This window comes from Brachycentrus maculatus, unplaced genomic scaffold, assembly GCF_059751285.1.
Source record: "Brachycentrus maculatus isolate JH-2025_06_01 unplaced genomic scaffold, ASM5975128v1 h1tg000190l, whole genome shotgun sequence".
NCBI lineage: Eukaryota > Metazoa > Arthropoda > Insecta > Trichoptera > Brachycentridae > Brachycentrus > Brachycentrus maculatus.
The window spans coordinates 1,594,231-1,738,409 of record NW_028280941.1 but is presented as its reverse complement, the minus strand read 5'-3'; the positions used below and the strand labels follow the sequence as shown (position 1 = coordinate 1,738,409).

At 32.7% G+C, this 144,179-nt stretch overlaps 5 protein-coding genes, 1 long non-coding RNA gene and 1 other non-coding gene across 9 annotated transcripts; 2 read left to right on the top strand and 5 right to left on the bottom strand.

The window, feature by feature from the left end:
• Positions 1–17,501: 17,501 nt before the first annotated feature.
• TRNAP-AGG (transfer RNA proline (anticodon AGG)) lies at positions 17,502–17,573 on the bottom strand. The gene has a single exon. It is a non-coding gene; the product is annotated as a tRNA-Pro (tRNA).
• A 24,157-nt stretch (positions 17,574–41,730) lies between these two features.
• LOC148307777 (deleted in lung and esophageal cancer protein 1-like) lies at positions 41,731–72,100 on the bottom strand. Of its 2 annotated transcripts, XM_088262906.1 has the most exons (21): positions 71,895–72,100; positions 71,446–71,796; positions 60,025–60,146; positions 59,335–59,577; positions 58,126–58,237; positions 57,933–58,039; positions 56,904–57,113; positions 54,170–55,403; positions 53,629–53,761; positions 53,415–53,543; positions 52,584–52,730; positions 50,851–50,996; positions 50,097–50,283; positions 48,016–48,572; positions 46,446–46,609; positions 45,566–45,718; positions 44,818–44,947; positions 44,624–44,740; positions 43,078–43,201; positions 42,830–42,968; positions 41,731–41,937 (listed from the first exon to the last, which is right to left on the bottom strand). In XM_088262906.1, the coding sequence occupies exons 8-21, from the start codon at positions 54,413–54,415 to the stop codon at positions 41,808–41,810; spliced, it is 2,502 nt and encodes an 833-aa protein (XP_088119032.1). In that variant the 5' UTR covers positions 54,416–55,403; positions 56,904–57,113; positions 57,933–58,039; positions 58,126–58,237; positions 59,335–59,577; positions 60,025–60,146; positions 71,446–71,796; positions 71,895–72,100; the 3' UTR covers positions 41,731–41,807. The 2 variants fall into 2 exon arrangements, with proteins under 2 accessions (XP_088119032.1, XP_088119033.1); XM_088262907.1 differs by lacking the exon at positions 45,566–45,718.
• LOC148307778 (uncharacterized) lies at positions 69,648–71,020 on the bottom strand. Its single transcript, XR_015837798.1, has 3 exons — positions 70,882–71,020; positions 70,454–70,584; positions 69,648–69,816 (listed from the first exon to the last, which is right to left on the bottom strand). It is a non-coding gene; the product is annotated as an uncharacterized LOC148307778 (long non-coding RNA).
• A 1,418-nt stretch (positions 72,101–73,518) lies between the features above and the next one.
• On the top strand, positions 73,519–78,961 carry LOC148307776 (glycolipid beta-1,4-mannosyltransferase egh-like). Its single transcript, XM_088262909.1, has 3 exons — positions 73,519–73,779; positions 74,027–74,825; positions 76,231–78,961. Exons 1-3 carry the CDS (start codon positions 73,739–73,741, stop codon positions 76,801–76,803), a joined length of 1,413 nt encoding a protein of 470 aa, XP_088119035.1. The 5' UTR covers positions 73,519–73,738; the 3' UTR covers positions 76,804–78,961.
• Positions 78,962–85,695: 6,734 nt separating this feature from the next.
• On the top strand, positions 85,696–92,736 carry LOC148307775 (uncharacterized). 2 transcript variants are annotated; one of them, XR_015837797.1, is made up of 6 exons: positions 85,696–85,897; positions 85,976–86,148; positions 88,126–88,268; positions 89,077–89,261; positions 90,310–91,631; positions 91,894–92,736. XR_015837797.1 is itself a non-coding variant. In XM_088262873.1 (5 exons), the coding sequence occupies exons 1-5, from the start codon at positions 85,776–85,778 to the stop codon at positions 90,758–90,760; spliced, it is 1,074 nt and encodes a 357-aa protein (XP_088118999.1). In that variant the 5' UTR covers positions 85,696–85,775; the 3' UTR covers positions 90,761–91,888. The 2 variants fall into 2 exon arrangements, 1 of the variants encoding a protein (XP_088118999.1); XM_088262873.1 differs by lacking the exon at positions 91,894–92,736 and having other exon boundaries at positions 90,310–91,888.
• Positions 92,454–99,119, bottom strand: LOC148307774 (peroxiredoxin-6-like). The gene is made up of 5 exons (XM_088262874.1): positions 98,970–99,119; positions 96,859–97,034; positions 95,125–95,323; positions 94,195–94,264; positions 92,454–93,685 (listed from the first exon to the last, which is right to left on the bottom strand). The coding sequence occupies exons 1-5, from the start codon at positions 99,056–99,058 to the stop codon at positions 93,563–93,565; spliced, it is 657 nt and encodes a 218-aa protein (XP_088119000.1). The 5' UTR covers positions 99,059–99,119; the 3' UTR covers positions 92,454–93,562.
• Positions 99,120–106,821: 7,702 nt separating this feature from the next.
• LOC148307773 (uncharacterized) lies at positions 106,822–124,900 on the bottom strand. Its single transcript, XM_088262867.1, has 12 exons — positions 124,766–124,900; positions 123,607–123,748; positions 120,845–121,058; positions 118,809–118,954; positions 117,907–118,025; positions 116,928–117,150; positions 114,321–114,463; positions 112,445–112,591; positions 110,676–110,825; positions 108,991–109,127; positions 107,906–108,022; positions 106,822–106,998 (listed from the first exon to the last, which is right to left on the bottom strand). Exons 2-12 carry the CDS (start codon positions 123,667–123,669, stop codon positions 106,865–106,867), a joined length of 1,593 nt encoding a protein of 530 aa, XP_088118993.1. The 5' UTR covers positions 123,670–123,748; positions 124,766–124,900; the 3' UTR covers positions 106,822–106,864.
• Between the last annotated feature and the right edge of the window lie 19,279 nt (positions 124,901–144,179).

Genomic DNA, 144,179 nt, shown 5'->3' with positions numbered 1-144,179 from the left:
TTTTCTTGCCAGTGCCCTTTACCATGACTTAAACATATATTATTTTTTGACATCTCATCAAAGATGCAGAAGAATATGGAAGTCTGTTTTTAGAGTTTCTGCTTAGTAAAAAGCTTCTTTACATCTCACCAATAGATGTCTCTAGTGAAGTTCTAGTGATTCATGAACAAGGTTTCTAAATTGGTTCATATATATAGAACTTCCAAGAATTTGAGTAGTGTGGTTGTCAATAATGGGTAGAATTGGTGAATGTTACACGTGTGTAAAGTGATCACTTAAACCAGCCTATGACGGTCGTAAGCCCCGTAAATGCCCAGACTTCCATATTCTTCTTCATCTTTGATGAGATGTCAAAAAATAATATGAAAATAACTCCTGTAATTGGAGATAATCCAGATTTTGTTAACAAGTATTTGGACACACTCAAAATGTTGTACTTAAATATATTGTATACCCACACACAGGCCACGCCTTTGTGAGATGTTGTAAAATGCGAAAGAATATAAAATAAAGAAAAAAATATATAATGCTTTCTAATTTTCTTTTCTTTTTCATTTTTTATTATTATTTTATTGTATCAAACATTGGATTATTCACCTTATGGATGTGTCACCTATGCACTTAATATGAAATATCTATCGTTCTTATATATGAAAGGAGTCTGAGCATTTTAGGACTTACGATCTGAGGTTTGGCAGTCTTAAAAAGTCTTGGAAACCATTCTCCATTCTTCAAAAAATTGAGTTTATATGATGCGGTGCCCTATGCACCATCGGGGGGCAGAGGAGGGTTTGAAGTAGGAGAAAAATAATGATTGTGATGCTCTCATAGTGAAATATAATCTGAAGCGGCAAAAGTTAGTTTGAAGTTATAAAATCATTATATGCATGTTGTATTAAAACTTCATTATGGCGTTGATTGGTTTCGAAGCGAACAGCTTCTTCCCCGACACTAATTAATACCCAACACTATCTGGGTAGCGAAAATTCAATCAATAGATCTTATGAAAATTGTAAAATGTTTATACTCTTAATTTTTATTTATTGTTTTGGCATTAACTTTGTGGTAAGACATGTTACAATGATTAAAGAAAACACTTCGTTTTTTACCACCTGAGTTTTATTATAGACTACATGTTTCAGAAGTTAAACTTCCATCATTCAGGTCTGTATAGTAACTAAAATATAATATATAAAATTGTTCTATAAATAAGGAGAGGGGAAAGTAAGGGGAAGGGGTTAGTCAAGGAAGGGAGTTTGAAAATTATTTTATTACATATTATAGAACAATTTTATATTCTATATTTTAGTTACTATACAGACCTGAATGATAGAAGTTTAACTTCTGAAACATGTAGTCTATAATAAAACTCAGGTGGTAAAAAACGAAGTGTTTTCTTTAATCACTCTTAATTTTTTTCTCTTTTTTGTGTGTATATTAGGTTAAAATCGTTAAAAACAACAATAAAAATTATTAAAAAAGAACTCCACCGACAAGACACACAAGGCTTGGTGGGTCTCTGCAAAAAATCTAAATATGTAAAAATTGTGATTTAAATAAATGTATACAAAGCTTAAAAAAAAGATAAGTCAGCTTATTTTAATGAAAGTTAGATGCATCCAATAGATATGTACTGTTACCAAAATTTGATAGCAAATATAATTTTATTCAATTCCAAGTATGTAGAAATTAAACCGGATCTTACATACAAATAAAGGGATCTCTGCTAAATAAAAGGTTTCTTCAATCTCATATAGATGGCTGTTGTAAACTCATGTGTTCTGTGTCATGAGATTTGGATACGTTTTGGTGCGATTTAATACTTTCATATTGGTTTAGCACAGGATTGGTCATGTTTTGTCGCAACTTTAATTAAGATTTGGATAGAATACAGTAAACAGAATAGATTTGAATTTAAAGGAATTTTCGTGTAATATTGGAAATGTAACATTTTGGTAAGGACCTCCACAACTGTGTTATGAGATTGATCGTATATCTAGGAGTTCCAAAAAATTAGTAGTGTGGCTGTCAATCACGGGTAGAATCGTGAATGAGGTATGTGTGTAAAGAGATCACCTAAACACCTTACGACAGGTCATAATCCCTTTAAATACTCTTCTTCAGCTAATCATAAATGGATAATGAATGTAGATAGATCTGGAATATATCGTATGACTGTATTTGATTGCTTATCAGAAACATTCTTCTAGAATACAATAACTATGTTATTTTATTTGACTAGCAACCAGGTTTCGTCGTAACTGACATCATCAGACTGGTCATAATAATAAAACCCTTATCCGCACCCCAATGGTGCATAGGGCACTGCGTCATATAAACGCAGTGTTATCTTGATCGTTTACACAAGAAGGAAAGGTGATCAGCCGTCCGCTTCAGGTACCATCCAGGGTAATATTGAATGAATATTACAGTGAAAAAATCACTCATATTTATTTTACCCCACTTGGGAATCGAACCCGGGACCTCCAGAACGGTAGCCGAGCGTGCTGACCATTACACTACGGAGGCTGATTTTTAGATTACCTCAGTGAAAACCTTTGATTGGAATGTTATTATTTTAAATTATACTATAATATGTTATTTTTTTTAAAAATATTCTGTTAGTTTTCTAATAAATAAATAAAACCCAGAATTTAAAAACAATTATTCAGACACATTGAGCTGTGAATTAAAAATAAATTTCTCGGTGAAGTAGGTACAAAATTAAGGAAAATATTTTAGTTTATATACAGTAATTTTAATTAATTAACGGGAAGATAATTCCATGTGTGCTCCTTTGTCCCCACCACATAACTCAGTCATCCCGTTTGTAAAGTCGGTTATCTACAATATATACTATATAATATAATTACCTCTCGTACGAAGCGCGGTTGAGTTGTACGGTCCCGTCGACCGCTAACCTTTGGAAAGTGTCCTTTACCTCCACCTATCTCCTGCTCTCCCGAAACTCCGAAACAAGAAAGTGCTTCCCTAATGTATGTATTCCTTTAAAGTTTCAGCATTTCGATTCTGGGAATTAATCAGCAAAAGGAAGCGCTACAACGGCTCTATTTAAATTAATTTTCGGATGTTAATTATAATTATACATGTGGAAAATTTTATAATTTTTTTGTATATGAAGAAGAATATGGTAGTCTGGGCATTTACGGGGTTAACGACTGTCATAGCCTGGTTTGGGTGATCAGTTTGCATACGTGTAACATTTACCAATTCTACCCATGATTGACAACCACACTAGTTCCATCAAATTCTTGGAACTTCTAATTATATTGATTAATATTATTCTTAAATTATTGAATAATTTCAAAATAACTCATAATTGGAGATAGTCCAGAATTGTGAGAGTTATTGGACACACTCAAAATTTTGTAGGAAATTTTTAAGTTAAGAAGTTAAGAATTAGTATTAAATTGTGTCGTTTTCAATGTTTTAATTCATGCGAATTGTAAAGCGCCCTAGAGGTGGTTTTTACGAAAACGCAGCTACGGAGCGAGCGAAGAACGGAAAATTGTCCAATAAATAATAAAAGATAAAATCGGCAATGTCAATAACTAGGAGGAGACGACAATGCCCCGTGTGCTAAATTGTAATTCCTGAACAACAAAAATGAAATAAATCGATCTGATTTACATGGAGCTTTTCTTTGACCCTCCCCTCGTCCGTTACACTTAGGGGAGAGTTTAATAAACAGCCTTCTGCTTTGTTTCCCGAAGAGCCTTTCCAAAATTCAGTTAGCGCCATGCTTCATAAAACTCACGGTTTCTTGTTATTGTTGAAGGGTGAAAATTGAATTTAACTTTCTCGGCAAAACGTGTTTCTCGGTTTTGTATTTATTTTCAACTTATTTTAAATATCACGTCTCTGGCCCGGCGTTGAAAGAGGGATTTATGTATTTTTAAAGACCCTTATTTGCAATATCTGAGGCCAGGTTGTATGAGAACGCCTCAAAATTATTAGATTATTGAAATTTTATTTGTTTGCGGGGTGATTTTATAAATATTAAAAGAAATAAACGCTTTTTTGGGGTAAATTAAATCATTTAAAGCAATGTAAATACATTGCTTTGAAAAATCAATTATATTCGAGATAATATTCATTTTTTGTTTACATTTTGACATCTTAACGTATATTAAGAGGAATATTGAGGTCTGAGAACATATTTTTTTAAAAAATATTAAAACATTATAAAGCTAACTAAAAGAAAACTTGATTACTATCAAGCCCCCTCCCCGCAGGGGCAGGCAGAAAGAATAGAACGCTATACCAATTTGTCATCTCAAACAATCTTTGCCTCTTTCACATTTATGCATTTCCTCCTGATTTAAAATAAGATTAAAGTATTTGACATACTTGATCATGCCAAGTTATCCTTGGTCTTCTTCTGTTTCTATTACCAACATCATTTGCCTCGTAAACATGTTTTACTATCATTTCTTTACTCATTCGATTCACATGTCCAAACCATCTTAACACACCTTTTTTAATTTTATCGATAATGCTTATCTCAGTCTTGTATTCAGTCCTTTTATCACCGTTCGAACATCTCTCATACAACGTTTTACCGCACATTTGTCTGAGAGAACGTATTTCAACTGCATTCAGTCTGCTTTCATTATTCTTTAAATAAATACCCAGACTTCCATATTCTTCATATTATGAAAAAAAAATCTAGAACTCCATTTCAATTTATATTCTCAATGTTGAAATCAAACATTGATTTGAGTCCACTAAATTGTATTTTATTGTTTAAAAACACATTTAAAAAAATTGTGACAATTGTTTCGCCTTTTTATGGCATTTTCTAACGAAATGCCATAACAAGGCGAAACAACTGTCACATAATTTATTTTTTATGTGTTTTTTAACAATAAAATACAATTTAGTAGACTCAAAAATCAGTGTTATTTTTAACATTTAATATATAAATGTGATATTTTATTTTATTAAAATTAAACAATAATCCTATTAATCGAGTTTTTTATGTATTTCTAAATTTTCTAAATTATTCATGACATCGTATATCATTCATCGTAAATAAAAATAAAATTCGATAAAGTGAATTATTCAAGTGTTTAATTTTAATAAAATAATCATGTCATTCCACAAAGTTAATGCCGAATCAATAAATAATATAATATTTTATATGTTTGTGGGGTGTTAATATTAAATATTGAAGAAAATTAATGCTTTTTTCGGGAAAAATAATTTACCTTCATTTGAAATACAAATTTTATTCAAGACAATAATTCATTTTTTTATATTTTTCATCTCAACATTACCAGGAGATCATAAAATTATACGTGCTGAGATACATACGGGAAAACCATTTATTTCTAAGCTGAATATTTTATCCCAAACGGACTTTATCTGATGTTTTCTCCTTAGAAGTGAAATACTAGTTTCTCCAACTTTATCATCATGAATATTTTTTCTATCAAACACTGGATTATTCAATCTACGGATGATGAGTCAATATTATAGGTGTCTCAATTTGATTTGAAACATCTATCGTATTTTTTTATGTAAAAGAAGATGGAGAAGATGGAAGTGTAAAACATCTGAGGCGCCACAATCGGCTATACTTTCAAATCTACTGAAAATGCTACCCGCATGTGAAAGAGGCCCAAGATCATTGCTTGTATACAGGTTCCAAAAATTAATGTATTATCAATTTTTAGCAGTGCGCAGAGTGGTGGACTTTACACAAGCGTATAAAGAGATCAATTTAGCCAGCCAAATGCCAGATCGCTAGCCTGGGTCAATGTTGTCAAATCAAACAACAAACTATTCCTCTTCTTCTTCTTCGTCTTATTGCTCATTAGTGAGAGTTGTGGCCCTTGTGGAAGCAATGACTCTTCTCCAGTTATCCTTTCACTGCGCTACACGTAGCGCTTCAACCACAAAGGTGCCTGCTAACATAAAAAATATCTCCTAATTGTAGAAAATCTAGATTTGTGAACAAGTATTTGGACATATTCAAAATGTTGTAAATAAATTGACTGGTCAAATTATAAGCCAAAAAATAAAAATAATAAAAATGATAATTTCTAGCGTTTTTCGTGTATGTAAATATAATCCAGGATTCGGATCCCACATATAAATGAAAGAGTTTTCGCTCAATGAAAAGCAGCTCTCAACTCACCATAGATGACTTTTGAGAAATTCTAGTTAATTCAAGCAATATGTTTCGAATTTGAACAATATAGAAGTTCCAAGAATTTGAGTACATGGTGTGGTTGTCAATCATGGGTAGAATTGGTGAATATTACACGTGAGTAAAGTGATCACTTGAACCAGCTTATGACGGTCGTCAGCCCCGGAAATGCCCAGACTTCCATATTCTTCTTCATCTTTGATGAGATGTCAAAAAATAATATAAAAACTCCTATAATTGGAGATAATCCAGATTTGTGCACAAGTATTTAGACACACTCAAAATGTTGTAAATAAACTTTAATAATAGTAAAAAAATCATTAATGAATTCGGCAGTCACTTTGTGGTAAATCTAAGCATTTTCATATTGTTAAGTTTTATTCGATAAATACCACTAATTCTAAGAACTAATAAAAAATGTGAGATTTCTTCTTCTCTAGTTCCTCATTAGCACTCGATGGTGCATAGGGCACTACATGACATAAACACAGTGTTATCTTGATCGTTAACACATGAAGGAAAGGTTCCATATTCTTCTTGTCAAAAAATAAAACATATCTGTGTTTGCCTTTCTACTTTTTAGGTGTCCAACACCAAACGAGCTTTCTTGGACACCCATTAATTATACCTCGGCAAGTTCTTTCCTAATTTTGGTCGCATGACCCAATTCTGCCTTGAATTACTGCTATTGCCGAGCGTACGGGGAGAGGAAATACACATAACTACCCCCTCGACGCATTATGTTGCTGAAAGTTATGTGTCGGCGACCTGCCAGCCGGAAATTGCATCTGAATATCCGGCCATCTACCTGGGGCAAAGGGGTGCGAACATCCCTCAGTAATACAACCTTAATCGTCCCCGGAACAATGTATATTAATATACCTAAAACACAGTAATCTGATTACTCTATTCATAAACCTATTACCGGCTACTCTTAATTTGTAAGGCCATAATTAAAACCGGAAATCTGTGACTTCAATACCTTATACTCATACATAAATGACAAATTTAAGCAAGCAAGGAAAACAATATTTAATTCTCGTTGCATATGGTTCAATTAATCCAAAAAAAAGTGTTTAAAAAACACTAAAACTAAAAAAAAGTGAACATTTTAGCATTTTTTATTATTATTTATTTATTAGACGCCATATGTATAAATATATATATATATATATATATATATATATATATATATATATATATATATATATATATATATATATATATATATATATATATATATATATATATATATATATATATATATATATATATATATATATATATATATATATATATATATATATATATATATATATATATATATATATATATATATATATATATATATATATATATATATACAATATATATACATAATAAAACCCTTATCCGCATCCCCATGGTGCATAGGGCACTGTGTCATATAAATGCAGTGTTATCTTGATCGTTGACACATGAAGGAAAGGTGATCAGCTCTCCGCTTCAGGTACCAGTCCAGGGTAATATTGAATAAATATTACAGTGAAAAAATCACTTATATTTTTTTTGATCCCCCCTGGGAATCGAACCCGGGACCTCCAGAACGGTAGCCGAGCGTGCTGACCATTACACTACGGAGGCGGACAATGCGGAATCGTGCCAATTAAAATTGTGACAGAACGCGAAAATCTACCACCAGAGGTCGCGCATGCGTCGCACTGGAAAAAACAAGAGACGTCAGGTGAAAAAATATGGTGTTTGGTGAACGTGTCATATTATATGTGTATATGACACTACAACAAATTGATGCAATTTTATGCTAATAAGCCTTGATAAGTTGATAAGTCTTACGCTTCAGGTGCCTGTCCAAGATACAAATATAATTCACAACATTCTTTACATCTCACCAATAGATGTCTCTAGTGAAGTTCTAGTGATTCAAGAACAAGGTTTCTAATTTGGTTCATATATATATATAACGTGGTAATATTTTTCTTTTGTAAATTGCGTGTAAATAATATGTAAAGTGGGTGTATAATAATAAAATAAACAATGTGTTGCTTTGTAATTAAAGTTTATAATTAAAGTTTAATCTTAATTTATCTTTATAATAATTTTTATATCTATCTATCTATCTATCTATTTCTGACAGTTAATAATATTATCGGATCTCTTTTGTTTAATTCTGTGCGACGCATGCGACATCTGGTGGTAACTGTTTTATGTAGGTACTATTTGTAAGTACTTAATAAAATGTATAGGTAGGTACCTAGTTATTTTATATAGAACTTCCAAGAATTTGAGTAGTGTGGTTGTCAATAATGGGTAGAATTGGTGAATGTTACACGTGTGTAAAGTGATCACTTAAACCAGCCTATGACGGTCGTCAGCCCCGTAAATGCCCAGACTTCCATATTCTTCTTCATCTTTGATGAGATGTCAAAAAATAATACAAATATAATATTAGAATAAATACGAATAATTATAATAATGAAAACAATCACATATTTATTTTGGCTAATCGAACCCGGAATCAAACCTGGGACCTCCAGCATATCTCTAGCATACAAATAGTTAGATTTGGACTTGCTCAAAATATTTCTGATATCTTTACCATTTAATTTTGACCCTTTTTCGTTTCTATTTGATATTCTCCCACAAACGAAATAACAATAACATTTTTCGATTTAAACTCATTGCGAAATATCCCTCTTTTTCACCTGGATTTTAGATGAAATCTCTTTATTGAAATCATACCTGGAATATTCGCCCTAGATATAAGCAGATATCCTCATGTTTCGCAATGTTACCCTTATTTGATCTTTGGTTTATCTCCTCACCCAAATACCCACGGAGTTTTCACCTACTCTCTCTACCCCCATTCTATTTCCATCTTCAACCCTTAGAAAGATAGCATCATCATATTCTCGTTAAAGGTAAAATAGAGATCAGGAACAATTCACTGAAAGATAACATTTTTAAAATCATCCCAAAATACATTTATATATTTTTTTTAATGAAGAGAGGCCGAATTTTATTTTTCCTAATTGATTTGGCAGTCGCTTTGTGGTAATATCTATCTATTTTTAATTAAGGTTTTACTTGGAAATTTATTTAAAGTCCACTATTTCTTAAAATCTATTGATACACGTGTTTTGATGCATTCCGCATCGTTTTAAACACCGTATATGATGTGTAATATAAAGAAATACGTATCACAGTAGATTTTGAGAAATAGTGGTATTAATTACGTAAAACTTTAATTCATAATTCATTTTATTTTGTTGTTTTTTTTTTATCCTACATACATACTTTACTAAATTCTATCAAAAAGTGAATACAAACAATTTACGTTTTACAATTTCAAATAGAAATCATCACAAGAATACTTTTTATTTTAATAACTTACAAACCATCACGCCATGCAGGAGTAGGGAGAGAGAATATAACATCACACCAATCTGTCTGCAAACAACATTCGCCTCCTCCACATTCATGCATCTCTCATACATATTACACAAATTATTCCGACCCCTGATCTGACCCCTTTAAGTATTTGATATATTTGATCATGCCAAGTTTTCTTCGGTCTTCTTCTGATATTTCTAAAGGTAACAATGCTACCACATACCGCAGAGTTAGCAATGCTTTTAAGATATAAAATAAACTAAATTAAACATCACGGCACCTCTGCAAAAGAATAGAAAGTCACACTACTATATCTTATGAAAACATTCTTTATCTCTTTCACATTCATGCATCTTCTCATATCGCTCACTCCTTTCAACAACGTCACATATCAAAAAAATAGATTTTTCAGGAGATCGTTTTTAATGTTTAAAAATATAACAAAATGTATTTAAAATAAATATCAAGCCACTTTTTGGACTTTTTACTGAGACCTTACATACTTTAACCGATCTTTTTACTTAAAACCTGAAGGTTTTTTCTCTATTTGAAAAATATTTAGTATATTTAAAAAAATAATTAAACGATACATTTTCTTATAACAACACTTTCTCCCCTGTAGAGGGTAAATATTAAGTTAAAATATGCCACTTTTGCTGGGATATAGTACATTTTATGGGCATTCCGAAAACATGCACAACTGAAAATTGTCGATTTTTGTTGTATGACGTTGTTGAAAGGGGTGAGCGATATATATATTTGCAGATTATTTCGACATCTGACCTGACCGCTTTGAAGTATTTGACTATATGTAATTTTTCCTATGTATTCAAACAAATCATTTAGGGCTCAACTTTCACCTTTGATATTTCCCTCACTACCCACACCCTTTTCAATCGGCGATTCAGCTTTCGATTAGAGCCGTCAGGTGACTGTGTGGCGCTACAGTACCGGAAATGACGTCAGAACGAAGTAGCCATTCACTCGGAATACGTATTAGTCTCCTCACCCCGATTCTCCACCCCATAGAGAAATAAATCCAATATAAATCTAAAATGGCAGTATTTTTTTCACAATGTTATAAAGGGCAAAGTGCTGTATGTTATATAACTGCATCATCATTTAGCTTGAATTTAATCATAATAATTTTATCAATGACAGGGTGTTCACATTCACATTTTTTTCTCGAAAAATTACGATAAAATGACAATAATTATTTCTTTTTACCATGGTAAATGAACTTAAGAAAGGGTCGTTAAATTAAAGAAAGCTACAGTTATTCAAATATCTACATTTATGACTCAACAAAATACATGTAATTTTTTGACATCTAATCAAAGATGAAGAAGAATATGGAAGTCTGGGCATTTACGGGGCTGACGACCGTCATAGGCTGGTTTAAGTGATCACTTTACACACGTGTAAAATTCACCAATTCTACCCATTATTGACAACCACACTACTCAAATTCTTGGAAGTTCTATATATATGTATGAACCAATTTTGAAACATTGTTCCCGAATCACTAGAACTTCACTAGAGACATCTAATATATATATATATGTATATATATATATATATATGTATATATATATATGTATATATATATATATATAAATATATACATATGTATATATATATGTATATATATATATATATATATATATATATATATATATATATATATATATATATATATATATATATATATATATATATATATATATATATATATATATATATATATATATATATATATATATATATATATATATATATATATATACATAAAGCATTGCTAACATTGCTAATGTTTTTGTAAAAAAAACTAAAATAAGTGAAAATCAAGTGTTGATAAAGTAAATAAATTAATTTTATAAAATGAAACTAGAAATTTGTTTTTAACCACTTTTATTAATGGTACTTATCTCCAACTCCTATTCGACAAGACTTTGTCGTCTTCAGGGATATTACACATTACAATGTACTTACACATTACATTGATATACATATACATGTACATGTATATATGAAACGTATGAGTAAAGAAATAATGTTTAAACAAATTTATAAGACGAATGTAGTTGGAAAAAGAAGCAGAGAAAACTTGGCACAATCAGGTTTGTCAAATACTTGAAAGCGGCCGGGTCAGGAGTCGTAATAAACGCCGGATATGTATGAGGAGATGCATGAATGTGGAAGAGGCGAAGAATGTTTGCATCGACAGAGTGGTGTGGCGTTCGATTCTTTCTGCCTACCCCAGCAGGGAAGCGGCGTGATGGTTAGTTAGCATTTATGAAGAAAAAAATGGATTTTTTTTTTAAATATTTATAATTTTAACTTTTTAAAAGTCCATAGAAAAGAGTGTAATTCGATGATAACGAAAAAAAATGTTAAAAATTGATGTATGGTATGGTGTAAACTGCTTAAGTGGATTGAAGTATCAAGTGTTTTTGTTACATAAATAAAGGCGAAGTGCGTAAAAAAACATCAATTTTTCAGAGCATTTACTATTTTAGGTTAGGTACGCCATTCCGTATCGAGGTCACGTATTTCAGATAGTAAAAACGTAAAATGTGTTTCCGCTCCGCTTTGGATTTTCAGTCCACCTCAATATAACGGAAAACAGTACAAAGATTGCTTATAATAATTGGAATAAATGAAATATTTCCTTGATATTAAAACCTAAAACGTGGAGTATCGCTCACTCCTTTCAACAACATGATATATTATATTACATAAAAAAACTTTAAAGTTTAAAAATAAAATTTAATATATTAAAAATAAATATCAAGCCACTTATTGAACTTTTTACTGTGCAACAGATCTTTTTAGGTAAAACCTGAATGTTTTTACTCCGTTTGAAAAATATTAAGTATATGTAAAAAAATAACTAAACAATACCTTTTCTTCAAAATGCTAAAACAACACTTTCTGCCATGTAGCGAGTAAATATTAAGTTAAAAATATGCCGCTTTTGCTGTGATATAGTACATTTTCTGGGCATTCTGAAAACATGCACAACTAAAAATTGACGATTTTTTTATACATGATATGCCAAAAAAGTAACATTAGAAGTGTGTAAGTTTTGTATAACAGTCACCAATTCTACCCATGATTAAACAACCACACTACTCAATTTTTTGGAAGCTAATTGGATCATACATATGATCCAATTTCGAAACATTGTGCTTGAATCACTAGAATTTCACTATAAAAATCTTTGTTGACGTCTCAACAAATAATATGAAAAATAACTCCTATAACACACACACTCAAAATATTGTGTGTAATTTGACTAATTATTTTATTTAAATCTGTTAGAATTGGGTGTAAAGAGTAGAATAATAGTTACATCTCGCTAGTGGGTAGTGGAATTAGTAGCCCATAAAGAGCACGAGCGCCTAAAGGTGGCCTTCGGACCCATTATGGGACGCGGATGAGTTCTTAATTATGTTCGACCCCCGAACAAACGCCCTTTTTATGGTCAAACAAGATTATTAGTTCAGCACTAGGGTCAAGATTTTCAACCATATTTCTAAAATTATTATTTTGAAATTAAAAAAATATTAAACGTATCTAAAACTTTGGAAATACACTGAAATAATGAGAATATTTCGAGTTATAATTAATATATAACTTTGTTTTAAAATCAATGCAAATATTTTATTAATGTCTACCGGTTTTGAAGCTAACCGCTTCTTTATCAAGACCATAAAGAAGCGGTTAGCTTCGAAACCGGTAGACATTATAATAAAATATTTATAGTGATTAAAAGTTATATTTTAATTATAAAATTGAAAATCACAAAGTTAGTGCTTCAAATATAAATTATATAATATTTCGAGTGTTTATATCTTTGTACATATTTCTGGGTTTATCCACTTAGGAGACATATATACCTTAATAACAATGAAGAAAAATATGGAAGTCTGGTTTGAGAATTCCATGATACACATCATAGGTGTTTCTGCTAATTAAAACGCTTACACATCTCTACCATATATGCTGCCAAGAACTCACATATGAAAGAATGTGTCAATTTTAAGATATGTGTTCCAAAAATTTAAGCCGTGTAGTTGTCAGTCATGATAAATGTTACATGTAAAATAATTATCACTTTAAACCACCCTTCGAAATGTCGTAAGCCCTATATATATATATGAATATGTCAATAAAAATAACTTCATGAATTGATTTGCCAGTCACTTTATAAAATCTATCCATTTTTAATTTAAATTTTATTTGGTAAATACCGCTTTTGCTTAAAATCTTTTGTGATATGGGTTCGGATGCATTCCGCATTATTTTCCTTAAAAGAAAATGATGCAGAATGAATAGAAACACGTGTCACAATAGATTTTAAGAAATACTGGTATTAACCAAGTACAACTTAAATTAAAAATATGAATAATAAGTCGAGGAACCAAGATTTGTGACCGAGGATTTGGAAACACTCGAAATGTGAGAAAATTCGTTGTAACAGTCAATTAACTAATTATACAGTAAGAATAAAATACAACTAACTATACTATTAACAATATTTTGGAGGAACCGCTTTTGAAAAACGTATCCCTGCAAGCTGTCTAAAAAACCGATACAAAAACTTCTACTCGTAATGTTACTGCTAAACTGTTTGACCTTTCTCGAACTTTCCTTAACTCGGTTTATCTTTTTTCTTTCCCCCACTTACACTTTCTATTTCCTCAACGCTTTCTTCTTCTTCTTCTCAAAACACTGTTATTTTTCACGTGAGTAGGGTGCCATAAACAGAGTCTGGCTTTTACGATAGGGTGTTTGAAAGTTGCAAACCATTCGTGAGTAGTCGCCATTCCCTAACTTTTATGCTAACGTTAAAAGTATAAATTTTAAAAAGCGAATTGAAGAGATCATTCCTTTTTTATATCCTTACCCCATATAGCCAAAAATAAACTTTCCCCTATTTTTATAATAAAACCCTTATCCGCACCCCAATGGTGCATAGGGCACTGTGTCATATTAACGCAGTGTTATCTTGATCGTTTACACATGAAGGAAAGGTGATCAGCCCTCCGCTTCAGGTACCAGTCCATAGTAATATTAAATAAATATTACAGTGAACAAAATCACTTATATTTATTTTACCCCCCTTGGGAATCGAAACCGGGACCTCCAGAACGGTAGCCGAGCGTGCTGACCATTACACTACGGCGGCGGACAGAATCTTTCCCCTATTGTAATGATTTTAAATCATTGTTCTGAAATCTAACTTTTGTCTACTTAGGAGTTATATTTTTTACAATATATTGAAATCTCAATATAAATGAAAAAGAATATGGACATCTGTGTATTTACATGGATTAACTTCTGTCACAGGCCAGTCTAAGTTATAACTTTACCCACGTGTAACATTCACCATTCTACCTATGATTGACAACCACACAACTCGAATTTCGGAAGTTGTATTTATGCTTCAAATGAAACATTCTTTCACAAGCAAGTTCTTACGACAGTTGACTAGAAATCACCTGCCATCGAAACATATCAAACAAATTAAGCATATGCCACATTCATGAAAGAGGCGAAGATTGTATGTAAAGACAGATTGGAGTGGCGTTCTGTCCCCTCCGCCTACCCCTGCGGCGAAGCGGCATAATAGTTAATTAGTTGCTTTTTCAATCTCCAATTCAGAATAACGTTATCATATATAACCCGTTACATCTGCTGATTTTTGTCGTTGTGTCTGATTTTTAGGAGAAAAAAACTATAATTTTAACATTAACTGACAAATTGCAAAACCAAACAATTCCAAAAGAACTTCAAATATTTGAACACCAAACATGTCAATAACCTTCCACATTAACAATTTGAATAAAATAATAAATATTTTTAAAAATAAATTGAATGCCTTTTGTACATATTAATCGTTAATATTGAAAAAGAAATGGATCATTTCATATGTTTTGAATATTGAAATCATTAACTTTGTGGATCATATATAAAAAGACTTTGTTTTTTCACTCACATGTGAATGGATCAAAAAACAAAGTCTTTTTATTTCTCAAAATAGTATATTATCTTATATTTTGAAAATATTATTTTATTCATAAGTATAATAAACAATAAATAATCCCTGAAAAGTCCCTCTTCAAACACAAGAGCTTGGTCTCTTTTTAGGAGAGGAACAGCGTAACTAGTATTAAGATATGTTAAAAGTAGAAATGTCTAACAAAAAAATTTAATTATAATATTTATTCTGACTATATTAATTTAATTTAAAAATAAAAAATAAAAATACTGAACAGCCCGACAGTTACTATGGATTTAGACAGTGGTCAAAGGGCGATGGATAATCCATCGAAAAAGTTAGATCAGCCACAATGGGCTCTCCTTTGACCCAAATAAACTATGATAAAAGTGTTTTAGGTCAGGACTAATCCCACAGTATCATCGCACACAAGGGTTGGCTGGAGAGACTAACGCAACCCCCTATTTAAACTAAGCGTGATTAGGCATCCCTTATAATTCAGAAGAAAAAAAAAACTGAATAATAAGGGCTCTGATTTTTTTTTAAATATTTTGTTAACGACAGGCGTTAAGAGCGTTTTTGCCAAGAATTTTCACTCATGAATTACAAGAAATTATATTAGGTAACTATAAACATAAAGAATTAATCCACTCATGAGTAGGCATAGGCTATAAAATGTATAAAGTAGAAGCCTAAGCAGGGCCACGACAAGCGGTGTTGCAAAAGCCGTAGCTAGATTTCAGAGTCACGTGGACGTTAAGGTGGCGACTGACCGGAGCATTTCGTCGTAACATAACGTCGTAACATCGCTCGCGGCGAGCATCAGCGAGCATCCGAAACTATGGATGGAGCGCTCGGCTCGCTGTACTGACTGCCTGAATGCTCGCATCGTAACGTGTTACGTTACGACGAAATGCTCCGGTCAGTCTCCACCTTTAGGTAATTAAAAAAACGATAGTCGCCTTAGCGTAGTTGGTACCTACATATAAATGTGTGTGTGTAAATGTACACACACTAGCTGTACACAATCACGAGTAACTGCTTGTTTAGTCTTGTTGAATTTAAAATAAAGAAAATAGATAGCGCACATTGTTAATGTGTTTCATTTATAATACTTGTATCGTAATTAAGTTCAACAGATTAAGCTGAAATTGTGTTTTAATAAAAATATGTTTTTCAACATGATTCGAATGCATCGTCGTGTCCAAATTTCTTTAGATTAACTTACGAAGATTTTGAACAAACTAAAATTACAATGATTAAAGAAAACACTTCGTTTTTTACCACTTGAGTTTTATTATAGACTACATGTTTCAGAAGTTAAACTTCCATCATTCAGGTCTGTATAATAACATACAGTTATTATAGTTATTATACAGACCTGAATGATGGAAGTTTAACTTCTGAAACATGTAGTCTATAATAAAACTCAAGTGGTAAAAAACGAAGTGTTTTCTTTAATCATTGTAACATGTCTTACCACAAAGTTAATGCCGAAACAATAAATAAAAACTAAAATTACATAAAATACAATTTAATTAGTTATTGGTCGGAACATGAAGAGTGTCTTGAACAATGTGGTATTAAGCAGGGCTTGGGAGTCTACATAGATGCTTACTAAATAAAGTAACACAACAGCGAGTCAAATGGATAGGCCGTAATATAAAACACCTAGATCCTGCTTCTTACCATTGCGGGGGCCACAAACTACAGAGGACGACCCCGCTTAAAACTACATGGACAAAATTATCTCCGACATGCGTTGAAGCGGGTACGCCGAGTTGAAAAGACGAGTAGAGGATAGAGACGGGTGGAGACTGGTTATAAAAGAAGAAACTTATCATCAAGATTGTAACACACGAACATTATTAGATATAAGATTTTTAAACAAACTTTAAAAAAAAAATTAAGATAAAAAATATTAAGTTTGGGCTCGTCCGGGATTTGAACCCGGGACCTCTCGCACCCTAAGCGAAAATCATACCCCTAGACCAACGAGCCGGTTGCTTGTCTTGTGAATATATAGAAATAAAATAACAAATAGTATTTAAAACGTATTTAAGTGTGTCATTTGAGAAAGGCATTTCTTATGATACACATATTTATTATGTGGATCACGAATGTAGATAGGTATGTGTAAAAACCAGTTTTGTAGAATGGTTGATGTCATTGCTATATTTTGTTTGAGATTGCATCAATAGATGTAGTTAGTTAAAAAAAAATAATAGTAACCCCTTGTAACGTAATTTTTTTTCATATAATATAAATCGCTGAATTTATTATAAATATACCGAAGATTTTAAATATTACCTACAAATTCTATGTAATGTACATATTGTACGCAATTTTTTTTCTTCTTCTTCTTATTCGCACCAAATGGTGCATACAGTATCGCATCGCTTTTACACAGTGTTATATTGATCGTTGATTCATTCATTTATTTTCATAATTATAAGAAAATATTTTTTGGACATTTCAAAAAAGATGAAGTAGAGTATGGAATTCAGTATATTACAGGGCTTACGACCACGTCACAGGCCGGTTAAAGTAATCACCGTATACACGTGTAACATTTACCATTTTACCCGTGATTGACAACCATACTACTTAATTTAATGTATTTTATTAAGTCAAAAAAGCTCTTTAAAGCTTCAGGCACATTCCTGGATATGGTATAAAAATATTTAAAGAGATATTAACTTAAAATCAGAAACAGTTTCCAGCCCGTCTTTATGGTTTAACGGCCCAAGGGTACAACTCTAAAATTTACACTAAGATTTACGTACAGTTTTTGAATGATGCGGAATACGTCGAAACACGTAGCACAAGCTTAGATTATTTTTAATCATACATGAAAAACACTTTGATCTATTTTTTGTATTTAATGAATAATGAATTAGTTTCTTGAACGTTTTTCGCAGATACTTTGTGGCACATTTCATAAATTTTATAAAAAAACACAACTTTGTTTTTAACCACTTTTTATTGGTACATCTTTTCTTCGACCGATTTTGACAAGAACCTTGTCATCATCAGGGTTAAACATGACCATGATTAACCGTGATGATGACAAGGTTCTTGTCGAAACCGGTGTGATAAATATTTTACCTAAAAATTTTTTTAAAAACAAAGTTGCATTATTTTATAAAGATTACAAAAAAATATTTATTTTTGGGAATATATCTAAAATCGAACAAGGTTATTGGATTGAATCCTACTTTTATTTACGTATTTGTATATTATTATATATGACGCGTTTCGTCTTATTAAGACATTATCAAACACTCAATTTTTTTAAAGTAATCAGAAATAATTATTTTCAGTAGCCTTCTTATTGAAAATAATAATTAAATAAACGAACAAAATAATAGCTCTGATATTTCTCGTTGTATGCACTTTTTTATTGTGTATAATATACATTGCAGTATTTATGACGCGAGTGGCCAGACAGTTATTAAATATCTGGGAGAAGTTATATTAAATTCCCAGTTACCAAACTCATTTAAAAGCAGGAAATGGGAATCTACCAGCTCTATATCCTTAAACATTAACGGGATACAGGCTAATGTAATATATAAGGAACCTGCAAGCGGTTTAACAAAAGGTGTTTAAAAAATTATGTTTCACAATCTCCAAATCAATCAAATTGGTGCTCAAAAATAATAATAATAAAATTGCATAGTTATTGAATTAAAATACTTACATTTCTTGAATGTATTTCGCAGATACTTTGTGGCACATTTTATAAACTTTATAAAATGAAACAACTTTGTTTTAGCCACTTTTTTATTGGTACACTTTATCCAACCGGGTACTAATATTTTTAAATACCTACTAATATTTTACAGGCCATTTTCTTGCGAAAAATACTTCTTCAAGAGAGCTTAACCATGATATTTTAATATATTATTAGATTAAAACCAATATTTTTAGCTTTTCCACTTTATTTTTATTTGACCAGCGACCGGGTTTCGTCGTTACCGACATCATCAAACTGGTCGGACATGTCGGTAACGACGAAAAACTCGGTCGCTGGTCAAATAAAAATAAAGTGGAAAAGCTAAAAATATTGGTTTTAATCTAATAATATATTAAAAACGCAATTCCATCACGAAGTGTCAGTGGATAATATAAATCTATTAAAAACATTATATTTCATTAAATTTTATTATTAGTTTATTTACTTTTTTCCAAATTGGGCTTAAGTCCAAAAAAATTCTTTTGAATTAATGTTTTACTAAGTAAATACCACTATTTCTTAAAATCTACTGTGACACGTGTTTCGATGCATGAAAATGATGCGGAATGCATCGAAACACGTGTCACAGTAGATTTTAAGAAATAGTGGTATTTACTAAGTAAAACATTAATTAAAAATGGATAGATTTTACCACAAAGTGACTGCCGAATCAATTAATGAACTTATTTGGACCTACTTCTTATGATTGCAATTTAATTTCACAAATTCTCAACCGATGGCACCATCAATTCTTAAAATTTCACATAATATATCAAATTTACATCCAACATACGAGAAGTATCCTATTTACATATACTTATGTACATCTTTCAAAATTAATGCAATTTAAATGTTCAGTAATGGGTAGAATGGTAGAGGTCGCACAGTGTAAAGTGATCTCTTAAGTCAGCGAAATGCCAGGTCTTAAGCTCTGGAATGGTTAGACTTCCATCTTATTTTGTATGAAAAATGGCAGATGGATCGTCTCAATTGAGACACCCACAATATTGATATGTAATCAATATGTTATTGTTGCCCAAACATCAATATTGAAAATAATACCTAACGTTCCGAGACGGACTCCCACAGGAGAAATTAAATTCATCAAATTGCAACTGACGACAGTCAAACATTTATGTTTATTCTAGAGCTATCCTTACATATGCATTTAAGAATTACTGTCACATAATGTGTTATGTGAGAGAAAGCGTCTCCCAGCTAAGCATACCACAAATCACAATAAACTCTCATTTTGCTAACGTACATACATAGAACTACAATAATCAAAATAACTCCTGTAATTGGAGACAATCCAGATTTTGTGAAATGTATTTGGACATACGCAAAATGATGTGGACAATATTCAAAACACAGTAACTCATCAAACAAAATCTATTACATGCCTTTTTACGTTATTTTTTAAAAATAATTATTATGTTATAAAGTTGTACAACCCGCTTCCATTTTCTTAAGTCAATAAAAATAGAAACTACATATAAAAGTTCCATTCATATACCATATATGGTATATATATTGTATATATATATATATATATATATATATATATATATATATGTATATTTATACCATATATATATACATATATATATATATATATATATATATATATATATATATATATATATATATATATATATATATATATATATATATACATAAAATTAACGACTACAGTATGTTTAAACGTAATGGTCGTTGCTGATATATGAATGATAATAACAATTTCAGTACTCCTGGTCTTCATCACCATTACGGCAAATAATCCTGGCAACATTCTGAAACTGAAAAATACTGAATAATAAATAAGGCTAACGACTAGGGGTAGTTAGGGAGTGATATTACTTGTAATGAGGGGTAGTTTGGCATATATTTCAGGGGAATATATTAAGGGAAATAAACAAAGAGTTGGCGGTTACTTTACGACCTGTTTCTAGTGTGCCCGCATTACTTGTGTATGGATTAGGGTGCAGACCAAAATGGCTTTGAGCTATCGGAGAACTTGGAGAATTATTTGTTTAATTGTAGAAAGTAACGAATTTCTACTTATCTTACTCGAACATATTACTATTTAAATAAGTATATGAAAAAATCCAACATAGATGGCTGTTGTGAACTCATATAGAAAAATTACGAGAAGAAATCAACTGGATACCTATAAAAAGGAGACTCACACATCGATCACTCCTTTCAACAACGTCATATATTAAAAAAAGTAATTTTTCAGGAGATCGTTTTTAAAGTTTAAGAATATAATACAATGTATTCAAAATAAATATCAAGCCACTTATTGAACTTTTAACTGTGCAACAGATCTTTTTAGGTAAAACCTGAATGTTTTTTCTCCATTTGAAAAATATTTAGGATATTTAAAAAAAAAAAACCTTTTCTTCAAAATGCAAAAACAACACTTTCTGTCGTGTCGCGAGTAAATATTAAGTTAAAAATACGCCGCTTTTGCTGGGATTCGGTACATTTTCTGAGCATTCCGAAAACATGCACAACTGAAAATTGACGTTGACGGTGTTGAAAGGAGTGAGCGATATGTATGTAGTTTTTATTATATGCTTATTTTTATAAATATTTTTTTAACGATAAAATGCCCAAATAATTTTTAAATAATCTAGTTTAAACTGGATAAAAATGTAACTAGAAATAAGGATAAACCAAGTCATTAAAAAACAGAATCGCAAAGTTGTATTACGTATTAAGGTTTTTAAATATATGATGAGATTTCTGGATGTATGAAGAATGAAAATAGCTAATAGTAGTGAAAGATTTCAAAAATAAATTTTACATTTATTGTATGAAGATGTATTTGTTTAATTGAGTGTTAGTATTACTTTGTATTAAATGTAATAAAAGCTAACTGAAGAAAAAAGTACATAAGTGTATGTACTGTGTTCTAGGAGTTCCAAAAATTAGAGTAGCATGGTTGTCAATCATGGGTAGAATGGTGAATGTAATAAGTGTGCAGAGTGTTGAATCACTTAACCAGCCAATAGCAAGTCATAAACTCTATAAATACCCGGACCTCCACATTCCTCTTCAACTATGTTGTGCTGTTAGTATTCATTTGTTTTATGGTGTCTGTCAACGGTGATTGTATGAAATGAATAAAATAATATATTTTCTTCAAATATTGCACAAAAATAATAAAATCAACATAATAGTTAAAAGAATTAAAACGTTTTTGTACGATTAAGTAAATTGTAATCTTACACTATAAATTCCGATAAAACGATGGTCTTGTCGTGCGTTAAGTGACGTCAATCTCGAATTGACAAATTGGAAAACAAGTACACCAGAGACAATTCATGAAATATTCCACAGGTGGGTAGGTACTTGTATAAATTATCGTTGGAAATCTCGTTATGTTTTACGACGGCGGCTACGTTTCCTTTGGGATAATAGACGCATGGGTCCTGAGCGCAGGTAATTTTCCAGAAATATGATGATTTTAACTAGATGAAGGTAGGAAAGGACTGTTTAATTTTTTGTTGTATCGATATTTCAGAAGAATGACAAATTTTATAGGCAATCATGAATACGAGCTCTAGATACATCCTTGATGACGACAAAGTAATTGTCGAAACCGGTTATAAAAATAGTACTAAAAATAAAAGTGGTTCAAAACAATGTTTCAGTTAAATTTATTTCATAAGTATGTAAAAGATGCTTCAAAGTATTAGGTAAAAACATTCAACTTATTATATTCTAACCCTTATCCTTATCCGCACACAATGGTGCATAGGGCACTGCATCATATAAACACAGTGTTATCTTGATCGTCAACACATGAAGGAAAGATGATCAGCCCTCCGCTTCAAGTACCAGTCCAGGGTTATATTGAATAAATATTAGAGTGAAAAAAATCACTTATATTTATTTGACCCCCCCCCCCTGGGAATCGAACCCGGGACCTTCAGAACGGTAACCGAGCGGATGACCATTACACTACTGAGGCGGACGCCTCAGCCTTATATTAGTTTCATCAAATCTTTTTTACTCATTTATGTACATACATACATACATATTGATATGCATGTTTGTGTGCATAAATGTGTACTGGTGGCAGTCACTTGATGGATTTCCAGTCTTTTTAACTTTACAAAAAAATTACAAAGGTCCAAATAAAGATTTACAATTGTCAAATCTTTTTTTTTATTAAGGAAAAAAAGTTTTTAAAAAAACAAAAACGGATGATTAATTTTGAGCCACCTTATTTGTTTATATACTATTGCTGTTAAGTTCACAAATGACAAATATGATTGACGTACGAAACCATTTTCAAATATTATAACATTTTCCGATAGGGTGGTTTATTTTGCGCCATCCTGTACATGCATATAATAAATAAAAATATCAAAGACTCAATCAGACTCGTGACTGAATTATTTATATAAAAGCCATTTACATAATGCAAATATTGTAGTATCACGAAAAAAACATCGAACGAGGGATAAAATCCCCTCAAAAAATATTCCCAAAGATTATTCCCAAATCGAGTTAGTTAGACTTCTCGACAAATCCCCAAAATTTACAATTCATAAATCTCTAACAAGCTATCAATATCTGGCCAGTAACTTTCAATATCCAAAATCCCCTGTCGAAAATTAATTTAAAGCGCCCGTAAAACTTTGGGAAATTTTTATTTTTTATCACTAACAGCCATACTCTGCTCGATTTCCTAATAATTTATTACCGCCAGTCCAACTCTCTCCAGATCCAACCCTTGGCGATATTCCCACCCCCCGTCTCGTGAAATTATGTCCAGAATAATCCTCCCTTTGAATTTCAGTTACGAAGAGATTAAATAGTTTTAATATAATTCTATGTGTGATATATTATACTCTTATATCGAGGTACTGTATAAGTACATTAGTCCATACTCATATCGTAGTCGTACAGGAAAAAGTGACCAACTAACAAGACACAAAATGTTCAGGAGGGCCATTTAAGTCACTTTTGCTTGGCAAGAAAATAAACATCAATGCAGTAAGTCATTTTTAACAATTCAATATATTATACTTCCAAGTTTAAAATCCTTTGGGTTTTTTTTTCAGGGCAATATTGAGGTAGTAAGTTATCAAATAGTCGGCGATCACGTTTTTGGAAAAAATGCACTTGGTCACTTTCTCCTGTACGACTACGATATATTCCTTGCCATAACACATTATTCTTCAGTAATTGTGGCGGTTCTCACCAAAGAATTACATTTCCAATATTGCTTAAAAAATCCTTTAAATGCAAATCTGTTCTGTATACTGTATTCTATCGAAATCTCAATGAAAGTTGCGACAAAACGTGACCAATTCTGTGTTAAACCAATATGAAATCATTTAATCACACTAAAACGTAACAATTTTACTAGCTAGAATTCCCGATTACTTAAAATCATTTATAATGGAAATGTAACGTTTTGGTGAAGACCTCCACAATTCCTTCTCTGTCCAAACGATCAGACAATGGAATGAATTACCTCTTCTTGTAAAAAATGCACCCTCTCTAATAACTTTTAAGAAACGTCTGAGATACTGTATTACTATCTATTATCAGAATCCTAACTGTCCATCAAACCTCATACCTTAGTTTTTCCCTCTACCTCCTTCCATAAACTCCATTTTCCTTTTGCAAACCTTATTATCATCAATTTATAATATATATTTTTTTAATGTTCAAGTACTATCTACCCTCTGATTGCAAACAGCTCCATGTATAAAAAAGTGTCAAACGTTTTGACCAATAGTCTGTTTTTGGTTGGTTGAAAATATTGCTTTTTAGCAATAAGCCCGCCAATGCAGTTTTTTTATTCTGTAAATTTAAATAAATAAATAAATATTCGGCAAATATGACTCCGGTGCCACATGCGGCTCTTTGACATTTTAAGTGTGGCTCCGGCACAAATATCCGCGGGAAGGCCCTTCGACTCTACGTATTCATGCCAACAATCTTTTTCAAGCATGAAACAAACTGAGAAATCGTCTTTTTGACAAGAACCTAGAACCATGATGAAAATAACGACATACAAACCTGACTTCATCCAACTTTCAAAGGAAATGCAAGGACATTATTCGGAATAAGTAGTTATCTTATGGATACCTTACAAATTGACATGTTGACATGGAATAGGTACTACACACACACACACACACATACACGCACGCACGCACGCACGCACCCACACACACCCACACCCACCCACACCCACACACTTACCCACTCCCACACCCACAACCACACTCACACCCACACCCACACCCACACACACACCGAAAAATTGAGAAATCTAGTTGTCAATCATAAGTAGAATTTGTGAATGTTGCACGTGTGTAAAGTGATCACTTAACCAGCCTATGATAGGTCATTAGCCCGTAAATATAAAGATTTCCATATTCTTCTTCATCTATATTGAGGTATCAAAAAATCTATGTAAATAAGACGTAATTTCATTTTATTTATTGATTCGGTATTAACTTTGTAGAATGACAAGTTGATTTTTTTATAAAACAATTTTTACTTCACACGTAGATGAAAACATCTGTTAATTTTCGAAACAAGTCGTGTGTAATGAAATAAAACTCTAAAAGTGGTATTAAGTGAACTCAGTGAAAATAGTACAGAAAACCATAATTAAAGTCATCTTGAAAAAAAAAACATATTTCCAACAAAATTATTATTTGAAAATTTTCAAGTCCCAAATATAGAATCCATTTATAAAAAAACGCAGTTTTTCAAATACTAAAGGGTGACAACTATTTCAATTTAACAAAAAAATTATCATCGAGATTCTAAAACGATTTTTCTACTCCAAAATGCAACACCAAGCAATTTCAGCAAACTTCAAATATTTGGCAATCAAACATTTCAATAAACTCCCTAAAGAAATTTAAAAAAAACATATGATATAAAAATCCTTAAGAAAAAAATTAAAGCTCTATACATTTAAATCTTAAAAAAAATATATAAAAAAAATATTATATCTTTTATTATATAACATTAAACCACGAGTGTCCCTTTCCAAGCACAAGAGCACGGACTCTTTTATGAAGAGGCACAGTGAATCGAAATATAAAAGTTCTCCATATGTATAAATGATTCAAATGTATTATGTTATAAATAAAAATGTAAATATATTAAATGAATAAAAATAAAAAAAATTAAACAAGTGTATAAATAAAAAATAAAATAATACACGTAATTTAAGCACCTTACAGAGTCACATAAAAATATATCTCAATAAAAGTGTTTATTGATCTTAGTATTATCAGGGGAAAACTAGTATTTTCATTTAGGGAAAACTTTCACTTTCACTGCCTAATGAAAATTTCCAAAATTATGACTAGACTGGAGTTTAAACTGTCCAATATTGGCGATGGAAGTTTTATTGGACCATTAAATGTGAGAAATTTATTGGACAATCTACGATGCCCAGAAAGCTGGAATTGACCAATCTAAGTTAGCACTCCACTTGAATTATATCGGGCAATCTACCCCCAAACTCGGTGCGGTATAAAATTCATCAAGTGTCTGTCTGCCAAGTATTAAATTTCACTATACTTTATGCTGTAACGCGAACCTCGTCTAACTAACTAACCATCACGCCATTTCCCGCAAGGGTAGGCAGAGAGAATAGAACGCCACACCACTCTGTCTTTGCAAACATTCTTCGCCTCTTCCACGTTCATGCATCTCAAAATGAGAAATAGGAATTACTCATCGGGAATATTTTATGTATGTAATATGTTTTGAGAAAAAAAAATCCTCCCTTATAAGTTCGTACCAGCTTACCTTACTACCTACCTCTACTGCCTACCCTTGTAAATTTTCTGTGCACACCACAGCTCACTAGGTAAAGTATATACTTCCAAAGCACAGCTTTCAATTTGCAATGTATACAAAACTTCACTGAAAAATCAACGTTGAATTCACTACCTAACCTTAAACCTTATATATTTCCTTATTTCGAAGAATAACACGCTTAGTGAAGACGTCCCTGGCACACAGTTCTATCGCTTCCTGTAAATCTAATCAGTAATGCAATGATACGTGCTTCCTTTCAATTCCAGGCTCGCGTTCTGGAAGTACAATATTACATAGACAGATACTATACGTAGAGGTCCTTACCAAAACGTTACATTGCCATTATAAATGATTTTAAGTAATCAGGAATTCTAGCTTGTAAAATTGTTACATTTTGGTGCGATTTAATAATTTCATTTTGACAACATTTTGAGTGTGTCCAAATACTTGTTCACAAAATCTGGATTATCTCCAATTACAGGAGTTATTTTCATATTATTTTTTGACATCTCATCAAAGATGAAGAAGAATATGGAAGTCTGGGCATTTACGGGGCTTACGACCGTCATAGGCTGGTTTAAGTGATCACTTTACACACGTGTAACATTCACCAATTCTACCCATTATCGACAACCACACTACTCAAATTCTTGGAAGTTCTATATATATGAACCAATTTAGAAACCTTGTTCATGAATCACTAGACCTTCACTAGAGACATCTATTGGTGAGATGTAAAGAAGCTTTTTACTAAGCAGAAACTCTTATATTAGTATGTGAGATCCGAATCCTGGATTATAATCACACACATGAGAAACGCCAGAAAATGCCATTTTCATTTTTATTATTAAGCTTATAATTTGACCAGATAATTTATTTACAACATTTTGAGTGTGTCCATATACTTGTTCACAAAATCTGGATTATCTCTAATTACAGGAGTTATTTTCATATTATTTTTTGACATCTCATCAAAGATGTACATAAATTATCTGGTCAAATTATAAGCTTAATAATAAAAAAGAAAATGGCATTTTCTGGCGTTTCTCATGTGTGTGATTATGATCCAGGATTCGGATCTCACATACTAATATAAGAGTTTCTGCTTAATAAAAAGCTTCTTTACATCTCACCAATAGATGTCTCTAGTGAAGGTCTAGTGATTCATGAACAAGGTTTCTAAATTGGTTCATATATATAGAACTTCCAAGAATTTGAGTAGTGTGGTTGTCAATAATGGGTAGAATTGGTGAATGTTACACGTGTGTAAAGTGATCACTTAAACCAGCCTATGACGGTCGTAAGCCCCGTAAATGCCCAGACTTCCATATTCTTCTTCATCTTTGATGAGATGTCAAAAAATAATTTCATATTGGTTTAATACAGGATTGGTCACGTTTTGTCGCAACTTTAATTAAGATTTCGATAGAATACAGTAAACATAACGGATTTGCAATTAAAGGATTTTTTGTGCAATGGTAGTATTTGTAATATGCTTCCAAGTTATGAGAGTTTAAAGTATTCATATGATAGTATTTGTAATATACTTCCAAGTTATGAAAGTTTAAAGTATATGGTAATGTTTGTAATATGCTTCCAAGTTATGAGAGTTTAAAGTATTTATTTAATAGTATTTGTAATATACTTTCAAGTTATGACAGTTTAAAGTTCACAGTAGTATTTGTAATATGCTTCCAAGTTGTAAGAGTTGAAAGTACTTGGTATTATTTGTAATATGATTCCAAGTTGTGGGAATTAAAAGTACATGGTAGTATTTGTAACATGCTTCCAAGTTATGGGAGTTTAAAGTACATAGTAGTATTTGTAATATGCTTCCAAGTTATGACAGTTTAAAGTTCATAGTAGTATTTGTAATACGCTTTCAAGTTGTAAGAGTTGAAAGTACTTGGTATTATTTGTAATATGATTCCAAGTTATGGGAGTTAAAAGTGCATGATAGTATTTGTAACATGCTTCCAAGTTATGGAAGTTTAAAGTACATAGTAGTATTTGTAATATGCTTCCAAGTTAGAAGAAAGAAGGCTTCATTATACATTGTAGTATTCAGTTTCTATAAAATCCCCGTCATTTGATATCTAAAAGACATCTGCTGTAGAAATAAAGACACTGAAGGTGTAAAACTACATTTAAGACCCTTTCCGATAACGTATCTCCGAAGCGTGTTCCTATGTAATGTACGGGGGGGTGTTCTGCACCCTATATATAGTTCCTAGGGGTAGTACGGCAACACTGCCTCCTCAACAGACTCTATAAGCAGGTGAGACAGGAAGCAGACAGCATTACGTCCGATTTAACCTGAAGTCGCCTGCAATAAAAATCATGGAAGTCGTATAACCTAACCTGACCTAACCTCTAGCAACCTCTTTAGACCTAACCCAAAAATACACTCATCAATTTCCTTACTATTTTATTTATTTATTATTTTATTTTATTATTTTATACTTTGCGCAGAACCAATCATCTTTCCTTTTTTCTTTTACTTATGTTTTTCCTAGTATATTGTTATTTCTTTATTTTCGCATGTATTAGTTTTCAAAGCGAAATTTTTCAATGTGAATTTTTGCGTTGTATATTTCTACATTGTGTGCTTATTTAGTATGCTAATTTATTAATCTTTTTTTATTTGAATAATTTGTTTGTTTATTTTATTTTTGAAACATTTTCCTCCTTATTTTCATCGAACTATCAATAAAAAACTTAATAATAATAAAAACGCATTTTACAGGGTTTATGTTCAAAATATAAGGACGATAGTATCCTTTAAACCTTACGACCCCATAAACAGTGCAACACATTCTACCTACATGGAAAGTTTAAACTTTATATAAATAACTAAATCGACCGCATAAATAAATCCTTTGGCTTACGTCCTTGGCTTAGGCCTTGCGTTTATCCTAAAGTTTTGAAGAAAATGGTTTATTTATTACCTGAAATAAACATTTTTCGGGTCTAAAAGGGTTAAATTATTGGTTCGTTTACCCTTTTGAGCCACTGATTTTAAATAATTGAAATATTTAATTAACAACATGCGGCATATTTTTAACTTAATATTTACCCGCTACAGGGCAGAAAGTGTTGCTTTTGCATTTTGAAGAAAATGTATTGTTTAATTTTTTTTTTTTAAATTTACTAACTATTTTTCAAATGGAGAAAAATCATTCAGGTTTTACCTAAAAAGATCTGTTGCACAGTTAAAAGTTCAATAAGGGGCTTGATATTTATTTTTAATACATTTCATTTTATTTTTAATGAAATATATTAAGATATAAGAAAGGAATGTAAGGCTGAACGAGGAATAATTGAAAATATTAGGAAGAGTTCTTTACGGTGGCATGGAGCGAATGGATAACGAGAGAATGACTAAGAAAATATATGTGGCGAATGTGAGAGGGAAAACAGAACGAGAACGACCGAAAAAGACTTGGCACGATCAGATCAATGCGGTGTCAAAAGTCTGCGTAATCGGAGGACATGTATGACTAGATGTATGGATGTGAAGGAGGCGAGGAGTGTATGTCAGGACAGAAGAGTGTGGCGTTCCATCCTCTCTGCCTACCCCTGTGGGGAAACGGCGTAATGGTAGTAGTAGTAGTAGTAGTAGTAGTTTAAACATAAAAAAAGGTCTACTGAAAAATCAAGTTTTTTGATATATGACGTTGTTGAAAGGAATGAGCATATGTATATCATACGTCATCTTGCCGCATATAAGAAGTTTGATTTATTATATAATTAGATTAAATTAAATAGTGAGAAGTGTTAGGGGAAGGAAAGGGTCAGAGATAAGTAAGAGCGCAATATTCATAAACCTCCCCCCGGTACGTTAGAGTTAGTTCTGCTAGCGCCATTCAGTGTGGGTTCTGGCTGCTAGGAAATGCGTCTAGGAAACCCATTTAATCCCCGGATCCATCATACTTCCCGCCAGCATCCCGGCTCCTACCCATTCCGGATCTCCGTGATGGGAAATCACGGAATTTAAACACCCAAACCGGATTTACTGCTCAGTCTAGATACGTTTAAAATACGTCTCTATTTGAGGTCGTTTCTTGCTAACTCAAAGCCACTTGTGCACTTCACGGATTTTTTTTTAGATGGGAATTGCATTTATTATTTACCTTGATTATCACCTAAAGCGCGATGCCCTCAAACAAAACGCGCCCAGCGGTGGTGGGTCTGATCTGACCCAGTACAGAAATCGCCTTTTAGGCGTTTTTCGTCGGGTTTTTATATTTTATATATTATTAAAAATAGCCTACATAGCAATAGGATAATGTGTCATAAGTTTTGTATGAGAATTTTCAAGTTTTTGATAGTTTTGAAATTAAATTATCCAAGCGCATCATCTTACATCCAAACGCGATCGCGCGCTGCCGCTAACTACCACAGACTAACTAATTTATATACTCACTACTACCGCGGAGCATGTCACACGCGCATGTAGCATGGTTGGCAATGAAGCAGTGGTTGTAAACATTTTTATTTTTACTGAATTCAAATAATTTGTTTTTTTAATTTATAACTATATTTTAAGTCAACATCATAACAGATAGAATTATTAACAAAATGCAACTAAGTAATTATCTTCAAATATAAAACGTGGCAGTTAGCTCCAAAAACCACAAAATGATTCTAGGATTTTGAGTTAATATTTCAAGATAAATTTTTGTCCATAATGCAATTAAAATTCATTTTAAATACAGTGAAAATATTTAAATTTTCATTGAAAAATATATACGGAATTGCCCAAAATGGTGTAAATATTCATTTACAGTTCGCCATTTCTTACATAAACATTTTGCGGGTTTTAGAAATTATGAATACAATTTTGTACGAAACCAAATAAAACTAATTATTATAAAAATTTTATATACAAGTTCGTTAGACATAATAGGTATGATATTTAATTTTATTATTGACCAATAAATTATTACCAAAAAATAAGAGGACAATCGGTACTTTTCTTGTTGAAATCGATGTTTTTATCACTTACTGACATTTCTTATAAAACTACGTTTTCCGTTGCACTTTCAAATTCTGAATCTAAGGTTTTTGAATTCTAAATCACTGTCATCTGCACTATTCTCTCACTTTTCTTTCACTTTTAGAACTGTCCAAAAGTCGTTCAATCTCGTCATGAGATAATTATTTTTTTCCTGCCATTGTGGTAAAGTGTCGAAAAGATTTAAAAAAAATAAAACTAGAAATCGTTCAAATATAAAACAGTTTATTGTGAAGGTCTGTGTTTTGTAATATTAATATTTTTTAAATGTAGATTTACCTTATAGTCTATATATATGATATTTAATTCGTCATACAAGTAAACAAATAAATCAGTTAAAAACAAATATAAAAAAAAAACAATAAACGGAAACAATCGCCAAAGATTGACAATGTATGGTTTTGTTTATGGGATTTCTAAATCACGGCAGACGGCACACTAACACATTGATAGCGAACAACTGACCTTACTCAATATGATTTTTGATATTTTATTTGTTCTTTTTTTTTAAATAACTCATTTGAATCTGGTCCAATAATTTTCGTTTGTATCTTAATTTGTAGGTAATTTTTTGAAGAACGATTACACTCAAGGAAAACGACGTAAACAAATTACCTATTACGTAATCAATAATTTTCCGCGATGGTGGGTCTGACCAGACCCACCATCGCAGAGGAGGTGTTATTATGTACAAGGTTTATAGATCATTTAGTGGATTTTTGTTTCTTCTAGCTAATTAAATATGTTTTTATTTGAATCTGTGTTGGGAACAGGAGGGATAATCCAGTGTTGGCCAAAGAGAAACTTTTCAGCATTTGCTCATTGCTGGGAGGAAACCACGTAAAACTCCTCAGGAGAAGGCGGACTGTTGACTGTCATCAGCAGACCTTCCATTCCACGGAATTTTACCGTTCGGCAGTCCGGTTTTGAAAAATAAAAGCGACTACGACAGTTTAGCGAGATTGAATTTACGCGCAACGTGATCACGCACCGATCAAGAGCACCGATCCGAAGAAAGATGGACAAAAGCACAAGACAATCCAAGCCAATCATCGTTTTATGACGCTAACTGAAGTGCCGGACGGTAAAATTCCGTGTAGTGAACAAACGCCCCTAGTCACATTATATTTTTTTTTTTAATTTTTGACATCCTTACAATTATTTTTTTTTTTAATTTACATAAATTGGATACATTCATTTAAAAGAACAATTATAAACATATTTTAAATATTTTTGCGGAGACCCACCAAGCCCACCTTGTGTGTCTTGTCGCTGGAGTTATTTTTACACACGTTTTTTATTGTTTTTATTGATGAAGAGGAATATGGAGGTTTAAGTATTTACAGGGCTTATGACCGGTCATAGATCGGTTTAAATGGTCACAATATACACGTGTGATATATCACAAAGTGTTAGTTATAAATTGTGAATATAATAACTAGTCGAAATAAAAGCTTTATAAAAATGTTAAATCGGAATGGTTTGAATTGTTTCCTTTTTTGACATCTCAACAAAGATGAAGATAAATATAGAAGTCTGGCTAGTTACACGGCTTATGCGCTATCATAGGCTGGTTAAGAAATCACTTTACACAGGTGCAACATTCACCATTCTATGTACAAATGATTGATAACTACACTGTTAAAACTCCTACACATATTATTAATCCTATGATACTGTACATGTGAGTACACTAGAGCCATCTATGGTAGGATGGAGAAAGCTTTAATTTAGCAGAGGTCCTTTATTTGGATTTATGAATGATCCTAACCGGATTATTATACATTCTGAGAAACGCCTGAACGATATTTTAATTTTTTTTATGCGGCTTATAATTTTACCAGTTTTTTTCACAACATTTTGATTCTACCCAAATGTTTGTTCACAAATTGATGGAAAAGTTTATACTCACAATTAACAATATTTAGGCTACAATATTGTGATACACATTTTTTCTCTTTTTCAGTATTTAGCTCAAAATATCATGACACATTTTTTCTCATTCACAATTCTCGTATTTAGCTCTAAATAATGTGGCACGTATTTTTTTCTCATTCATAATATTTTGCTGAAAATATTCTAACGAACATTTTTTCTCATTCATAATTCTCGTATTTAGCTGTAAATATTGTGGCACGTATTTTTTTCTCATTCATAATATTTTGCTGAAAATATTCTAACGAGCATTTTTTCTCATTCATAATTCTCGTATTTAGCTGTAAATATTGTGGCACGTATTTTTTTCTCATTCATAATATTTTGCTGAAAATATTCTAATGAACATTTTTCTCATTCACAATTTTCGTATTTAGCTGTAAATATTGTGGCACGTATTTTTTTCTCATTCATAATATTTTGCTGAAAATATTCTAACGAGCATTTTTTCTCATTTACAATTCTCGTATTTAGCTGTAAATATTGTGGCACGTATTTTTTTCTCATTCATAATATTTTGCTGAAAATATTCTAACGAACATTTTTTCTCATTCACAATACTTAGCTCAAAATATTGTGACACGCATTTTTTATCTATCAGAAATATAAAACAGATATTCTTTTTTAATGTATTTTATTATAAATATAGTGGTAGTGATGCTACAACTCGGCAATAAATCTGCTAGTTCAATAATTCGCTTGGGAGCATCTCTGTATTTATTTCTTGCAAGTTGTACAAGTATGTATTTTATATTTATCTACAAAATAAACTTATCGATGGGCGCCTCGAGACGCATTAACTTTCAAAGGTGAACTTTTCCGTACCGACATCAGAAGGTTCGTGAACTTTTTATTTTAATTAAGCAATAAACTTTTAAAAAAAAAACGGGAAATGAAGTGGCGTTTACTTGAATACTTTGTAGACTTCCGTCTTTCATTAATGAAATGTTAACATCATTAAAAGAGTGGCTATTTTTTCAATCGCAGGGTAGGTGAGGGTAACTGATTTTATATATATATATATATATATATATATATATATATATATATATATATATATATATATATATATATAATATATATATATATATATATATATATATATATATATATATATATATATATATAAATATATTTATATATATATGTCCGCCTCCGTAGTGTAATGGTCAGCACGCTCGGCTACCGTTCTGGAGGTCCCGGGTTGGATTCCCAAGGGGGGTAAAATAAATATAAGTGATTTTTTTACAGTAATATTTATTGTATATTACCATGGACTGGTACCTGAAGCGGAGGGCTGATCACCTTTCCTTCATGTGTAAACGATCAAGATAACACTGCGTTTATATGACACAGTGCCCTATGCACCATTGGGGTGCGGATAAGGGTTTTATATATATATATATATATATATATATATATATATATATATATATATATATATATATATATATATATATATATATATATATATATATAGAGTGTTAAAATCACTCGTTTATAAATAATAATATATAATAATAAAATGTGTGTGGTATTGTAAATCTTCCATCATTATTGTTTATGAGTATAATTTACATACATCTTGTTAAATCTTCTTCCAGGCTCCATCGCCTTTTGCAGATTGTTGGGGTCAGCTCTCCTCGTCCTCAGGTTGTAGGTCCTTCTATCATATACAACGTCATGCCTTCGAATCATGTTATCTTTCTGTTGTATCCATGATTTTTTTGGTCTTCCCCTAGATGTCTTTCGAGGAAGATCCATGATGATCGCCTGGTTTACAATATGTTCAGGTTTTCCTCGTCCTATGTGCCCATATCATATCAATTGCCTTTCCTATACCTTACTATTTTTGTCAGTTACACCCAGGCTTCCACGAATGCGTGAACTTTTTAATTTACACACACTTTTTAATTTAAGTATTGAATTATTGATAATATTAATCGACAAGCAATGTTAACATACTAAATTCATTAAAAATATACGTTTAGATGTAAAGCTAAAGTATTGTCTAGTACGTACGAGTAGTATCATTTCACTGTTATACCAGCCAAGGGCTAATTCGAGAACTTTCTCTCAAAAAAATGTTTTACATCTCTGCACTAATGTCAGAGGTCGAAAAAAGGTTAATAGCCGTTTAGTATAAGTGGTTTTTAATGTTAATCTTTTTATATCGAGGCGATATCAATTGCATACCCGTACAATGTAAAAAATATCATGTTTTTAATAATCAATCAATTTGAAGAGACTGTAATTTGTCACGTGCGGTACACAAAGTAAACACTCTTGTTTGACTAATTTCCAAACATCTGGCAACAACCCTGTTTATCCGTTGTACCCTGTATCAACCAGGAATCACAAACCTGCGACACGCGTGTTACAAAAAACCGTATTTTAATGCAGAAAAATATTGATAATCATTATGTGTCATACTAATTATAATAATAAAATGATAATAATTATAATTTTAAAACGATAATAATTATAATAATAAATTGTAAAGCTGAACAAGGAATAATTGAAATGATAAGGAAGAGTTCTTTAAGGTGGTATATATTGAAAGCTGTCCCACCGCATACCCAGATCTGATACATAGCATCTAGGCTTCCTGACAGATCGGCTCTTGCAAAGCAATTTTGTTTTTAACTAAGTTGCGAAAATTATTGAAAATGTGGTATTAACATGTGGACCGAATGGATAACGAGAGAATAACAAAGAAAATATATGTGGCGAATGTGAGCGGGAAAACAGAACGAGGACGGCCGAAAAAAAACTTGGCACGATCAAATCAATCAGAAATTAAATCTGGTGGGGTCAAAAGTCTGCGTAATCGGAGGGCATGTTTGACTAGATGTATGGATAGAAGAGTGTGGTGTTCCATCCTTTCTGCCTACCCTTGCGGGGAAACGGCGTGATGGTAGTAGTAGTAGTAGTAATAGTAGTAGTAGTATTATAAAATTATAGGGATAATCAGTGTCGGGTTGTGGTCCCGTGGCTAGTGTCGCGGACTCTTAAGTCAGAGTTTCTCGGTTCGAACCCACTCTACCACAATTCGATACCTATTTCTAATAATGATAAAAGTGATCATGTCTTTAAGAACAGAGTCCGTTGATGTTTGCTTCTCGTTGGAAGGGACAAGGTAGAAAGTGAATTAATTAAAGTCCAGGTGTAATTATTTTATTGTAAAAACTTTATACTGTAAATTGTTATTGTATCTATTGTATATAATGTATAAAATCTAATAATTGAAAAAAAAAAAACAAATAAATATAAATTTTTAAAAAAATTTATTTACATGTAAAAATATCGGCTCAACACAGGCTGTGCCTAAAGAGCCGTAATACATACAGTAAAAAATGTATGTATGTATCTATGAAATAAATAAATAAAATGAGCCGCTTAGGCTCACAGAAATAATATGAAATTGAAATATTTGTTTAAATAATAAAAACACAAATATTTCTATTTTAAAAATAATAAAAAAACACATTTAAAAGTTCAAACGGGTTAGATAATTTCTCTCGTTACTTCGCGACGCGAGGGTCCTTCGTTCGCCATCCCTGATGTAAGTGTTGCCCTTAATTAGATTAGGTTTTCACTGTTGTTACCGAAAGCGAGATGTTTTATTATTCCATTAATGTCGATGTTACTCTTATTAATTTAAACTTAATCTCGAGATGCTGAATATCTGGCTGCTTTATGGGCGCACTAAACGGATCTTGCAAAGTAGAAAATCCCTCCATTTTCAGTAACATCTGATTAGAAACTTTTGTTTTGTTCCTTGTTCCAATTAGCGGAAAATATTTTACGTTATGATACAGGGGGCTCTAGACATTCTTACTTGATCAATTTGCGGACTTTAAAAAATATATTTATTTAATTATATTTACAAGATTTCTTTTTAAATTTAATTCATTTGCTAGACGTTTCTACTTTTGGTAATCTTAAAATTAGTAACGCTGTTCTTTCCAATAAAGGACCTCTTGTACTTGGAGAGGGACTGACACTTTTTTTTTTTTAAGTGTGTGTTTATATGTAACTCAAATGTATACAAAAGTATTGCAAAACCATTTCTTTTATTTTTTAAATTTATTTTTCGTATGGTAATAGATACTATATAGTATCACATCACATGAATATCTTAATATAAATTGTAAAAAATAGCACAAAATATCCGATTGACAATTTTGTTCATTTAAGTTTTTTACACATATTATCTTTGACTAGCTATGCCTGGCCATGCTATGGCTCAGTCTATTAAAATGGAAATACTATATAAATAGATATAACGCACATTTCTACTTTGTATAATTTCACAATGTTTATGAAGCAATTAAAATATCACAATTTTAGTTATATTGTAATTTCACCTGGTAAATACCATTAAACATATGTATTTTAATGTGATACGTGTTTCGATGCATTTCGTATTTTCGTTTCGATGCATCATTTTCAAACATACGGTGTTCAAAACACGTGTGACAATAGGTTTCAAGAACTAGTGGTCTTTAACCAAGTAAAATTTAAATTAAAATGTATAGATATTACCACAAAGTGACTGGCGAATCAATTTATAAAAATAAAACTGCATGAAACACAAATGCAATCGAAAACATTAAAAATGCATTAAAAGTGACAGCAGCTATCAAGAAGCACGCTGTCAGCCATTGCCAATGGTGCGTATTTCGTGTGTTCCTGTTACGTTCAATAGAAGGCGCTGCCATTGTGGTAAAAGCTATTTTTGTCTCATGTTTTAACGTGTTATATTTAAAACTGTATATAAAAAAGGCACGTGTTCGATGCAACATAGTGTCTAAATTTCAAAGCAATGGGCTAATAAATAACTTAAGGAGATTTAAGATTTTGAATAAACGAACTTTACATCTTGTGTAACTCGCACGCTGCTTATTTATAGGAACCGTTTGATTTGCATAAAAGTAGAGACACCCTGTATAAGGTAATTAATTCCGCCTTAATTATGCTCAAATCTCATTAAGTAAAGGATTTAATTAACTGTCGTTACGTACAATACATATTACAGATGCTGATAATATCCTACTTTATGACGTCATAATATTTTTAATGTTCTTTAATGATCGTTTGTAATTTTTAGTATTTAACAAAATACGTATTTTGTCATTATTTTCAATATAATTGTGACCTTCAATTCCACCTATTTCATTATTTATAATCACAGTTATTATCTACGTTCCCATTATAATGAACCATAGTCCTCTCTCTATTTATAACCGGGTTGTGGTCCCGTGGTTAGTGTCGCGGACTCTTAAACCAGAGTTTCTTGGTTCGAACCCACTCTACAACAATTTGATATCTATTTGTAATAAGCCGCTTAGACTCACAGCAATAGTATGAAATTTAAATATTTGTTTCAATAATAAAAACACAAGTATTTCTCTTTTTAAAAAAAAAAACCCACCCACCTCTTTATATACCGTAGAATGGGGCTACTTGAACTTTGATGTGTTACTTGAGCCCTGTACTTTTTTTTACAAAAAAGAGATTTAGATCTGTATTTGGTCTACAATAATGAACATATCGTGACAATAAGTGTCACCTGTCAGGGAAACAATGAATCATGTCGATACATTCATTATTGTAGACCAAATACAGATCTAAATTTTTTTTTTTGTACTGGGCTCATGTAACACATCAAAGTTCAAGAAGCCTCGTTCGTAGAACATATACCTGAATATTTTTTTGCTTATTAGTTTTTGTAATCACCTGTTGATAAAAACAAAGTATTCGAAACTAGTCGTGTATAATAAAATAAAACTCAATAAGTGGTATAATTCAAGCGTTTAATTTTTAAAATATTTATCTATTTATTGGACTATGTATAGAGCGCCCTCTGAGGGAAATGGGTCGTTTAATTATTCTACTTCTAATCCTTATACGCACACAATAGTCTATCAGGCAATGCATTACATTGACGCAATGTTATCTTGATCGTTAACTACAAAAAGAGAAGATAATTGGGCCTTTACTTTAAGTCCAGATCAGAGTGATATTAAATAAATATTGTATGTCTTCTTCTCTGGTCTCAATCCTGCGGATTGGTTTGCAGCAACAGATAACATCTCCTTTGCCATTCTAGTCTATTTTCCGAAGCCCTCTTCAGCTCTTCATATGTCAAGCAGCCCATATCCTCGTACAAGTCACTTAGACATTCGCGGCATGGGCGTCCTCTGGTGGTTATTCCCTCGATCGTCCCCTCTATTATTATGTGGAGGAAACCCTCTTGTCTTAAAACGTGACCGATCCATTCGCCGCGTCTCTTGGATATAGTCACAAGTAGGTGCTTTCTTTCTTCGATTAATCGTAGTATCTCATTGTCGGAGATGTGGTCTCTCCAGGATATCCCAAGCATTCTTCTATAGGTCCACATCTCAAACGCATTCAGCCTATTCTTATCTCTTTCAGATAGGCACCATGTCTCGCAGCCATACAGTAGCACACTCCATACATATTGTATGCAGAAACAACTGTTATTTAATAATTATTACAAAAAAAGATAATTTTATTTTTTAATTATTATAAAGGATTTTTTACTTACGGCTTTTTATAAATAAATAATAAAATCTACTGGTACTTGAAGCAAAGGGCTTATCAACTTTCTTTTACGTATTTAACAATAAAAATAACACCTTTGAGATATAAAAAGACTTTGTGTTTTGATCCACTCACATTTTTATTAACCAACTAGTTTCGGCAACAACCTGTTGGTTTTTTTATTTCTCAAAATAATATATACCAATATGAAAGTTAATGCTTTCAATATTCAAAACAAAAAATTACACCGCTTATATATAATGCAGCTCCCTATGCACCATTGGATCTGGATAATAATAAATAATATTAGAAGAAAATAACGAAGCAATAAAAATATGTTCCTTCAAATTCTCTTCATTCGCCCCCAATGGTACAAAAGGTAGCCTTTGTATTGATTCATTGTGTATCACGACACAATAGTTGAGAAGCACTGGTCTAGCAGAAGCATCGCTTGCTCCAAATAAATACTTAACCTGTCCGGGAGTGTGGCCGTACGAGGTCGTCCAAACAAAACTTTCCTCAAAGGAGTATGGGCGTACATGAATGACAGCAGTTATAACTAAAGCCCGATGACATTTATTCCTAGAAATGGCACTTGTACTGCCATCTGTGGTTGTATTTAAAAATTACAACCACACTTCAGATCTTTTTTTTTGTTTTACCCCTGACATTTTACTTAAAACAAAGTTTGTGTGACGTCATCATAATGATGCTGTCAAAGAAAACCAACAAAGATAATTTTCATATATAAAACATCTTTACTGGTCTATTTTTAAAAATATTTATTAAATTAGTCCGCCTCCGTAGTGTAATGGTCAGCACACTTAGCTACCGCACTGGAGTCCCAGGTTCGATTCCCAGGGGTATGTCAAATAAATAAATATAAGTGATTTTTTCACTCTATTATTAATTCAATATTACCCTGGACTGATACCTGAAGTGGAGGGCTGATCACCTTTCCTTTGTGTGTTAACGATCACAATAACACTGCGTTTATATGGTGCGGTGCCCTACGCACCATTGGGGTGCGGATAGGGGTTTGAAGAATGAAGAAATATTAAATTGAAAAAAAAAAAGATTTTCAAATGTTCTTTATTGATTATAAATTTCTTTGAAAGACCATGACATCAGGTTAGTGGTAGGTGCGTTTCTATTAACTTTTACTAGATAATGTTAAGTTGCTCTCTCTGGGAACACCTTTCCCGATAACTTCCACAACGTAGGAACAGTGCGGTACCGGAGTGTCTATGGTGATAGTGGTGTCCAGGTCATCCTCGCGTGATCTGAAAATTATACCACATTAAAAAAAACTCTTTGATATATCTTTCGTCCACTATGCACCACAGCTGAGGACTGAAGTTTATTCACATATGCTGAGATAGCACTAGTTAGCAAGAAAGAAAGCCGGGCTGGAAGAGTGCTCTCTAATCTGGACGCCTTGGCTTCTATGTAAGGTCCACGGACAATAGTGAGAAGCCCCACTCTCCCGAAAGGTGTTTTGAAGGTTGGTATTCAACCATTTTAGTGCTGAGATTTTATCATATGAGTATATAGTCCATTTCAAATTTAATAGATATACATAGTAAGGCGATAATAGGTTTTTACAAAAAAAAAAAATTCTATTATTCACTTTGAATTGGTTAAATTTGATAATTTATGAATATTACCGACTTAAAAAACACGCACGCTGCAATACAATATCCCAGCTCATCCACCAAAATATACTGGCATTATCGTTGATATATTGATGGCAGCACTTTTTACAAAGTATACCATACTTTGATGTATTGATCCACAGCACAACAGTTAATTAGTTGGTGTGTTTTTAGAGGTTGATCTTATAGATTGTGTCGTAGTGTATGTGATTATTACAATTTATTCCGTTAATTGTATTGACAAATTACAAATAAAAACCTTTTTTAAATGCTATAATAAATGATGTTGCATCTCTCAAAATGTCAATCTTTTGTGTTGGAAATTTTACAAAGAAGTAAAGTAAGGCAGTCTGTTATAGAAAGAAAAAGAAAATCATGAACAGGCACATTTGCACTTGCCGTAAAAGAGGAGTGCATAGTATATGTGTGGGGAAACATTTGTAAATGATATGTGTCAGCGTTTGTTTGAAATCATTATATTAAAGACTTTTTTCACATCATGCCATAAATATAGCTTTACCCCGGCATGAATGTAAGCATGAAGGTGGCAGGGCGGGTCCCCCCGCAGCGACAGGGCTCCAGTATTGCCGAGGGAGGCTCCACCGTCCAGGCCCCCAAGGATCTCCAGCCGGGGGTCACTGAGCACTCCATTTCCTGGTCTGTATAAGCAAATAAATTCATAACACAAAATTTAAACAACGTCTGGGTTTATGTCACTTATACACATACATGAGACAACATTTTTAAATAAATCAATTTTAAAATTACCTGTAAGGTTTTCAACTTTGAAGTAACGAACAACAGATGTTCTAACAGGACAAGAACCAAAATCAATGAAGGTCGGATCAACACGCAACTGTGGAAAGATTATGATAAGATCCAGCTTCAAAACCTGAAAAAAGCTAATGCATTTAAACTCAAACCAAAAAAAACATTAATACATTGATTACGGTGAAGCTTGTTAAAGAAATGTAATATTAGATCGTATTGCAGGAATGACATCGAAAAGAATCAAAAATATTTTTGTATTATAGTGACACTAATCCGCTACACAGCTTATCAAGGTAAGAAATTAGACGTTTATGATGTGTTTTTTTTTTAAATATGATGTTGAACGTAATCAAAATGCACAAAAATGTGCATACTTCCACAACCTAAGGTTTCTGAAACACACAAATATCTTGGACAATTTCCTTTTTGACCCAACTCCAATCTGCATCCAATGGTTCATAAGGCATGACATTGGATCGGCATGGTGTTAACTTGTTTAGGATTACGAGAAAGTAAGGTTATCAGTTTAAAACTCCAGATTTGGATCTGTTCAATAGGATATAGATAGTTAAGTAAAGGAGCTTGTTTGAAGTATTACCGCTAATAGGTAAGGAAATGGATGAGGCTAGGATACCCAGGGTAATACATTTGTATTCATACAAAATTGTAAAATCTGCTATGTTGAAGATGTTGTGCGATGGGGAAAAGAAAGAAGATGTTTCTGGAGAAATCATGTGGGAACAGCGAGTTGGGATCGAGTGGTGAGGATAGCAGCGGACAGCAGCATAAGCGGAATCAGACCCCCAGGAAGACCACCTAAACAGAAGCGGACCGGAGAATGACAGGACATAGTCTTAAAAAAAGACGAAGAAGAAGAAGACAAAATTGTACAAGTTGGACTTGGTCAACAAAATGTCAAATAAAAAGGCTGAAAGGGAAGCATTTTAATGTTTGAAAAAAACTGCTTTTCATACATCGCTCACTCCTTTCAAGAACGTCATAAATTAAAAAACTTGATTTTTCAGGAGAACGTTTTTAAAGTTCAAACATAAAATACAATGAATGAAAAATAAATATCAAGCCACTTATTTAACTATTTACTGTGCAACAGATCTTTTTAGGTAAAACCTGAAGGTTTTTTTTCCATTTGAAAAATATTTAGTTTATTTTAAAAAATAATTAAACAATACCTTTTCTTCAAAATGCAAAAATAACACTTTCTGCCCTGTAGCGGGTAAATATTAAGTTAAAAATATGCCGCTTTTGCTGGGATATAGTACATTTTCTGGGCATTACGAAAACATGCACAACTCAAAATTGACGATTTTTGATTTATGACGTTCTTGAAAGGAGTGAGCGACATGTGACTTTCGATATAAAAATAGGAAAACTGAATTATACTTAAGGACAATAACTTACTTTAAAAAACAGTATGTGAGAATTAATTTCTACATTTTAAAAGCATTATTTTAAAGATATCTCAGTGATTTATGGATATTGACAAGAACCCCATAAAAATAATGTGTCTATTAACCCCAGTTACCTGAGTAGGAAGTCTATCCTGTAATATACTCAGATTCTGAGTGGTTTTCAATTCTGTAGATGATTTATGACATCCTTTCAGGCACATTGACGTTGTCACCAAGCACTCTAAATTTACCTATAATTTTTAACATAATTTCTGTAAAATGTAACAAATCACCTGTCCGAAATGTGTTAAGGTAAAAGATATCAAACCTTGAAGGACGATTCTGATGGTATATTAAAGCATTCTTCCGAATTTATTATAGTGAAAGGGTGAGACACACAGATGGTCCCCTTTGCCATTAATTTATTTGGATTATGAAGAGTCAATGATTTACGAAGTCTGTAATAAAACACAAAACTTTTGACAGACCTTTTTTAACAAAAATTCTATAGATTTTTATATAATTACTATACAAGATGACGCGTTTGTTGTTTGTATATTATATTTGGTGGTTTGACTTTGTGAAGAATGATAAAATATGGCGTAGGATGCAGCAAATTCATGGTCATAACTGTAACCAAGAAAAGGCAATTAAGTTGGCTAAGCCATGTACTTTGTATGCCAATACCAATCAAAGTACTTGCTTTAGGATCATATGATGACAAAAGTTAATTTTTGAGCAAAAAATATCCTCGGATTTTAGGAAGTCATGATTTTTAAAAAATTTGGAAATTATTGTGATAAAAATAGATCACTTTTCTCATTGATTGATTCGGCAGTCACTTTTTTCACTTGGTATTTACGATTATTTCTCGAAATCTATTGCGACACGTGTTCTGAACATGTATTGTTATGCGGAATGCATCGAAAAAAAACAAGGAAAACTTAAATTAAAAATAGATCACTCTTCATGGCGCTTTGCATGGTAGTGCTTGACATTTTAACATTATAACGCTGCTTTTGGTGCAAAAGGCACCCATTTTTATGTTAATTCAACTGTTTATATGAGTTAATAACCTTAAATATCCTAGAGAAGAGGCGAATATGTTGATGGCGTGCATTTTAAAGATAATTCTATCCTTGACATCGCAAATCAAAACCTTGGGTAGTGAGAGTTGAGCGGTCAGGAAGCAACTAGAAGCTGCTGGATTGGATCTGTATAATTCTACACTAAAATTAAAAATAAATTAAATTTAAAAAAACCGCAAAAAAGGCCAGTAATAAAACATCTCTTATTTTAAGTTGAAAAATCTATTATACTAATTTTTATTTAAAAATTTAAAAAATTAAATTCTTAAAGAGAGCCTACAGCCGCTTGTGCACTCCACGGAATTTTACCGTTCGGCAGTAAGGTTTTGAAAAATGAAAGCGACTACAACATGTTTAGCATGATCAAATTTACGCGCAACATGTTCACGCACCGATCTAAAGAAAGATGGACAAAAGCACGAGCCAATCCAAGCCAATCATCGTTTTAAAACGGTTACTGACGTACCGGACGGTAGAATTCTGTGTAGTGGACAAACACCCTACTTCTGTTAATCTGGAGAGCTTAATATATTGCCCCAAAAAGTTATTTTTTGAACTAAAGATCCAAAACAGAAAATTTGCATACCTTATCCGGTCAGAAATACTAAATAAACTTGCTGCTAGACTGTTTCAACGCTCCAAATAATACATATATCTAGACAGTGCCTTCTAAAATTGTATATCAATAAAAGCCAACCCATCAAGCTAAGCCACCTAAGGTACCTACCTATTACCCATACAATGCATGCCAGTAGGTAGGTAGGTACCTACCAAAATTTTGCAGTCTTAATTTTTTGCTAAATTTATGATTAATGTTTTTTTCAGGAGGCACTGAACTATATCAGCAAAAAATGAGAAATTTACTCACTTTTCATACGTGTGGCATTGTATGCTGCCAATAAGAAGGCGATTGATGTTAACAAGATCAGCTTCACTTGTAGAACATTGTTCTTCGGTATCGGTCAAGGTTTTTAATGTTACATTTAATTTGGCGACTTGTCCGGGATACAGAAACATTTGCCTCGGCTCAACCTGAAAAGTTACATCATTAAGTCTTGTAAAAAAAAAGGACATAAATATATTATTAAAACAGATTTTTTAAATAAAATAATAAAGTATGTTTTTAAGAAAAACTTTATTTTAGATGTAAAACAAAAAACATAAAATCAAACAAAACAAGACATTTTTTTTAGGCTTTTTGTTTCTTCTGCATAACAAATTTCCTTTTTTCTGCTGAAGATAAATAACCCTAAAAAATAAAAATTAAGTTACAAACTCTATGTTATCAGGTACTATGTATTTCCAAGTCACTAAAGAAATAAAAATAACTAACTAACATCACACCGCTTCACCTCAGGGATAGGCAGAGAGAATAGAACACCACATCACTCTGTCTTTGCAAATACATAATTATTGTCACTTTCATATTCATGGATCTTCTGAATTTACTTGATCATGCCAAGATTTCCTCTGTCTTCCTCTGCCCATATTTTGGACTACACTCGCCTCATAAATTTACTTTACCATTCTTTCCTCACCCATTTATTCCACGTTTTTTTTTAAGGAATAACCCGCAAAGCCTCTACTTTTAGAGGCTTGTCTGCAGGTAGGATAGTAAGGATAGGGGAAGGTTAATGTGAAAAATACATCACAAATACCCAGACCAATTGAAAATAAATATTTTTTGAATTCATTTTGCAATTGGAGGAAATCGTACCCACTACGGCAGTTTTGCAGTCGAGCGTCTACCCAACTACGCTACGGCGCCTGTCTCACATTCATGGATCTCCGCACTTTCAGGTATTTGATGTACATACTTGATCATACCAAGTTTTTTTCCGTCTTCCTCTGCCCACATTTCCAACTAAATTCGCCCCATAAATTTGCTTTACTATTCTTTTCTCATTCATTCGTTCATTCCACACGTCCAAACCATCTTAATACATTTCAGATAGGTATTTTATACGCCTGTAAATCACTGGTGACAGAATATGATAATTATATACATACGGTTAAGATCTTTACAAAGAAATTGTTATATAATATTCATATAAAACATTGGATTATTCATTCTTTTCTGCCTTTGAAATGAGGTCGCAGAAGGTAAAATACCCTTCCAATCCTTAGGCAGCTTGTGCGCTACACAGAATTTTAACGTCCGGCAGTCCGGTTTTGAAAAATAAAAGCAACTACGACAGTTAAGCGTGATCAAATTTACGCGTAACGTGTTCACGCACGATCCAAAGAAAGATGGACAAAAGCACAAGCCAATCCGAGCCAATCATCGTTTTATCACCCTAACTGAAGTGCCGGACGGTAAAATTCCGTGTAGTGCACAAACGCCCTTAAGCACAATCGACCGAATGGGTAGAAATACCTTCCCCTCAGTGTGTTAATCTTATCAAAAGTAAAAATAAAATTAATCAAATGATACTGACAACAAAATAGTCATCTGCCCGTTCTCCATAATAGTCTGTTAAGAAGAGTTGCATCTTCAAATCGTCATCTCTGTCTGAACACAAGCTAGAATCACCATCAAAATATTCATCCTGTTCCATTTCTTCCGATTTTTCAACCTTAAGCAAGGCATCGATAAAGCAGGTCTCGGAAATACACTGGCTATAATTCGGAGCTTTCCCGTAAATGGTAACTCTCTTCTGATAATCTTTCCGTTTATCCTCAAAATCCGACAAATCCGATAATTTTGAACAGGAAGAGATAAGAGATACGTCGGAAACGGAGCAATCGTTTAAATGGGCCAAATAGTCAAGTTCTCCGTCTAATGATATGTCTAGGTGTTGAAATTTTGTAGAACTTTTTTTCAAAGAAATAGATTTCGGAAACAGGGAATGAGGGTTGTTAGCAGCGTCCATCTTGATTTCGGAACGTTTTGGATTGATGGCCGCTGCCGATTTGAGAAATTCGTCCCAGGAGCTCTTGTTGCCGATGTTCAAAAGAAGACCAAATGGCGGTTCAGTGTCCAAAGTTTTTGAATCTACAACAAAACCCATAAAATTATTATTATTAAGGAAAAAATAACTAAAAGATTGCACAAAACTATAGACGAATAATCCAATCTGAAGTATTTCAAATACTGAAAAAATATTTGAAATATTTGATCATTCCAAGTTATCCATGGTCTTCTAAATCTATTCCCCACTGCATTTGCCTCATAAATTTGTTTTACTTTTCTTTTTTCACTCATTTGTTCCACATCCCCAAACCATCTCAAGACCCCTTTTATTAATTTAACCGATAATGCCTTCCATTCTTTCCATATATCACCATTCGAACATATATCATACATTGTTTTGTGATCATAAATACTTTTATTCCAGCCCAGATGACATACAAAAGATATGTTTATAACAACCAGTCTGATGATGTCGATAATGACGAAACCCGTTCACTGGTCAAATAAAATAAAAGTGGGAAAAACTTAATAGTTTTATTACATACAAAAAGTAAATAAAATATTGTCCGCCTCCATAGTGTAATGGTCAGCACGCTCGGCTATCATACTGGAGGTACCGGGTTCAATTCCCAGGAGGGGTCAAATAAATTAAAGTGATTTTTCACTATAATATTTATTCATTATTACACTGGACTGGTACCTGAAGCGGAGGTCTAATCATTCCTTCACATGTTAACGATCAAGATAACAGTGCATATATGATCGGGTGCGGATGAGGGTTCGGAGAAGGGAAAAAAAATATTAAGAAGTTTTAATCAAAGGTAAGAATGATGCTTTCGATTTCAAATTTTGCTATAATTATTTATTGAAAAAACAGATCTAAGTACCTTCTTTTTTTAAACATATAACTCATACAATACATATTTGCTAACTTTTTTCATTTTCACCTTTTTGATTTTTGTTTTGTGTTCAAATCAAATACTTGTTTATTTTTTATATATATATAAAAATGATGCACTTATAATCTAATTTTATTTATAATGTCTATTGTATTCTTGCCAGTGCCCTTTCTTAAACTTAAAATATAATGTTTACACACACAGGCCTTTGTGGGATCTTTTTTTGTAATTTTTTTTTAAATGTACTTGTATTTTCAATATATTGTGAAATGCAAAAGAATTTAAAATAAAGAGGAGAAAAAAATGCATATTTCGCTCACTCCTTTCAAGAACGTCATAATTAAAAAAAAACTTGATTTTTCAGAATGTTTTTAAAGTTTGAAAATAAAATACAATGTATTAAAAATAAATATCAAGCTGCCTACTGATCTTTTTACTGTGCAACAGATCTTCTTAAGTAAAACCTGAAGATTTTTTCTCCATTTGAAAAATATTAAGTTCATTTAAAAAAATAATTATAAAATAACTTTTCTTCAAAATGAAAAGACAACACTTTCTGCCCTGTAGCGGGTAAATATTAAGTTAAAAATATGCCTCTTTTGCTGGGATATAGTACATTTTCTGGACATTCCGAAAACACGCACAACTGAAAATTGTCGATTTTTGATTTATGACGTTCTTGAAAGGAGTGAGCGATTTGTCTAACCTTCATTGTCGAATATATGCCAGTTGACGAATATTGGGACGCTGGAAGTATTGGTCACCATGAGGAATCTCTTGACATCCGGACTCCCGATGATGTGAGAACCATACCTCAAGTCTTCAGCAAGTTTCAGGGGATTATCAGCAACTTTTGCTACCACCTGAACGGGTAGGACTTCGAGCCCTTCTATCTGCAATTAATGGACCGTAATTTAAAATGAAGGATACTTATTACATGATAACCATATGATATATCTTGATATCTCAAAGTAGATGAAGAGGAATATGGAAGTCTGTATATGTAGAGGGGATTTGATCTGTCATAGGCTGGTTTAATTGATCACTTTATACAAGTGTAACATTCACCATTTCACCCATGATTGAAAACCACACTACTCAAATTTCGGAGGTTGTATTTTTCCTTATATTTACACCTTCTTTAAAATGTGAGTTCTCTGGACCATCTATGGCCGAGTTGAGTAAGTTTTTTTTTATTTCTTTATGAATTGCATGTAAAATTCTTGGCTAATTTTTTTACGTACCTTTATAGATACATGCATGAGGCCATATAAATAAAAATGTTACAAAAAAGTATAAAAACGTTATAAATATTGTTATAAAAAAGTGCATGTCAGATCTCGTGTGGTGGTGGCGGGTAGTATTGTTTGCATGCTCAAAACTGGTAGTGAGTGGCGAGTGGTTTTATACTAATATTACTAACATTTTTGTAAAAAATATATAAAAGTATTAAAAACTACCTGAATTTGAATGGAGTCGAGGTAGATGCCCCAAGTATTGGCCAGCATCTCAATATGTACCCTTTCTGTACCGTAAGGGGGAAGTTGAGAGGAACTGGACCTAGTCAGTATGCCGAAACCAGCGTGGTCTGCAGGGGCTATTCCAACTACATATAAATATATTTTGCATATTAAAAGCATTGATAACTTTGTGGTATGGTAATAAAACATATAAACATAAAAAAATTATCAATATGTAAATTTTGTTTAAATATCAAATTGTAATCATTGTAAATTTTGTATCATTGTAAATCATTGTTAATATGTAAATTTTGTTTAAATATCAAATTGTAATCATTGTAAATTTTGTATCATTGTAAATCATTGTTAATATGTAAATTTTGTTTAAATATCAAATTGTAATCATTGTAAATTTTGTATCATTGTAAATCATTGTTAATATGTAAATTTTGTTTAAATATCAAATTGTAATCATTGTAAATTTTGTATCATTGTAAATCATTGTTAATATGTAAATTTTGTTTAAATATCAAATTGTAATCATTTTATTTTAATGACATGTTGATGGAATGATTTCCCAAACCAGTAGTCACAAATAAGTGTTTATAAAAGTGGTATTACACAAAGTGAACAATGGATAATAAGCAGAGTGTTTTATGTGTAAATAATTAAAAAGAAGTAATAATAATAAGTAGCGAAGTAGACTCGAAAGTGAAGAAGATTTGGGGGCCACATGAGCTTTAGTACTCTCTTATGGTGGAGAAATTCCAAAAGAAGTTTCTAAGGTATCTCTACATGAGATTATTATCCTTGACTCTACCCGACCGAATTTTTCCAGGGTATGCTTGGCTACAATAGTTTAGAGACTAGAAGGAATGTGTTACAATAATTAAAGAAAACACTTTGTTTTTTACCACTTGAGTTTTATTATAGACTACATGTTTCAGAAGTTAAACTTCCATCATTCAGGTCTGTATAATAATTGACATTATACAGATAACTGTTATTATACAGACCTGAATGATGGAAGTTTAACTTCTGAAACATGTAGTCTATAATAAAACTCAAGTGGTAAAAAACAAAGTGTTTTCTTTAATTATTGTAACATGTCTTACCACAAAGTTAATGCCGAAACAATAAATAAAATACAAGGAATGTGTATTTGATTACACATTTTTATCAATCGTTGAGCGGTATGATCGATAATCCTCGTAGTATTGGTCTGTATGTTCCCGATAGTTACCTAAGACAGCGTTGGCATGGATTGTTTCACATTCCTATATACAGGACCAACCTGATGATGGTTATGCCTGTAGGAAAAGCTACGGCTGTGCTGAAAAATATCACTAAGGATGATTTATTCCATGTCTCTGAGGGGTTATTCCTAAGCGGGATTCTTCTACAACCTTAACAATTTATTTACTTGTAATTTGTTATCTTTATTTTTACTTTGTAATTTGTGTTATTAATATATATGCCTTAAATGTAAGTTTATCATGTATATGTTAATTGTTTAACGTATTGAATTGAATTGAATAATTTTTAACACATTGTTTTCAGGCAGTTTTTTCATTAACCCCGGCCCTAATTATACTCGGACAGTCTGCCGCCCCAATTCCGATCTGTTATTTTTTGGCGTTTCTCGTGCTTTACCAAAAGTAAGCAAATAGGGGCATGTGTAATTTTTACAAATTTGTGTGAGGTAAGTTAAAAATTTCAAAGAAAAATCTTACCGTAGTTCTTATGGTTGATCTTGGCTTCGATGCTTGCCACAATATCTTTTGGAGTATCCTTATAAACTGCAGGGAAACTGGTCACACTGACATTGAAGAATGTTGGAATGGGTGTCTTGTTTCGTAATAAAATAGTTCGGGATACAACTTTAAAAAAAAAATTATAATTTACACAAATAATAAATTCATACATATTTTGATATACATATCCTTCTTCCAACCTTTATCCACAGCCAATGGTGCAAAGGGCACTGCATCATATTGACACAGTGATATATTGATCGTTGCTTACATGAAGGTGAGGTGATTAGTCCTATGCTTCTTAGTGAAATACCATACTTTACAAATTATAAGATACATATACATATTAATTTTTAACAAAATTAACTTTTTCCAAAATGTTGTTACTACAGAATTTTGGGACTCTAGAATCGAAGTAGGAGTGGGGGGGTGTTTGCTTCAGAAAACATTACATTACACAACTGTAATGTGTTTTTGTGTACTACAAATACACTTGTGGTGTTGTGTGGTGGACTACATTATTTATTGTACGATTTCCATGACTACAATGTTGCCAGATAAAGATAGGTTTTCCGTGGCTTCCAATATATGGTCATTTTATTTTATACACTGCCCATTTTTATATTAATTTCAAGTATAAGATACACACCTCAATTTTGGAGGCAATTTTTTAAAGCGAGAAGTACGTCTTATAGTCCGCAAAATACAATATAAAATAAATATTAAACTGAAAAATAATTTCTTATTTTTGACCCCCCTGATAATCGCACTTACCATTACACTACAGAGGCTGACGATACGTATGCATACCTTTATTGAGAGGAAACTGGAAAATTTCAATATTGGGTATGAAGAAAATGGGAGCCAAGAGTGTTTCAAATCCAAAATATGGCAAAAGAGTATCTCCAATAACTTCTGGCAAAAATCCTTCATCGCCATCTTAAAACAGAAAAAAATAGCATTCAGTAAACATTACAAATTAAAAATGTAATTAATATTATTTTAAAAGAATTCATTGGTTTACCTTCCCCTTGCATTTCTAAATCCCAACCTGGAGGATAATCTTCCTCAAATAAATTGGTATTATTACTTACAGGTCCTAAATTCCCGGGGGTTATATTTGCGTTCATTGAATAAATGTTAAGTGCATCTGAAGACTATAAAGAAATATTTAAACGTCATTATTTGAAATGAATCATTATCAAATTGAATTATTAATTCATTTCATTTTATTTATTTATGGATAAATACACATTTTGTCCGCCTTCGTGGTGTAATGGTCAACGTGTTTAGCTACCGTGCTGGTGGTCCCGGGTTCGATTCCCAGGGGGGGGGGTGAAAATACATATTAGTGATTTAACACTGTAATATTTATTTAATATTACCCTGGACTGGTTCCTGAAGCGCAAGAGTGATCACCTTGCCTTCATGTAAGTAATGATCAAGATAACACTGCGTCAATTTGATGCAGTGCCCTATGCACCATTAGGTGCGGATAAGGGTTATAAAAAATAAAATAAAACATATTCTTCATATTAATAATTAAAAAGACAAATCGACCTTACCTCTTCATCACCCTCGAAATACTCATTTGATTTCGACCATGTGATCCAATCAAGTGCAAAATCATAATTGTCATCAAAAGTGTTTTGAATTTTGAAATCAACATATAGATTTTCCACATAGCAGGTTAGACCCAAGGGTAGGAACTGTTCCATCTGTCCAACAGTACAAGGAATTATGAAGTCCCTGATCAAGGCTTTACGTTTAGGAATAATGTGGATGTATATTTCATCAATTGAATGGCCCATTATTATTCCACTGCTTGGAGAAATAGTGACGATTAGATCCTCATTGTCACTACCTTAAAAAAAATGCACAATGTACCTGTATGTTGTTATATCAAAAAAGTGAAAAGATCATAATGAAAAGGTTATTGAATAAGGTTTAAGCATAATATAAAACTGGCAGTTCATAATGGAGATCTATTGTAGTATCGACACTGATATATGGAAGCAAAACATGGAATTGGCAAAAGAAGAAAATAAATCGTGTTGTAATTATTATTTTGGTAATATATATATGGTGTTGAAAAACAAAAATAAAATACAAAAACTACAATTAAATAATTGTGAATCGTATTGAAAAATAAAAATCACTAATGGACTTGATATGAAATATCATATGTGTCTCAACTTGATATGAAACATCATTCTTATTATATAAAAGGATATGCTTACGACCTGGCATTTGGCTGACTCAGGGATCACCTTTTACGGTTGTGTAACGTTAACGATTCTGCCCATTATTGAACACCCATATTGCATTAATTTTTGGAACATGTATATATGCATTACAAGTGATTGAAAATGCTACTTGCGTGTGAATGCGAGTAGCATTTTCAACAGATTCAAAATCCAAAGAACAATATATGTTTCATATCAAGACACCTTTAATATTCACACATCATCCGTAGGGTGAATAATCCAATGTCTGATTTACTAAATAATAGTAAAATTGTAAAAATACATGCCTATAGGTTCGCCCCATTTGTACTCCATAAAAACTGGAGTGGTGTTTCTAAGTCTAACGGTCACCACTTCTCGAATGCCGACGTAGAGGACATAAGGGAGAGAGAGCCTTGCTAAGGGCGCTATGTATGGAGGTGCGCCGAGATTGTCTGATCGGGGTAAATACTCCATTCGCGTATTCCTCACAGGGACTAGATGTAATTTAGGCGCCGCAATATTGATGTGGATTGAAAGGTTCATCTGCACAAGACCTTGGTTTACATCCAAACTGTTAATAAAAGATACATCATTAGTAGAACGATTGATTGATGTACAAAGCACACATCGCTCACCCCTTTCAAGAACGTCATTATAAATTAAAAATCGTCAATTTTCAGTTGTGCATGTTTTCGGAATACCCAGAAAATGTACTATATCCCAGCAAAAGAGGCATATTTTTAACTTAATATTTACCCGCTACAGGGCAGAAAATATTGTTTTTGCATTTTGAAGAAAATGTATTGTTTAATTATTTTTTAAATATACTAAATATTTCTCAACTGGAGAAAAAACCTTCAGGTTTTACCTAAAAAGATCTGTTGCACAGTAAAAAGTTCAATAAGTGGCTTGATATTTATTTTTAACACATTGTGTTATATTTTTTAAACTTTAAAAACGTTCTACTGAAAAATAATTTTTTTTTATTTATGACGTTCTTGAAAGGAGTGAGCGACATTAGTTTATGTGTAAAAATTTTATTAAATTTTAAAAATCCCGCTTACACGCTTAATCTGACACTGCAGACTTTGTGTGGGAATGCAAATATTTTATTTGCAACAAAAAATGTAAAGTGGTGTATGCTGGTGTTTTCTTTTTAAATACAGAATAACAAAATGCATATTTTTATCATTGGTGTGAATGAATCTATTGTTATAATGATTTTTTCTACATTAATACAGAAACTGCAATCTAGCAAATATAAGCAGTATTTATTTATTTATTTTTCACTAAATAAATAATTACTTATTACAATTTACAATTATGTGACCTTACTGGGTTTTCCCATGCCGAGGGTAAGTTTTACAATACTTATTTACCAAACTATATGAAAGAAAAATATTACTCCACAAGAACTTTAACCTTTATTTCTTTTAAAGGCTACTTTAATTTACCTTGCAGTGCTTGTATGTACTACGCTGGGCATCTTAAAACACAAATGGCAACAACATAAAAACCTGCGGTTTATCCGAATGCGCGTTATAAAAGACACGTTATAACCGGCTTCTACTGTACTAAATTATAAAAATAATATGAAAAGAAAATTGTTTATGTCATCCAATCAAATAACACATGATCGAATGATGCCATCTATTTCGGATCTACCCACCTCCATTATCCATTTGTGAATAGCTCTTTTATACTTAGTTTCATTATTTAACGACTTTATGGATAATGGGTTATACAACTTTATTGGATTATGTATAATCAGAGTTCTTTAGAACTAAAGAGGTATGTGTTAGATTTTGTTTGATGTGTTTCTGTATTTTGGATCATGTGGTTCTATGGACATTTCCATAAAGTGTGTTAATTGTGACTTATATGCTTTGCAGGGAGGTGGTTTCTCGTGATATATGAGAGTGATTCTGAAATGCATATGTAAGGATTGTTCAGCTTATAGTCGTTTGAATGTCATCTGTATGAGATTTCTAAATATCAAAATATGATTGAAATTCAGATAAGCTGCTTCGATGGTCAATCGGAATTTCCAAAAAAATATGTGAGAACTTACATGATAGTTTCATCCCAGGTGAAGGGAGATGTGAGGGAAAAAATGAATTCGCAAGAAGCCTCATTATTTGCACCAATAGATAATTTTTCTGGGATAATTTCCACAAGCAATGACTTGCGAGCGATGCATTCTCTGGTCCACAGTAAATCTACGCAATCATCGCTACAATTTTGTATTAAAACAGTTCTCTTCACCACTGATGTAATCGGACTGAAATTAATTTTCAATAAATTAAACATGTAATATTACTTTATTTTTTAACCAGCTTTCATAACTACCTTGAAATGTATCCTTATCTATCAAAATCAGTAAAATTCACAAAATACGAGTTCAAGAAAAATATGTTTTTTTACATCTTCCTTTAATTTAACATTTCTATAAAATAAAATTTTAGAAATTTCAAATATTCAGTGCATATAACATAAAATCAAAATATCTAAATTGTGGACTGATTTCAGTATACAAACACAAATGGCAGAATGGAAAATACTTTTTTGTAACTTGATATTGTTTAAAAACAGAGATGCAATGTTCTGTAATTAATATACTGACATGAGACTTTAAAACAAATCAATAAGGCTGCAGCTAAATGCGGATGCCCCAGAAATTCAGTGTGGAGGAATAAGCACATGAGAATTAAGAGTAAAATTAAGATATACAAAACATGTGTTTGACCAATAGCCACTTATGGAATTGAGGCAAGGGCAGATACTTCTACGGCGAAATCTCCACTTTGAGCCTCTAAGATGAGAACTCTCTGGTCTATAAATGGAAACATATTGCGAGACTGCGTAAGAAACATTAATGTCCGGAGCATGTGTAAGACTAAAGATATCATGAGGTGGGGACAGCAACGGAAGCGATACTGGAATGAGCATGTTAACGAAATATCAGAAAACAAGACTTCTATGTATTGCCCTTCAAGGAAACCCCAAAGAACGCAGACCCCCAGGCAGACCCCCCGAAAAGGTGGAGATATAGCTGGTAGTCGATATCAACTACTATTACAAATAAAATTAATATACTTACTTCGATAAAGGCTCACCGAGCAATTCAATGACACACGGATCTATGAACACAACCGGGTTTTTTACTTCTAGCCACACCTCAATCTCATACGCCAATACGTCATATTTCTAAAAACACCAAATTTTTTTATTAGTTATAATTAATTATTTTAATACTTAAGTATGTGAAAAATAAAATATAAAGCATGTTTTACTTCGGCAACATACGTAGATTCGAGGTCTTGAATGGAGTATTTTGTGGTTATCAGTCGTTTCATTTTGAAATCATCAGGAAAACTTTCTTCGGGTACATCCATTATAATCAATCTGTAATTAGCGGTTAAAACATAATAAGTCTTCGGTCTACCAAAATTTGTTTAATACATTCACAATTGTGACTCCTGTGGCAGGTAAATTCATATTCTCTCATTTGTAAAGTAATAGATACACAGATGTGTACAGCTAAATAAGAACATCCAACATCATTGTATAAAAAATACGGTGTGGTATAAGACTCAAGGTAATCTTTCAAAATATCAGTTTTAGATCTTGAGGTTTGAAGATTAGAATTGATATGTAAATAAATCTGTTTATTTTAATATATATTAAAGGTGTCCCAACTGAAATGAAGCGTCTTTTCTTTCATCTTTTGTTTTATTGTTTTTTTTAAGAAGATGGAAGTGTAGATTTATGTGTAGATTTGGGTTTTATTTGTCACACTTTAAAATGCAGATTTGCAATATTGGCATTGGCATGAAGATTATTATTATATATATATATATATATATATATATATATATATATATATATATATATATATATATATATATATATATATATATACATATATACATATATACATATATATATATATATATATATATATATATATATATATATATATATATATATATATATATATATATATATATATATATATATATATATATATATATATATATTTATATATATACATGTATATATATATATATATATATATATATATATATATATATATATATATATATATATATATATATATATATATATATATATATATATATATATATATATATATATAAATATATATATATTTATATATATATATATATATATATATATATATATATATATATATATATATATATATACATATATACATATATACATATATACATATATACATATATACATATATACATATATACATATATACATATATATATATATATATATATATATATATATATATATATATATATATATATATATATATATATATATATATATATAACATATATTATCAATTTATTAGGCTTGTGATAGTTGTTGAGTTGCATGTGTTGTACGGAAGGAGTTTCAATCCAAATTTGGACCAATTCTACAGATAAGTAAATAATAATGGTACCAGTCAATCGACTTACCCCAAAATAGCAGAGTACTTTCCAGGTTCAAAACCTTCCGAGGATACGTCAATATCAACTGGGAAATGAACATCCTCTTCCAGCAAACCACCTTCTGGAGACATGTGACAAAGTCCTCCGCAACGATTTAAGCAAAACCCCCCGCACCCGTCTTTGCAGCACCCAACCTGCCTGTCAAGCCATGGAGCCCTGTCGGTACCGTTGGATTGACGCCAAACCCACCTTATTTTATGAGGAATTTCACTGAAAAGTTAACACTTATGACAACAATTTGTCAGGCAGTTTTTTCCTAAAACCCGACCCTAATCAGTATACTAAAAAGGGTGGTTACTCACAAGTAACCACAAACCCTATTTCGATCTGTACAATATTTTTTGGAATCATATTAATACCCCTTACAAAGGGTGAAAGACATCACATTAGATGCAGGAGAAAAAAGCTAGTGTAAATAGTTTGAGTTACAAATACACCAGAAAGAAACCCAGCCTTGCAGGACTAGTTAATATGACCTACACATTAGCTATTGTATTTTTTGTATGTTGACATATTATCCACACAGTAATGAATACCTAAAGGGGTTCATCCTCTGCCTACCCCTAATACAAAAAGATGTGCTAGTTAGTTATCTAAAACTATCCACAGCCAAATAATCAATTGATAGAATAAGAAGAAGAAAAAACATTCACATACCTAATGTTCCTTATTATGAAATTAAGGTTGCGCACTTTGTTCGGAAAAATTGTTCCAAGGTCCAGAAAATATTCGCACAAATCATCGCCATCAATATCAATATCGTGTATTTTATTCGGAAGCTAAAAAAATATTTTAATTTTTTTAAATAGACTCAATAAAAAAAAACGCAAGAAAACCCACGACTTGCAATCTGCAATTTTGATAGCCGAATACAATTGATTTTGACATTATAAAATAATGATTTTAAATTTTCGGAATTAGAAATACGTAATAATTAAAAGTTATTAGCAATGCGATATCATGTGAATTGCAGCCTAAAGTATCTAATATGCATGTACGAAATAGTTAAGTTATTCCACGTACATAATACTCGTAGGCATTGCTAAGTTATATTTAATTTGCTTTTAAATTACTTTTTTATACGTATATAATACTCGTAGACATTGCTAAGTTATATTTAATTTGCTTTTAAATTACTTTTTTATACGTATATAATACTCGTAGACATTGCTAAGTTATATTTAATTTGCTTTTAAATGATCATAACTAAGATAAGGATTTTATTTTTATTAATTGTTTTGATATAATTATACATGTGTGAACATAAACAACAACAAAAATAGAAATTGAAAAAAATATATATGGACAAGATGTACATATTTGAAAATTTTTGAATTTTGATTACAATATTTGAACCATAGATAAAATTTGTTTTGTATGTAATGCTGGTCACTCACGACGAGGAAAATAGTAGATTTTGTTACATTTTCTCTGGTTTTGTAACGTTCAAGTACGAATTTTGGAAAGACGAAAGATTTCACTGCCAACCTGGCGATGTGACGCGAACAGGGGGGGTCGACTCGCAAACGTCAGATTGTTCAAAAAACGACCAGAAAATGACGAGACACACTAATACACTAACAAAAACACCTAAACGGGAACGAAAAATACGAGATACCAACAAGTTGTTCAAATATTTCAAATAAATATAGACAGACTATGGTTATGGACAATTATCGATAGAAAAATAGAAATCCGTCTATGAAGAACTTCATAATATTGAGTATTATGCCAAAGTTAAAGTTAAATTTTGCGTATGAAAGTGTAGTTTTTCTTACTTAACACAACGATCCCTTGAACTTCTGCAGCACCCCCCAAATGCAAAAAATTTAAAAACGCCTAGCCAGACTTCCAAAACGCCCACAAAGGGGCGCTGGCACCCCCGTTAAAGAACATAACTTCAGAAAGTGGTGGGCACTCCTTCCGCCTTTTTAAAATATTGTATTTTCTAGAATTTTAAATATAATATAGTAATTTGAAAATTCTATCGTTTTTGTTTTTGTTGAAAAGCCTTATATTTATACAGAGTTTGGGATAATAATTTCAAAAAAGTTACCATTACCATTTACCATTGTAAGGTTGAGTTGAGTAACCATTATTAATCGCCTTAACTCTTTTTATAAATGTCGCGTTTTAGCCGTGACCTTTCTATTTTTGTTTACACTAAAATAAATAAATTTAGATAGTGAAATATCTTCTTTGTAATATTAATATTATAATTTTGAAAATATGTTATACAACAAATTTCAATATAAATACCATTTAACCTGAAAAATGAATGATAAATATTTCGGCGGGTGGATTTGACATTCAGCCGCGGCGAAGTCACGCCCAGCCGGGAGCTTAGTACTTCTAGCCGTTTACGTCACTTCCGGCCGCTGGCGAATATCACTTCCAGCCATAAAAAATCGAGGTAGTTGGCGGTCTTTATATAAAATAGTTAGTCTGTGGACGCGAAATCGAATACCTACAGCGCCATCATTAGTATATGATATTTGTATATAAGCTTCGTTCGAGTCTGGCCGGGCGACCGTCATGAATTCATTGCACAAACTAATTTATATAATTCATTGTAAACGATAAATGACACGCCGGGTGATCTCGTGTTGAAAATAACTATTATGTATTGGAAATGTGAGTACTTCATTATTGGTAAGGCGTTTCCTCTCATTCCGCCGTTTGCTAAACAGCTGTCAAACAAATTACGCAAGAAATTTGTCTCGACTGCTGCTCAAATAAGCGCTAATTAGAAGAAATATGTATTCTATAACCTCCCGAATGACCCCATCAACAGCATTGCAGGTAATCAACTGTTTTTGTTGTTGTTTTTCATGCCTGAAAAACTGTGCAATCTTCTTTGTGTGAAATGTCATTCTGACAGTCCGTTGACAGCGAGTCTGTTTTTATTATCGTTTTTATGTTATATTTTAGGTAAAGTACGGACAACCGACTCTGAGCTGTCGGCAGAGCCACCTGGGAAATTTCGGAACATTGTCGGGATGGCAGAAGCCGAGTTTAAATATCCTTTAAAGAAAATACCCTGCGTGTCCAGCGCTCAAGAGGTGAACGATTAAATGTTATTTGAAGCCCACCTTTCATAAAGAGTTACACTAATCGCGCCATATCATCCGAGCATGGACTCGTAAGAAAGAAGCCAAACATAATTACAAGTACATTTATTGTCATATAATGTTGTTTATTGCAATATATGCATATAAAATAAGATTCAACAAACACAAAAGATGTCATTCAAAAATAACTACAGCACGTGGCGTATAGATTTTGAAATGGTTTTCCAGTTTTACTTATACAGTTACAAATGTCAATTTACTAGTGGGTGCAATGCTTGGCCATGTTTTGTTCACAAAGAAATAGGTATGGATGATAATTAATAAATAATATTGGATATATGATGTAAGAAGACCAGCCCGCCGAAGCTTGCAATCGCAATACCGGACTGGACTCTTGATGCTGACAAATTTTCAGCCCCCATCTGTGCTCCACGAGCAGTTTTATGATGAGGTTGGAACTCTTCATATCAGCCCCTCCGGGAAGCCTGCCACTGTATACCTTATAAGACCATCTCAGTGTATACTGGTGTCTGATATCCTCATAATCGGAGATCGCTCAGTGGGTCGTAATGCTCGCAATTATTTTTCAAACATAAAAACTAATTCTGTAACTTTGTTACCTTTTCAGACGATGCAAGATGCAACTATTGGCAAATGACTTGTCGCGGCAGAAGGGTTCCATTTCCCCCATTGTGTTGGCGCTTTGGACAGTTTCATTTCCTAGCGCTGGATCAGAATATATAAACTACAGAGGACGATTCGGCATTGTTTTATTTGGATGTGTAGCCAGTAATTACTGTTTTAGTGTTTGCAGATATGTATAGGCAGATAGATGATATAACCATGAAACGTGTGTTATTGCACAATTTTCTTGGGAGTTATTCATCGTGACTAATATATGTATACTCTCCCCCCTGAAAATAAACATATTATGCTCTTAAATATGTTTTTATTTTGTTCATTAATGACCGAGATCCTTGAAAAGTATCATCCTATCCCGCTCTCTGTGATCTTACAACATTGACCTTAATTTTTTACAGAAATGCAATCTAAAGTAACTAACTGACCATCACGCCGCTTCCGCAGGGATAGGCAGAGAGAATAGAACACCACACCACGCTACTCTTGTCTTTGTACACATTCTTCTTTACGCATCCCCTCACACATCCTCCTCCCAACCCTTATCCGCACCCCAAAGGTGCATAGGGCACTGCATTATATAGAAGCAGTGTTATCTTGATCGTTAAATACACGAAGGAAAGGTGATCAGCCTTTCGCTTCAGGTACCAGTCCAGGGTCATATTAAATATATATTTGACTGAAAAATCAATAATATTTATTGCGACCCTCTTGGGAATCAAACCCGGGACCTCCAGCATGGTAGCCTAGAGCGCTAACCGCTACACTATGGAGGCGGACCTCATACATACCCGCCGATTATTCGGATTCCTGAATTGACCACTTTCAATTATTTTAAATACTTGATCATGCCAAGTTTTGCCCGGTCATCCTCTGCTCATGTTCCCAACAAGATTCGCCTCATAAATTTCTTTTACAGTCCTTTCTTCACTCGTTCGTTTAGATCTTTTATAACTAACTAACTAACCATCACGCCGCTTCAGGCAGAGAGTATAGAACGCCACACCACTCTGTCTTTGCAAACATTCTTCGCCTCTTCCACGTTCATGCATCTCCTCATACATACCCGCCGATTACTACGACTCCCAACCTGACCACTTTCAACTATTTGGCATACCTGATCGTGCCATGTTTTTCTTGGTCTTTCTCGGCTCCTTTTCCCCATTACATTCGCCTCATAAATTTGTTTTACCGTTCTTTCCTCACTCATTCGTTCCACATGTCCAAACCATCTCAACGCACCTTTCTTAATTTTATTGATAATGGTTATCTCCGCTTTGCATTCCTTCCTTATTTCACTATTCGAACATCTATCATGCATCGTTTTGTCGCACATTCTTCTGAGAGATTGCATTTCGACTGCACTCAGTCTACTTTCATCCTTCTTTTGCCAACTCCATGTTTTACTTCCATACATTAGAGTTGGAACCAGGACTCCGTTGCGCACTGCCAGTTTAGCTTCCGCTGATAGGTTTTTATTTGCCATAACTGATATTATTAGAGGGTATTTCTTTTTCATCGACAATTTTAATGACTTCCTTTAATCTGACTCTATCGAATGCTTTAGTAAGACCTGCAAAGCAGAGGTAAGCTGTCTTATTGAACTCTCTTGCTTTTTTAACTATTTGTCTAACAACAAATATGTTGATATTATTTATGTCCGAGTTCACTCGGTTTCTCACCGTCACATATTTAGCATATTCTTCTGGTGACGGTGAGCTTCTGTATTTCAGATGGTTTTTCTTCGGCGAGTTCCTTGACTTCATCAGTACACCATTTTATCAATAATGATTATCTCAGCCCTGCATTCTTTCCTTCTTTCACCATTCGAACATCTATCATACATATTTTTGCCTCACATACAAATAATGTAAATAAAAATAAAAATAATAGCACAACCTGGCTGAACGGTGGAATACGCGTGAATAGCCAATAAATAAAAAAAAGACATTCATAACAACAGCAATGGGGGCGCGAGATAGAGACAGGCATGAATTAGAAAGAGATAGAAAGGCATTCGCCGGAGCTAGCGATTGAGTTTGGCTTAGTCCCCAGAACCAAAGATCAAAGACGAATATCTATTTACTTATATTTCTTCTTTTTTTATGGCTGTTCACGCTTCTAGCCAATGCGAGTTATTTTTTATTTATATATTATTATTTTACACTTTTTACAATTTTAAAAAAGATAATTGTTTGAGTTTTTATTATTTACAAAAAAAAAACTTCAATTTCATACTATTTCTGTGAGCCTAAGCGGCTCATTATTAGAAAGTGGTATCAAATTGTGGTAAAGTGGGTTCGAACCGAAAAACTTTGATTAAAAAATCCGAAACACTAACCACGGGACCACAACCCGATACGATTTGAATTCAAATGCAATTCGCCGCGCCGCACATAGGGGCAAGATGACTCGAAAACAACAAAAGCGCGGTCGTGCGGAACAGCTTTTGAAGATAGTTCTGAACGATGCAATCGCCGCAGAATTGAAAATCTAGGGAACTCCACTCTACTTTCACAACTAGGTTATGCAACGACAATGAATCTGAAAGCTTCTGGATAGCCAGTTGCATCCAAATTATTAGCAGAAATAAAAATTATTGCAAACAAGTTTGGGAGGTTAATAAGGTTGAGATGTTAGTGGAAAATGGAATGCTAATGCTGGAGAGGTCTGAAAGGAAGCCGTCATTAACTCTAGAACACTACCCTCAACTTTATAGGCATGAATACTACCGTGGGGTACCTGAGTACCCCGTAGATATTTATGAGTTAGAAATAAAACTATAAATTTATCAATTAATTTCTTGTATTTACTCAAATGTACTATTACTTAGGCCTACAAACAAAACAAATTGAAATAATTTTTAAAATTTTTGTTTGCAAAGATTGCATATTTTTATTTGATGGGTGCACAAATATGACGACGACAAGAGGAGCACGCGGTCCTCGATTTCCTATCTTTTATATGCGGACAGAAGCAGCAGCGATCAGGTTTGGTATCTCGAGGGACTGGTTCAGCAATGTCCATTTCATTTTTTAAAATACCATGTATAGATTTCCTTATATCCCGGGGCAAACATGGCCATTGTAATTTTTCTTGCATATACGGTGTTATAAGAGATTTTGCCATTTCCTTAAAAAATAGACGTCTTTTCGGAATGAGTTTCTTGTCTGGACTTCTTGACATAGTATAAAAAATCCAGGAGTTTACTCCTACTGTATTTAAGAGGGTATAGAAAATACACAAAGGCTATCTTCTCGTTTTTTCTAGACGTAGAATACTTTTTACTCATCTGGTCAAAAACATCTACCCACATTTTATTTTATTATAAAATGCTATAATTTCTGGCAGTAGTACTTTATTTTCTTCATTGATACGATACCACGAATGTCATCTTCATCGCCACTATCAGCGTATTTGCAAGCAACAAGAGTGGAGTAGTGATTTTGAGAATTAACACCAGGCTCTTCTAAAAGCTAAAATCTTGAATGAGGTCATCCAGTTCATCATCTGAAGCACCTCTAGTATTCATCTCCTCATTATCCAAATCTTCTAAAAACACTGCTTTTTCACCATCAGTTCTAAGACGTCGATTTGATCTATGAGACAAATGACTAACAAAAACGTAGATTACTTGTCATGGAAAATAACAAACTTATAAACATTTGTAAAAAGAATAATAAAAACACGATTTTAAGTGATAATAAAAACATAATATACCTAATAAAAGAGTTAAATATTTATTTCAAGAATAATATTTAATAAAACTTACCAATAAATAACAAAGTTCAGCCGCCTTCGAATTTGAAAAAACTTTGACAACTACTACCGTGGGGTTCTAGAGTACCCCGGAACACCCGCCCACACGTCTGTACCTGCGCGACACTTCGATGGACAGTTCGTCGCAGTAACTAATAATTAGAGATTAGCTTGAATGGCGCAAGTGTGGATACGATATTTTTTTAAATACTGGGTTTTTAAAATCCTGTGGGGTACTCCAGTACCCATGGTAGCGTTTAAGAGTTAAACGGGTGCCCAATGAAATAAGATCTAGGTCTCCAATTAATGCCCTGCAAGTGCAGGCCTCTGACGCCCCCTCGGAATTATTAACTATCATTTTTTTAAATCAGAATATTATATTTTTTAGTCGAAAATTTTAAGATAAATTTATATGTCAAGTATTGTCTTCTCAATCCAATTCCATTTTCTACTAACATCTCAATCTCATCGACCTCCCCTAACAAACAAAATTAATTGAAAATCATTTGTAAATGTGTATGAAATATATTAAATAACTCACTAAACAAACCAACTTAATAATGAAACTAACCCCAATTACAGGAAAACAAACGATTTCAATTCAAATCGTATCGGGTTGTGGTCCCGTGGTTAGTGTTTCGGATTTTTTAATCAAAGTTTTTCGGTTCGAACCCACTTTACCACAATTTGATACCACTTTCTAATAATGAGCCGCTTAGGCTCACAGAAATAGTATGAAATTGAAGTTTTTTTTTGTAAATAATAAAAACTCAAACAATTATCTTTTTTAAAATTGTAAAAAGTGTAAAATAATAATATATAAATAAAAAATAACTCGCATTGGCTAGAAGCGTGAACAGCCATAAAAAAAGAAGAAATATAAGTAAATAGATATTCGTCTTTGATCTTTGGTTCTGGGGACTAAGCCAAACTCAATCGCTAGCTCCGGCGAATGCCTTTCTATCTCTTTCTAATTCATGCCTGTCTCTATCTCGCGCCCCCATTGCTGTTGTTATGAATGTCTTTTTTTTATTTATTGGCTATTCACGCGTATTCCACCGTTCAGCCAGGTTGTGCTATTATTTTTATTTTTATTTACATTATTTGTATGTGAGGCAAAAATATGTATGATAGATGTTCGAATGGTGAAAGAAGGAAAGAATGCAGGGCTGAGATAATCATTATTGATAAAATGGTGTACTGATGAAGTCAAGGAACTCGCCGAAGAAAAACCATCTGAAATACAGAAGCTCACCGTCACCAGAAGAATATGCTAAATATGTGACGGTGAGAAACCGAGTGAACTCGGACATAAATAATATCAACATATTTGTTGTTAGACAAATAGTTAAAAAAGCAAGAGAGTTCAATAAGACAGCTTACCTCTGCTTTGCAGGTCTTACTAAAGCATTCGATAGAGTCAGATTAAAGGAAGTCATTAAAATTGTCGATGAAAAAGAAATACCCTCTAATAATATCAGTTATGGCAAATAAAAACCTATCAGCGGAAGCTAAACTGGCAGTGCGCAACGGAGTCCTGGTTCCAACTCTAATGTATGGAAGTAAAACATGGAGTTGGCAAAAGAAGGATGAAAGTAGACTGAGTGCAGTCGAAATGCAATCTCTCAGAAGAATGTGCGACAAAACGATGCATGATAGATGTTCGAATAGTGAAATAAGGAAGGAATGCAAAGCGGAGATAACCATTATCAATAAAATTAAGAAAGGTGCGTTGAGATGGTTTGGACATGTGGAACGAATGAGTGAGGAAAGAACGGTAAAACAAATTTATGAGGCGAATGTAATGGGGAAAAGGAGCCGAGAAAGACCAAGAAAAACATGGCACGATCAGGTATGCCAAATAGTTGAAAGTGGTCAGGTTGGGAGTCGTAGTAATCGGCGGGTATGTATGAGGAGATGCATGAACGTGGAAGAGGCGAAGAATGTTTGCAAAGACAGAGTGGTGTGGCGTTCTATACTCTCTGCCTGAAGCGGCGTGATGGTTAGTTAGTTAGTTATAAAAGATCTAAACGAACGAGTGAAGAAAGGACTGTAAAAGAAATTTATGAGGCGAATCTTGTTGGGAACATGAGCAGAGGATGACCGGGCAAAACTTGGCATGATCAAGTATTTAAAATAATTGAAAGTGGTCAATTCAGGAATCCGAATAATCGGCGGGTATGTATGAGGTCCGCCTCCATAGTGTAGCGGTTAGCGCTCTAGGCTACCATGCTGGAGGTCCCGGGTTTGATTCCCAAGAGGGTCGCAATAAATATTATTGATTTTTCAGTCAAATATATATTTAATATGACCCTGGACTGGTACCTGAAGCGAAAGGCTGATCACCTTTCCTTCGTGTATTTAACGATCAAGATAACACTGCTTCTATATAATGCAGTGCCCTATGCACCTTTGGGGTGCGGATAAGGGTTGGGAGGAGGATGTGTGAGGGGATGCGTAAAGAAGAATGTGTACAAAGACAAGAGTAGCGTGGTGTGGTGTTCTATTCTCTCTGCCTATCCCTGCGGAAGCGGCGTGATGGTCAGTTAGTTACTTTAGATTGCATTTCTGTAAAAAATTAAGGTCAATGTTGTAAGATCACAGAGAGCGGGATAGGATGATACTTTTCAAGGATCTCGGTCATTAATGAACAAAATAAAAACATATTTAAGAGCATAATATGTTTATTTTCAGGGGGGAGAGTATACATATATTAGTCACGATGAATAACTCCCAAGAAAATTGTGCAATAACACACGTTTCATGGTTATATCATCTATCTGCCTATACATATCTGCAAACACTAAAACAGTAATTACTGGCTACACATCCAAATAAAACAATGCCGAATCGTCCTCTGTAGTTTATATATTCTGATCCAGCGCTAGGAAATGAAACTGTCCAAAGCGCCAACACAATGGGGGAAATGGAACCCTTCTGCCGCGACAAGTCATTTGCCAATAGTTGCATCTTGCATCGTCTGAAAAGGTAACAAAGTTACAGAATTAGTTTTTATGTTTGAAAAATAATTGCGAGCATTACGACCCACTGAGCGATCTCCGATTATGAGGATATCAGACACCAGTATACACTGAGATGGTCTTATAAGGTATACAGTGGCAGGCTTCCCGGAGGGGCTGATATGAAGAGTTCCAACCTCATCATAAAACTGCTCGTGGAGCACAGATGGGGGCTGAAAATTTGTCAGCATCAAGAGTCCAGTCCGGTATTGCGATTGCAAGCTTCGGCGGGCTGGTCTTCTTACATCATATATCCAATATTATTTATTAATTATCATCCATACCTATTTCTTTGTGAACAAAACATGGCCAAGCATTGCACCCACTAGTAAATTGACATTTGTAACTGTATAAGTAAAACTGGAAAACCATTTCAAAATCTATACGCCACGTGCTGTAGTTATTTTTGAATGACATCTTTTGTGTTTGTTGAATCTTATTTTATATGCATATATTGCAATAAACAACATTATATGACAATAAATGTACTTGTAATTATGTTTGGCTTCTTTCTTACGAGTCCATGCTCGGATGATATGGCGCGATTAGTGTAACTCTTTATGAAAGGTGGGCTTCAAATAACATTTAATCGTTCACCTCTTGAGCGCTGGACACGCAGGGTATTTTCTTTAAAGGATATTTAAACTCGGCTTCTGCCATCCCGACAATGTTCCGAAATTTCCCAGGTGGCTCTGCCGACAGCTCAGAGTCGGTTGTCCGTACTTTACCTAAAATATAACATAAAAACGATAATAAAAACAGACTCGCTGTCAACGGACTGTCAGAATGACATTTCACACAAAGAAGATTGCACAGTTTTTCAGGCATGAAAAACAACAACAAAAACAGTTGATTACCTGCAATGCTGTTGATGGGGTCATTCGGGAGGTTATAGAATACATATTTCTTCTAATTAGCGCTTATTTGAGCAGCAGTCGAGACAAATTTCTTGCGTAATTTGTTTGACAGCTGTTTAGCAAACGGCGGAATGAGAGGAAACGCCTTACCAATAATGAAGTACTCACATTTCCAATACATAATAGTTATTTTCAACACGAGATCACCCGGCGTGTCATTTATCGTTTACAATGAATTATATAAATTAGTTTGTGCAATGAATTCATGACGGTCGCCCGGCCAGACTCGAACGAAGCTTATATACAAATATCATATACTAATGATGGCGCTGTAGGTATTCGATTTCGCGTCACATCGCCAGGTTGGCAGTGAAATCTTTCGTCTTTCCAAAATTCGTACTTGAACGTTACAAAACCAGAGAAAATGTAACAAAATCTACTATTTTCCTCGTCGTGAGTGACCAGCATAATAAAATGTTGCCTACTCGTTAGTAACTGTATTGAACAAAAATCGGTAGGCGAAGGAAGGAAAATTTGTGAAAAAAATGTGTAAGAATAAAGGTATCTAATATTTTCGCAACCAATGATTGGAGTTCAAAATCAACTAATAACATATGTAATCCTTAAACAAAACTTCACAAATGATATTCTAAAATAAATCATTAAAAAATATATATGTACCTACAAAGACGAAAGCATTGTAATAACGTGAGCTAAATTAGCAGCACTTACATGAATTTTTAGTGGTTTCCTGGGAAAACGGATAGCATCAGCAATCAAATGAACAAATCTCACTAAACCATTTGTGCAAACAATTGCCAACCTTTCCATGTGAAGGCCAAAAGACGAACATTTCGATGAAGTGTCATGACTATATTCTGGAGATATTTGGCATCCACCATTATTTTTACATTGAAAGCATACTGCACCTTCGAGACATGAACGACAATTCGGACAGCTTGTGCAAAGACATCGGGGATAAAACTGAAGCTTTAATTTTATAGTACCTTTCTTATCGAGAAAGAAATATACGGGAAAAATTGTAAAAGGTGGCGCCACCAACTTATTACATAGGCCAATATCCTAAAAGGAACAGTTTTGAAATATTGTTTAGTCAAATTATGCATGTGGATAAATATTTGGTAAAATTCTTTGCTAGTTGCTTATATGACAATGGTCACCTGAAATTTGCTTCTTATCCACGTTTCTTCTAAAACTATGAAGAAACTGGCTTCACCACCTTGATTATGAAATATTAAATCTCTTTCGATCTCACCACCAATAAGTGAAACCCCCAACTCTATGACGTCAACCTGCTCCTCATCATATTTTGAATTCCATGTCAAGTTCGAAGGTACTCTGTCTAACGGTCCTCCAATAACGTAACCTGAAAAATAAACGATGTAAGATTTACTGATGTTTTTTTTTCAAATCTGTAAATGATTATTAATGAGCTTTTATAAGAATACGAAGTCTAGTATGTATTTCTTTTCTCTTAAGAAATTTATATCGTTTAATATTTTATTTACATACCATCTATTATAGGAGGGTCATTCAAAGCCAAAATAGGGACGAACATTGATTCGCCACCTTGAATATTCAATTTCAATTCAATTTTATAACCATGCTCATTTATAGGGCTAAAAGTCACTAATAAGTAAAGTGACTTCCCTGGTGCAGCTGCCCAAGCCGCGCTTTGAAGAAGACGGTCACACCGAGTTTCTTTGAGATTATTATCAAAATCGTTATCATTTTGTGAATATTTCTTACTATTCATAAATTTTGTTATAATCGAAGTAATAAAATACTTTGATTGAGGCGGAATCACAGTAATTCTCCCAATTTTATTAGATATATTAGTAGCTTTTATTATATCCTGAAAGTTAAATATTTGATAAATTGGAAAATATTTTTAGTGAGTTTGTAAATTTTGGAAAGGATATTCATCAATATTGTTCATTAAAAAAGGAAAATATTCATTTAATTTATGATAGAAGAAAATTTTGCTCCGGTTAGATAATTATTTCTTACTTTATACACTTGTCCTTTTTTAAAATGTTTAAAATGTATGTTTTCGGGTTCGAGTTTAAAAATATTAACGCCAGATATATTTGGAGAGGCTTCACTTTGGGCAATTTTCTTTTTACCCTTCTTTGGTGATTTCAGACTAGAAAAAACGTGTTACAATAATTATTAAGTAACTAAAATCTCTTATTTTCTCATTATCAATTTTTATAACATACTTTTAAGTATTACTTACGATTTAAATGATTTTATACTGGTTTCAGATAAAAATGGAGCATCACTGCATGGTGCACTTTTCAAATATATTTTCTGATATTTATTATTGGAAAAATCTAACGTCTCGTTTTGATCCATTTTGACATTTTAATGTCATAAACAATTAGATTCCTTTGTTTTAATGCTGATAATTATAATATTATAATGATTCCTACTCAAATAAACAAAGTACGTCGTTTGGTTATTTAATTTAATTAATACGGCACAAAACCCATTTTTTATTGAAAACTATTATAGTCCGATTCCAAGATATATAATTTGGTTTTTCAAAACAGTCAAATGATAAAATGATATTATCAATTTGATGTAATTTAAAAATACCTTTTAAATGCTTGATAATATAAAATCTTAAATCCTATTTTGGAAATTAAAAATAAATAAAAAAAACTCATGTACAAAAATTTTCATTTCAAATTTGAGTGTTGGAACAGAGGTGATCGTTATATTTGAACGTGCCTTTATAAACAAAAAAAATCACGTGTAATTATTTTCATTTTTATACCTGGCAACATTAAGAAATCTCGCAATTCGTTTTCTATTTTTTTTGTGTTAGAATATTTTACAAAGTTTTTTTTAGAATCTCGGGCGTGCACATGTGATGAAAGAACTCGGGAACTCAGAACGACAAAAATGAGAAAATATTTATAGTTCATTACAAGTGAAATTAAATAGAGCGAGCGACAGGCCCTTGAACTTAGTCGCTGTCAAATTCTTCGCAACTATTATGTTGCTTCCCGCCCTTTTCAAAAACTTTAGGCCGTTGATGTAAGTTTTATCTTCTGTTTTATGCTTTAAAAATACATTATTTCTAAAATATTCACTTTTTTACTTGCATTAAAATATAAGAAACTAATTTTAATATGAAATTTAATATTGAAATACATTTGTTTATGTCAGCTTTGTTACTGTTTTTGTGTTGTGGTTATAGACGTCGCTCGCTAAATATAGTTTTATTTTGGTGTTCAATCTCCAAAGTATTCATATTGTAAACATACTTATTGTTTCATTTCAGGCTGGTGAATATTTTTAGAACTTACATAAAGCATTGGCTGCATTGTGCATTCCTGTTTGGCATTATACTATTATGCCAGCGGCTGTTTATCGGTCCCGAAATTGCCGCTGTCGATCCATGGGTGGAATATGGTTTCACGGCGACCATTATACTATATTTATCTCGATTGACGACACTTTTGTCTCTGCCTCAGATATTGTTCAACTTTTGCGGACTGGTTTTTTACAACGCATTTAGTGAGCAAGTAAAATTGAAGGGGTCTCCATTGACGGCGCCGTTCATATGCATACGAGTGGTGACTCGCGGTGACTATCCGGACTTGGTTAAAATGAATGTTTCGAGGAATTTCGACACTTGTAGGAATGCGCAATTGAAGAATTTTATGATTCAAATTGTGACCGACAAACCTTTAGGGATCGAAGAACAAGTTCAAATCAAAGAAGTCGTGGTCCCTCCATCTTATTGCTCAAAATCTGGGGCTATGTTCAAGGCCCGTGCTCTACAATACTGTTTAGAAGGCTCTGTAGGAAATTACCTATCGGATTCTGATTGGATTGTCCATTTGGATGAAGAGACCCTTCTGACGTCCAACAGTGTCCGGGGGATCCTGAATTTTGTGATGGACGGCCGTCACCAGTTTGGGCAGGGACTGATCACCTACACCAACGGAGTGGTCAACTGGTTGACGACTTGCGCAGATAACTTTCGAGTCGCTGAAGACATGGGGAAGGTTAGGTTCCAATTCAAGTGCTTCCATAAACCGCTCTTCTGTTGGAAAGGATCCTACGTAATTGCTCAGGTAATATTTATTGTTGTGCACTTTTCTCTTTTGAGACAGTCTACAAATTTGCATAAGAAATAATACAAGTTGAATATCGGATTCTACTTGCTTTTTCTATTCTTAACAGACCCAGTCCAATTTATTATTATTTATTATTTTATTCTATCAGACACTGTATTTATTCACCCTACGTATGCCATGTCAATATTTTATGTGTCTTAACTTAAAATGGCACCACAATCAGCCATTCTTCCAAATCTATTGAAAATTCTACCCACATGTGAAAGGGATCCAAAACCATTAGATTTTCGATAATGGGCAGAATGATGAATGTTACACAACTGTACAAAGTGATCGCTTAAGGCAGCCAAATGCCTGGTCATAAACCCTAAGATAATCTCATATATAAAAAAAAACCTGTAATGTTTCATCTCAAGTTTAGGCACCTATAATATGTACCCAGTCCAATTTAGGCACTATTTTTTTATCCACACAATCCTTGTGTGACTTTACTACTATTACTGACTCTTATCCGCACTCAATGGTGCATAGGACACTGCTCCAAATTGTATTACTTGTGATTAGTATACGACCCTAATTAGCATACTAATTAGGGTCGGGGTTGATGAAAAACCCACCCGACAACAATGTTTTTAATTGATGTGTTATATATCCAAAATTAAACAAGGTTTATTGAATTTGAATTCTACATTTGTTTATGCATATGTTAATACGTGACGCGTTTCGTCTTATTAAGACATTATCAAACACTGACTAAAAATATTTACAAAATGTCCTTATATACTAACAATAATTGCTATTATTAGGTCTAGGAGTACATAAAATGGTGGGTATTTCAGTGGGTAATGTGGATTTCTATAAATGTTAAGATAAGCAATGTAGTTAAACTACATTTAACTACATTGGTTATCTTAACATTCATAGAAATCCATCTCATACAACTACTTTTAACTACATTGCTTATCTTAACATTCATAGAAATCCACATTACCCACTGAAATACCCACCATTTTATGTACTCCTAGACCTAATAATAGCAATTAATGTTAGTATATAAGGACATTTTGTAAATATTTTTAGTCAGTGTTTGATAATGTCTTAATAAGACGAAACGTGTCACGTATTACCATATACATAAATAAATGTAGAATTCAAATCCCATAAACCTTGTTTAATTTTGAATATATTACCGAACAATTCAATATGGAACTCTACCAACTGTCTGAAGTTATAATAAATAAAACACTTGTTTTTATACCACTTGAGTCCGTGTATCAACTCAAGTGTTTTATTTAATCATTGTAACATGTCTTACCACAAAGTTAATGCCGAAACAATTAATAAAATATAATAAATAATGTTTTAAATTCCTGTTATTCCATGATAAAATCAATCATTCCAGGTTGGCGCCGAGAAGAAAGTATCGTTTGACAATGGGCCGGAAGGCTCCGTTGCCGAAGATGGGTTCTTCGCCATCAAAGCTTACCAGGAGGGATTCTCCTTCGACTTCATTGAAGGTGAAATGTGGGAGAAGTCCCCTTTTACGATGATAGACTATATCCAGCAGCGCAAGCGTTGGATCCAAGGCATCTTGCTCGTCGTGCATTCGAAAAAACTGTCCTTCCAATACAAGATATTCGTAACTTTCTCATGTTACGCCTGGGCTTTGATGCCCCTTACGACGATGGGAGCCATTTTACGAATCTACTACCCCACCCCGCTAAATCACACTCTCGAATCACTGTTCACCGCCATTTTGTCCGTGTATCTGTACTTATACATCTTTGGCGTACTTAAAACATTCTCCACTAATCATTTTAGTACCACGAAACACGTTTTGTTTTTGTGCATGACTATTCTAGCAATCCCTATCAACGCGATTATGGAGAACATCGCTGTCGTTTGGGGGCTCCTAGGTAATAAATTGACATTCTATATTGTGAAAAAAGATAATACTGCCCTAATTACTGTTTAATTACATACTTATGTCATATTTTATAACTGGGAAATACTTTTTCCACTCTGTGAAATTGGTTGTTTTAAACATCTTAACGCCCGCATTGGCGCGGAAATTTGACCGTTAAGGACTGTCCCGGACAAAGTGACACAAATTGATATTCGAATGAACATGTGTTTTGCTTTACTAAACACACTAATGACGCGAAAGGTATTTCTACCCGTTCGGTCGATTGATGCTTAAGGACGGAAAGGGAATTTCTTTCTCAATTTCAAAGGCAGAAAAGAAGGAATTATTTAATGTTTTTATATGAATATTATGTACCAATTTCTTTGTTAAGATCAAAATTTTAATTATACAATTATCAAATCCCGTCGCCAGCGGTCCGCAGGCGTAAAAACACCCGTCCAAAATGTGTTAATAGATAGCATTGAATTATAAATATAAATCTACTTAGCTATTACTATACTATACTCTAAATCCGTGATAACACGGGACTGGTCCTTTATGGTCGACCTTACCAGCGCAGGACCTGTTGTTAGGTGTTAAAGTATTTCATTTAAAGATACAATGTTCTATATGTTAGAGAAATTTATATTTAACCCTTTGAACTCGTAAAAAATATGTAAATGGGTTTCACGCAACTCGAGATTTTTTAAGCAAAAATGTGAGAAAAAACTTAGGTATTTGTAGAAAATTAAAAAAATATATATTTTGGAAAGGTAGGAAATAAAATTTTGCATTATTGTTTGCAAATATGTATTTCTAACAGAAAATTATAAATTATGTAAGAAAAAAAGGCAAATTTCAGTTTTTGTAATTTCTCAAAGTATGATATTTTTCGAAACAATCCCTCAAATGCATCCTCGGGTTTCCAGGACATGTGTCGCAATAGTTGCAGGTCTCCCGTCTCCCACCTTTTACTGCCCTTTTTGAGCAGACCACACAGTCCCGCTTAGGACCGTTTCTTAAAATATGTAGTTTTCCGTTGAGCCTGGTCTCTGAAGCAGCTGAAGTAGATGGCCTACTTCGAGGCTCTTTATATTCACCCACTAAGTGATCGACCAAAACTTTCACATATTCTAAATGGCTTAGTGGTTTTTCATTTTGGTTCATTTTTATCGACTTGTATAAGATGTATGAATTTATGAAACATATTTCCATGCCCCAAAAAAAAGTTTGCACCACTATTTTAGAGATTTTCTAAGAAAACAATATGAAGAAGCATATTGATCAGCCCTATCAACTCCACCCATTGATTTTGTATATTCTATTACAATATTTGGTTTGCTTTTTGTTATGACACTTCCACCTTTTCCGATGGAACGTGAGGATAATTCCATGGCATCTATTTTTGTCCTTGCATATGCATTTATTTCCTTAACAATTTCATTGGTTAGTTCATCAGTAAAAAATAATTTTAAAAATTGGACAGATTCAGTTAAAGATTCAGGAATCTGTGGACCTGTGTTGTGTGAGCAAATATACTCTATTGTCTCCAACAAGTCGTCTTCTTCGGCCATATCCACCCAATTCTCGTCTAGTACATCTTTCTCTTGTGTATCTACATCGGATGCACTAGAACTGCTGCTTGTGTCCAAAACACGCAATTTTTTTCTACTATGTCCGATAAATTCATTTTCACTATTACTACTATCACATTGTATTGAAATATCGCCAGTACTGTCACTATCACAATCGAAACTAAAATCATCTTCACTACTTTCTTCTTGACGCATTTTTATGACGCATAAAAAATACTCAAATAAAATGATGCGTATTTATTAGTGTAAAACTTAAAACCTGCAAAATATACAAACACTCAGTATCAGGTACCGTACACAACTGGATGTCAACAATAAAGTACCTGTTAGTGTCACCAGGGTGTTGTAAATAATAAAATAGGTACCTATTGTTTATGGCGCCGCTGCGGCGCCTAACGAGTGCAATTAATATTTATTGTTTCATTTATTACTAAATATATATATAAAAAGAAACAGTGTACAAGTTGTTGGGTTTCAAAAGGGTAGGGGTGGGGGTAATGGTGTTTTAAGGAGGGGTAAGAGCAAGGAAGGGGATAACTCTGTTTAGGTTGGGTTTGATTTTATGGGAAAAATATTAAAAATGGGACTTTGACTAACGTTTATTTGGTTGTTAATTATATTAAATTTTTGTTTAACCGCTTTTTTTATTTCTAACACTTCTAAATGATTAATTTTACTAGTTCTGTTATTACAATGCAAAATTAACCTTGCAAAATTAAAATGCAAAATTAAGCAAAATTAACCCCTTCCTTGCTCTTACCCCTCCTTAAAACACCATTACCCCCACCCCTACCCTTTTGAAACCCAACAACTTGTACACTGTTTCTTTTTATATATATATTTAGTAATAAATGAAACCCTGAAGAGGGCAACAGGTTGTTGCCGAAACTAGTTGGTTAATTAAAATGTGAGTGGATCAGAACACAAAAGTATTTTTATTTCTCAAAATAATATATCAATATGATCCACAAAGTTAATGCTTTCAATATTCAAAACATAATATTTATTGTGTCGCCGTGGCGGCGCCTATTGAGTAGAAAGGGTTAAAAGATATTTAAAGACAAAGGTTTCTTATGATTCATGTATAGTAAACTTTCGCACAAATTTTGACTGCCGGTGTTAAGTTTACTCCAATGATTGATTATTTTTTAATATAAAAAAAATATATTACACCATGCCTTGCATAAATATATTTAGAAATAATTTTATTAAGTAATGAAATTGTATTTATTCTATATTACAAAATTTTTATTACTTTATAATTTTTTTAAAAACTGGCTGTGATTCATCAGCCCTGTAATATTGAAATTTAATCATATTCAAATATTGAATGTCTCAAATACTTAATTTTGTACTTCGAGAATTGCTTGCTTTTAAAGTCCAAACAATTTTCTTTCTTGTTTTGCCAGTAATATAATGATGTTATGCTTATGAATTTTATGCCGAATGATAATTTTATTTGATCGTAACTATTTTATTTTGCATATGATAGCCTGTATATTTTTAAAATATACTGGATATATTGTTAAAAAACAATTGGGTCTGAAATTAACATTTAACCTGTCTGGGTGTGAGTTTCTCCGGACAAAACTGTATCTGAGGAGTGAATTTGTTTTTGTGTTTTTTTTTTTACTTTTAAATTTTTATATTATAGTCGATGCTATAAGCAACATGTTTTCTTGAATAAACAAAGATATTTACCCCAGTAAACATGATTTATATCAAAATTATCGAAATACCGATAAATCATGTTTTTAACATGTTTTGATATAAATCGTGTCATAAATCATATTTTGTATCGGCCGTACATGTACGTCCAAACTCCTCTGAGAAAAGTTTGGTATGGCCGTACATGTACGGCCATACTCCCGGACAGGTTAAAATGTGTTTATGAATGTTTGTGAACATTTAAATTTATTAGGTGCTAGGATTATAAACACATATTTTTTAAAAACAGTATTTTTTAAAAATATTTCTTTTTTCAGAAATAAAACTTAATGTGGCCAATTTCAAATTAACAAATTTGTCAATAAAATATATATTTATTTTTATAAATAAGTGGTGTATGATGTTTTTAAATTCATTAGTATTTTTTGTTGACAAAATAACAAAAGAATTTTGAGAAAATTAGAAATTTAAATTAATTGTTTTTTTGTTTTTTGTTTTTATGTATTTATTCTTTTAAAAAAAAAAATACATTATGCATATGCTTTTCGCTTGTTTGTTTGCTCTTTTCTTGTTCTTTATGTTTATCGTTTTTATCATAAAATTGTACAGTGGAACCTCTCATAACGAGTAATTCGCATAACAAAAAAAAAGTTAAAATGTTACTCTCTTAACGAGTGACATTTTGCACAAGTTACAGAGAAAAAGTAAGTCTCTTTTTAATAACATTCACTTCTGAGCCAGGACTGTTTTTACAAAAAAAAAATTGTCTAACGAGTAAGATTCTGGAACGAATTATGCTCGTTGTGAGGGGTTCCACTGTATTTAAGAACAGGGCAATATTTAACCAAGCAGGCAATATGTATCTGGCTTTTTAAACATCGACTGCAGCTTAATTGAAAACGCTTAATCCTATTTAATATAGAGCTTATACTTAACCGGTAATCTCAGCTTGTATTTGTGATCTTTTTATTTATTTAGATATAGCTTTATACCTTTATTAATTAATTTTTCACCATTTCAATATTTGTGAAATATTCTAGACTGATAAAAAAAGAATAAAAATATAGATGTAATTTCTAATGCTGTGTTATTTTGGAATGATTGTAATTTTGTCTCTGATCAGGCTTAAGCCACTAAAAACGATAATACGAACTTAACGAAATTCATATTAATTACATCATCATTTGTAACATCATCATTTTCCAAAAGTGGTCAAATCTATAGTCTTCCACAATAGTCAAACCTAATAAGCTATAATTCATATTTTTGTCTTTTTAAATACAGATAGTAAATATAAATGAATTAATATTATGCCATATAGTATTGATTAGGCACACAGATACTGATATTTACAAATCCTGTTTAAATTTTACCTTGAAAAATGACTCCCCAGTACGGAGGATAACGAAACGCCAATCCACATTCTCTACAATTGTGACGCACTCGCTCACAAACGAAGTCACATCCTTGGAGGACCTCTACTGGACGCCGAGAAGGTAAAGCTCCTACCACCAAGACAGGTCGTGAGGTACATGACTCACATAGGTCTTGAGAGTGAGCTGTGATACAGAGGAAGGTTACAATAGACTTAATATGGTTGCAGTGAAATAAGGGATGCAAGATCCCTTGACCTTTTTTCACTCTTATATTTATTCAATATTATCCTGAAGCGGAGGGCTGATAACCTTTCACGTGTTAACAATCAAGATAACACTTTGTTTATATGATGCAGTGTCCTATGCACCATTGGGGTTTGGAAATGAACAGTTATCTTCTTTTATAGATTAGGCCCATAATGAACTTCATTACTATAAAAAAGCATTTATTTTAATATAATATACACAGACTTGACCACTTTTAAAAATTATTTCCTGACTTATTATATTGCTATATACCTTATGGTCAACAAAAACAGTCGCACATATGATTGGCTGGCGCATAAGGCTCATAATAATCAACATTTTATGTGCAGTTTGATTTAGTACTATACAGCTAATTTCTTTATTTTAAACCATGGAATGAATGGGTTATGTTGAAAAAAAAATACCATGAGAGCTTTATAAAAATGGCCTTATATTTATTTTTAAATTGGGTTGTGGAATATGTATAAGATATAAGCCAATATTTGTATGCCTAAATAAACTTTTAAAGTCTCAAATAAAATTGATTTTATTTTTGTTGTTTATGTTTAAAATTGGGATATAATTACATGTACTGTGTTTGTTGAAATCTCTAAAGACACGAGAAATATAAAAAGGAGCAAACTCCATATTGAAAATGCCTCAAAGTTTGTTAAATTATGATGATGTCACACCTCATTACCAATCGGTGAAGCTTACAATCTAGAGATGTACCTCTCATAAAGAACATAATTCGTCCCAGAATCTTATAAGTAAATGTTGTGGAAAAGGGACTTACCCTTTCTCTGTAACACGTTATGCGAAATGTCACTCGTTAAGGGAGCATTTTTTTCACTTTTTTTGCTCGGTATGCCAATTACACATTATGAGAGGTTCCACTGTACTTCTAATATATCACTCACTCCTTTCAACAACGTCATATATCAAAAATTGACAATTTTCAGTTGTGCATTTTTTCAGAATGCCCAGAAAATGTACTTTATCCAGCAAAAGCAGCATTCAACTTAATATACAGGACAAAAAGTGTTGTTTTTGCATTTTGAAGAAAAGGTATTGTTTAATTTATTTTTTTTAAATACTAAATATTTTTCAAATGGAAAAAATATATTCAGGATTTACCTAAAAATATCTGTTGCACAGTAAAAACTTCAATAAGTGGCTTAATATTTATTTCTAATACATTTCATTATATTCTTAAACTTTAAAAACGATCTCCTGAAAAATCAAGTTTTTTTTAAATATGACATTGTTGAAAGGAGTGAGCGATCTGAGCTATGACTTCTGTGTTGGTGGTGCGGTATTGACAGTAATGATTTTTTCACTTTTTTAATGGTATAATTTTCTTTCACTTTTAAAAAGTATATATCGTCAACTTGCTAGAATGCTGTTTTTCAATTTAATGTTGAAATTGTCGATCTTTTCAATTCGTATAAATAAAAACAGAATCTAAAATGTTCCTTTACCTTTTATAGATTTTATTGATTATTCTATTGTAGCATAGATTTCGGACTTAATATTTGATTGTAATTGGCCGGTTTAGCACAATTTTTTATAGTATCTAATTGTACTTAAAAATTCATATGATAATTTTTACACTGTTAATAAACTTTATATTTTAGCTTATTTTAAGATTGCAATATTTTGTATGCTGTAATATGTTCCTGTTTCTTCTAAATTAATATGTGTATAAGCGAAAAAAATAATTCAATAATATTCAGACTTCTTATTGGAATAACATTTTAATGTATTGAAGTTTACCATAGAAACAAAAAAAATCATAAAACAATACATAAAATCAATCTGGATAGCTTTAAACTCCATGGTAACATTTGAAAATTAAACAGTTTATATTTTATTTTAAAGCATAATAAGTAATCACAAAATTCAATCACCGGCCGACTACCGGGAGTTCACACGTCTCTTCATGCCAGATTTTTTCAAATAATGTTTATTGGATTTTTTTTTTCAGAAAATATAAAGAAAAAATATTTTTATTGATTTTTTTCAACTCCTTACCTTTCAGTAACTCTTATCTTTTCAAAACCATATAATTATTTCGAAGAAAAACTTATTTTTTCAATGCAAAAACGGTGTTTTGAGAAAAAAAACAATTACGTAAAATGTTGCCTGGATTTAGAGAAAATTATGTCAGACTTTACGAATTTGAAACCTTAATGACTGGAGCGGTGTGTTAGATACAAATATCTTTACTGACTTGTTAAACAACTGTTAAAACTGCAGATTGTTTTTCTCACAGATTGAAAAATATATTGTAAAATGATTACATGTTTTTGTTTTAATAAGGTATCAATTTTTTCGCCAGTTACATATTAATTTTGTTATGTAATTACCTTTCTACAATTACAATAACCATTTTTATACTCATTTCCAATAACAGATTAATTTATCTTTATATCTTATTAAAAATTGTTTGTAATAATTAAAAATTATAATTATACACATAAATTTTAGAGAAAGATGTTTATTTGTGTTTTCGGTAAATGTACTTATTTTTAATTGATTATAATAATATTTGTGGCTGTCACACAAACAAAAAAGGTCTCAAAATAAATTACTTATTTTTTTCATTTTTATTTTTAAAATAATATTGTTAACAATTAAGATAGGTTTTAATGGAAAAATGATTTATTCAGTGTCTTCACACAAACTCGTGTGAGAAAGATCCTGTTTGCTTTAAAACCGGTGGATATTATAATTTACTTAATTAATTTACTGAATTTTACATAAACGCGGGGCTTTTTTTTTAAATAAAAAAGGTCTTGGAACACACTTCATGTCAAGCTTTTTACTTTAAAAAAATTGTTCATTACAATACCATATTTTATCATATTGACGAATTATATAAATAAAGATTGTAATTACATAAGCGCAAACATTGTTGCGTCTTATTGATTTTGAAAATAAAAAATCTGTGAAAAAAGGTGCCAGAATGTCGTTCCACTGCGTTACGTGGAAAAAAAGCCCTGCGTAAACGTTTTATAAGTTGCATTGTTATAACAACACTTTGTCCTCAGTCCACATACAACTCTAAGATCGTACAATTTGAAGTTTGTAAAATTATTCAATCATCGTTATAATGTTTATTTTGCTAATAATTTTTAATCAGTAACTCGATTTCATAGCATATTGAAAAGAAAATTTTCTGCATGAAACCAGCCAGTTATGAATTCCTTTTACTGACATCATGTTGTTACATTTATCTAGGAGACAGTGATAATGGGTTTTTAGTAATACTTTATTTTTTCGAATATTTATTTTCCTACATTTCATTATTATCACATTGTTTGCGAGAAACGCTTAAAAGCGTCATTAACATACTGTTAGTAGAGGGCGGGAGATGCTTACAAGCATTCTATTTTTTGTCTTTAGGTGGCGCAAGATATGCCAAAAATACTGTACTGAACGGAGTTGGGTTTGCGGTTACTTTTGATTAGTATACGACTCTAATTATTATAATAATTAGGGTCAGGATTGATGAAAAAACCGCCCGCAAACAATGTGTTATTTTTATCAAATTTTAAATATTTTTACTCTTCTGACTAATGGTTGTAACTGTTACTTTTACGGAATTTCAGTTAGGAATATGTTTGTTTAGATTTGATAAATGTGAATTGCTGTCATATAGGAATCTTTTATTGTTTAACGGTATCGAGTATTTAAAAAAACTTTTTCAAAAGTATTGTTGAATCAACTTACATCTTACATTTTTTCTCTATGTCGATGTGTAAAAACAAAATTATATGATAGCTTATATTTTTATGTTTCATAGTTTATAAGATTATTGGAAACATATATTTTTTATGATTGCAGATACAGCTATTAGTCAAAAGACTAAAAATAAATATTTTTTTATTTATTATGTTAGCATAAATAGTATGTATTGAAAAAATAAATATTTCAATAAAATTTTGAGAATACTTGATTTTTTATTTTACCACAATAATGTGTCATTTCCAAGAAATGAGAAATTTCCTGATTTACATGGCAACACTACGTATGTCAAACAAAGTCCATAGACAATTTTGAATATTTCTTTTACTAACGTCAAAATTTTCAAACCACTGCGCAGTTGGCGGATTTATTTTCTGCAATAGTTTTTCATTTATTTATTAATATCATGGACGATGGCATCGAGCGAATCCGATCTTCCAATCGTGAAAATATCGAGAAAGAACGGAAAATAGTTCGAGAAGCGTCCATCAATAATAGGAGACGCGAACTAGCTACCTTCGAAAATAGGTTATTATTGCCTTGCAAATGTTTTGTAATAATAATAATTTGTTTATAATTTCATGTTTTCTGTTTATATATTTACAGTACTTATCACGATAATGACGTCAAGTTGTTTATGAATAGTCTCTCTCTAAGTTCACTCACCGAAGAAACAACTTTGACCAAATTGAAAAATGTTATTATACAAAATGAAGAAAACATATCGATGTTTTATAAGGTTCGCGGCGGACTACACGCTCTGGTCGGTCAATTCACAGGTAAGTTTATAAATGATTTCTCCCAGATTTATTAAAATGTCGTTTGCCTGTTGAATAAATCTATAGTTTAATTGTATTTATTAAATTTTCCTCTTCAGTCTTGCATTGTTTTTTTTTTATATCATCAGTCTCTATAGTGTAATTGTTACTGAATTAAGCCAACACGCGTTATAAATATGGCTCTTTTCATTAGACATCGTTAATATAATTAAATATTTGGATATTGGATGAGTCAAATTAGGCATAATTTTTTCACAATATGGGAATTTGTGACACCACGAATTCGCCCTTGCATGTGTTCCTTTTTAGGGCTTGATTTTTTCTAACCCTCAGTCGCATTCAGTGATGCATAGGGAACTGTATTGCATCAATGCAGTATTATCTTAATTAGTATAAAGATCATTAATCAAAAGACATCAAGTAGATCAGTCCTACACTTCAGACCAGGGTGATATTCCATGAATATTGGAGTAATAAAATTTGTTAATATTTATTTTGACCCCTCTGGGAATCGAACCCAAATCATACCAAAAGTGCTAACTACGACACTACTGAAGCGGACATAAACAAACCCGAATGTATTCATTTTACAAAACATCCTTATTTTATTGTGCTTTTTTGGCTATGCCACAAATTTCTTCTCCTTTTTCTTCATGAGCCCTCTGACCTCCACTGCTGGATATAAGCCTCTTCCCCCTCTTTCCATTTCCTCCGGTTGGTTGCTGCTTGCAAGCGCTGTTGGCAAGCGTGGTGTTTAAATGCCAAACTCCTTCCAAATCAAATAAAATGAAGCCACGAATTAGCTTTAGTAATATTACATATCCTTTTATCTCATCCTATATGGGTAGTAATAATAATAAATTTGGAGAACTTATGTACTGCCATTTTCATAAAATACTACCTCAAGGGCGCTTCGAAACTAAAGTTTGTATTATCCATGTTAGTATGCATTTGGCGATGTTATAATTAATTGTTACAGTGCTGAGAATCAATATATCGACTCCACACTTTGTCAAAACCACTGCCCGTTGATATACCGACAATGATACTAGCATATTTAAATCAGTGGTTCTTAACCTGGGTTTGCTCGAACCCCAGGATTACGGTGAGACAGTCTCCCGGGTTCGGCGGAGGTCAAAACACACACCCCACTTATTGTACGATATTATGAAAAATTATACGATGTATGATATATTCATTTATCCTATGGATCTAGTATATTATTTGAAAGGAACTACTACTACTACTACTACTACCATCACGCCGTTTCCCCGCAGGGGTAGGCAGAGAGGATGGAACGCCACACTCTTCTGTCCTGACATACACTCCTCGCCTCCTTCACATCCATACATCTAGTCATACATGCCCTCCGATTACGCAGACTTTTGATACCGCCAGATTTTAGGTTCTGATTGATCTTGATTTGAAAGGAATATATCAAATATTATGAAAAATTATACGACATACAATATATTAATTTATCCAATAGATCTAGTATATTTAATAGATCTAGCATATGAAACTGGTGGGGTTCAGTACCTCCAACACGGTTGAGAACCACTGATTTAGATGGTCGAGCTAGGATTTTGTATCATTGACGCGTTTCTAAAATTCTAATTTGTCTATATAATATTGACAAATAGATTAAACTAAGTTTAGTGATAACTGGAAATCCTTTTTTTAAGCCTAATTTTTGCCCTTTCAATGTCAGATTCATGATGTTGAAAGCAATTGTTATACTTAAAGTAAATAGTGACGATAATATTATGTTAAGCAATCGGAGGATGCCTATTGATGGTGAAAACTCCGAGTATGAGCCAATTTCACACAACCTTGTGAATGAATATTTTATATTTTCTTATCTCAAATTGTATTAGTTTTAAAATCAATTCAAGTATCTATGTTTATTACTTGGTATGTTTTATATGAGTAGTTTCATATGTTCTGTAAAAAATAATATTAAACTTTCTGTTGCAGGGTCAAACTCAACAAAACAGTTGCTAGCGGCAGAGTGCTTATGCAACATTGCCCTGGGACCAGTCAAGACTTGTCAAACGGTAGCCATTTCAGCTGGAGCTTATCTGGTAACCTACCTGGACAGTGGCAACCCTAAACTTGTGGTCCGTATATAATAAATGCATTTTCTAACGCTTTATGGCAATAACTAAAAGAGTAAATATGATTTAATTAGCAACTTTGAAAAACCTTTTAAAATTTTATATTTATTAAAATTTTCTTTAAAGATATAACATACATATAAATGTGAAAAGATAAATATCATTTTATTTTTTATTTATTTCATGGATACATACATTTTTTTTATTTTTACTATATGTATTTGCGGCTCTTTAGGTATGGTCTGTGTTGAGCCGAAATACTTACATGTTAATACAATTTTTTTTTATTATTAGATTATATACGTTACATACAATAGATACAATAACAATTTACAGTATAAAGGTTTAACAATAAAATAATTACTTTAATTAATTCACTTTCTACCTTGTCCCTTCCAATGAGAAGCAACCATGGACGGACACTGTTCTTAAAGACATGATCACTACTGGAATTCCTAATGTTTATTCATTTTTCATTATATTTTTTAATCTTCTTTTTACGAAAATCTAAATGCACAAATAAAAAATACAAAAACTATCGTAGCACACTATGGACGGGAAAGGTATTTTAACCCGTTCGGTCGATTGATGCTTAAGGACGGGATGGATATTTTTACCTTCTGCGCCTGCCTCATTTTAAAGTCAGAAAAGAAGGAATTAAATATTTAATGTTTTTATATGAATATTGTAAACCAAATTATGGACATTTGCTCCACTCCTTTAGAAACTTGGTGAATTCATTTACAGTTTGTTTCCTTTTCATTTACCTTTTATAATTGTCAGATGTCTAACGAGTTTATAACATTTTTAGGAGGTCTGCGCCTGGACTCTTGGGAATCTGGCTGCGAGTGATGTGAATGTAGCGGCAATACTGAAGGCTCAAGGATTCGTAGAAAAAGTTATTCCTCTCCTACATTCCAACAACCATGAAGATGTTATAAATGCAGGGGCATACGCCTTGGGCCATTTCCTTCCTGCCAACTACAATTTAGTGGAGTGAGTTCAAGATTTATTCCTTTTCGTAGCGTAGTAGTTAGTGCGTTTGGCTAGCATGCTAAGGTTCGATTCCCAGGGGGTTAAAATAAATATGATTGATTTTTCACTTTGAAATTCATTTAATATTACCCTGGACTGGTACTTGAAGCGCAGGAGTGGTCACCTTGCCTTCGTGTAATTAATGAACAGTGTAACTCCACAAAATCCTATTCAGTGCGGGTAAGGGTTAGAAGATTTTTATGGTTTTTTATGATAAATATTGTGACCATAGCAAACTTGAACAAGTGTGGGTATACAATAGCCATTGCTGCTCTCCTCCTTTTACTAACTTCTATTTCTCTTCTATTCCCTTTTCCTATATAGTAGTAATGTCCCTCACCATGAGCTCATTCGCTTACCCATATTGCATCATCTATATTCCATAACACATTCTACATACTCCTAGATTCAAGAATCTGGAGGGCAGTACTGATCATCTGGCTTTCATATAATTAGTGATCAAGTTGGCCTTTGCAACATTCTTTATAGAATGTTCTATTTTTTCAACAATTTAGTGAATGCATATTGATAACTTTCTTTACAAATTTGTCATTAATTCACTCCATTAATTGTCCATTTTAGTCACTTGCAGAAATTATTATTATTCTGTCATTTATTGTTTCAGCATTCACTTTGTGGTAAGACATGATTCAATTATAAATAAAACATTAGTTTCTTACCATTTGAGTATGTATTGTATAGTTTCGAAGGCTACTGATGCTTCCATCTATGGGCTCGAATATAAACTGTTTATATTCAAACCCGTAGATGGAAGCATCTGCAGCTACTAAAACTAGTCGTAACAGTATAATTGTTCTTCTCCGTCTTGGTCCTCATTACCGAGGATTGTTACCCTTGTCGAAGCAATGACTCTTCTCCAGTTATCCCTTGACTGCGCTGCACGTAGTGCTCTAACCACTGTGTTTTATTTATAATTAAAAAACAAGTGTTGTATTTATAATTTAATTATTATTCCGCTATTAATTCTTCATTTTTTTTTACTTTACAGTCACTTACAGAAACAAGAGATTATCAAGCACATCGCACCGCACCGCCGTCTCTCCAACTACATATTGAAGCTTCTTTTTGTATTCTCAAGCGACCCGACACTTATTCCTTTGCTGGCCGCTATCAAAATGTTCACTAAAGTTATATCCCAACTAGTTTGCACCGTCAACCAGCCAAACTGGGACGATGACAAAGTGTCCGTCGACTGTCTTGTCAAAATTGCCGCTAATCTTAGCTGCGAGGAAGGCGTTTTAGACTCAGAAATCGGACCCTTACTAGATGAAAACTTTAAAAATTCAATCGTTAACTTGTTAATCAGCCCCTATGCCGAATTAAAGACCGAAACTTGCTGGTTATTTGGTAATATTTTAAATTCAAACGCTTCCGACTCCGGCTGGAAGCAAGTTTTTCATTCGTACATTGTACACGCACAAAAATACATCATTAAGTAACACAGCGTGATATTGTTCTATGCAGAACTATTGTTATATTATTACAAGCGTTTAAATCATTATTAGGGGTGAAAACCATAATGGGTATAATATGTGATAATATTTGGTTAGTACTATAATAATCCTTTTTAATTTGTAAAATGCCATCTTTGTAAAGCAAATTCTGTGATTAAATTTAGAGATAAAAAAATATTTAAATGATTTTGTGAACAAATGCACTTTTTTGTGTCATGTCTCACAGTTTGGAATGGTTGACAGAAGAGCATATGTACTATGCCATTGCATAGGTGGTTATCACAAACACATAATAGTCGAAACTTTGTGGAGATTCAAGTGAAAAAGCTATCAGTGGTGATTTTCTATAATTTTTTTTGAGTAGTTTTGTTAAATATAACAAAATCACACCTGAACCCTCGTGGATTTCAACCCTTCTGCTATTTTGAATCACATTCTGTTTTTTGAAATATTTGAATTCTACTGTTTTTAAATAAGTGAAACTCGGTTATAATGTCGTACTATGTAATCATAAAAGCCACATTAATTTTTATGGTTATTTATATATATAATATATACACTTATATCTGTTTTACTGTGCAAATTAGAAGCGCATAATAAGACATAAACATTTTAGTTATATCAGCCCTCATGATGAGCACTGCAACATAGTATGAAGCATTGAAAATAAGTCCCAACAATACACAGCATAACCTAGCAAAATACTTAAGTAAAAGTCAGCAATTAACTAAGGACTTTAAATATATGAAATTATTTTATAAAAAAGTTAAACATATATATACATACGTACTTCTATAACTGCATTTTACTAATATGGTAACAGTTTCCCTTATTTATATAATCTCGCCTCCGTAGTGTAATGGTCAGCACGCTCGGCTACCGTTCTGGAGGTCCCGGGTTCGATTCCCAGGGGGGGTCAAATAAATATAAGTGAATTTTTCACTGAAACATTTATTCCATATTACCCTGGACTGGTACCTGAAGCGGAGGGCTGATCACCTTTCCTTCATGTGTAAACGATCAAGATGACACTGCGTTTATATGAAGCAGTGCCCTATGCACCAATGGGGTGCGGATAAGGGTTTTATTATTATTATATTATTTATATTCTCAAATAGTAAAACCTCGATATAACGGACCTCTTATTTAATGAACTTGGATATAAAAACATCTTATTTTACATGCTTATTAAATTCAAGTGGCGCCGCGTGTAAACAATTTTTAGCAGCCATGATAATCACGTCATACATCTAGCACTAGAATTTGAGACATAACTCCGTCCTTATAGATTGCGCCTAGCCGCAGTGATTGTATATTAGGGAATTCCCTTCAGCAAACTTCAAAAGTGCAAACAAAACATGATCTTTTTCAAAGCAGAACTACCGAATGCAAGTGTTCAATATCAAACAGCAATGTCACTTCACGACAAGTGTCCAAAGACAATAATTAGAATTTGTTTGTTTATTTATATCGTAATATGTAGTGTTCATATTTTTTTTAAAGTTTTTTGATTTATTTTAAACCTATTTTTATATAACAGACTTTTGGCTTTACCGGACACCCCCTTCCCCTAATTAGTCCTTTATATCAAGGTTTTACTGTAATGTTTTTCTTGGCACTTCAGTGACCGTGTAACTGAGTATAATTTTATTTTGTTATAATAAGCATGCATAATATATTTATTTATTTTTATTGGTTCGGGTATTCTGAGTTAATTCAAAATACTTATTTTATTATTTTTGTTAAACAAGTTTTTTTTTTACAACTCTTAAGTGCCTTAAGAATTGCTTCTGGCTCGTGTGAAGTAAGAAGCGTACCAAAGTTTAATATTCATTTTAATGAAAAATATTTCTACTGTATTTATTAACCAAACTATAAAAAACACCTCAAATTGTACAATATTTTGTAACCGAAAACAATAAATGTTGAAATACATATTAAGGAGAAATAAAATGGTTGATTTGTATTTAACTTTTGTATTCCCGAAGCTCCGCATTTTTCTAGTGAGGCTAGACAATTTTTTTTTTAGTCTGACCCGAGAATACCAAAATTGGTTGCTGATCACTCTGTTTTCCTTAGCAAGATGAAGGTATTGTCAAAAGGTGAATTGTGTTTGGTATTTTCAAACCAGTACAAGAAGTGTATTTGTAATTTTCCATTATACATACATATAACTTACAAAATGACTTTGTTGTAAAATTGTAGTATCTTATTATAACTTAATTTTAATGATGACCGTCTTCAAAGTAAACAGTTTCTTCCTAGTACATATTAATTATTCTTAACACATTGTTGTCATGCGGTTTTTTTTTATCAACCCTGACCCTAATTAGGATCGTATACTAATCACAAATAACCACAAACCTAACTACGATCTGTACAATGTTTTTTGTTGTCTCGCGGTCTACCAAAAGTAAGCAAGTAGAACGCTTATAAGCGTCTCCTCGCTCTCTACCACCAGCATGTTAAAGACGCTTATAAGCGTTTCCTGCAAGCAATGTGTTAAGAAAGAAACTGTTTACTTCGAACAAGTTGGCATTATAATTGATTTATGATAAGATATGTGTTTGAGATTTTATAACAAAATTATTTTTAGTTATAATTAGGTATGAGATGTCTCATGACACGGGAATCTTAACTGGGGATAGTAGAAAAAAGGTTTTTTGAAGTAAATTTTTATTGAAATATTAAATTTTACATAATCATGTACTTCAAAAAATAATAATTTAATTTGTATTGATAGTTATAATATTCGGTAGATTAACATTTTTGAAATGACAAACAAAATTAGTGGTATGGATTAAGCTGAGGCATTTTGGTCAGAAAATTAAAATCTGGTATAGTTTTCATTAGACGATTTTTGAGAGAATTATCTGGCTCCATTGCGGATGTTGAAGCATCTGGAGAAATCTGAAATTTTGAATAAAGTTTGACTGTAAATATTTTGATTTCCATTTTTTCGACATTATTTATGTGACGTAAAAAAAAATTCATACGAAAAATTCTATCAAATATTAGTAGCATTCGTTAAGTCCCAACTTAATTTTCTCTAAATCCAGGTAAAATTTTACATTGATTTTTTTTCTTAAAATACTTTTTTTGTAATGAATAAATTTAAAGTTTTTGTTCTAAATAATTATATGGTTTTAAAAAGAAAACAATTATTGAAAGGAGTTAAAAAAAAGATAAAAATATTTTTTTTTGTGTATATTGAAAAATCAAAAAAGTTATTCAATACGCATTTTTTGAATAAATCAGGCGTGATGACACGACCGACCCCTTGCGTCATCGTCCGCGTTCGGAAATTTAATTCTGAGGGGAAATCCCCTTAACAGATTTGGTTATTTAATCATCTTTTTTATATAAAAATATTTAGTTTTACTTATGATGTAACAAAGATATAAATTATGGCTACAAACCGTTTCGTTCTGCGCTTTAGCTTTCTTCTTGTCAGTTAATTGCAGGTAGTCAGTAATGTGGAGGATTTCCCTGAAACCATGTTTATTGTTACCGTCTTATTCATATGCTCAAACAAAACAACTATTCGCAACATTTTGAGTGCGTCCAAATACTTATTCACAAATCTGGGTTTCTCCATTAGCAGTTATTTAACATTTTTGACATCTCGACATTGATGAAGAATATCGAAGTCTGGGTATTTACAGGGCTTACAACCTGTCATAGGCTGTTTAAGTGATTACTTAACACATGTGTTAAGATAGATCGCTGTTGTGAATTTAATCACGGAATGTCGTGAGATTGATCATATGTGTATGACTTCCAAAATTTGAGTAGTGTGGTTGTCAATCATGGGTAGCCATTGCTACCCATGATTGATTCACCATTGTGAATGTTGAATGTTTGTAGTAAATTTGAGAAAAATGAATGAAATAAAATAAATAGTGAAGTAGATTTTATAAGTGTCGGGTTGTGGTTCCGTGGTTAGTGTCACGGACTCTCTAGTCAGAGTTTCTCGGTTTTGAACCCGCTCTATCACAACTTGATACCTATTTCTAATAATGAGCCGCTTAGACTCATAGAAATAGTATGAAATTGAAATATTTTTGTAATTAATAAATGGTTTGTCCGCCTCCATGGTGTAATGGTCAGCGTGTTTAGCTACCGTGCTGGAGGTCCCGGGTTCGATTCCTATGGAGGGGGAGATTCCCTGGACTGGTTCCTGAAGCGCATGAGTGATCACCTTGCCTTCATGTAAGTAATGGTCAAGATAACACTGCATCAACTTGATGCAGTACCCTTTGCACCATTAGGTGCAGATAAGGGTTAAAAGTATATAATAAAAACACAAATATTTCTCTTTTAAAAAATTAAAAAATAATAATACTTACATGATGTTTCGCCCTATGTCGGCCGGGTACACCATGTAGAAGCGCAGAATGGCATTTGGGTCTATCAGAAACACGGCTCTGGCAGCAAGAGGAATGCGCTCGGAGTCCACGTGCTCCATGTCCAGAATGGTCAGGAAAGTGGACAGTCTTCGGTCAGAATCCGCTATCACGGGGTAGGGAAACTGCTCCATTCGTCCGCCTGAAAAAGAACATTTATTGTATCAACAGCAATATCCTGTCTGCCTCTGTAGTGAAGTGGTTATCGCGTTAGGCTAGAGGTCATCCCAGATTCAATTACCAGGAGGGCAAAATAAATATAAGTGATTTTTCACTCACAGATACTGTCTGCCTCTGTGGTGTAATAGCTAGTGTGTTTAGCTACCGTGCTGGAGGTCCCGGGTTCTATTTCCGGGGGGGGGGGGGGAATAAATATTACTGATTTTACACTCTAACATTTATTCAATATCACCCTGGACTGGTCCCTGAGGCTCAGGAGTGATTACCTTTCCTTCATGTAAGTAATGACCAAGATAAAACTGTGTTGATACAATGCAGTACCCTATGCACCATAGGGTGTGGATAAGGGTTTATTTAAGTTTTACTTGGTAAATACTACTACATATTTTATAATGAGTAGTGGTATTGATTGAAATATTATAAAGCTAAGCTAATTTTAGTGTTGTGCCCTCAGGACGTTGAGAATGAAGAGGGGGTTTCTTACTTTTGTTTATTAATATTATTATTTTATCAATGATAACATAGACAATACAGATATAGAAATAGTGGTATCTATAAATTAAAAATAGATAGATATTACCACAAAGTGAATCAATCAAATCTTCAATATTACCCTGAAGTGTAGGGCTGGTCACTTTTCCTTTTGTGTATATGACAATACAAATTACACTGCGTTTCTATATGATGCAGTGTCCTATGCACCATTGACGGGACCATAACAAGCTGTTCTCCGGCATTACCATTACACAGTGAGGCGTCCTGTCCAACATCTTGGCCATGCTCCAGCCCGAGAAGAAAGCGCAACAATACGGCGGCTCCACTTTCCTGCCTTCAGACTCAGCCGATTGACGACGTTTTTCATTAATATGTTTTTTTAATTTTCTCTCATTATCATTTTCATATCATAATCCATACCTGTATAAGCGCCCTTGAGGTAGTTTTTTACGAAAATGGCGCTATATAAATCATCCAAGATTATTATTATTATTATTAAGTATAGTCTAGATTTACTGCATTCAGTCTAGAAAGTAGACTGAATGCAGTCAAAATGCGATCTCTCAGAAGAATGTGCGACAAAACGATGTATAATAGATGTTCGAATAGTGAAATAAGGAAGGAATGCAAAGCTGAGATAAGCGTTATCGATAAAATTAAGAAAGGTGTGTTGAGATGGTTTGGACATGTAGAACGAATGAGTGAGGAAAGAACGGTAAGACAAATTTATGAGGCAAATGTAATTGGGAAGAGAAGCAGAGGAAGACCGAGAAAAACATGGCACGATCAGGTATGCCAAATACTTGAAAGTGGTCAGGTTAGGAGTCGTAACAATCGCCGTGTATGTATGAGGAGATGTATGAACGTGGAAGAGGCGAAGAATGTTTGCAAGGACAGAGTGGTGTGGCCTTCTATTCTCTCTGCCTACCCCTGCGGGGAAGTGGCGTGATGGTGAGTTAGTTAGTCTAGATTTATCATTTCGGAATCATATAACATATTTACCAGAGGAGTTGATGATGTTGTTGACCCACTGAAGATTTGTTTGAAGAGTGTCGCAAACCAAGATAAGCGGCTTCACATTCCTCTTCTTCAATTCTGGCTCTATCTCCGCAAAGGCGGTCAACTCGGTGGAGCATATGTGGCCAAATGGTTTGGTCACGGAAATTAGCAGACACCAACTGAAAGTTTTCTTTATTTTCTCTTAAATTGAACCAACAGGTGGATGTTATCAACCCTGACAGGATTTCATCTATTATTATAGTTTTGCTATGCCCATCGCAAAATTAAGAAGGTTGGTTCACTGAATTTTAATAAATTTATGTATATTAAATATACATATATTGTAAATGAAAACACTTGTTTTTTACCACTTGAGTATTATTATTTTTTTTAACAGTCGTTTCAAACTGATCATGGGGTACTCGTGGAAATTCACCACAGAAGCTCTAAAGCTTAGCAAAAAACAAATAAGGATCCTAACCAAAACCTTGACAGGACACTGCAAACTGAGGAAACACATGATAAAAATTGAACTACATGACTCCCCAGTATGCAGATTTTGTTTGGAGGATAACGAAACACCAATCCACATTCTCTATAATTGTGACGCACTCGCTCGCAAACAAAGTCACATCCTTGGAGGACCTCTACTGGACTTCGAGAAGGTGAAGCTCCTACCACCAAGACAGGTCGTGAGCTACATTACTCATGTAGGTCGTGAGAGTGAGCTGTGATACAGAGAGAGGTCACAATAGACCTAATATGGTCGCAGTGACATAAGGGATGCAAGATCCCTTAACTTCGTTTAACAATCAAGATCCCTTAACAAAAAAAAACAGTCGTTTCAGAACTGTAGCATTTATAGATGCTACAGATACGGTTTTAAATACTAGAGACCGGAAGGAATGTGTATTTGATGACGCATTTTTATCGATTGTTGCGCGGTAAGATTGATAATCCTGAAATTATCCGGAGCATTGGTCTGTATGTTCCCGATAATTACTTAAGACAGCGTCGGCATAGATTGTTTCACATTCCTATATACAGGACCGACCTGCCGATGGTTATGCCTGTAGGAAGAGCTACCGCTATGCTGAACAATATCACGCTGGATATTGATCTATTCCATGTGTCTGAAGGAGTATTCCTAAGCGGGATTCTTCTACATCTTTAGCAATAATATTCTTGCTTATTTTAGATTTTTGTATGCGCCTTAAATTTTAGTTTGTAATGTATTTGTTAATTGCATTAATTAAATAAATAAATTGAAGTGAATTGAAATATAAACATTTACATATTTAAACCCGTAGATGGAGGCATCTGTAGCTTCCGAAACTAGTCCTTAAAAAGAAATAAATATTTAAACGGTAAAAAACTTTAGTTTTATTTATTTTTGTTTTCATTTACAATTTCATCATGCCTTACCACAAAGGGAATGCCTAGACAATAAATAAAAGATATACATACACGCAGAAAAGTGACTTAACTTGAGTAAGTAGGGTTTCAATGTTGTTCTTTGTACCCATTATAAGATGAAACATAAATTTACACCCATGTCCTCGAAGAAAATCCGGAATTTATAATTCTTTACAAGATAAAATAAAAGTTTGGCAGTTAAAATATTTTTCTGGTGAGCAAAAGGTATCGGATATTTATTATGTGGCAATATAAATTAATAATATATTGATATTTAAATTGATCTATAAATATTTAACTATCAATATAACCCATACATGCTGTGGTCATAATAAATTAATAAACAGAAAAATTTGAATCAGTTATGTTCTGAATAAAATAGTACTGTAATCACCGAACACCATTTTGATTAATGACAATATCAAACTAGATAGTTTTTTTGTTTTTCTAAATTAATGATTTTTTTAAATTATTAATATTCAAAACAATATCCGTGATCTTTTATCACAACTAACTCGTTTCCTTGTTTTTCCTTTTCACCATCAAATGGTGAATACTAATAAAATAATATACCTGATTATTATTATTTTAAATAAAAAAAACACATTAAGGTAGTAAGGACTATCAATACAGAAGTGAGGATTTTTTGTTAATGACATGCTATGGAAAATTAGTAAAAAATAATCTCCATTACTTACGATTTATCAATCCAATCATGCAGCTGAATGTTCCCCATGGTACTGATTCCAGTAAAATCAGGAAATTTATCTCCAATATTTACACACATTATAATGTTTTATAATTTCACAAATAAAAATTATAGTTGAATACAAAAAGGCGGGAACAGTAAAGTAAACTTTAAAATAAAGGATGGTAATATTTTCTTTATACCATTATTCAAATTTAGAATGAGTATTTTTTACGAAAATTTTTAAATTAAGTACCTACTCATAAAATATATTTCCAAATTATGGCAATAATTTTTTTTTAATTCTTGACATGTTTGAAACCAGAACTAAGATAAACATTAATGTTTTTCTTTATTCCAAACTTTTTGCAAAGCAGACAATGGCGGATTTATTGCAATGAAGCAATATTTTTCTGGCAACTAAATTTTACTTTTAAATTTGATACGATAAAATACTGTAATAAATAGTTTTTTCAGCATATTTGACCATTGATCGGGTTTCATAGTTACCAACATCATCAGACTGGTGATGTTGGTTGTGACGAAACCCAGTCACTGCACTGGTGAAATAAAATGTATTTATTTTATTGAATGCATTTCCACCAAGAAATGTCAGTACAAAGCTTAAATCTAATTTTTTAATCAAAAAGATCATAATCTATTTGCGGGATATTTTTGAAAAATTCTTTAGCATGCACCAAAATTATGTAAGACAATACGCAGTATTAAGTATTTTACATTTTAATGAACAAAGATCAATTTGATCACATTGTAATGATTTTATTGTCTGAGGTTTCTCCTGTTCTTGGCTTTTGGTAGTATTTCCTCGGCCTTCTTTTTTTTACTTCAGGAATCTGTAATGTGGAACGTTTTTGTAATATACTTATAAATACTTTCCAACCTCAGAAGCCGTTTTGCACCCACTTTTGGATACAGATAAATATTATTTTAATGGGCATATTTAGAAAAGCTGCAGCCTTATTTTTTACAGGCTTTTATTTATCTTCATTGCAATATTTGTACAAATTTTAAAGCCTCCACTCGTTTACGAGTGCTTTTGGAAAGAATACTTTGTTTTTCTATTGTTTCGGCATTCACTTTGTGGTAAGACGTGATGAAATTGTAAATGTTTTTTTACCACTTGGGCTATATTTATTTCAGCAACTAGTTTCAGAAGCTACAGATGCTTCTATCTTCAGGTCTGAATATAAACTACTTGTTAAAATAAATATAACTCAAGTGGTAAAAATCGAGTGTTTTCATTACAATTACTTTGTTTCTGTTGTACAAAAATAATATTTCACACTTGTCAGTGTTCCTTCTCGTGTATTATTCCATTTTTTTTTATTTGGATTTTAAATAAAACACTTTTCTTTTGAATATCATTTATTTTTTGTATAATATATTTTTTGTAATTAAATTTCAATAGCTTTTTTGATCACAATATTTGAGTACTCACATTTTTTTTTTGCACTTTAAATAAGGAAGCCAAAGCAAATGGCAAAATATTTCACTGTAAAAATGTGGACAGTATTTATTTTATTGACTTGGGAATATTTGTTTAAATTTTAACAATGAAAGACATGGGAATCAAAATGAATGCCACATTTTGGAAAACAGCGATATTTTTATAAAAATGTTTTGACATTGCTATGTAGATAATAACTAACATTTTAAAGTAGGTAACAAAAAGCACAAAAAAAAAAAAACAAGAAAATCTATTTTCCTCGAAATACTATTCGATGTCAAAAATGGTGATGGAATTAATCTTATGATTTCAAGAATTTCCTAAATCATTTGAATGTTTAGTTGAATCCATTACTTTTCAAAAATCCGATATTGATTTGATCTCTACCAATAATTAAGCACTAAAAACTAAAACTTGTGAAATGTTTCAATGAATTGTAATATTTCAATTCTAAGTCAATGCACTTTTAGTATTTTATAGCATTCTTAAATAAAAATATCATTTTTGAATTCCTCCTTATTTTGACAGTATCTTGTTAGTGAAAAAAATCACCAACATGGTGCCATCTATGTAACTAAGTAATTGTAGGTACTGTATACATGTATTATTTGAATGTGAAATACTTTAATAAAATAACAAATTAATATCGTTTCATAATACAAAATTTCAAATAAATTACATAACCACTTTAGTACAACTTAAAAATATAACATTATTTTTCATTCTACTTCATTGCTGGACAAAAACATGAGAGAACTGAGTGATGTTTTAAATAACGTTTACTGAATCATAAAATTATTTGAAACATCACCCAGATAACCCAAGATGACAGTGGTAGCTAAAACGTCTAATCGGCACACAATGGCATAATGCCCTACAAACTAAATTGAATAAACAATTAAAAATTATAGCAGTTGTTTCTTGGTATTCACGGAAGTGACGTTCATGGAAAAAGTTGTGAATATGAATATTAAAATGTAAAAATTTTGGAAACAAAGTAGAAAATAAGATTACTCAAAAAAGAAATTTATATTTTATTATGAGTTTTCAAAAGATATCCTCTAAGAATACATCAAACCGCGCAATAGAAGGTCGATCATATTTACTAATTTATTCAGAAATTTGCAATGTTGTCAATTATTCATTAAGTGACATTTGCCAGCAATCAGCCAAAATATTTTTTCTGCTGATGTTTCTACCGACATCTTGTGATACTAAATTATTTTAACCTCATATTAAATTTGGCAAATCCATCTCGCTTATGTTACAAATGTAAACTAAGTATTAGAATAGTCAGATGAAATGCATTGAAATATTTGATGAGAAAATTCTACATGATAGTAATCATTGATACATTTACACCTCCATGACAGAAAGGAGCCCTGGACACAGTCAATGAGATCGTCAAATGTTTCTGTGAAGTTGCTCATCTATGGTATGTGAAAAGTTGATAGACGCTTTGCGATTGCTTATTTATGGAAAATGATGTGAATTTTGATTACAGAAAACCTTTATCTCTGGTGTTTTCCATTATTTTGTCTATGGTAACAAAGCAAGCGTCAAATTTTGTCTGCTTTATTAAGAATCAAAACTTTTCTTATCATCTTGATAAATATAAGTAAAATTTTAATATTATATGAACACATACAAAATACTGATGTTTCAGAATCATGCTTTAATCAAAACTATCCATCACAAAGACAATTCACAATCTTTTCTGGTGTCCTGGCTACTCTGTCTATCAATGTGTTTTAATATCATTTAATAAACTGCCGATTAGAGAAATTTCTTCGTGGAGAAACCGTCTTAAATCAAATCCTTAGATAATGAAACTACTCACCACAGATTCTAAACTACCTGATTCTATTCAATTATTCTAATACAGTTTTTTATTGCTTACATATTGCAATTGTTTCCAACAGTACATTGTACATAAATTTTTAATTATTTGTGGTTCTCCCGCCATTGGATAGGACAAATGGCCTTCAAAAATTTTCATTAGGGAATTTGTGACGCCACAAATTAATTCCTGGATAGGCCACACATTCTTATTAAATATGTCCCCATCTTTATTGTGGTCTGTCGGTTACACAGCAAATTTTATTTGACAGAACTTCATTTGTCCCACCCAATGGTCGATGAACCTTATTTGTATGGGTATTATTTATATTATGTATTTTCAAGTATATTAAGGACTTAGTTTAATAGTGTATTTTAAAATGGTATGTATTTTTACCGGATTTACCAAAGGGTTAAAAGAGTATCCTAGGACCTCCAAATTCATAGAGTTTTGATACAAGTAATTTTAAAACATTTGATAATGTACGAGTATAATTATAATTTATTTGAAATAATATCCCCAGCATTTATTTTCCTTTTTTAAACACAGTAAATATTTTTATTCTTAAGATGATCAAATATTTCAGTTTATTTATATTTTCAAATAAGCCTTAGTGGCTTAAGTTTGAAAATGGAAATCAAGTGGAAGAGTTGTAATCATAAAAACTCTTTTAAGATTTTACATCATCAATCACAGGACCACAATCCAAATTATACAACAATATTCTTCACATTTTTGGGTTTTAAAAATTATAGTCATATTTTCTTGAAATTTATCAAAGAGCAAAGCTTTACTATCATGAATATCTAGAAATTGGGTTAGTAGACCAGCTCATAAAATGTTGCGACACATTGTCGCACACGCTTATTAGATGCTTAAATGTATAAAATATATTATATTAAAGTTTCTCAAAAACTAATACATACTCATTATACAATATATGCAATAATAAATTTAAGGCATATTTTATAGGTACTTAAAATTTTCTACAATATACCCATCAATATTTTTTATTACATCATTATATTTATATATATATATATATATATATATATATATATATATATATATATATATATATATATATATATATATATATATATATATATATATATATATATATATATATATATATATATATATATATATATATATATATATATATATATATATATATATATATATATATATATATATATATATATATATATATATATATATATATATATATATATATATATATATATATATATATATATATATATATATATATATATATATATATATATATATATATATATATATATATATATATATATATATATATATATATATATATATATATATATATATATATATATATATATATATATATATATATATATATATATATATATATATATATATATATATATATATATATATATATAAATATATAAAAATATATATATTTATAAATATACATATATATATATATATATATATATATATATATATATATATATATATATATATATATATATATATAAATATATATATATATATATATATATATATATATATATATATATGTATATATATATATATATATATATATATATATATATATATATATATATATGTATATATATATATATATATATATATATATATATATATATATATATATATATATATATATATATATATATATAAATATACATATATACAAATTTTAGCAAAAGCCAGGACAAGCACTAAGTTCTTTAAGAATACATTGTCAAGACATGGATTAAATAGATAAACGTCTTTTATCTTTTTTAATAAAGAATTTTGTCATTCATTTATATAATATCGTTGTATAAATACAGTGCTATGTAATTTTTCAAATGTATAACCCGCGACTTCTTCACATTATACACTCATCCAAGGGAAGGTATGAAAAAATGCAAAACAATACCCTCTCCGCAATGAATCTAATCAATCTCTGCCATGTCTACATAACTTGTAGTGTAACCCAATAAGCTTTGCACTTGTGTTTTGGGTTTTGCACAAATGGGTTTATAAAAAGAACACACATGAGAAACATATTGATCATAAAATAATAAAATACTAATGAACCTTAATTTTTATGAGTGACAATGTGATAATATGACTAAAATGAGTGTTAGTATCTCTACATTCTAATTGTTTACAAAATTACATCATACGATTCTTCGAAAGGCTAATATTATTACTAAGTAAGATTAATTTATTCTACGAACCGACACTATGCATATTTATATCAGTCAATTTTTTCTTGTAGAAAATGTAAATTTCTGAACCATCAAATACGCACAAATGTGAAATGAACTAGAGAGATATTATACATGCATGTATTATACAAGCAATACAGCTTCAAGCCTCGTGAAAATATGATTTATTTTGAGGTGTTTTTTTTTTTTTTTAAATAAAGGCATCTGTTGTTTTGACATCTATGATTTTACTCTTAGCATAGGTAACCAGGCATTAGCATCCAATGGAGGGGAGAATAGCATGTTGGTATTAATTTACAAACATGTATGTATATTTCCAACCCTTTTCAGTAAGTGGTGAAGTACTTGATCCAGCGTTGTCTCCCGTTAGAGCATGTCAAAAGTAAATAACATGCTACATGATTTTTCTCTCTCATAATTTAGACCTGTTTCATTCCAAAAACTATCTCTGTTCGGGGAAGGAGCTAGAGAGATATTGTTAAAAGTGACAATAAACTTGAAATGTACTTGAAAAAACATACTCAAGAAATCTTGAATTGTAATTCAAATAATGAAAGATGCCTGCACAATATATTATTGAAACAAGTAATATTTATAAACTAGCAGTTAATTATTCCTTACATGTATATTTAAATAAGAAAGTGTAATTTTGAGGAGTTTTTTTGAACTAATTATTAGCTTTCCGTTTAATTTTGAAATATAAAATGTTATATAACCATAGTTATCACCGAATGTCCTGAGGCGCAGTTTGGTGTGATATCATTACAGTATATCGTGGGTATACTGGCAAAAAACGTTAACTCTTAAATCCCTGTTTGAATAATCCCTGTTATATAAAGCTTTTAGCCTGAATAAAATACCCGCTATTAAACTTAAAGTTGAATTCACTTTTAAAACCACATATAATTGACATTTCAAACTACTTAGTGTATTTCGCCAGTTTATAGAACGTTGAAAACTTCGTAATATACATCAGTAAGTCAAAATTGAATATTTTCAAGTTAAGGTTTTTTTCCAGTGCACCCAGAATATTATGTCAAGATATAATAAGTTGACTTTGTTTAGCTCTGGAAAATATTGGAATGTTTCTGGTACTTATGGAATAATAATAACAAATAAAGCTATTGAGATCAATAATATATTATTATAAAGAAAAAACAATGATAAAATTGAAAAAAACACAATATGATATTAACAATATTAACAAACATTAATAAAAATGAATCATTAAAAATGATTTCAAAGTCCATTTTTTTTCTCAAATAAATACATATGCCACTTTAATAAAGTACCAGCATTTAAACTTAATTCTTAAGTATTTTTAATGCATAACATAAATTAAACATAAAAAATGAATACTTATTTTCATGTAGATTCTCTTCAAATATATATTTCAATGTATACACAAGCCATAATTTCGTATATATTATAGTTTCATATGCAATATTATAATAAATATTAACCACCATAATTATAATCAAACATTAAATGCTAAAATAAAATTTATCTCATGTATGTAATCAAGTACGAAGATATTTATTGACTTGGCGTTTAATTTGTAGAACTCCATTTTAATTTATGTATTAATTTTAAATCAAACACAGATTTTTTGAGTCTACTAAGTTGTATTTTATTAACAAAAAACACATAAAAAATTATATTGTGACAATTGTTTCGCCTTGTTAGGGCATTATCAAACGAATGTCGTTTGATAATGCCCTAACAAGGCGAAACAATTGTCACAATATAATTTTTTATGTGTTTTTTGTTAATAAAATACAACTTAGTAGACTCAAAAAATCTGTGTTTGATTTAAAATTAATACATCGATGAAGTATTTTGAAGGTGATCTTGTGTGATTACTGATTTTCTATCTGACATTTCAACTATAACTTATGAATTCTTTGCCTCAGACTCTAAATGATTCTTATGATAGCTCTCTCTAAGAAAGATGTCCTGAATTCCATTACAGTTCTAAAAAAAAGCCTCCCAGTAACATATTACTTGATAAATCGACTCCATCCTTCATATGTAGAATCAAAATGGGATAATAAAAAAAATTCTATCTCGAAAATTTGTCTTGTAGACATACCACTGTAGTCATACATTCAAAGATTGCTTGTTTAAAATATAATAATACATTTGACCCCACTAATGAATGTCAAAACATCGAAGAAACATCAGTAATTTATCACACAGGACCAGCCAAAAAAAATACATCTGACAATAATTTGAATATATGCAGTTATTCCCGCATGCAGTGATGTTTTCTGAAACTAAACTTTGAGATTGTCTCTTGTCGTAGTCATAGATAAACGAGTTGTGGGTTATAATACGTAATTATTTTATATTAATGCGTCGGTTTATGATTTATCATGTTGTCTGTGATGTCCTCGTTTATGCCGGTGGTTTCCTCGTGAGTTACCCTCTACCGGCTGTTCTACTTCACCATCCGACAGGTCTGCAGGAGTATTGTAAGTCTTTTGTTGTGAATCATCTATTGACAAAAAATAAAAGTAATACTGAAAGATTAAAAAATTATTATCTTTTTAACCATAAAAAGTACCTGTACAAGTACCTGTACAGTCTTAGTTTTTAGAATCAACAGGACAGGAGCAGAATACTGTCATACAGATGCTAAAATTCAGTATTAGTTTAAGAAGTTATATCTAAGAAGTAACTCTACAGATAAATGGATGCAAAGCAACGATATTCACAGTTATTTTTAGATTTTTACTAACAAACCATCATACCGCTTCCCTGTAAGAATAGACAAGGAGAATATGTTGCTAAATTCCTACGTATGCAGATTGCTTATCCTCACACATGAACGCCGATTGCCCCGATGTCTTACCCATATAATTTAAAGGATTCGATTATGTCATATCTTCTTCAATTTTCCTCGGCTTCTTCTTCCAACCACATTGGCACTGTAAATCTGTTTCACCATCCGTTCATCATTCATTCGCTTCACATGTCCGAACTATCTCAACACTCCTTTCATTATTATATCTATGATGGTTTTCTCAGACTTGTGATCTTTCTGCATTCATCATTGAGACATCTATCATATAATGTTCTGTCGCATATCTGTCTGAGAAATTGCATTTAGTTTGCCTTTATTCTTCGCTTCCATATATTCAATATTAAGACATATTCAATATTAGGTCAATATAAAGACACCATTGTGAGCTACTTTTCATATTTTACACAATGGCGAAATACAAAAACCAAAAAATCAATGTCAATAAGAGTTTTAAGTGCCTTTTTGATATTACTGCACAAAGTGCCTTTTTGATATTACTGCATTTTACCATCTAAATTGCAGAATAGTCACATTTACAGTAATTTTAGACTATTCCATGAGATGGTATTACCAGAATATGATAAAATGAAATAATTACCTTCGGTATTTCTAGAATCACCATTTCTGTGTGTGCGGTCACTATTCCTAAAGTAATGGTTGGAGTAACCGTGATTACCCCTTCGGGAATGCCCTTGATTACTAGTATTACCATTTCCTGAAAGTTCAAACACCTATTTGTACATTGCAATACAAATTTATTGAGATAATTATTTAAATCTTAATAATTAATGGTCAAAATCAGAATATGGAAGTCAAAATATATAATGGTTGTCAATCATGGGTAGAATGGTGAAGTTACACATATATAATGTGACTAATATGCATAACATTCACAATGACAACAAAACAAATTGGCAGTGTATAGAGTATCACAAGTGGGAGAGCAGTACAGTACGGTTGGTTGAAAAATTTTGGTGTACAATGTAATTTAATAAATTGCTGAAAGTGCCGTAAAGTTACAGTGCAACATTTGCTATCGCTTAGTCTAAGATAATATATGCATCACTTTTTTACAGTAGTACAAAATTTCTTTTCAGATATTCTTCAATACATTCAAAATTTTACAGTCACCTAAATTCATTTCTTATTCAATGATGATAATTTAATACTTTCATAAAATACACACTTAAGTTTGTAGCACTCAACATACAAGTAAACAAGTCAATAATCAGTATAACATTTTGGATGTCTCCAAATCCTTGTTCACAAAATCTGGGTTTCACCATTGAGAAGTTATTTTTACATTTTGATATCTCAACATGGATGAAGAAGAATATATGAGTTCCAAAAATGAGTAGTGTGGTTGTAAATCATGAGTAGAATAGTGAATGTTACTCATGTATAAAGTGATCACTTAAATCACCCTATAACAGATTGTAGGCCCTGTAAATACCCAGACTTCCACATTCTTCTTCATCTGGTTGAGATGTCAAAATGAAAAATAATCAGTACACTTTACAACAGGCTAAGCAACACCACTAGCGACACTTTACGCTTCCAAAAATTTATCAATATTTATCTTTGGTACAAAGATCTCAAAATACCTTTAGCAGAGTTTCTTCCTTTTCACTGTCACACAGAATATAACATAGTATGAGCCGCAACAGCCATATAAATTCTTACCATTATTAAACGCAGGTAGGTTATTAGTCCTAAGGTCTGGCAGGCCCGGAGTGGGTCCATTGCCGATGTCTCCCTGCCCCTTGTCTCCGCCGCCCCCCCTACGCTGTGGTCTAGTCCATCCTCCTTGATCCAAGCTTCTGATACATCCAACATTCATATTTATACATCATGAGCGAAAGGATGGTCTTCTACATAGTGACAGACTAAACAAAGATGTTTGTCTCTAAACACTGCTTTCAAATTGACCCAGGACCAGGAAAAAGGAGAGAATTGTGTACTGAGCCCTGGACATCCCAAGAGACTACTATATTACTACATTTCATACGCTAAGGATGCATAAAATTTATCTATCTAATTTTTTTAAAATTAAACACTTTGGTAGTGTAAAGGCAAAGGGGCAAATCTGTCTTGGACCAAATTTTACAGGAGAGCAAAAACAAACTTGTGAAATTAAATATTTTTTTAGGATAGCATATGTTCTTCTTCTCCGTCTTATTCCTCATTGCTGAGGGTTGTGACCCTTGCAGAATCAATGACTCTTCTTCAGTTATCCCTTGACTGCGCTGTACGTAGCGCTCCAACCACTGAGGTGCCTGCTGCTGCCTTAATTGGTATGTGTGGTAACCATTGGGTACCAATATGAGTTAAGGTTGGGACTGACCAGAGTCATTTGGTCGTAACGTAACACTTTACGATGCGAGCATTCGTATAGTCAGTACAGCGAGCCGAGCTCGTTCCGAGTACTCCATCCGATGTTCGGATGCTCGCCGCGAATGTTACGTTACGACGAAATGTGGACGTCAGTCCCCACCTTTAGAAGAATAAGAAATTGGGATGTCTAGCAATCAGGAATTATCCAAGGGAAATTACTAAGGATAAAATCTAAAAAAAGGTTGTTTTTAATATGATCTAGTTACTCATGCAATGTACATACTAATTAACTGTAAAAGATGTTCAATGTAAATAAAAATCGAGTAACACGAATAAAAAATTTAAATAAATATTTATTCAAATTGATAAATAATAACTTGAATAAATATTATTACAAATCATCCATCAAACTCACCAAAAGTTATGATGATGTGGTTACTGTGCGGCTTTATCTAGTGTTCATCTCTTTTACTTACAGTTCACTGTAGATATGTATTTAAAAGTTTTGGAATACATGATTCAAATGCAAAGCCTTCTATAGAGGCAATTATGAAAAATCCATTGTATAGACTTATACAATAAGTAGGTACTTGTGAAATGTTTTATTATTATTTATTTTTAAAGTGCATGTATTTAAATTGCACATAATTCTTCCAATTAAAAAAAAATATGTTAATATACCCTCTTTTTATTTACCATGGAAGTAAGAAAAAGAATGAGGAACAAATTCAACAAAATAAAAATAAAAGATGAGAATCACAGGGGCAAATGTACACAATACAAGTTTTAGGAAGAAACTCATAATTTTGATTTATAAAATTAAAATTTACATTAAAAAAACATGTTTAAAAAAATGATAATAATGTACTTTTGCTCCTGTGATTCCAAAAATAAATAAAAAGACATAATTTTTCTATTTTTATTACATCTTATGTCATACAGCATATTGGTCAAGTGGAAGTCATTTTACATAAAATAAAAGTAAGAATTAAAAATAATGTATAATAATATGGTAGGTGATAATTATTTTTCACTTTTGTCGGTCACTTTTGGCCACGGAGACTGTGGGCACACTTGGAGATGAAAGTTTCAAGGATTTACTTTGTATTTGCGAAGAAATGTTTTGCGGTTTAGGTAATATGCTACTGCTCACTATATTGTGCTTTATTTCTTTATTGGGTGCCCTGAAAAGTAAAGGTGCGGATAAGGCAACGAAAAATAAAATAAAATGTGCAAAAATAATAAATAATCAAATAAATCTAAAAATACATGAATACAAATTAAGTTATTGGGTTAGGTTGGATTACACTAAATTAAGTTAGGTTATGTTAGGTTAGCCAGTAAAAATGCAAGAAATAGTGCAAAAAATGTGAAATCAAAACATAGATAATAGAAGGGATTCTTTTCCAATACTGACAATTTCCAAGTAGACATTCCAATTAAACCAATATTTTTCCATTAAAGAATGTTCAAAGAAAGGAATGTAAGGCTGAATTAGGGATAGTTGAAAAGATTAAAGAAACTTCTTTAACACTGTATGGACATGTGGAGCGAATGGATAGTGAGAGAATAACTAAGAAAGTATATTTGGCAAATGTGAAAGGGAGAACAGAACTACTATGGCCAAAAAAGACTTGGCACGGCCAGATCAATCAGAACCAAAAATCTGGTGGTGTCAAGAGTCTATGTAATCGGAGAGTATTTATAACTAGATGTATGGATGTGAAGAAAGCTAGAAGTGTATGACAGACAGGATAGATGAGTGTGGCGTTCCATCCCTTCTACCTAACCCTGCAGTAAAACAGCATGTTGGTAGTAGTAGACTGTTTAAATATCATGCAAATACAGACTCAAAGGTAGACTCACGTCTTTAACCCTTTTACACATTCAGATGGCGCATAGAGCACCGTATTGAACTAACACAGTGTTAAATTGATCAACAATTATATGAAGACTAGGCGATCAGTCCTGTGCTCCAAATTCTTCAATTTAAAATGAAATATATTTTATGGGATACAGATGACATAAGACGGGTAAGTAAAGGAGCTCAAGGTGAAGGTTATAAACTGCTATATGGGAAAGGAAATGGAGAAGCAATAGTAGGTAGAGTTAAGGATAATTGCAGTTTCATAGGTTATATTAATATTCAATAAATATAATTGTTTAATTTGGCAAGGTTCAAATAGCATAAAAAGACACTGAATTGAAACAATCAATATTTGAATATAATTTAAATGAGCAAAATTAAAATTATTAATATATTTTTCAATATTACCCATTTTCACTTCATAAACAAAAACCATTGAATGAAATCTGTACAATTAAAGAAAAAATATATATTTCATATTTCGGCCCAAATATTTTTCCACTTTAAAATTATCTAAAGTTTTATATGAAAACATAATTTTGTGTTTAATTTTAATAAAATAATCATGTCATTCCACAAAGTTAATGCCGAATCAATAATAATATCATTTTGTGGTCTGAAATTTCTTAATATTTTTCGAATTATGGCAAGATAAATAAAGTTAAAATGAGCTCAAACGATATTAGCAGTTTTTAATTACCATTTATTTATTTACAAAAAAAAACTTTTGATAAGTAAGGTGAACTCTCATGAATATATAATATAAAAATTGACATGTTTCAATGCTGCTTAAAATGAAAACTGTTACTTTAAAGAATTACTAAGTTAAAATAAACAAGTTATTTTGCGCATGGTCCCAAGCAATAAATTATTTTTTCATTAGCTGGGTTCGGTTGATGATGGATTAAATGAGTGAATTATATTGGAGTGCCTTACAGATTTTTTAAAGTTACATTGTTTCGTGGCGATGTTTTGGGACTTGGTTTCAATAATGGCTTGCTTCCGAATGCTACCACATTGCTTTTAGATACGGTCATTTTTGTCGGCCGCTCCGTTACGATTGTAAGCTTTTCTTTTTGAGGTCTGTAAAAATTTTAGAACATGTTTTTCAAATCGCAGCCCAATAAAACTGTTAATGATAATATTTCCATGTATTGATAACAAGCTTGCCAATCTCAAAGTGCATATTTTATAGTGAATTTGATTGGAAACGTTATACCTTAAGTCAAATAGCAACAAAAACTTGTCTATAGTTAAATCCATAGAAATGATCACAATACAGAAGAAGATTATGTGTTTTCGTAAATCACATAATCTTCTTCTATATTGTGATCATTTCTATGGATTCCTCTTTTTATTTCTATAAGTTTTGGAAAAAAAAAGATTTTATACTGGTTGACATACTGGAAGGTATAAAATTTTTGAGATTGCAATACCCTCACATCATTTAATTTACAGGGAATCCTGGGAAATGAATATGGAAATAAACATTATACTTTAATAAATACACAGGTAAATAAACTCACTTACTCACACATACACAAAGTGATTTATATATTTCAAAAAATTACATATTGGCCGTGGGAAGTAAAAGGGGCATAAGATACAAAATAAAAGGTTTTTAAAAATAAATTAAATCCAAATATCATAGTGACAATCAAAATATCTATGATTCTTGTGAGAAATGTATCTATATAACACCTTTAATAAAATATCTTGTCATTTAAAACCTCTTTTCAATCAAATAAGCTTTATAGTCATTATGCTTGTTGAAAAAAAAATGAAACATATTAAACATAAAAGAAAATTTAATAATGACACTTACACCCGTATTATTTTCCATTATCAATAATTAATAAACATAATTATTTCTGCATGCAAACAATTTTTTAGATCAAAAGATACAACATTCCAATACATGCAATTAATTAAACAAAAAAATCAAATTGAATCCCTAATTAAATACTATATTGTTCCCATTTAGATAAAACTTAACTTTTAGATAAAACTGATTAAAAAAATCTACGGCAACTCTTCACAGCCCATAATACAAAAAAAGTGATAATAGATTTGGACCAATAAGCTTTTTTATTTTGTGTTATGGACTGTGAAGATAAGCTTATGTTAGATAATGACTTTTGCCTGAACAGAGTTGATATAAAAATAAACAAAGAAAGGTGAATACACTCAATCTTGGTAATTTACAACATTTCAAAATCACATTGAAATTGCATTTGTTTTTGTGTAAAATTATGAAAATTGTCACACTAATTTTTGAAAAATAATACTTAAGAGTTCAGAGTAACCGTGCAAGTTATTTTATATTTTTAAATTTTATAATATAAGAATTTATCATATGATGAGTAATTTACAGCGCCTCCTGGATAATAGATACAAACTGTACTGGAAAACAGGCTAGGCAACTTCTTGCTTAATTTGGCTAAGTAGGTTGGTATTACCTACCCAGGAAAACTATTTCTATAGCAATTAACAAAAATACATATATGTATTGCAATATAGATGTCACTGTAAAATTCTATTTTTGAAATAGCAATAATTTTTAAGCCAGTTATATTATGGCTGATGAATTATTAATAAATCGGCCAACAGTCCCAAGTAGGTACTACAAATTTACCATCAGATATGTCCTATATTCCACATTCAAAATAAACTCTTTTCATTTCATTGAAGTCTGTCTAGGCCCGTTTTATGGCTGATAAATTATTTATCTTTCGACCAGAGGGAAGGAGTAGGTACTACAGTACTCGCATAAAAAATGTATGAGGTTTTTTAGAATAAATATTTAACTCACTCTCTTTGTTGCCAGTATGCCTGGTGTTGGGGTGGTTGCAAAGGCGGGAATCTCTGCCCCCCTCTCTGGGTGCCCCTACCCCCGCCGCCGCCCCCCGCATTACCCCTTCCTGCTGCGTTGAGAGAAGCCTTTATAGACTGCAGCTGGAAATATATAGAATATTTTTTAGTGGTTTTGTAAAAATAAAATACAATAATTGATAATTAGGAAAATGTATTTATACATTAGAATATTTAGAAATGTGTTTCCTAAATCTCTAAAGGTACATATTTTTCCATGATGTAATATCTGTGGAGACTATTGTAGCCATTTTTCAACATCATTAATTCAAAACAGGAAGATGTTTGACATGATGTAAAAGTTGGCAGCGAAAATTTAAATAAATAAATAAAACTGGTACCTTGACTTATCAACTACTCTAGATAATATGTTTTCAAAATACAAGCTTATTTCATATCCCATTTTGACTTTTACATATAAACATCAGGTGAGAATGTTTAAATGTGGGCAATTTTGAATCTGAAAAGAGATTGATTGATTTTCCGTAAGATAAAATAGAAAATCAGGTTTGAAGATACAAACCAGTCAGGATTGAATTAAGTTTGTAAGTCAAGTTACCACTGTAGTTAAAAATAATTGATTTGCTACTACTAATACTACCATCACACCACTTCACCGTAAGGGTAGGCAGAGAGGAGAAAATGCCACAGGTGTTCTAACTTCCTTAACATCCAGACATCTAATCATACATGCTCTCTGGTTACATTACCGTCATATTCTACTATTTGCCAAACATAAAATGTCACCCACTCTCTCGTTATCCATTCCTCTTCATGTCAAAACCATATAAAATAAGTTTTTTTTTTCAACTATCCATAACTTTTTCTAATCTCTACAATTTTAATTCTATTATATATCGTTCTTCCATAGATTCATCTAAGTCAAAAGTAAGTAAGGATTGCATTTTAGATATCGCTCACTCCTTTCAAGAATTGTCAATTTTTAGTTGTACATGTTTTCGGAATACCCAGAAAATGTACTATATCCCAGCAAAAGCGGCATATTTTTAACTTAATATTTACCCGATACAGGGCAGAAAGTGTTGTTTTTGCATTTTGAAGAATATGTATTATTTAATAATTTTTTTAAATACACTAAATATTTTTTGAATGTACAAAAAACCTTCAGGTTTTACCTAAAAAGATCTGTTGCAAATGAAAAAGTTTAATAAGTGGCTTGATATTTATTTTTAACACATTGTATTATATTTTTTAACTTTAAAAACGTTCTCCTGAAAAATCAAGTTTTTTGATTTATGACGTTCTTGAAAGGAGTGGGCGATATGTAAAAATGATTTTTTCAAGTTTTATTTAGAGATGAAGAAGTTACTGAGTTTGGAACAATGTCTGGGCATTTGCAAGCTTACAATTTGTCATTGGCTGGTTCAAGTGATCACTTTATATATTGTGTAACATTCACAATTCTACTCACGATACTTTGTATTTATATAAAAATTATATAACAAAGGAAAGTTTTGTATTAGTGTTGTTGACTCAAAGTCAACAACAGTACCACAGGGTCACAACCCTTAAAAGTAAAATTAATACTATTTTTTTATATATCAAAGATCGTTTATGTATTATGCCTTAGTTTATCATACAATCATATCATAGAATTTAGTTTATCATATCTTAGTTTATCTTGGTGCAATCAGCCACTAGAGTGCATTCATAATTTTAAAGACAAATACCAATATCCCATACTATGTACACTGCGGGTCAGATAGATTAGGTTGGGGTTACCATACAAGAAATACCAACTTAAAAAGACTGATAAATTTGACTTTGTTTGAAGCAAGTTATTATTAAAAACCGTGATGAATGTCTGAAGATGGTTAGACTGTACCTAAAACCTAACCTTGGTATGTATCGAATGCCTGTCAACAATTGCTATAAAATATGGTTAGGTTAGGTTAAAACTCCTAGACTGAAAGTCGATAAAGTGAAATGCTTTCAGCAGTTAATGTTAGGTATGTTAGGTTCAAATAAATTGTCGATTGCCATTCATTAGGCAACTAATTGTACAACCTAAAGTAGGTAACGTTAGGTTAGGTTGAAATTTGTACACTTAATTTTCAGCAAGATGATGTAAAAATAACGATGAATGATTAATGACAGTTAGATAGGTTACCAAACACCAACCTAGGTTAGGTTAGAGTCCATTAACTTCAATTTGACAATACCAAGAATCCCAGCTATTGATGCAAGGTAAAGTAATGTTAGGTTAAAAAAAAAAACTTTAATTGAAGTTCTTGCTCCCCAATATGAATGATCTTGATGGATGAGTGATGGCCTTTAGACAAATTGCTAAACATCCACCTTTGGTAGACATTAGATAAGGTTAGGTTGGGTTAGAATATGCACACTTCGTTTCAAGGCCATGGTGCAGTTAGGTTACCAAACGCACCAGAGCGGGTGAGGCTAGGTTAGGCTAGAGTTGTAATCAGACTGAAGCGAGACATGTTGAATGGTCGGTGGCGGTTAGACAGGTTACCAAACAGGTTAGGTTAGTCTAGCTCGCCGGGCGGCGCAGTGTGCGCGCACGTACATAGTTGGTCGCGACGGGCGCCTCAAACAAGAGGTTGGTGACGCCGCGCTCTCCGCGCAGTACCTCTCTGCGCTGGCGCTCGCCCTGCGCGCGCAGGCCCCCCACCAGGCGCTCCGCCTCCGCCAGGCGCCCCCGCAGCGCGCGCTCCTCGCCCGCCTCCTCCCCCCGCCGCTCCGACCACGAGGCCGCCACGCCCAGGCTGGCCGCTGCCGCCTCCTGGCTCCTGCAACAAAGGTGTTTACATAAGAAACATCGCAAGGAGTTGCCCACTGACAACTGAGCAGTACTGACTGAACGGAAAGACAATTGAGATGGTATGGGCATATAAGACGCAGAGAACCCGAGCATGTCGTAAACCAGGCAATAGAAATGGATCTTCCTCAAAAGATATCTAGAGAAACACAAAAAAATTCATGGATGCTGCAGAAAGATAACATGATTTGAAGGCATGGCCTAGGTGACATTGTCCATGACAGAAGGACCTACAACCTGAGGACGAGGAGAGCTGACCCTAGCAGTCTACAAAGACGATAAGTTGGGATGTAGCCAGGAAGAAGAAGAAGCTGAGCAGTACAATCGTGCTCCGCTACGCTCCAAATTTTGCCTGCAGTACTGACACCATTAGTTGGGATTTTACCTATCATTTCACTGTGTCTCCTCAAAGTGCTTTGTTTTCGGATCTCTCTCGTAACAGTGCATTTAACCAGTGATATTCTGTGCCTTAATTATGTAGGTCAGTGGACAACTGCGGGAAACTGCCTCTCCTAAGATAGCCTAATTTTACTTATATTTCTAACAACATGTCCGCCTCCGTAGTTTGATTCCCAGTGATATAAAGATAAAATAAACATCTGTGGTTTTCACACTTTTTTTTATTAATATCACTCTGAATCGATAACCGAACCTCAGGACTGATCACGTTTTCAAAAGATGTATGAATTACACATAAAAGAGAGAAATATGTTAACAATATGCATACTTGTATTGTTGCAGCTGAGATTGGAGTTCGGCGGTTCTGGCTAAACTTGATTGGAGAGCTGCTTTGGCGGCAGCTAACTCTTGCTCCAGCTTGATGCATTTCTCTCTATCAGATTCCTCCTAGAACACCATCAAAATTACATCACTTCCTCATACGTCATTTATATTTATATATAGGTTTAAGTTATAAATATATATTATCCAAGATGATGGCTTAAACAACAGGATAGGAGCCCCGAAAATCTAGATTTAGACTACCAATGAAACCTGAGATCATTTTTATGTTCTCTTCTCCATCTTATTCCTCATTACTGAGGGTTGTGGCCCTTGAGGATGCAATGACTCTTCTCCAGTTATCCCTTGACTGCGCTGCACGTAGCGCTTCAACCACCGAGGTGCCTGCTGCTGCCATAATTTGATCGGTCCATCCGGTGTGGGGATCTTTCTCTTCCTCTCTTCCCCTCGAGGCTACCGATCACAACCAGTCGTTCTAGGCTATCCTCGTTGCAACGTGTCCAAAGAACTGGAGAATCCGTCGGGTAAAGACATTGGCCAGAGTCAATTCATCCAAGCGTAGTTCCTGGAGAATGGACTCATTGGTGCATCTAGCTGTCCATGGAGTTTAGAGCATGCGCCTCCAATACCACATTTCGAAAGCGCCAATATTTTTCATTTCTGATGCTTTACAGAACCAATGAATTTTTTAGCATGTATTGTTATGGGAAAACGCAGTTCACATAACAAACTTACTCCAGGAACGAATTAAGTAAATCATGCGAGGCATCACTGCACCATATACAGATTAGGACAGGGAGAGATAGAGAAGCATCAAGTACCATATACAGATCAGATATAGAGGGGTGACAGCCAGAGGTCATGTTTGAGGGAAGAATCATCGCTTACATTTGATTTACTGGTATCCTCTAGCACCGGCGCTGGCTGGAGTGGAGTTACTGGGGAGGTTTTGGGTTCTTCATCTTTTGGAGTCGTTGATTCTTCAGTTGTGTCACTCGTTTTTCTTTTCGAGAATATTAGTTGAAATTGTAAATCTAGAAGAAGACAAAAACAAATAAGAATGTATTAAATAGCACAGTTTATTTTAGATATCTTCTTCTTCTAATCCTCATCTGAACCAAATGTTGCATAGGGCACATAATGTTGCGTACCTGGTACGGTGAAGAAATAGCTCCAACTGATTTTAACATATTATTTTATGAGATAGTTAAATGTATTCTCGCAGTGTGGCTCGAAGTATATATATGGATTGTAGTGGACTCTGTCAGGAGTTGGAATAATCAGCGGATATGCTTATATGAGGAGATGCATAAATGAAGAAAAAGCAAAGATTGTTTAGAAATACAGATTGGTGTGATGTTCTATTCTCTTTGCCTACCCCTGCGGAGAAATGTGTGACGGTTAGTTAATTAGTTAATGCTCCGACACATCTGGAATTGCTCTTGTGATGAGAAAACCGCATAAAAGTGAAAGAAAAACATTTACGGTGCCAATACTTCAGTTTTTCTTTATGATACCCCCAAAGTAGACAACTCCCGGGAAGACCACCAAAGATGGATTGACAGGTGGGAATCGACATGGCAGGAGACTAATTCCTCTTAAAAACAGGCCACAAGGCCAAGAAGAAGAAGACTCAGCAATCCGGAAGATTCCCTAATGCAAACTACCCTCTACATCAGGGGTTCCCAATCTTTTTCAGCCCGCGGCGCACTTACAAGTTTAGTATTTTGTCACGGCGCCCGACTTTAATAAGCTATTTGGAAAAGACAATGTGACTATATATGTATATACATATATTATAGGCGAAAGAAATAGGTAGGTACCGACAATAATAACAGTTACGTAAAAAGATGCTAGCTCTCAAAAAATAAATTGTTGCTTTATAGGTACCCGAGATTATTTGTGGTTTCGAATAATGAAAGAGGATCGACTCACAGCGCCCCTCTTAACTTTCCAAGGCGCACCAGGGCGCCGCGGCGCACACTTTGGGAACCCCTGCACTACACAATTTAGCCAAAGATAGTTCACGTTTATATTTTTTTACAAAAATGTTAGAAATATTAGTATATATCCACTCACCGAGATTTTTATGTCTAACGGTTTCGAGACGTACTCATCTCTTCGTCAGGACAATCACTACCACAGCATGCAAACATTACTACCCGTCACTACCATAGCACTATTCACACACTTAAAACTACACAAAATGTTTATCACATACGATTTTGGTCGACTTAAAGACCAACATGCACTAGGGGTTGTTCTGACGGGTAGGAATTGTTAGCATACTGTGGTAGTGATTGTCCTGACGAGGAGACAGTATGTCTAGAAACCGGTAGACATAAAAATCTCCGTGAGTGGATACATACTAATATTACTAACATTTTTGTAAAAAAATATAAAAGTAAAAATGACTAACCACAAAGTAAATGCTTTAAATATTAATAATATTGAGAATAAAGATAGTTCAGATTAGCAGACTGACAATGCATAGATCTTTTATTCTATAAGTGTTTATTTCACATATTGCTCACTCCTTTCAAGAACGTCATAAATCAAAAAACTTGATTTTTCAGGAGAATGTTTTTAAAGTTTAAAAATATAACACAATGTATTAAAAATAAATTTCAAGCCACTTATTAAACTTTTTACTGTGCAACAGATCTTTTTAGGTAAAACCTGTAGGTTTTTTCTCCATTTGAAAAATATTTAGTTTATTTGAAAAATAATTAAACAATACCTTTTCTTCAAAATGCAAAAACAACACTTTTCGCCCTGTAGAGGGTAAATATTAAGTTAAAAATATGATATAGTACATTTTCTGGGCATTCCGAAAACATGCACAACTGGAAATTGACGATTTTTGATTTATGTCGTTCTTGAAAGGAGTGAGCGATATCCGACTGTGAAGAGCCGATAATAACCTCTGTTCATCTGGCGCTGGAGGTCTATCTCCCTGTGCAGGCCGGCGAGGAGCAGGGCGTGCTGCTCCTGCAGGAAGCGGATGTTCTGCTCCAGCTGGGACACCCGCAGCGCGGGGTCCAGGCCCCCCGCGGGCCCCACCGTGCCCCCGTTACTGCTGCCGGCAGCGGAACTCGTCCCCGCCACCGGGGCAAACGCCTCGCTCGCCTTCTTCACCTGGAATATGACATCCATTTAAATTCTGTTTTACTAATACATTTTTGTTAAGACTTTAATAAAGACAGGCACTGAAGAGTAGTTAAGTAGACGGTCGACTGCAAAATTGGCGTCGCAGGTTCCATTCCCGCCAATTGCAAAATAAAAAGAAGAATGATTTATTTTCGATTGATCTGGGTGTTTGTGATGTATTTTTCACATTTACCTTCCCTATCCTTACTATCTTATCAGCAGACAAGCCTTTGAAAGTAGAGGCTTTGCGGGTTAAAACTAAATTCCGTTTAATAAAAAAAAAAAAAAATATTGGTATTTATTATTCATATAAAAACAATGGTTGATTCCTTCTTCTCTGCGTTTGAAATGAGGCCGGCGCAGAAGGTTAAAAATATTCTTCCCATCCTTAAGCATCAATCGACCGAACGGGTAGAAATACCTTTCCTGTCCAAAGTGTGTTAACACAGTGTTTGCAGGAAACGCTTAAAACCGTGTTTTACATACTGTTGGTAGAGAGCGGGAAACGCTAAGCGTTCTATTTGTTTACTTTTGGCAGAGCACGAGAGACGGCAAAAAATATTGTACACATCGGAACTGGGACTTCAGTTACATGTGACTAGTATACTGAGGGTCGGGTGGTAGACTGTCCGAATACATTAAGGGTCAGGGTTGATGAAAAAACTGTCCGCAAACAATGTGTTAAGACTACAGTAAAAAGAATCAAAATATTACAGAATAAAATATCTCCAGCGTTCTGATTCGCAATTTGGATATCTTTATAGACAATTGTACAGTAGATTTTGCAGTATATTTTCATAAATAATACTGGTTAAGGAATTATACATTATCTTGGACCTTATCACATTTGTCTTGTGTGGAGATATACAATACAAAGGGAAATAAACTTGATAACCTGCATACAAAATAAATCATTTTCTTTCATTGATTGATTCGGCAGTCACATTGTGGTAATATCTGTCCATTTTTAATTTAAATTTTACTTGGTAAATACCACCATATCTTAAAATCCATTGTTTTCAATGTATCGCACGTCATTTTCAAACACCATTTGAAAATAATGCAGAACGCATGGAAACACGTGCAACAATAGATTTTAACAAATAGTGGTATTAACCATTTGTCCGCCTCCGTAGTGTAATGGTCAGCACGCTCGGCTACCGTTCTGGTGGTCCCGGGTTCGATTCCCAAGGGGGGTAAAATAAATATAAGTGATTTTTTCACTGTCATATTTATTCAATTTTAACCTGGACTGGTACCTGAAGCGGAGGGCTGATCACCTTTCCTTCATGTGTAAACGATCAAGATAACACTGCGTTTATATGACGCAGTGCCCTATGCACCATTGGGGTGCGGATAAGGGTTTAAAAGAAGAAAAAAAAAGGTATTAACCAAGTAAATCTTATACTAAAAGTAATAAAAATAAAGTATGCATATATAAATACACATACAAATGTTACATATTAGCAGAAGAGTATGTACTCTAGAATCATGGAGTCAAGTCTAACAGCTGACTGAGAAATGAATGAGGAACCTATTTTGATATTCAGTTCATAGAAGAGGATGACCGCAAGACGAATGCATGAATAATATATATATATTTTTTTTAACATCTCATCAAAGATGAAGAAGAATATGGAAGTCTGGGCATTTACGGGGCTGACGACCGTCATAGGCTGGTTTAAGTGATCACTTTACACGCGTGTAACATTCACCAATTCTACCCATTATTGACAACCACATAACTCAATTTTTTTTTTGAATTACCTAACGTCCAAGTGACTCTGAAATCTAGCTACGGCTTATGCAACACCGTTTATCATGTCCCTACTCAGGCTTCAACTTTAAAAGTTTCATAGCCTATGCCTACTTGTGAGTGGATTTACTCTTTATTTTTAAAGTTACTATAATTTCATGTAATTCATGAGTGAAAATTCTAGGCAAAAACACTACCACATAACTCAAATTCTTGGAAGTTCTGTATATATGAACCAATTTAGAAACCTTGTTCTTGAATCACTAGAACTTCACTAGAGACATCTATTGGTGAGATGTAAAGAAGCTTTTTACTAAGCGGAAACTCTTATATTAGTATGTGAGGTCCGAATCCTGGATTATAATCACACACATGAGAAACGCCAGAAAATAGCATTTTCATTTTTATTATCAAGCTTATATTTTTCCATATTCTTCTTCATCTTTGATGAGATGTCAAAAAAATAATATGAAAGTAACTCCTGTAATTGGAGATAATCCAGATTTTGTGAACGAGTATTTGGACACACTCAAAATGTTGCATGAATAATAATAAAAAAGTGCAGCATGCATCCATGTTACGATTGTCCTAGGAATAATTTTCAAACAATAAATGAATATTCTAAATATTCATATCTTAGGACAGCTTTTAATTTACCTATCATAAAAACAGCTTAGCAATCCCATGATCTCAATCTACGATCTCTTTAGCAACACCAATAACACCTTCCGTGGGCTGAAAACCTGATAATGGAACAAAACAATTTGACAGCATACTCACATTATTGACTTGTGAAAAAGGTGGTACGGACGACGGCATTTTCACTAAAACTTTTGAAGTCATTTTTACTGAATTGAGACCAGAGAATACAACACACCACTTCGTTGTTCACAAAATTTTCGCAAAACTCTTACAATATTATCTAAAGAAACAGACAGAAATAACAATTATTCGAAAACAACAGACTTTGCTAACAATACTTGATTATGATAAAGTTTCCATTCAATTTCTGAGCATCGATGCTTTTAATTATAAATAAATACTATGCGGTTTGGTAGATACCACCAATAAATTAAAGCCATTATTATTATCATTACTGATTATGAAACTCACTAAAATGTTAATTGTTTTTCCAATTGCGTCGGTAAATTATCATTGAATAAAGAACAAGTAATCTTTTGTTTTGAAACAAAGGAATTGTGTTGTTTTCAAAACAAAAGCAGCAACCATTTTCACTCTTACATTATACAATATAATCATTTAAATTTATATTTCTTCTTTGTCTTATTAGCATCCAACGGTGCATCATATTGCTGCAGTGTTATATTGATTGTAGAGTACACAATGGTAAGATGATCATACCTTCAGTAACCAGGCAGACTGTGTTTAATAAATGAAATTGTTGTAATTACGGTTTTCAGGTAAATAAATAGATAGGTTTCGAAAAGGTTGGGAACCACTGGAATAGAGTAACATCACGCTTCATATTCTAGTTGAGGGTAACATTTGGTAAAACTTTCGTAATTTTCATGACACACAATAGAATCGAACCCGAGATCTTGTGGATCACTGTCAAATGTGATAACCCTTACACTACCGATATAAAATAGATAAATAATATCGCGTTTTTTTTTAAATACAGGTGTCATTTAGTTAATGTTACACTGGACTAACACTTGGAACATAACAATCACATTGTTATCATGTAATTAGCGATAAAGATAGCAATGCAACAATCCAAAGCAGACACCAAGATTTAAGTGGGTAGACACCAAAAAAATTGCACTAAAATCAATGTAGGTACAATAATGAGAGCGATTTTTAAACATAAATTTAACAACAAAAAAAACGTGCCGATATTTTTTCCGATTTTTTCTCAATACTACCTACAGAATAAAGTGATCAGGAAGCGTTTTTTTTTTACAGAAATTACCCATACAAGCCAGCTAAACGTATGTATTTCGTTGAAATAATGAATTCAAGTTCATTTTACACACTATTTATTACACGTTTAAATCATTTCGATGCACAAAACATAAAACACAACCGCACCGGACGTAAACTAAACAAAACTGACAGCTCGCGAAACCAAAGCAGCAAAGCAGCGCCCGCACCCGACGAGACGCGAACCAATCCTGGCAAAAAATATGACATTGCATTTTCGATTTTGCGTCGAGAAAAGCGAATGTCAAACAAATGCACTGAATCATTTTATCGCGGGAAAACACAAAGAAGCGAGAGAGAGACGCACGATGCGGGCGCAGGACACGTTTTGACTCCGGCGAAAAAAGGACATTAATTTTTAATTAATTTTAAAAATTAAAAAAGTGTATAATATATCGCTCACTCCTTTCAACAACGTCATATATAAAAAAAACTTGATTTTTCAGGACATCGTTTTAAAAGTTTAAAAATATAATAAAATGTATTAAAAATTAATATCAAGCCACTTATTGAACTTTTTACTGGGCTACAGATCTTTTTAGGTAAAACCTGAATGTTTTTTCTCCATTTGAAAAATTTTTCGTATATTAAAAAAAAATAATAAACAATACCTTTTATTCAAAATGAAAAAACAGCACTTTCTGCCCTGTAGCGGGTAAATATAAAGTTAAAAATATGACTTTTTTGCTGGGATATAGTACATTTTCTGGGCATTCCGAAAACATGCACAACTGAAAGTTGACGATATATGACGTTGTTGAAAGGAGTGAGCGATATGTAAAACTTTAAATAATTGTATGTATATACATATATAACTTTGTAAAAGTGTATCATGCATGTAAAATAACTCACAAATCAAACTGACGTTACTAATAAAACTAACCCCGTTAACAGGAATACTAATTTAAGTTTTGTACTGACATTTCTTGGTGGAACTGCACTTTATAAAATAAAAATAAAACAACTATGTATTTTTTTTTCACATGAATTTTATATGACCAGCAACCGGGTTTCGTCGTTACCGACATCATCAGACTGGTCTTATCAGACTGGTGAAAAGCAATATAAAAAATATAAATTTTTTAAAAGTACATATAAAAATATTTCGAGGCCTATGGGCAGAATGGTGAACGTTACACAAGTGTACGAAGTGATCGCTTAAGCCAACCAAATACCAGGTCATAAACCCTGGGATGCTCAGAGTCCATCTTCTTTCACATAAAGAGGAACGACAGATGTTTCATATCAAGTTGAGACTTTCATATTTAGCCATTTTTACGCGGGTGTAGGCAGAGGGGATAGAATGCCATTTCATTATGTTGGCATACACGCAGACGTTACTCCTCATCTATGCGTCTCTTTATAGTTTTTATTCACATCTCTGCTGTCTGACGTCTATTTTCAAGTACTATTTTTATAGGTCTGGGTTTCAAGTTCGCGCCACGGGTTTGTCGACCTTCCTCGGCTTCTAAGTCTAGACTAGAAGCGTATTATATGCATATTCACTAATCGTGTTTAAATTTTATAACGTTACGAATATTCTATATGAGATATAATATAAGGTAAGAACCCAAGACTTGGATGTTCTTTTGAGCGTGTTGAAATTTCAGAGGATCGCTATTCTTACTGCTCGCAAAATGTACGTGATGATTTCATTAAAATTCCGGGTCAAAGACTTGAGTGATGCACCCGTTGACTTAAATATTCGACGTTTACATTTTCTTGCGAGAATCTTGGCAAAATCCGGCGAGATTCCACTTCGGATTCGGAATGTGTGCAAGAAATAATGAAACGGGCAAGGCAGGCTCCGCGAGTGGGTGCTGGTCGTGTGTGTAATAGCGCAAGAGATTAATTCGTATGATCAAGTTTGCGCGCATTTATTTTATTATCAACCCTTTCGTTACCAAAATCCGATAAATCGACTTTCGGTACTCTAGCGAGAAATACCGGATCCGTCAGATCTGACGTCATGATTTACAAAAGTATAAGATACCTTTTGGACAGTATGTTAGGGATACCTTCAGGGTTGTACAATATTTTTCGATTCACATTATGTTTTTTTTTGTTTAATAAGTTATGCATCGAAATTTAGAATTATTGATCGCTTACAATTTACAATTAGTTGAAATATTACAAAAAATTAAGTTAAAACATATTTAAAGAGAAACGAGAAAAACAAAGTACATTAAACCAGTTTTGTTTCCACGAAAAGTAAGTTGTGTAAAGCTGTGATATTATTTAAAAATATACATTTTATGTATCAAGGTTAATAAACAATATGCAATAAATTGATACAAATATAATACCAGTAGATATATTGCATAACTATAAAAATAAAACATTTGTTAATTACACACACTCCTACACTATTTCTTTCAGCACCGGATGTCGGCAATTATGTCGGCGAGTCGTTTGACCTATAGTGTTATGCGTATGGCGTAAAAAGGAGGTGGACACTAAGCGAGCAGCATTTACTTGTTAGTCATTTTTGTTATTTTTTTTAAAAGAGAAACATTTGTGTTTTTATTACTTATTTACATAATCATTTTAATCTCATACTATTTCTGTGAGCCTGAGTGGCTCATTATTAGAAATAGGTATCAAATTGTGGAAGAGTGGGTTCGAACCGAGATTATAAGAGTCCGCGACACTAACCGCGGAACCACACCCCGTCACAATAGTTTGTAATTTTTTATAACGTTGCATACATTTAGTTATTTATGTTTAAATCGTGGTTTTTCTGGCAAAGTTACCCCGAAAGTCCTGGTAGCCGAAAGGTTAAAGGTCGCACACCGTGGCATACTTCGCCCGCGCGGTCGGCCGGCGCACAGTGTGAGAAACAGCCAATCTAGCTGTACTAAAGTCTAAAATGAATATCTTCATTTAGTATTAATTGTATGTCTATTATGATTTTGAAAGGTTGATCTATATAAAACTTAAAAATTTTGATTTGTAAAAATCTATGTGTTAGTTTGGCAGCGTCGCAAACTATGTTATGGCGGAAGTGCTGTGAGTTTTCAGTTATCAGTCAGATTTTATTAGTGCGTTCGGATGATTGTTTTATGCGTTGTGGTGATTATTTTTACGAAAACTGTCATGGAGTCTACAAAACAAGGTATATTCTCTATTATTTATATTAAAAAATGTCAAATATATAATCGAACGATTTTAAATAAAATTATAACAAAATTACAAAATCAATTTTTTTTTTAGAAACTTTTGTCAAATTGAATAGACTTTAGAAAAAAACTTCTTTGAACACCACTCTAAAAGTATCACTATATTATATTTTCATTCTTTATTTATTTAGGCCCGTAGATTTTTGCTGCCAAAAGGTGCAAACCTTAATTTTTTTCCCTTTTTTCAGTGAGCGGGTGAACTTTTATTCGGAGTGAATTGTTTAAGCTTTGGCGTGATATCGATGTAGCGTCGCGAAAAGAAAATATTTGCACTTACATAATGAACTTCTATGGTTTTTCTTTGTGCAATAAAACTACTTAAATATATTTAAATAATTTTGTGAGTGGTTTATGTTGCAAATTTTATGTTCGTTGGCAAAAAAGTAAGAGAAATATGAGTACATTCTTGAAATACAATTCTAAATGGCTCAATGTATCAGTTACTTTGCCAAAGCATATTCTTAGTACTATGCCGTCTGTTAGTCAACCGTATTATAACACTCGCACTAGGATTAGACGACCACTGAAAAATTTCGAAGAAACATGTGAGAGGGTAAAAAAATTCAACTGAAATTAAGGTGAATGAAAATCACAAAATGTTATTTACGATGGTAGATGGACAAATTTGTAGCACTCTTTCATCATAAAAATCTTCAAACAAATGCTATATTTGTGGTGCAACTGCTCAGGAGATGAACAATGACAATTTTATGACCCAAATTCCAGATCAAAATATGTATTCATTTGGAATATCTCTCCTCCATGCGTGGATTCGATTTTTCGCATGTCTTCTGCATATTGCATATCGTTTGAATATTAAAAATGGCAAATTAGAGATAAGAGTGATGAAGAAAACCTTCAATTAAGAAAAATGGTTTTACAAGAAAAATTCAGGGAAGAAATGGGTGTTTTAGTGGACATACCTAAACATGGTACTGGCAATACAAATGACGGCAATACTGCAAGTAAATTTCTAAAAATTTCTCAAAAACAGCAGCTATTACAGGGTTAAATAAAGAATTGATCCAACGATTTAAAACTGTTTTAGAGGTTTTATCTTGTGGATATATACATAAATATTAATGCTTTTGATAAGTTTGCGTAAGAGACAAGACTAATTTTTTAAAAACATTATTCTTGGTTTTACATGCCTGCAAGTGTCCATAAAATTTTAGTACACGGTAAAAAAATTATAGACTCTTGTATTCTACCTATCGGTAAACTTTCGGAAGAAGCTAGACATAAAGATATCAAAAGATTTAGAAGGGACAATACGAGTAAAATATCAAGAATGGATACAAAACGAGATTTGCTGCACATCCTTTTTATATCTTCTGACCCTTTCATAACAAGTTTGAGGAATCTTTCACAAAAAAAGCTGTAAATTATCTTCTGATTTTCTACGTTTATTAAAAACTCCCGAAGTACCATATTCCGGTTCATCTGATAATGAAAATAGCGAAAGTGACTGAATCACAGTGATTTATAAACATATTTTTAAATATATCCTATTTGAGTTCAAATTTTTTGGCTTTATTTTTGTTAGAGCTTTTATTGTATTTCTGTTTTCAATTACCAATAGTAAAAACGTGATGTATTAATATATTATTTTAATGTATTATTTTATAAAGTGAAACAATAATTTATTTTTAAAACGATTATGTACAATGGAAGGTTCATCGAATAATATCTCGACCTTTGAATGACATACTTTTACCGTGTACTTACACATTTTAATAAAACTATTTCTAATCTCTATTCCTGGTTTAATTTCCTTTAAAATGATGTATCACACATAGTATACATAACTAAGGTTAGGGAGTTATTAATTTAGTACAGCTAGATTAGCTGATTCTCACACTGTGCGGCGGCCTCGGGAAGGAGCAAGACGTCCGGTGAATCAGCAAGGTTATTGAACGAGAAATAAACAAAGGCAATTTCCAAATACAACCATAAAATATAACCAACATATGAGATTACAATTACAGTGCTTCAAATAATGTATAAAAAGATTCACAGAAACACGGCTGTCCAAACTTAAAACACAGTAAGGGACATTTTTTTTGTAGTGCGTTTTTTTTTGCATTTTTGGACTAAGTAGAATCTACTCAGTCCAAAAATGCAAAAAAAACGTACTACAAAAAAAATGTCCCTTACTGTGTTTTGAGTTTGGACAGCCGAACACCAAACCGATTTTTAACAGACAAATTCATTCACAACATTTTGAGTGCGTCCAAAACTTGTTCACAAAATCTGGATTATCTCCAATTACAGGAGTTATTTTCATATTATTTTTTGACATCTCATCAAAGAGTCGTAATAATCGGCGGGTATGTATGAGGAAATGCATAAACGTGGAAGAGGCGAAGGATGTTTGCAAAGACAGAGTGGTGTGGCGTTCTATTCTCTATGTCTACCCCTGCGGGGAAGCGACGTGATGGTTAGTTAGTTTTCCATCAAAGAAGAATATGGAAGTCTGGACATTTACGGGATTTAGAACTTCCAAGAATTTGAGTAGTGTCGTTGTCAATAATGGGTAGATTTGGTGAATGTTACACGTGTGTAAAGTGATCACTTAAACCAACCTATGACGGTCGTCAGCCCCGTAAATGCCCAGACTTCCATATTCTTCATCATGTTTGATGAGATGTCAAAAATTAATAGAGAAATTCATCATCAGAATACACGAGGACATAATAAAATACACGTGGAGCCGATAAACGCAACTAAGTTTGGAATAAGGTCCTCGCAATATATTGCCTATACCCAAATTAACCAGCTGCCTGACATATATAAAATAGAACCCATTCAGGGATCCAAAATGAATGAACTGAAAAAAATACTTAATGGAAAGATATTTGTGTTAGTGATTAGTTATTTTTCATTCCAACCCTTATCCGCACCCCAATGGTGCATAGGGCACTGCATCTTGATCGTTAACACATGAAGGAAAGGTGATCAGCCCTCCACTTCAGGTACCCGTCCATGGTAATATGGAATAAATATTAGAGTGAAAAAATCACTAATATTTATTTGACCCCCCTGGGAATCGAACCCGGGACCTCCAGAACGGTAGCCGAGCGTACTGACCGTTACACTACGGAGGCGGACAAAATATGGACAAAATATGCCTATTTACTATACCTTTTTTAGCTTTATATTTTACATTTTGCCCTGTGTTTTCTTATTTATGTATTCAGTCTCGTTAACATAATCCCATGTCTAAAATGAGTAATGGAAATTACTCACCGGCAATATTATATACTTATGTGACTTATGTATGTAATATGTTTAAATAAATAAATAAAATTATGATGTCAACACGTCAATATGACCCGACAGGTCATAAAGTGTTCATTCGATCATTGATCACAAGTTTAGAAAGGGAGTAAGGCTTGCAAAATTCGACCAAAATTGACGCAAAACGGAGTTTTGTCATTAATATTTATAATGCTGACATAATTGATATTACGGACTGTATTCAAAACTGGTTTTTCCATTACTTATACAAGTTTACTCAGACATACCTCTAGGGGGTACAAGCACTAAGTATAGCATACACGTACCCATTTTATTTATTTCTATATTATTTTTGACATCTCATCAAAGATGAAGAAGAATATGGAAGTCTGGGCATTTACGGGGCTGACGACCGTCATAGGCTGGTTTAAGTGATCACTTTACACACGTGTAACATTCACCAATTTACCCATTATTGACAACCACACTATTCAAATTCTTGGAAGTTCTGTATATATGAACCAATTTAGAAACCTTGTTCTTGAATCACTAGAACTTCACTAGAGACATCTATTGGTGAGATGTAAAGAAGCTTTTTATTAAGCAGAAACTCTTATATTAGTATGTGAGATCCGAATCCTGTATTATAATCACACACACGAGAAACGCCAGAAAATACCATTTTCATTTTTATTATTTAAGCTTATAATTTGACCAGACAATTTATTTACAACATTTTGAGTGTGTCCAAATACTTGTTCACAAAATCTGGATTATCTCCAATTACAGGAGTTATTTTCATATTATTTTTGACATCTCATCAAAGATGAAGATTATTTATTTCTATTTCATCGTACCTACACATAATTGCTAATTACAAAAGCGTGGCGTCACTGAGTTTTTCTTCGAGTCTTCTTCTTTTTTTGAGAGTCGTTCATGTGACGAATTGTTTTAAAAATCTATTATCTTTGATAGTGATGATTATTGTAAGTGATGATTTTTATTGGTACCTATATTTTTATTGTTATTGTACATATTTTGTTAATATTGTTAAAGGCATTAGCCGTAAATAAAATTGAGATAGAAAATTTAAAAAAAATATACCAACATAAAAGTTATCTTATTTATTGTTTCGGCATTAACTTTGTGGTAAGACATGTTACAATGATTAAAGCAATGTTTGATGTTCCGTTAGTGTGGGTTGATAAAAGATGACTAACAAAACAAAACTTACATTTTGTTTGACAAGATTACGAATAGGATTGCTGAAAGTATGAAATATTCTAGATTCCACTTAGTCACAATGAAAACACGCTTTAAAAAGAAAATTAATCGAAATTGAACTGCTACGTCATGTTATTTAGACCAAAAAATTAACCAAATAACTAAATATCACGCCGCTTCCCCACAAGGGTAGGCAGGGAGAATAAAACCGTCACACTGTCTTTGCGAACTCTTCGCCTCTTTCACATGCATGTATCTACTCATACATACCCGTCGATTATTCCAACTCCTGTAGCACATTCTAACACTTTCAATTATTTGAAATACTTGATCATGCCAAGTTTTCCTCGGTCTTCCTATGCTCCTATTACCAACCACACTCGCCTCATGAATTTATTTTAATATTCTTTCTTCACTCATTCGATTCACATGCCCAAACCACCTAACACACATTCTTAAAAATTATTTAAAAGTATTTAATATAACAATGTCACAAATAATTGCCTACATACGTGTATTCATAAATAAATATCATCAAAATTTATCATATTTTCGACCAACATACGAAAGGAATCTTACAACAGTGCATATATACAACTAAACGTAATAGTGTGTTCGTCTATTTAGGAAATATCCTTTTACGAATATGTATTTCCTTTTTCAGGTAGCTCTTTATGCTCCAAGGTTGTTTTTTACTTATGGTCAAAGCGAATGTTGTCTTTGCTACAGAACGTATTCTGGGAAATAGTTTAAGAAAAAAATATGCAACAACGAAACCACTAATGTGTGTCAAAACGCAATCTCTCAGACGAATGTGCGACAAAACGACGTATGATAGATGTCTGAAAGGTGATATAAGGAAAGAATGCAAGGCATAAGCATTATCGATAAAATTAAGAAAGGTGTGTTGAGATGGTTTGGACATGTGGAACAAATAAGTGAGGAAAGAACGGAAAAAATGAGTTGAATGTAGTCGGAAATAGGAGCAGAAGAAGATGAAGGAAAACTTGGTATGATCAAGTAGGTCTAATACTTGAAAGCAGTCAGGTCAGGAGTTGGAATAATCGGCAGGTGTGTATGAGGAGATGCATGAATGCGGAAGAAGTGAGGAATGTTTGCAAATACAGCGTGGTGTGGCATTCTATTCTATCTGCCTACCCCTGCAAGAACGGTATAATAAATATATGAGGCGAATACATTTTGGAATAGAAGCAGGGGAAAACCGAGCAAAACTTGGCCGATCGAGTATTTCAAATACCTGCTGGGAAGCAGCGTGATGGTTAGTAAGTTAGTTAGTTATATATATGGTTTAAAAACAAATGTCGGCCTCCGTGGTAGTATGTTTAGCTACCGTGCTGGAGATCCCGGGTTCGATTCCCAGGGGGGGTGAAAATAATTATCAGTGATTTTATACTCTAATATTTATTTAATATTACCTTGGACTGGTCCCTGAAACGTGGGAATGATAACCTTGCCTTCATGTAAGCAACGATCAAGATAACACTGGGCCAATACAATGCAGTGCCCTGTGCACCATTGGGTGCGAATAAGAGTTAGAAGGAGGAGAAAAACAAAATATTCCACTGGCGAAATACTAAAAAAGATCAGATGTAATAAATAAAAACACGCTCAGATCTCTGCTTATTTTCGTTTTAAATTTAACATGACAAAAAAATGTACCTCATGACATCGGATGCGTTCGTCGACCGCAGATTTAGACTCGACTATTTGCGTTATTTTAACTTTATTTTTAGATGAGAATTGCATTTATTATTTACCTTGTTTATGATGCACAAGGTTTATTTTGTTGATTTTGTTTCTTCTAAATAAAGATGTTTTTATTTAAATCTTTGTTAGGAACAGGAGGGATAATCTAGTGTGGACCAATCAGGAACTTCTGAGCATTTGCTCATTGCTGGGAGGAAACTACGTAAAACTCCTCAGGAGAAGACGGACTGTTGAGTGTCATCAGCAGACCTTCCGTTCCACTAGAAGAGGGTTCGGCATTTTGTGTCCTAGCTTGGTTTATGCTACCAATGTCCTTCGCTAGTTTTATCATGTATGATACCACCTCTCGTGACAGTTCCTTGTGAACTATCACGGATCCGATGTCTTTATACATTACAGTACAATTTACCTATGTTGTTAACCTTAATTTACATTATACGCGAAAACAAGATGGCGTAAACTTCCTATATGTAAAGTAGAACGCAATTTTCCGCAAACGGCAAGTCACGGTGTGAACGTATTCATCATGTACAATGTCGCATGTTCCGAGTGTTTCACATCGATATACTATATGAACCACAGGTTCTCAAACTTATTTAGAACATGGCCCCTCTTTCAGAAACAAAATTAAACAAGCCCCCCTTTGAAATTCTTCCTTTAAATAAAACAGAAAAATGTAATGAAGTTATTTTTTATAAAAGGTGATCGAAAATTAATTCCAACATTTAAAACAACTGTTATACATCCTTACATCAAGCCAAACATGCCCTCCAGTTTTGTTTGATTTTTGAAACACCAAACTAAAGATTCTGATAGATTCGAACCGAGAAACTCTGACTTAAGAGTCCGCGACACTAACCACGGAACCACAACATAAATATGATGAAGTTTGAAAGAACTGCAAGCGAAAACGATGGATTAACGAATTGAATGGAATCGCCTATTACCAAATCTAACGTCAAAGCGACTCTAAAATCTATCTACAGCTTATGCAACACTTATCGTGACCCTACTTTGGCTTCAACTTTATAACTTATACCTACTCGTGTGTGGATTTACTCTTTCTGTTTAAACTTACTATAATTTCATGTAATTCATGATTGAAAATTCTAGGCAAAAACAATCGCTAGAGCACGCAGAACAAAGATATATAATCGATATACCTAACACACCTTTCCTAGGGTGACTCATGCGTTATTTCCATGTGGAGACGTCACGAAATTTGCTTCAATTTGGCAGAGAAAAAAAACGGCTACGCGAATCTATAAATTATACTGGTTAGCATATCGCTCACTCCTTTCAAGAACGTCATAAATCAAAAATCGTCCATTTTCAGTTGTGCATGTTTTCCGAATGCCCAGAAAATGTACGATGTCCCACCAAAAGCAGCATATTTTTAACTTAATATTTACCCGCTACAGGGCAGAAAGTGTTGTTTTTGCATTTTGAATAAAAGGTACTGTTTAATTATTTTTTTAAATATACTAATTTTTTTCAAATGAAGAAAAAACCTTCAGGTTTAACCTAAAAAGATCTGTTGCACAGTAAAAAGTTCAATAAGTGGCTTGATATTTATTTTTAATACATTGTATTATATTTTTAAACTTTAAAAACGCTCTCCTGAAAAATCAAGTTTTTTGATTTATGACGTTCTTGAAAGGAGTGAGCGATATGTACTAGACCGCGCTACATGAGTCAGGCGAATGTCATGTGCTTGCTAACAAAGAAAAGTGTTTTTTTCTTATCCTGATCGGACGAAAACACACACATAGCGTAAATGGATACAGTACATTTAAAAAAATATTGTCATCGCGCCAGGAAATTACGATAGCAGAATATAAATGCGATTTTAATTAAAATGACAAGATTTGATATATTGTAGGAATCCAATTATCGTGTTTAATCACAAAAAAATGTGAGCGAACCATTAGATATTTTTACTTTTGACATGTCAACATAGATGAAGACGAATATGGAAATCTGTAGTGTAATGGTCAGCACGCTCGTCTACCGTACTGGAGGTCCCGGGTTCGATTCCCAGGGAGGGTCGAATAAATGTAAGTGATTTTTTCACTGTAATATTTATTCAATATTACCCTGGACTGGTACCTGAAGCGGAGGGCTGATCACCTTTCCTTCATGTGTTAATGATCAAGATAACACTGCGTTTATATGATGCAGTGCCCTATGCACCATTGGGGTGCGGATAAGGGTTTGAATGAAAAAAAAATATTATAAACCTTATGACGCTCTATATATGAGTTCACTGGATCCATCTATGGTTAATTTGAGAAAACTTTTATTTAGCAGTCAGATAGATTTTTATGCTACAGATTTATTAATTTTTTTTATTTTAAAAATTAATATTAATAAAATAATTATTTTGTGGTAATATCTATACATCAGTAATTTATGTTTTACTTGGTAAATAAAACTATTACTTAAATCTATTGTGACACGTGATTCGATGCATTCCGAATCATTTTCAAACACCGTATGAAAATGACGCGGAATGCATTGAAACACGTGTCACAATAGATTCCAAGAAATAGTGGCAGCGTATCTGGAGCGCAGGTCCGATCACTCTACCTTCATATAATCGACGATCAAGTTGACACTGCATCATTCCGATCAGTGACCAATTGAGCGCTATATGGACTCAAACATCCGTCACACATTATTTGATCAAATATTAAGAATACACATGTTTTATGCAAATAGCATATGGCTGAGATGAAAACGCATTAAACGCACATTTTTTTCATTAATTGATTCGGCAGTCACTTTGTGGTTACGTCTATCCATTTTTTATTCAAGTTTTACTTGGCAAATACCAAATAATAAATTAATAAATAAAATAAACAATTCCTTCAATGTCGAAAGGACACAACTCTAAAAGTTACACTTTGCTTCACATATCGCTCACTTCTTTCAAAAACGTCATAAACCAAAAATCGACAATTTTCAGCTGTGCATGTTTTAGGAATGCCCAGAAAATGTACTAAATCCCAGCAAAAGTGGCATATTTTAAACTTAATATTTACCCGCTACAGGGCAGAAAGTGTTGTTTTTGCATTTTGAAGAAAGGGTATTGTTTAATTATTTTTTGAAATATCCTAAATATTTTTCAAATGGAGAAAAAACCTTCAGGTTTTCCCTAAAAAGATCTGTGGCACAGTAAAAAGTTCAATAAGTGGCTTGATATTTATTTTTAATACATTTTATTATATTTTTAAACGTTTAAAACGATGTCCTGAAAAATCAAGTGAAATGCTATTTGAAAACGATCTGTCTTTGCAAACTATCTTCGCTTCTTCTTTATTCTTGCATCTCCTTATACATACCCGCTGATCATTCAGACTTCAGACCGGACTACTTAAAAAAAATGAAATACTTGATCATGATTCATCGGTCTTTTGCTTCTATTACTAAATAACTATACTAATACCAAAGAATCATTATTATTATTATTATGGCAGTGGTTTAAAGTAAATGTGGGATTCCATGTGCTAGCAAAGTGAAGCAGATGAAACGAATTCATGCAATATTGTAGGCCCTACAACTTAAGGATGAAGAGAGCTGACTCCAACAGTCTATAGAGACGACAAGTTACGATAGAGCCATGAAGAAGAAGGAGGTTTAAAGTAAATGAATATTGTTTGCGGAATGCATCGTAACACGTGTCACAACAGATTTAAAGAAATATTTTTGGTATTTACCAAGTAAAAGCTGATTTTAGAAAGGAAAAACACGAATTAAAACACGGATACTATTCCCGGCTTTAAACTTTTAATTTTCTGGCACTCACTTCACTGAAATACGTTTCGTGTATGATCCAGATGGTCCAGTCGCGACACTGATGTCACTGTTCGAGGGAACATAGTTACAACCGTTTGTTTTCGGGCTTCGATTTATTATGCCGTACGGGAGGGCCTTCATCCTGGCTTCATCTCGCCAGGGGTGTATCGAATCGCGAGTCTCCGATTAATTGGATGTTAATTGATTGCGTATTTGCGAGGACTAGGCGCACGCGGTAGGTACCGAGTCGGATATAGCCGGCGACGCGATTATTGATCTGTAGTTGTGACTGAGGAAAACGAACCCTGCGAACGGGGAGGCGTGGTCAACCAGCGGACCGAGGGTGATTCGAGCCTCGGGAAAACCTATACAAGCACAACACACCAAAAATTCCAGCAAAACTAAGCAGCCGTTTAGGTATACGCTGGCCCGCAGGGCTAACATTGGCATGACCAGAATCCCTTCGGGTCTCCGATGGTTGGCCGCTATAAAAATAATCAATTACGAATGCACGGCGAAACGATGTACGATGACAGATTTTTTTTTTCAATATTTTTTTATTTATTTTTTCATTAATTTATTCGGCTGTCACTTCCTTATTCACCCATATCCACCTTTTCCCAATATAGATTAAAATAATAATTTTTTTTAACTAGAAGAACCAAAAATCCACATGACGATCTATAAACCTAGTACAAAATAAGCAAGGTAAATAATAAATCCAACACCCATCTAAAAAAAATATTTTAAGTTTTACTTTTTAAATACATATATTTCTTAAAATCTATTGTGACACGCATTTCGATGTATTCGGCATCATTGCGAAATGCATCGAAACACGTGTCACAGTAGATTTCAAGGTCAAAATGTAGTATTTACCATGTGAAAATTAAATTAAAAATGGATACATATTATCACAAAGTTACTGCCAAATCAGTAGATGGAATTATTACAGTTTACACAGCATAGTATACAAAATCGTATAATTAACGTTGGGTAGACGCTCGACTGCGAAACTGAAAGATTTTCAATTGGTCTGGGTGTTTTATTTTTTTTTTTCGGCATTAATCCAAATAAAATAAAAAATTTACTTTGTGGTAAGACATGTTGAAATTATTAAAGAAAACACTTGTTTTTTTTTAAAGTTTATTTATGACAACTAGTTTCGGTCTGGGTGTTTGTTTGTGATGTATTTTTCACATTTACCGCCCCTATCCTTACTATCCTACCTGCAGACAAACCTCTAACAGAGGCTTTGCAGGTTATTCATTTTTTTTAAATGAATTTTCTTCTTTTCGATGACGAGCCCTGTCTACTTTTAGCGCACGCGCGTTCAGTGACTTTCCCTGGGTAGGTACCTACCGGCTTTGTGACAGCCGACGCGGAAGTAATGCGAGCGCCTTAACCTACACCCCTTACACATATTTGATCGATACTATAAAAGCACAAACTATACACATTTTCCGGATACTAAATCGTCCTAGAGTTGTGGATCCCAAGAAAAATATATCACAATTAAACCATCCCCATCCTTACTACTAGAAATCCTACCTGCAAACGAGCACCTTAGAAAAGGGGTTTTGTGGGGTATTTTTATAATAAAAATATATTGTATAAAAATGGAGAATATATCGCTTACTCCTTTCAAGAACGTCATAAATAAAAAAAAACTTCATTTTTCAGGAGAACGTTTTTTAAGTTTAAAATATAATACAATGTATTAAAAATAAATATCAAGCCACTTATTGAACTATTTACCGCGCAACAGATCTTTTTAGGTAATACCTGAAGGTTTTTTTTCTCCTTTTGAAAAATATTTATTATATTAAAAAAAAATAATAAACAAAACCTTTTCTTCAAAATGGAAAAACAACACTTTCTGCCCTGTAGCGGGCAAATATTATGTTAAAAATATGGATATAGTACATTTTCTGGGCATTCCGAAAACATGCACAACTGAACACTGACGATTTTTGATTTATGACTTGAAAGGAGTTAGCGGTAAGTTCTTACTATAGGTCCTCACCAAAACGTGCCATTTACATCACAAATAATTTTAAGTAATCAGGAATTCTAGCTTGTAAAATTGTTACATTTTGGTAGGATTCAATGATTTCGTATTGGTTTAACACAGGATTGGTCACGTTTTGTCGTAACTTTAATTAATATTTCGATAGAATATAGTAAGCAAAACAGATTTGTATTTCAAGGATTTTTTGTGCAATATTGGGAATGTTACATTTTTGGTGATGACCTCTACATATCCTGTGACACAATGATTTTATCACTAGCGTTAAAAGGAGAATACAAGGATAGAGGGGAAGAGAACGACCAAGAAGGAACTATGCGGTGCAGGTTAATTCTAAATTAAAATCACCCAGTTTTCGGTAATCAATTGATAAATAATGCATATTTTTCATATCACACGCTAATTATCGGGTTCATTATGCATGTACCCGAGAACTCCCCTTAGGGGTTCAAAAGGTAGTCGTCGTATCGTATAAAAAAAGAAACTAAAAAGCCTGACTTTGGATGGCGGGCTATGGAAAGAACTAATGTGATCATTAGGAGTTCGGCTGTCCAAACTCAAAACACAGTAAGGGACATTTTTTTGTAGTACATTTTTTTTCCTTTTTGTATTTTTGGTCTAAGTAGATTCTACTTAGTAGAAAAATGAAAAAAAACGTACTACAAAAAAATGTCCCTTACTGTATTTTGAGTTTGGACAGCCGAGTTGTTGCTTTGCATAGAAAAACCCGCAGATCTTCTTCCTCTTTTTTGTAATAGATCTGAAGATCTGTTTTTTTCAAGAAAGTGACTCTTGTGATGTTGACGCCCAGCTATCTTTTCATATCTTTGGTGGTCTTCCGGGAAGGAGGTGATACGGTGTTATCTCGTTAGCCGCAATGTATGGGATCCTTGACTCATTCATTCTGTTGACATGGTCTCTCCAAAATCTTCTTCTTTCTCTTCTCTATGATCAAGTATTTCAAAGTCAACTTGTAAGTGGTCAGGTCAGGAGTCGGAATAATCGGCGTGGATGTATGAATGTGCAAGAGGCGAAGATTGTGCGCATAGACAGATCGATGTCGCGTTCTATTCTCTCTGCCCACCCCTGCGGGGAAGCGGCGTGATGGTTACCTTAGTAAGTAAGTTTATTTACAACATTTTGATTAGTGATTCAAGAACAAGGTTTCTAAATTGGTTCATATATATAGAACTTACACGTGTGTAAAGTGATCACTTAAGCCAGCCTATGACGGTCGTCAGCCCCGTAAATGCCCAGACTTCCATATTCTTCTTCATCTTTGATGATATGTCAAAAAATAAGTAAGTTTATATTTGAACAATTTCAAAATATTCTATTTTGACATCTCATCAAAGATGAAGAGGAATGTGGAAGTTTGGGTATTTACGGGGCTGACGACCGTCATAGGCTGGTTTAAGTGAACACTTTACCCACGTGTAACATTCACCAATTCTACCCATTATTGACAACCACACTACTCAATTTTTTGTAAGTTCTAGTGTGGTTGTCAGTAATGGGTGAATTGGTGAATGTTGCACGTGTCCAAAGTGATCACTTAAACCAGCCTATGACGGTCGTCAGCCCCGAAAATGCCCAGACTTCCATATTCTTCTTCATCTTTGATGAGATGTCAAAATATAATATGAAAAATAACTCCTATAATTGGAGATAATCCAGATTTGTGAACAAGTATTTGGACACACTCAAAATGTTGTGAATTTCAAAATCTTCATCATATTACTATGTTGAAAATACTCTATTCCGAGAATCTATCGATTACCACCAAAATCGAATGACGATTTGATTGTAAGGGAAAATATATGTTGCCTAAAATGTACTGTACTGTATACCTATTAATGAAAAAATACATTAGGCTTTGTGGATAACCATAGGCAGCTGGAAAGAGGCCGCCCGTTCCACTTAATGCCGAATTAGGGCCACACACACATCCGCAGATCAATAATATCCATCGACCTGCATGTCTACTTAGTAATTGCATAATGGCGTGTAAAGTTACCTTTATAATTATGCTCGCGTCCAGCAGTTTCGAGAACATCCTTTTCAAATCGCGCTCCCTCGAATGGATGGAAACGTCCACCATCTTGGCGTTAATAGAAAATTGACTGGATTATTCTCGATTCTGATTATTCTGGATCTGATTTTACAGCCGAGTTTAGATCTGGGAAGTATAGTTGGACTTGACGGTTATTTAAAAATATTAACTGTTTCAATAAATTGACTATAAACGGTTTATTATAGGTTGCAATGCCCCCATACACAGAAGTTTCATTAAGGCGGGATAATCATTAGTCCGCAATTTTTTTTTTTAAACTCAGTTAATATTTTAATTGAAATTTTTAATACAACGCCGTTTTGTATTGAAATAATAAGTTTTTATTCCAAATCCATATGGTAATAAAAATAAAAAAATAAAAAAATCTATATGGTTTAGAAAGAAATGAGTTGTTGAAGGGTAAGGAGTTAAAAAAATATTTAACAAACGTAAAAAATGTCCAAAATATGTATTCTAAAAAAAAATACTTGAACGTTCGAGATCTCAGCCTTAAAGTGACTACAAACGTTTTTCTTATTGGTTACCATGTTCCCCGTTTAGAGAGATACCATTAATATTTTAACTTACAACGAAAAGTCCCTGTAAAAAATGAGTTTCCAATCCTCACCCTAATCCGGTTATGTACGAGGAGATGCATGAATATGGAAGAGGCGAAGAATGCTTGCAAATACCAAAGTGGTGTGGCATTATATTATCTCTGCCTACCCCTGGTTAGTTAATTAATCCGATGTGCATTAAAAAAAAATATACACCTGGGTCTGTTTTAAACGGATCTTTTTTATGCGATTTTGAAGTAATGCGATTTTCAAATGCAATGGAACCTATCCCTTTTGTATGTAGCTCAAGTCTTTTTAATGCGAATTCGCATAAAAAAATCTAAAATTTAGACTAGTGCAGGTTACAACCGTTAAAGTGTGATTGTGTCACTGGCACAAAGTTAAGCTTAAATCTTACATCGTATTCAAGAGATACTTTATTGGAAAAAACAGAAAAAGCGCTTGTAATTTGGATTGCAGATGTATCTTAAAAAACGATTTTCCATATCGTAGTCATACAGGAGAAAGTGACCAAGTGCATTTTTTTTTTACAGAAACGTGATTATTGACTATTTGGTATCTTACTACCCTATTGCTTACTATTGCCCTAAAAAAATTCCAAAGCGATTTTAAACTTGGGAGTATAATATATTGATTTGTTAAAAACGACTAACTGCATTGATGTTTATTTTCTTGCCAAGCAAGAGTGACTTAAATGGCCCTCCTGAACACTTTACGTTTTGTTAGTTGGTCACTTTCTCCTGTACGACTACGATATGTGGATATTTAATTAAGGAAGAAGCTCTTCTGTCTTTATTTTTATGATTTTTTCATAAACTTTTTTTATGCGATTTTTGCTACATTCTATCATATTGATTTGAAGTTATGCGGTTTTTAAAAATAATGGAACCTATCCCTCAGTTTTGTATGTAGTTCAAGTCTTTTATTTTATGCGAATTTTTTCTATGCGACTCCCCGTGGAACGTATGTTTCGCATAAAAAGAGACCCAAGTGTATAGAAAACTTACATAAAACCGATTCTCCTTGTTTTTCAAAAAATAATTTATTTGTAATAATAATAATAAAACCCTTATACGCACCCCAATGGTGCATAGGGCACTGCTTCATATAAACGCAGTGTTGTCTTGATCGTTTACACATGAAGGAAAGGTGATCAGCCCTCCGCTTCAGGTACCAGTCCAGGTTAATATTGAATAAATATTACAGTGAAAAAATCACTTATATTTATTTGACCCCCCCTGGGAATCGAACCCGGGTTCGACCTCCAGAACGGTAGCCGAGCGTGCTGACCATTACACTACGGAGGCGGACTTTATTGATAATTATAAAAAAAAAATGTGATAATTTTATCCGAATAACAGTGATTTCATCATAAAATTTGGTATTTCAACACCAGTGTAGAGTGTACGTCAAATTATGGTACTTACTTTGGTCACCAAGGTTATTATTTGTCCGCAAACTCTCCCAAATATGGAGAGAGATAACAACTTGATAATTATTTATGACTTGAAAACGATCAACGATCATAAACCCACCTACGCAGATTGCTTTCCGAATAATTTTACGGCGCGCGGTCAGAC

Excerpts from the sequence above, each read along its gene's own strand:
- LOC148307773 (XM_088262867.1), bottom strand. The coding sequence starts at position 123,669 with ATGACTTCAAAAGTTTTAGTGAAAATGCCGTCGTCCGTACCACCTTTT. Across the intron at positions 118,955-120,844 it reads CCAGCGCCAGATGAACAGAG|ATTTACAATTTCAACTAATA; the intron begins GTTATTATCGGC and ends GTCTTCTTCTAG. Across the intron at positions 118,026-118,808 it reads AGGATACCAGTAAATCAAAT|GAGGAATCTGATAGAGAGAA; the intron begins GTAAGCGATGAT and ends ATGGTGTTCTAG.
- LOC148307777 (XM_088262906.1), bottom strand. The coding sequence starts at position 54,415 with ATGGGCCATTCAATTGATGAAATATACATCCACATTATTCCTAAACGT. Across the intron at positions 46,610-48,015 it reads GGGCAGATGACTATTTTGTT|GTTGAGCCGAGGCAAATGTT; the intron begins GTCAGTATCATT and ends GTAACTTTTCAG. Across the intron at positions 44,741-44,817 it reads CATCAGAATCGTCCTTCAAG|GTAAATTTAGAGTGCTTGGT; the intron begins GTTTGATATCTT and ends TAAAAATTATAG.
- LOC148307775 (XM_088262873.1), top strand. The coding sequence starts at position 85,776 with ATGGACGATGGCATCGAGCGAATCCGATCTTCCAATCGTGAAAATATC. Across the intron at positions 88,269-89,076 it reads GTGGCAACCCTAAACTTGTG|GAGGTCTGCGCCTGGACTCT; the intron begins GTCCGTATATAA and ends TAACATTTTTAG. Across the intron at positions 89,262-90,309 it reads GCCAACTACAATTTAGTGGA|TCACTTACAGAAACAAGAGA; the intron begins GTGAGTTCAAGA and ends TTTACTTTACAG.
- LOC148307776 (XM_088262909.1), top strand. The coding sequence starts at position 73,739 with ATGTTGCTTCCCGCCCTTTTCAAAAACTTTAGGCCGTTGAT. Across the intron at positions 73,780-74,026 it reads AAAAACTTTAGGCCGTTGAT|GCTGGTGAATATTTTTAGAA; the intron begins GTAAGTTTTATC and ends GTTTCATTTCAG. Across the intron at positions 74,826-76,230 it reads GATCCTACGTAATTGCTCAG|GTTGGCGCCGAGAAGAAAGT; the intron begins GTAATATTTATT and ends CAATCATTCCAG.
- LOC148307774 (XM_088262874.1), bottom strand. The coding sequence starts at position 99,058 with ATGTGTGTAAATATTGGAGATAAATTTCCTGATTTTACTGGAATCAGT. Across the intron at positions 95,324-96,858 it reads CAACATCATCAACTCCTCTG|GCGGACGAATGGAGCAGTTT; the intron begins GTAAATATGTTA and ends GTTCTTTTTCAG. Across the intron at positions 93,686-94,194 it reads CTAAAGCGCAGAACGAAACG|ATTTCTCCAGATGCTTCAAC; the intron begins GTTTGTAGCCAT and ends TCAAAATTTCAG.